General features: G+C 45.3%; 4 protein-coding genes and 1 non-coding gene across 5 annotated transcripts; 4 read left to right on the top strand and 1 right to left on the bottom strand.

Moving 5' to 3' along the window:
• The first annotated feature begins 53,448 nt into the window (after positions 1-53,448).
• Positions 53,449-53,523, top strand: TRNAS-AGA (transfer RNA serine (anticodon AGA)). Its single transcript has one exon. It is a non-coding gene; the product is annotated as a tRNA-Ser (tRNA).
• Positions 53,524-55,670: 2,147 nt separating this feature from the next.
• On the top strand, positions 55,671-117,822 carry LOC139055689 (uncharacterized). Its single transcript, XM_070533222.1, has 4 exons — positions 55,671-55,784; positions 56,252-56,338; positions 117,402-117,554; positions 117,637-117,822. The coding sequence occupies exons 1-4, from the start codon at positions 55,686-55,688 to the stop codon at positions 117,820-117,822; spliced, it is 525 nt and encodes a 174-aa protein (XP_070389323.1). The 5' UTR covers positions 55,671-55,685.
• Positions 71,248-76,061, top strand: LOC135918279 (uncharacterized). The gene is made up of 6 exons (XM_070532829.1): positions 71,248-71,318; positions 72,462-72,583; positions 73,300-73,459; positions 73,541-73,753; positions 75,095-75,175; positions 76,050-76,061. Exons 3-6 carry the CDS (start codon positions 73,442-73,444, stop codon positions 76,053-76,055), a joined length of 318 nt encoding a protein of 105 aa, XP_070388930.1. The 5' UTR covers positions 71,248-71,318; positions 72,462-72,583; positions 73,300-73,441; the 3' UTR covers positions 76,056-76,061.
• LOC139055384 (uncharacterized) lies at positions 94,977-96,680 on the top strand. Its single transcript, XM_070532828.1, has 2 exons — positions 94,977-95,014; positions 95,942-96,680. The coding sequence occupies exons 1-2, from the start codon at positions 95,003-95,005 to the stop codon at positions 96,503-96,505; spliced, it is 576 nt and encodes a 191-aa protein (XP_070388929.1). The 5' UTR covers positions 94,977-95,002; the 3' UTR covers positions 96,506-96,680.
• An 18,139-nt stretch (positions 117,823-135,961) lies between the features above and the next one.
• LOC135918267 (uncharacterized) lies at positions 135,962-136,933 on the bottom strand. Its single transcript, XM_070533221.1, has one exon. It carries the CDS (start codon positions 136,931-136,933, stop codon positions 135,962-135,964), a length of 972 nt encoding a protein of 323 aa, XP_070389322.1.
• Positions 136,934-144,179: the final 7,246 nt, after the last annotated feature.

Below are 144,179 nucleotides of genomic sequence, written 5' to 3'. Positions count from 1 at the left end.
CTGAAAATCGATAACCTGATGAAGAGGGTGGTGCAGGCGTCTGCTATTGTTCCGCTTTCCCTTACTTAGCTTGCGGTGGCTGGTCGAAAATCGCAGCGACGTGAAACGGAAGGTTAAGAATGCTGCTAAAACAGATTCTCAGCAAAGAAGAGTTAGCAGGGCGAGTGCCGAATGTGCTGGAAAACGTTACACGGTCACGCAAAATTTTCATTACACGCAAATAAACCCACGCTTTCCGACAGGTGCGAGTAGCCAGTGCACGGGGCAGCCTGTGGCTATTCAGAAAAAAAAAATCGGTCTTCTTTGGCATATTATTGCGCCTTTAAAGCACACACGTCACTTTGATGGGGTGAGTTTTCTTGGTTTTGTGACCTGGCGCAACAGGCACGTGAAATGGCTGCAGCCCGAAAACGTTTTAGCAATAGCTGAAGGCTAATGGAAAACACGCGTTGAGTGACAAATAACTATTTTTTTTCGGTCCAATCATGCATAATCAGTGTGTGCACGTCATATCAAATGGGGAGCTATCGCGGTTTCCGTGACATCTTATGACAGACAGGCGAAGTGGAGGTGGTCTGAAAATGATTTTCACAAGCCGCAGAGGGCTTATTAGAGAATTGAAATAGAAAAGTTTGGAATAGCGAAAGCAGCACAATGGCATAATTTTTTTCTTTTCCTTCAGGTCTCCTGTTTACGAATTATTATGTTCCCGTTACATCAAATTCCTGGTACATCAAATATACGGCTCCTTTGTAAAGATGCTGAAAATGTATTAAAATACTATAGACCCCCCCCCCCCCCCCCCTTCCTAATCGATCAAGAGTTCGACTGTTAGTCGAGGTTCCATTCGCGCTTTTTCTATGCAGCTTGTTGCTAATTTCTTTTGCAAGTACGTCTCTTTGAGGCTTGTGATGTATACGATTTCACTATCGGCTTTGTTATTTTAGCAAAGTTGGTACGATACTTGTAATATCCTGTTTCGGTTTCCAATCGGTTACGTCAGGGCGCCACTCAGCGCCAAGCCCTGTAAGTACACCTGTTGCGTTTTCCCTCGCTGGAATAAAGTGATTCTTTGCCCTGTCCGAGAAGAAGAAGAAGCCGACCAGTGCGTATGTGGAATGTTCGGCTCCCGCTTCTGTGCTCGTTTTCGGACTGATTTCTGTGATTCCTAGCAACGAAATGTGCACTATTCGACGCAGTTTCTTCTAAGGAACACGCCGATGTCCGATTTTTCTTCCCGTCAGTGAACTCTTTTCTATTTCCGAGGCTTTTTGTTCGGACCACGCCGCGGCTCAGCTAGCCTTACCCGAATAGGCCTATCGTCGGGGGCGAGGAGCGAGCAGGCCCAGGCCTCGCTCGTACGTGTGCGCGGCAGTATGCCCGCTACGGAGACCGTCGTGGAGGGAGAGGACATCTCCCAAGAAGAAGCGAATCGCCCAGGCTGGACGACGGCCATGGGCAGAAAAAAGAAGGCCACACCAGGACCGACCGTTCCGGACCGAGGCAACGAGGGACGGGCAGAGACGAAGGGCGGCCGCCGCACGGCCGGCCCGCAGAGCGCGGTCAAACGCCTCGTCGCCGCATCGAGGCTCCCCCGGCTACCGAGGGACCACATTCGCATCATAGTGAGGCCGAGAGACGGCCTCGACGTAAAAAAAGTGAGTCCGATTCGCCTGGTGCAAGCGCTAGCAATGGCGGCCTCACTCCCGCCGAACGAGACCGAGGAAGACATCGTTTGTCCGAACGCAACCCAGAACATTCTCGTCGTGTCCACGCCAACCGAGAAGAACGCGAACGCATACGCCGGAGTTCAAAAGCTTCACCTAAGAGAAGGCGCATACAATGTGGCCGCAAACATTGCGGTGCCGGACAACACGTGCAAGGGGATCATCAGAGGAGTGGACCCCGAAATCAACGAGGCCCAGCTTCAGGCCATGATCGTGAACCAAAGAAATCCCATGGCCTTGGAAGCTAAGCGGATCAATAACACTTCGACGGTGGTAGTGCTCTTCAACGGCATGAAAGTGCCGAACTACGTCATGTGTGGCGTAAGCCTAATACGCTGCACGCTCTACAGGCGGCGGCAGAACGACGTGTGCTACGGGTGCGGTGACTTGGGTCACAGAGTCGACGTCTGTACTAATCCTGACAAGAAGAGGTGCCGCGGCTGCAGAGCCAACGACCCGGCTGCAGACCACCATTGCTCGCACAAGTGCGCCCTCTGCGGGGGCCAACACCCGACGGCGGACAGCAAGTGCAAGCAACGATACCAAATCCCTTACGTCGTGCGGCGCAGGAGGCGCCGACACAAAAATGCGAAAAAATCGCAGCTGCAAAGCCATCCGAAACAGCTGGAGAGTCGATCACGTGATTCCAGCGTGTCAAGCGCCCCCAGAGGAGGACGTTCGACAATGCCGACACTACAACAGCGCAGCCGATCGAGTGGCCGTTCTCGCTCCAGGGGGTGCTCCCGCTCCCAAGTGCGCATTCAAGAAGGGCCGACCTGGGCGGACCGGGCCAAGCCAAAACCGCAATCACAATCAAAGGTAACGCAGGTAGCATTGCCAAAGCATAACAAGGAAGACTCTAGAATAGCTCAGCTAGCGGAAGAAAACGCGCGCCTCAAGGCGGATATTCAGCAAATGAGGGCGGATTTCGAATCGTTTCGGAAACACGGTTCCACTCCTCAGCTAGTCGAACAAGAGCAGCAGCAGGTGCAGCAAAGTACACCGACCCCGCAAGGGGAGCAGTCGGTTCGCTCGGTCAAACGCAGGGCCCCTCCGCTGACGGAGGAGGGAAACCCGGCGGAACCCGAGTCTAGTAGCATCCTATTGGGAATTAAGCAGTCGATTAGCTCATTGCAGCTAATGGTCCAGCAACTAGCGGAAAGCATGGTAGCGCTCGCGGCAAGAGTGACGCGTATCGAAGCACACGTGGCGCCTGCGGGTGCTAAACAAATCCAAGGCATCAATCATGGCGACCAACTCAACTAGAGAGCTGTTAGTGTGGCACTGGAATTGCGCTAGCTTCAAAAAGCGCAAGGCTCCGCTGCTACAGTTCGTTGCCTCACAGGCGGACAAACAGCACGTCATAATCTTACAAGAAACTTTGGGTAGCGAGGCGTCCCTGCCCGGCTACCGGGTTGCCTCGTCGAAATTCGAACAGGGTAAGCGCGGAGTGGCGACCCTCGTCGCGAACAAATGCTCTTTCCAGGAACGAGATTTGAAATTAGGCAACGCGAAAGCGGAGGTAACCGTGATCGAACTCATACCGAACAGTTGGCTGAAAAACAGCGTATTCGTAGTGAACGTGTACAGCCCGCCCTCTGACCACAGACAGTCGTTCACATCGATAATAACGAAGGCGGCCTCAATGGCCAGGGGGGCCCCACTCATAGTGGCAGGAGATTTTAACGCGCCCCACGGAGCTTGGGGTTACGCAAGGCCAGTGCCTAAGGGAGAGCGGCTATTGGTGGCAGTCACTACGTGCTCGCTAGAGCTGGTGACGGACCCCCGCTATCCGATTCGACTAGGCACGTCGGTGGCGCGGGACACGACGCCCGACCTGACCTTCGTCAAGAACGTGCGAGGGGCCGAGTGGCGCAACCTGCACGAGAACCTCGGCAGCGACCACTACATACTGGCGGTCACGATCCCCATCAGGGCGGCACCACCGAGAGAATTTAAGGTCACCGACTGGGACGCCTTCCGCAAAATAAGGAAGGAAGACACAAACGAATACGCGGATCTAGAGAGTCTTTTTAGAAGGCTCAAAGAGGACGCTAACACCGCGACGAGGGTTGTCCAAACTGAACTGAACGTGGAAAGGATGGACACGAGATTGGCACACCTATTAGAGGCAAAGAATTCCATCACGGCCAGGTGGAAAACGCAAAGACTGAATCGCAGAATACGAAAGAAAGTAGCGGCACTAAACCGGGAAATCGAAGCGCACTCGATGGAGCTTTCCAAGCAACAGTGGAACGAGGTGTGCGCGTCGGTAGACGGACAAATGAGAACCGGGCGCAAATGGAACCTCCTAAAGCAACTGTTACACGACAGACAATCCAAAGGCAATCAGAGATTGGCAATCGATACGATTTTACAAAAGCAAAAGGAGCAGGGCAAAACGGAAATCGAGTTCCTAAAGGAGCTGGCGGAGACGTATCTGCCACTGGGCCCATCAGGCGACGGCGACTATCCACAATACGCCGGGGCAGAGGTCGAAGAACTCGACGCGCCTTTCACGGAATCGGAAACCTGGGATGCCTTACAAGGCCTCAACGGACGCTCCGCTACAGGCCCGGATGGGGTCTCGTACAAACTGTTGAGGAACCTAGACGGAAAGTCGGTCGAGAAGCTCACCGAAGAAATCAACAGAGTGTGGGAAACGGGACAAGTACCAGAGGTGTGGAAAGAGGCCTCGGTCATACTTATACCGAAACCCGGTAAACCACTTGCGGCGGTGAACATGCGGCCAATATCTCTAACCTCGTGCGTAGGCAAGACGGCCGAACATACCATACATAACCGAGTATCCCGGTACATAGAGAGAGAGGGCCTCTTCCCACATAACATGGTGGGCTTCAGACCGGGCCTCTCCACACAGGACGTAATGTTACTACTCAAAAAGCATATAATTGACGGCATGACCAGAGACACCAGGGGCATACTGGCCCTGGACCTAACGAAAGCGTTCGACACAGTCAAACACAGATTTCTAATGGAAACGATCTCGATGATGGGGCTCGGCCGGAAATTCCGCTCTTACATAGGCTCCTTCATCAGAGACAGGAAAGCCACGATCAAAATAGGACAGGCCACGTCCAATTGGTACACGCTGGGCGCGAGGGGCACCCCACAAGGGGCGGTGCTCTCCCCACTATAATTCAGTCTGGCAATGAAAGGGCTCTCTGACGGCTGACGAGAGTGACCAAGTCAATCACGCCATGTACGCAGACGACATTACGGTGTGGTGCCCGGGAGGGTCCGACGCAGAAGTCGAGCAGGCTCTTCAAGAGGCTCTGGACACAACGGAAGAGTACCTGAAAGAAACGTGGCTCCGTCTGTCACCCAACAAATCGGAACTGTTGCTGTACAGGCCCTCAAAACAAGGCATGAGGAATTTGACGCCGATCGATCAAATACCGATCAAATTACACACGAATGCCGGCCAGCCGATTCCCCGAGTGGACACTATAAGAATCCTGGGGCTGCTAATATAGGCGAAAGGTGGTAACACGCAAACTGTCACGAAACTCACGTTCAAAACGGAGAACATGCTCCGGCTTATCCTCAGGGTGACGAACCGCAGAGCAGGGCTCAGCGAGAGCAATCTCATCAGACTTTACCACGCCTTCCTCATGAGTCACGTAAATTACGTAGCCTCGGCGCTAAAATGGACCAAGAGAGACGCGGCCAAAATAGAGACACTGATGCGCAAGAGCATCAAAAGGGTGCTAGGTCTTCCGATCACTACAAGCACGGAGCAGCTCGATCGGTTAGGGGTCCACAATTCACTATCAGAAATCATCGAAGCGCAGACCAAGGCACAGGTCATGCGGCTGTCGACCACCAGGGCCGGCAGGCGCATCCTCGAAGAAGCAGGGATAAATGCCGAGGCGCAGTGCAACGCACACAAGATTGCGCTCAGCGCGGCGGTAAGGGGCACTTTCAAGGTAGAACCGCTTCCGAGAAACGTCCACCCGCAATTCAACGAGGGGCGCCGAAAGGCGAGGGCGCGAGCACTGCTGAAATCGACCGCCAACTGCCCGGGCCTGGCGGCATTTGTAGGCGCGGCCCAGTATGGGCGCAGCGACCGGTACGCGGCCGTCTTGGTACGCTGGGATGGCACGATAATTAACGCAGCATCGGTCAAGGGGGTAACGTCCGAAGTGGCCGAACTGGTGGCAATAGCCATGGCAATGAGAGACCCCGAACGTCCTTACGCCTACACAGATTCGCGATCGGCGGCAAGAGCATTCGCCTCGGGCTCGATATCCCGGGAAGCGGCGGCCGTCCTCGGCAGCGAGGGAGCCGCGGGTCAGCACATCGTCAAATGGTTTCCAGCCCACATGGGGGCCGACGTGCACCCAGAATTTCCCAACGCCAACGAGCTGGCGCACGGACGCGCGCGAGGACTCACGCACCGCGGCGATCGTGGCGAGCGAAGTGGCGGGGAGGGAGGGGAGCACCGAGACCCGCTGCTCACCTACAACGAAATAACACACTATCAGCTGTCGAGGAGGACCTTCCCACTCCCCCACGCTAAACTGACTAGACCAGAGTCATCGATATTCAGAATGCTCCAGACAGGGTCATTCCTCTCGAGAGGCAGACTGAGCCGTTATTCACCAGAAGTAGAGCCGCAATGTCCGGATTGTGGCGAATCTTACTGCTCGCTAGCGCACATGCTTTGGCAATGCTCCACGTTAAGCGGCACCGTGTTCACTAAAGAAGACTGGGTGGACGCCCTGCAAAGCGACGACCACCAGACCCAGCTCCGGGCCGCCCAGAGGGCTCACGAAAGGGCGGAGGCTCACGGGCTCCCCGTCCCAACGTGGGTGCGGCCCGCGACCCCTGGCGCCCACTAAACCAGGAGGGGGTGGGGAGGCGTTGCTCAGGACACATTAAAGTTATTTCCTCCTTGCCCTGTTCACGACCTGAGTACTCCCCCTCTTCTTTGCGGCGCTGCGCGACCCGGCCGTTTAGGCCTCATGCCGCAGATCCTCCGTACGGCCGCACCGTCGAGGCTACTACAAACTGGTGACGACGTAAACCGTTTACTCTGCTTCGTACGTTCCCTTCCCGTTCTACGTCTGCTCCTATCCTGCTTCCGGCTTGCAACACGCCGCAACTACGTCTCGTCCGTCAACCGCAACTCCCCGCCTTTGTTCTTTGCCCAGCATGACGTTCGTACCCCCCATGCCGCCTTTCCTGGCACTACCCGGCACTCTTGCGGTACCGTGGCTCACGTGGATACGTTACTTATGCACGTTTCTCGAGCCAACCGGAGGCGAGGCACTACATGACGAGATGAAGAGAGCCGTTTTACTCAGTAACTTAGGCTTCGAGGGGCAGCGTCTCTACTACGACCTCGCGTCGCAAACGTACCTGGCGGCTACTACATCCGAAGACATTCTTTGCGTCTCCGACCTTTACGTTTCTGGAAGCGTAACGTTTACTTTACGTTTCTGGTAGCGTAAACGAGCAGTAAGCACATAACTACGGTACTGACCATCGACCGAATTTGTCTTTCATTCGAAAACGTTTTTGAACATTACTTAGGTCTTTTTCGATCTCACGGGAAGAATGTCCCAACATTCTGGGAGTCTAAAGTGCTTATACGCACATTCTTCAATTAACTACAGCCACAGAGCTGTCTCGAGTAAGGTTCAGGGCGAATGAGCCATTCAGCAGTCTTCTCGCAGGGGGCACAGAGATGTTCGCAATGTCTACTTCTTGTGCTCTGTGAACTCTTTCTCATATGTGATCTGTCTTTGCAAGTGTGCATCTCGTCATCTCCCCAAGAGAGGTTCTGAAGCTCCTCAGAACTGTAATGCCATAATCTTTATTTTCAGTTTTCATGTTGTGCGTTTCTCTAAAAATGGGGAAGCCAAAAATGTCATTTTCTATTTGTAAAGATGTCATCACCAAGAAAGTGTGTTACAGTGCTAACATGTGTTCTTCTTTAACTCATGACTTGCGTTGTAGCGAGGAGAGCGAGTGGCGAATTTTTCTCTCAAGGGAGAGGTGATGTAATATCCTGTGTCACCTTCCAGTTTCGGTTTCGAATCAGTTACGTCAGAGCGCCACTGCGCGCCAAACGCTGTAAGCACACCTGCTGCGTTTCCCCTCACTGGAACAAATATTCTTTCCTTGGTCTCTGACTTGAGCAGTCCGGCTCTTCTTTACGGCGCTGCGCGCCCCGGCCGTTTAGGCCTCACGCCGTAGGTCCTCTGTCCGCCCGGGCCGTCGAAGCTACTACAATACTACAAAATATTATTCTACCGCATGCATCCTGAGGTTTCCTGGATAGCAAAAAGTTAACCGTTGTAACTTTACGCAAACAGCACAGCTAAGTGAGTCTATGATGGGGAAATGCTCGCACTTTATTTAGTTTCCGGACAACGCACAATTATGGTCGTTGTAAGTGCGCAAGAGGATTTTAAGCTGGTTCGACACGAGCGTCTTTATTTGCATTAAGTTGAAGTCACACACAGTGAAATACTACGCGTGCGATGCTCTGCCAATTGAGCTACCACGGCGCCGTGCTCCCATCCACTTTCTGGGGTATTTAGGTGTTACTACTACAACTAACCGCCGTAGTATTAGCCAGCGCCACCACTCACAAACCTTGGCGGCGGATGTTGAATATCCTTTCTGACGAAGGCTTCACGAGTACGTGATCTTTTTGGTTGAAGGCAACTGATCAAGAATGTCATACATGTTACCTGAAGGCACCAATGTTGCCGGATTAGAGAAACTCGTTACGTAATAAATGAGAAGCACAGGAGGTTTACTGAGGGACCCGATATTTATTAATCATAGCATAAGAAGCCGACCAACAAGGACACCAAGGACAACACATGGAAAATCACTTGCACTTACTAATTGGACTAACGAAATTAGAAATTAGTTGAAATGAAACTGGAGGAAAAAAACAACTCCGTGCGGGTGGGGAACGATCCCACGTCTTCGCATTACGCCTGCGATGAACTACCCATTGAGCTCACGCGGCGCCGTTCTCCCATAGATTTTATGGGGTATTTAACTAACACTGGGAGTGTTAGCCAGCGCCACCACTCACAAACACTGCCGCAACGAAACGCCGACATCCAGACGCCGCCTCGAATTCAAGCAGATGACACCTAAAGAAAGCCCTACGAGGCGACGCCGTAGGACCGGGAAAAGGTCATGGCCTAAGCGCAGCACAAGGCCAAGAAACACAAACCTCGACGCTATCATTGATGATCAAAACTTCACCGCCCTAGTCGACACAGGAGCCGACTACACTATCGTCACTGGACAGTTCACCGCCAAGTTCAGGAAAGCAAGGACTGCTTGGGAAGGCCCTCGAATCAAGACAGCTGGAGGACACCTTACAGCACTGAGTGAAATCTGCATGACAAGATTTACGGTACCTGACCTCAGCTACCCTGCGACCTTCTTTATCCTCCAAGAGTGCTCGCGACACCCGTATTTCTCGGAATGGACTCATAAACCCTCAAAGCACTATAATCGACCTGAAGTCTAAGTCGACAATGCTATCCGAAGACCAAGCAATACTATCGGAGAGTTGTCTATGTCGCCATGTTTTGTGTGTGCTCGAAGATCATATTGGCATCACACCACGCTCCAGTACCATTGTTTCCTTCGGCTCGGAAACACGTGCAGACGTAGAAGACGTCGTTGAAGGCGAATGACATCTACAACTCGACCGTGAGATTTGCGTCCTTAGAAGTATCGCTCGAGTACACGGAGAAAAAACGAATGTAACCCTCACAAACTTCATAATTAAAACGCCTGACCAAAAGTACGATAATTGCCTGCATGGCAGAAGTTACAGCAGTCAGCGGTGCATTTGTCCTCTCGGATTGAACTGACCCTACAACGATGGTCCGGGTTACTTAGCCAGCCTTCGATATTAATCCAAGTCTTCCCAGGCGTAAGCCAGCACAGGTGAAAAATCCCCTTAAGCAATACGAGGACTGCTCTTGGTCATCAACGATTCCCTAAAACGCCTTTTGCTAAGCATCGCATAATAACAAAAGAATGCGCGCAACTTGTGACAACATAAAGTAATTTGGACTGACCCTGAAGGCGGAGGAATTCCGCGTAACGTCTGAAGAAATTCAGTTCCTTCGCCACAACCGCAGCAATTCAGTTGTCCTTTGCGATCAGCAGAAAACAGCGGTCATCGCAAACTTACCGCAAAGCGCCGACAAGAATTCACTGCAAAGGTGTCTTGGTCTTTGTACTTACTATAAGTGTTTTGCCAAGAACTTCACTCGCTTTGCAGCACTTCTGGATCTTTTCGAGGGTTACGACGTCGAGTTCAAGTGGGAAATACTACAAGTAGAGGCATTTAAAGGACAAAAACGACGCCCACAGTCGGAAGCAGTACTCGCCCATTTCGACAAAGACGCCGATACCGAAATTTGCACCGACCCAGCAGTGTGAGCATAGCCGATGTAATAGTCCAGAAAAGCTCGAACTTGAAATGGCCATATCTTGCACTGGTCGGTCGCAGTCGAAAGTGGAATTATTCAATGATGGAAAAGCAAGTCCTAGGGTGCTATGCAGGATGCGCCGAGTTTCTCGTTCACCCGAGTTTTGCCCGAGTTTGCTCGACGGCAGTCAGTGAACCGAGATAGCGCGGAACGGGCCGAAGGTGCAGGCAAAAAAATATGTAGACAAAAAGTCGCGTATGACAACATGAGCGCACCCTGCGCGGCACGCTGCTTCCACGTTTCAAGCGCAGAAGGCTGCACAACGAAACGCGCCAGCGCCGCGTATTGTTATCAACGGATTATCGCAACTTAGCGATACCATGACTGCCCCGCTGTCTGTCAGCACACTTGCCGTGAGCCGTTTGCCACGCCTTTCCCGGGCGCGTCAAGGGCGTGCCTCATCTTTCGGGCGCTATCTATCTATCCTCCATCGAATGCGAACGGGGTACATGCGGCGCATTCTTGCACCTACACTTTCACTCAAACGAATACGTTAAAATACGACAAATAAAATAACGCACATTTTTATTTCTTTAAGTATCTGTTTCTCGTTTTCAACGCTAGAAATTTGTGATGACAAACGGAGATCGAGCAAATTATAAAATTTTGCACATCTTGCCGCGAGTGGCGACAGTGAGGCGAAAGCTTAGAAGCGGTACATAGAAGCGGGTCGCACGCACGAGGGCGTTCATACGGTGATAAGTCGCCTAGGGGCGCTGCAGTGCTATTCTCAATAAAGTCGGTCATGATCCATGGAGGGTCATGGCCACTCTTTCTCTATTAGGGGAATAGAAACGCAGCGCCGCGGTACGGCTGTTCATCGCAGGCGCTTCACTAGGCTATTAAGGCCCCCGCTTTACCAACTAAAAACGACACAACAGCTGTCACTGTAAAATGGCGGTATGTTATTTTAGAGTGCGTAGTGACGCAGTTCAGTGAAAATGTACCAGTTTATCTTTGTGCGCGAAGCCTCTGCGATACATTGCGAAACGTGCGTGCTTCCCCAGCGACAGAATTCATCGCTTGTCATCGTTGCCCATTGAAGGCGCCTCTGAGCGCATGTGCGCAGTATATGAGTGTGTTGTGCAGTCGAAGGTGCTTGCGGATTACCTCTGCTGGAGCCAGCAGCGATCGCAGATGGATATCGTAACGACACCGCAGCACTCGCATTTTGGCAGGTGAGGGCTCTTGTGTGCAGTTATGAAATCAGATTTCGAACGGAGAGAGGTGTTGGAACTGTTGAGTGCGCAGTGCTTGTGATGAAGAAATGCCATTGCACTGGGCCTAGAAGAGCGAGCGATTCTCGGACGCTGATCGTGTTTACGACGTTGTGGCTCCGTTTCATCACCGATGACAGAGCAGCCATCTGAAACGACTGCTGCAATAAGCACTCCTCAGCATCGTCGTCCCCCTCGACGCCTCGACGCCTTGCAAGCACCTACAGTGACGTGCCGATAATTATTTACTGTGCGCTACGCGCCGCAATGCAGGCAATGAAACCGTGTTGTGCGGCCATCTCAGCCCGGGAAGATGTATGCCAGCGACAGTCAACGCTTTGTTTTCGATAGTAGTGCTCAGTACATCACCGATGACAGTGCGTTGTGCGTGTTTTATGTCGGCGGTCAAGATTGTTGATGCCTCTCAGCTCGACACCGCGTCGCTGTTACCGGAAGATAAGTTGGGCGTGGCCCAACTGTAGTGGGTGCGCGCGCAATAGTTACATGCCTCGCGCGGGGCGTGACCTCTGGTTTTGATTGACAGGCGAACTCGTGCTAAACTCGTACATCGCGAAACCCCCTCCGAGTTCAACTCGGGAGCATGGCGGCGGCAGCAGCAGCCTGTTTCATTGCATCCAGCGGTAGCAAGCGTCAGTATGACCGTCCGGACCCGTTCACCTGCATGACCGACGGGGAGTTTCAGCGTCATTTTCGCCTGTCGAAGACATCAGTGTCCTGGCTGTGTGACGAGTTGGGCGAAGACTCTCGTCTGCGGAGACAGCGTGGCGGGCTTCATTCGCTCACCGTCGTAGAGCAAGTCATCTGTGCCCTCCGTTTCTACGGGACTGGGAGTTTTCAGGGAAGCGTCGGCGCCGAGCGTTACATCGGACGCCATCAAACTACTGTTAGCCACTGTGTCAGAGATGTGTCTGACGCGCTTATCGATGCGGCAGTGCGTAAGCGGTGGCTAGCTTTCCAGAATATTGCGGCGGAGCGCGGGCATATATAAAAGAATGCTTCCCACTTCGTGGGAACATTACGAACGTAGTCGGGTGTGTCGACGGAACGTACGTAGGAATTAAGGCGCCTTCAATGTCAGCGTTAATGTGATTAACAGACTTTTTCGCTGGTTGATCACTTTTTGTCGATTGTTCTACTTATCTGTCAGATGCCTTCCAAATAGCTCACTTTCTTGGGAAAGGGGTTAAGTATAAATAGGTAAATGGATATCACTAATTGTGTGAAGTAACCTATGGATCCTAATCTCATAAACAACTTGGGGTTCTTCATTGGTGAAGTTACTAAGTATGCACAATGCTGAATTTTGGTCGTGCGTAATCTATCGGCCGCACTATGAAACAGCGAGGCATTGCACAATTTGTTGCAGCGCGAGATGTGGATGTTGCGCCAAGCCGGTTGTGCCTATGCATTTGTGGCGAAATGAAAATGCATTGAGAATCTTAGTGTGTTGGCTTGCATGAAGAAAATACTTCAGATTGTTTGCTCCGTTCACTGTCGATGCATGTGCCAGACGTTCAGTGCATCTTCTTTTTTTGTGGGGGGGCGGCGTTATTCTGGATGGATAAATTGTATATTTTCGTCTCATAATGGGGCTCTAATTCTTAAGCATTAGAACAATGCACATCCGATACTCTGCAGAACTCTCTGTACGTGAAGATGTCATGAACCACCAAGGCATTATTACATATCGGGAGAAATGTGGTGCAGATGCCAATGAAAAGTTGGTCTTTAACCCACCATGATAAAAATAAAAATTGCAGAGCAAATAGACCATTTGTACAGCTTTAGAGCAATGATTACACAAAACGTGCCTATGCCCAAACGAGTAAACGCTTGCTGCAATGCCAAAGTAGGCTGAGCGACATGCAGCATATATTGGCATTGAACATGTCTCGTAACTGTTATTTTTATTGTAAGCCCTCACTGTCACACCTTTCCCTCCAGCACTCCCTTTACTGAAATGTGGCACTGTCTTTCCATTGGTGTCATGATGATAATGCTAAAGGCAGCAGCAAGGCTGGTTAATGCTTGCCTTTTTGATTCCTGTGAGTTTAGTGGTAAAGAATATGGCACGTTCATACATACAGCTGTGCTGCAAAATTTAACATTTGTGATTTTTCGGAGAACTAATTTGTGTTGAGAAATTTCAAAGATATGCACCATTGTGGCCTAATAACTAGAGCATTGGTGAGGTTGAAGACGGTGTATTGGTATAGAAGCTTGAAGTTTAATTGCACAACAATTCGACGGGACACAAAGAGAAATACACATAGCAGAATGCTTTGCTGTGTGTGTTAGACTTCTTTGTGTGCCATTGAATTGTTGTGCGATCCAACTTAAAATAGAGCATTGGGCTTCTTTGGTGCAGGACCGAGGAAGTGTGAGCTATTCGACAACATGCCAGTGCCTTGCCACACACTTATGGAAGTCGGAAGGTTTGCAAACAAAGCTTTGCTTTCAAATCCACCTGCTCATGTAATACAAGCGCTGATTGAAAGAACCATCACACAAAAGTAATGGTGAAATCAATGGCCTGTGAAAACTGTAATGTGTATATAGACACTGTTGACATAATAGGTGCCATACCGGTGCCATAATAGGTGCCATACCGGCCTCAAAATCGTACTGGACAGAGGAGTTTGCTTCCTATGTGAAGCTCGACCTCCCATTACATGCTGTGCAAATAACCAAGCTCAGTTTGTTTTGACGTGCTACACAACATTCAGTGTAATATATTTTTGATTCTAAAGAAGTGCCAAACACCACCTCTTTTTCAAGGACGTCATGGGAATATTTGGCGAGACTTTTTTCAGCCCCTCATAATGGAAGTGTGGTCAGCCAGCTTTGCTTGGATGCCTTTATAGATTTCTGCTCCTGATCATTGTGTGCTATCAAATTGCAGAAGTCTGTGCAACTGGTGCAAGGCATTACGTGTTTCTATAGTCGGATACAACTTTAGGAGGCTGCGGAATCTGCACTTTAAGGCAGGTGAACACAAGCCTGCACCAATGGGCACGCACTCGAGACTGATATCGTGCCGCCAGACACACTAATATTGCTCGTTGGAGAGGGACTATTTCTTTAGATGTGTAGGCAATCGGCTGCTGCGCTTTGGTCATCTGGGTGGGGCCTCTCCTGTCTTCTGAAGTTTTATCCGACTGTAAAGGATGCTGCTTTTCATACAACACAAAAGGACAAAGTGTACAATTATTTGGCCTATGAAATGGATACATCAGAAGTGTGCTATGCAAGGGCTTAAGATGTGTGAAATATGGTACATGCAATTATAAGACAATGTTAAAGAATATGTGGTATCGAACATGCATGTAATGGCACATTTGAATCGGGGAGTGTTGCAGTCATATGCACAGTCTATAGGTGATAGCATTATTAAGCTCCTGCTGTTTCCTTTCTTCATTGTGAATTACACACACCGTTCATCTTGTGGCTAATGAACACGCACTGTATTCTTGCACATAGAAAGAACAAACAGCATGATGATGTGTATGCTGCATTAGTGTATTTTGTATTTACGTGGTCCAAGAGTGGCACAGGTTGTCTTACGTTTTTGCCTATTTTGAAGGGACACAAAGTGCATGTTATAAGTCTCCTAATATGCACAGCACAATGTTTACTGCAATAATTTTATTCATGTTCTTGAATAATAAACAAAATATTAAACTGAAAGCTCCTTTATAAGGTGCCTTCTGTGGGCTCGACAGGAGAGCAGTGAAGGCACCGATACTACTGTTGCGGAGCAGCCCTCTGGACCTTTGCCACACTCTCAAGAGCACGTGCCTGGCGCTCGCCTACTGCCACCAGGCGGTTGAGTGGCTCCAGCAGCAGAATGTTTTGCTGCAAAAAAGTGTATTGGAATGAATCAGCCACGTACAAACCATTATTTACAAAGAAAAATGCTCGTTGCACTATTAGTACTAAGTGCCCTTAAATGTGGAAGCCTCTAGTGTAGTATGCTTAGTAAAACAATGCGTTGGGACAACATTGCTTTATTTTTCAAAACAGAGGTTTTCTTATTCAGAGCCAATTGTCATGTTGATTAGTGTGCCAGCAGCTGAGGTGGCCCTGCACCTTCACGAGTCTCTACTGTCAGCACCACAAACCTATTTTTGTTCGCAGCAAAACAAATGCCTCACCCTACAATCCCGTCTTATACGAGCTGATTGCATCCTATGCCTACAAACATCATATTCTTGTCCCATTACGCAATTTTCTACCATCCTTGGCTGTAGTTCTCTCTCCTTGACATTCATTCTGTAATGCTTATGTAATCACCTGATATGAATTGGCAACAAGTGATCGAATACGTGCATGGCCAGCCTGCCGATTCCTTTCTTTTTTAATCTCAACTAGCATATCAGTTGCCACGGTTTACTACGCCACTGTCTTCCTGCCTTAATGCTATCTGCAACAATTTTTGTTACTTCGCTTTCTACACACTCCTTGACATCTCAAGTTTCTTTGTTAACCTCCGGGTTTATGTCCCATATTGCATAACCGGTGGAATGCAATGATTCTAGATTTTTTCAAGGATATCGGTAACGTGGCGATCACGATTCGGTAATGCCTTCCATGTGCTGTTCAACCCATGAAATTTTTGTATAAGTTTCCTGCTTTATATCAGTACTTGCTATTGATATTTCACTTGGATAAAGATACTCTTCCATAAATTTTCTAGCGTAATGTCACTCATGAATTTCTGTTGCCTCACCAAGTTAGTGAAGGTTACCTTCATCTATTCCATATTTTCGCGGGCCCACTTGCACGTAAAAGCACGAACACTCATTGGTTCTCACTGCCTTCTTTAAACTGCTGGACATTCAATTCGTTACTACGAAAGTGACTTAATCCGTGCACTCTTATTACGCTAAATATGAAACAGTAGAAATATACTTATCTGCAGTTTGTCGAAGTCTCCTTCACTGTGTTGGTAGCGAGATCCATCGTCGGTACCACCTCGTCGCATCGTAGCTATATAGGATGTCTACCTTTTGCCCACACTATGTAATGTTCGTGACGCTCGCAGTCACGCAGAGTGGAGGAACTCGGCGCACTCGCAGAAGCAGCACCGGAAAAGTTGTTTCTTCAGCACTTCGCCGTGAACAGTAGGTGCGCGTTGCGATCTGTAAAATCGCCGAAGCTTTTGGCAGTCTTACCGGGTGCACGGGAAGATTGCCCACGGAGGAACAGAACTATCCAAGAAATAGTGGCCTTCGTCGAGCCTGATCACTACGTCGCGCACTGCAAGCTCGTTGTACGGGTTTGTTTACACTGGGCCTCTCTGATGCTTAGCCGCCATGCTTGCCCGGTGAATGGATGTGATGACGCCACTACAGCGCTCCCTCGTGGTATAATGCGAAGCGTACTAAATTACATATTAGTCTAAGACGCATTCAGTGCACATCTCGTAAGCTTCAAAATGCTTCTAAACCACGTTAAAGTAACTAATAATATTGTACTAAATGCATTTGTTTTACAACTTGCTTCTGCATGTAATGCACTCGGTGGAACGACAAACAAGTGAAAGAAGGCACGACCATGCACCGACGGTATGATCACGTGAGCCCCAGTTTGTAGACCGCCCAGAAGGCAACGCCCAAGGAATGATAGCCAGCCAGAGTGAATCTAGATAAACCAATGAAACTGGAGGCTTGTCGAAAGATAAACTGTGTCTCGGTACCATTCGTGCTTTCATCTTGGGGTGTCGCCAGAGCTCGTGAAGATCCCGAGTTTCGCCAAACTCGACGCATCCTGCATAGCACCCCTAGTCATAATTTTGGCTACCACAAAATTCTGCCGTTAACCATATGGCAGGCCGTTCGAAGTAGTAAGGGATCATCACGTAATGTCTTGGCAAGCCAATTAAAAACACCTTTCAGGGCACTTAGCATGGTGGAACGTCCGACTGCTAGAACTCGACATCAACGTGATATACTAGTACGTATTAAAGCAGCCTGATGCTGAGTGCCTCTCACGAGCTCCTATTGACCCACCCGAGCAAGACGACCTGGATGACTACTACTTCTCAGGGACAGTAAGTGCCGACGACTCTGATGAACAACACTGAGTGGACCTGGAACTAAAAGGCCTTGTTGAGCTCTTGGGAGGGAAGACCGATTTTGTCACAAGAGTATTTAGGCGCGGACTGTTGTCATTTTCATTAACAAACCAGACACTCCTCCCCGGTCCCGCGAAATACCATCTGGTTGGGCCTTTAGCAGTGCGGCTAGAGGTTCTCCAGGCCCATAATAATGCCCCAACGTCAGGGAATCTCTCGTTTTCGCATACGCTGGCGAGGATTGAGGAGAAGTGTTACTGGCCACGCTGGAACGCCAAAGTTACCCATTACGTTAAGACGTGCCCTTACCGCCAGCGACGCAAAATACCACCGTCTACCCTTCATCAAGTGTGTGGTCGCAAGATACCACCGACAAGGCCAGTAGGATTGCTGCAGCCGCTCAAGCCTCCTTACCGGCCCTTTCCGACGTCAACAACATTCGGAGACAAGGAAATCGTAGTGGCCAGCGGTTACCTTACCCGGTACGCCGAAACAAAAGCTTTGCCAAAAAGTAGGGAAATTCTTCGTTGAGGATATCATACTGCTACATGGTGCCCCGGAAGTACGCATCACCGACCGAGGAACGGCTTTTAATGTGGAACTCATCCAGGCGTTTGTAACACAGCCAAACAAAACAACAGCAGGACAACTGCCTATCACCAGCAGACTAATGGTCTTACGGTGAGGCGAACAACATCCTTGCCGACATGTTCGCAATGTGCGTCGGCATTGAACACAAGACAAGGATGGCGTCCCTCCCTGCCTAACTTTCACTTACGACAAGAAAAAACGCACATAATGCCGTTCATGCGGGTTTATAGAAGGAAGCCAGAGAGGGCGCTTGACGCCATACTGCAGGTAAGTGCAGTGACGTCACTGACCAAGAGAACCGTTAATACGTAGTAGCTTCTTGAACTTCTTCTGAATTTCTTATCATTTTTCTTGCTCGTACTCATCGAGCATGGTATTTTCCAAAGTGCTTAATGCACGAGCTCTGCGCGACAGTTGTTCATTATTGAATAACGTTTTCGTAACATCATTTAAAACTACTTTGTGCTAGGCGCGTTGGTGCATGGGTATGTTTCTGGAAGATTGGCGCCCAAAAAACAACGAACACAGGAAATAAAGTAGACGAAGAGACCGTAACCTATCAACTAGGTTTATTTGTGTCGAATCCACATATATAGGCAGTTTTCGCGCATGACAGAAACATCAAACAAAGTACCTTGACCTGCCCTGATTGAGTGAGCAATATTTTAACCCTTTTTAGACAATATGGAAAGAGTTTGGCGTTCACGCATCAACTTCCTACTAACGGTTCGTTGCACTTTTTAGATCCTAAATTGCTGGTTCGCTGGCACCATATGTGCTGTCATTATGCAGCACGAGCACAGAAAGAGCTTTTACCGTATGCTTCGTTGCTTTTAAATATAGTTAAGAGGCGACTGCAAGTTCGTGCCTGGAATCTGCTCAAACAAAATCATGCACGCGTGAAATGCAAGGGAGCTGCCATAATCAAATTAATAGGCTGTGTTCAGCTGGCCTCTCCTGCGAGGTCATCGCAGCACTGGCCGAGAAACTTGTTAAGCAAGTAAAAAAAGAAAACTGTGACAGTAGCACTGAGTGCTTGCTGAAAGAGAAACCCACGGCTCTGCCACATATGTACGAAGTCGCCCACAACATTAGAAAGGTAGCAAAAAGGCATGGCGTCCTTGTGTGTGTGTGTGTGTGTGTGTGTGTGTGTGTGTGTGTGTGTGTGTGTGTGTATGCGTGTGTTTGCGTGTGTGTGTGTGTGTGTGTGTGTGTGTGTGTGTGCGTGCGTGCGTGCGTGTGTGTGTGTGTGTGTGTGTGTGTGTGTCCCGACAAAGTGGTTGCGGAATAAAGCACTCCGAAACTTTCGTGAAACGTGCCACGGGCATGGTATATCAAATCCCGCTAAAATGTGCACGAGTATATATGGGTCAAGCAAGGCACTGCGTGAATTAACGCGCAGGGGAGCATGCATTGTCAATTAGGAAAATAGAAGGAGTGCACTTCCCGCTCACTGCATTGCATGTAAAGCATGTAGACCACTGTTAAGCAAAATTAAGATACTAGGCAAAAACAAGCATAATATAGCCCGTGAACTGGTAGAAGCTTTTCAGATCGAGGAAAAGGGCGATGACTGCGTAGGTATTACCTCTGCTGCCTTATATAATGCTGAAGAGAATTTACTGCGTAGTTTGTGTTGACATGAGGCAGGCTTGATTTGTTTTCTCCTCCTCATTCCTTCCTTTCTTTTTGTCCCTTGTGAACACTGCCTATATATGAAGACTCGACACAAATAAACCCAGTTGATAGATTGTGGTCTTCTCGTTCACCTCGTTTTTACCTGTGGTTGTTCTTTCTTAGGCTAAACTCTTCCTAAAACATGAGTAAAATCCCGGCTACATTTCCGTCTTACGTAAGGGATACTGCCCACTTTCTGTCAGATATTTCTGCCAGTATTCTCAAGGCTCTCTTTTAGTAACACTTGAAGTAGCATCCTTGTATACCAACATTCCGCATGTATATGGCATCAGGGGAGTCGTCAATTCCGACGAAGAAGCAAAATCCTAGAAACTAATCGATAGCAGCGCATTGGCCACTTTGCTGACACTTATTCTAGAAATAAACAACTTCGAATTTGAAGGCGAACACTATGTCCAAGTTAGTAAAACGCCAATGGGTACGCGGATTGGCCCCAGCTACGCCAATATAATTATAGGTGAGCTAGAAAATACCTTTTTTGCTAACAAGGTAACTAAAACCTTTATATTACAAGCGTTGCATTGACTAAAACGCGTTGGCGGGCTAGTTGGTTAGAATTCATGGTAGAGTGTAGAGCGCTGTCTCTGTGTATCTATTTCTTTCTACGTCCTCGTTCAGTTGCGCTTGTACACTCACCAAGGGTTACATTGACCATGTTTTTATGATTTGGTCACATGGTGAACAGGAGCTGCCTTCCTTCATTTCTGATTTTAACAATGCCGATCGATTCATAAACTTTTGTCACGCGTATTCTGCAATATCAATATTTGCACTCCAATAGTAGCCACGTTTTCTGCAGAAATCGGGCATCTGTATTGGCTCAAAGGTTGCTCCTATTCTTAGCAATGTTTACCTGAGTAAGGCTGACAGCTGCTTAGAGAAAGCCTTAGGTGATTGCGTCGTCAAGCTATTTTGTTACTTTGATGATTACCCGATTTTCTGCAATAGGGGAGAATTCGATACCGTGGCTACGTCAGTAAGTGAGTAATTTAAACTCTATAGACGAGGAATAAAGGTTACCAAGGAATTTCCTCGGCGACGCGTAATTCAGTTTCTAGACATTTCCTTGGTCTTCTAACAAAATCACGTTTGTTGGCAGCACTCCCCGAGATTATCGAAGCCGGTGTTAAACTTTCATTCCAAGTATTCCAAAGCAGTAAAAAACGGAATTGCCATGTCGTGCCTTAAGTCTTCTGTCACCCGATCCTGCATGCACAAAATGAGCGCCAGTCTTAATGTGCAGGTCCGGCGCCTATTATAAGCAGGTTATCGTAGTGTAGGAGTGGCCACTGTGGCTGAACGCCTAAAGTCGCTTTCGAGGAGGGGCACGTGATTACAGAAAGCAGTAATAGCAAAAAAAGAGTAGTGGCTCTTCTGTACATTCATTCAGTGTCGCACAGGCTTAAAAAAGTTGCAAGTAGATATGGTGTTAATGTTGCTTTCACTGCTCCCAATAAGCTAGGTAAGATATGCGCTACCATGCAGAGGAGAAAGGAGCAGGTAAAAGGGAAAAAAAGATCAGATATTTCTCCAGTGAAGCACAATAAGAACAACAGTTTTACTGACTGTCGTATGGGTGTGGTTTATAAAAATCCCCTTAGCTGTGGTCAGTTCTACGTAGGGCAAACGGGACGGTGTATCAATCAGAGGGTAATGGAACATAAAAGGTCGTTAACCGGTGGATCGCCTTCTAATCTTTTTTACATTGCAAAGATTGTAACAGCACGCCACAGTTAGATGAATGCGCGATATTGTACAGGCATAAGAATGAAGATACGCGTATTATGGTAGAGGCATGGCATACCTATAACGGTGGAAGTGCGTGCCTGAGTCAGCCTTCGATTACTCTACATAAGGAAGAGTTTAAGTACCTTAACAGTTATCTCTCACCTAGACCAGCACATGTACCCGATTGACACGTGGTGATACCATTCCAGAGCTTGCGCAGATGGGTTTCGTGTCTTCTTTCTCTTTTCGCCTCAGTGCTCCCTTCAATTGATGGTCGGCGTTAGTGTTGTCCACTTCTCTACTCTTGTGTCCTGTCTGCCCGCGTCACGTCTTTTTTGCATAAGTTGCCCGCTTGACGTAATTTCATGCCGTTTATTTTTCAGAAATGGCAGCAACGAATACTACGATACCATTAACTTAAGCTTATCCTGTGTCCCCGCAACCACTGTCGATAGTAGTGGGGTTTCCTTGCGTTCTCACGTCACCTCCTCCCTCGATTGCATGGGAACTGCCTCTTTTCCTTCCTTCTCCTTCCCCTCTTCTCTCCACAGTTCTATCTGCGTCTCCTCTGGCCTCACACGTTAGTACAAATGGAAGCGCTGCAGTTTCTGCAATGCTTCTGAGGGGAGTCGCAGATAATTACAGCTGTCAAGCCGCTAATCTGGTGACAGCCAGGGAGCTCCATAGGGTATTGTGCGCATTCGACGCGGTGGGGTGAAAACGAGTTTCTCCCGTGGCCTTTCCTCTCTTACTCTCGCCTGCCATCTATATACATGCTCTGACCCACCACCCCCATGCGGTGTGCTCGACCGCAACCGGAGCAGCGGGAAAGTCGAAGGAAGAGGTAAAGAAAACTTCACTGTAAGGAGCTTCGCCTTAAAAATTGCGGCGAGGATGGCTGTCGACGGTATTGCGTTACCACTGAATCAATACAGCGACACGATGCATTGTCACTGTCGAAACGCGTTCTTATGAGAAGTGTAATGCTGCGAGAGTTCCCTTTCGCGCTTCCTTCACAACATTAGGTGCCATCTAGTGTCGCTGCTGCAAAGCCTGTGCGTGAACTCCAGAGGGCATGACGCGCCATTGCGTGCTAGCGTTGACAAACGCTACATGGGGCAATCGGGCCGCATTCTGCGCTTCTTTCTGAACATGCTGCGCCATGTAGTGGCACTGCGGCGAAGTTCACATGTTTCCTCGAAGGCTGAAAACGTGGCGTGACCGTGCCTGTGAACTTTAATGCGCACTAATTGGCACATACTCAGTGGCCTAAGCTGGCGAAAGGTTCACTGAAGAAGGGCACATGCTAAGCGCATTCAGTGCACAGCTCGCTAAAGGCCGATCTACATGACTGACCAAAGTGGTCTTTTGGACCGTTGTCCGTGCATCACGTGGTAGGACGTCACAAGTTCATGCGGACCGCCGTTGGCCCACGCAACCCACGGCCCTCGCGGTTTAACAAATCCCCGATGCTTTTCCAGCTTCAGTTTTGGCGGCGGACCACATGCAAACCGCAGCCAATTTGGGGTAGCCAACGAATGTTGTCCGGCAACCGAGTGTCTTCAGCCAAATCCAATCTAGCTTTCGGCTCAGCATAAGCCATTCGTTTCATATCCGCCGTTCCGTCTACGCGTGCGTGTAGCAGATATATTTTTTAAACACCATGTCCTCGTGGAGTGATGAGGAGGTTTTTTTATTTCGTTTCCCTCGTTGAGCAGTTCCCGGCTTTGTGGGACTCGCGCCGGAATGCGTAGAGTACAGCTGGTCGGTCTGCTCTGCCATCTGCTATGGCGGTCCACCGTCTGGATGAGCTCTGCACCGGACAGGACCGCGGCGGGCCGTTACATCGTATCACGTGACCGATTGGCCCGCAGACTTGGTCCGTCGTGTGGAATGGCCTTAAAGCGTTGGAGTGCTAGGCATTCTTTCACAAGGGACACATACCCGGTGCATTTGTGGTGCAGTCTACTAATGCATTGGGTTGCTGTTCTAGATGAACCCTTGTGATGTTGGCTTGATTCGGCTGAGCGTCAGACAAATTTATGGGTTATTGTCATTCTAGAAAAAAAGAATTTTAGGTTCTCACCCGCAAGATTACCACCCAAAGGTGCCGGAGATGTTCGGGAATCAGGTCACAGTAAAAAAAAATAAAATCCGCCGTACACTGGGTAAACTGGCAGAAAAATTGCAGAGCTCCATGTGAGTGTGCGTGCACTCGTCGGCGCCCTAGCTAGTCTCTTATCCGAGCAAGCTCTCACCTGCGTTCTATCCGGCCACTAGTTGGGGATTTTGCCGGCACGGGGGTGGAACGTTTGAACACCCTCCGCTCAAAACACGTACGTGACGCCGGAGGCTCGCCATGCTCCTTCGGATAAGAGGGAATCGAGAATGCAGAGCTGGACGCGCCGATCAGAACGGAACTTTTCGCTTTGGCGTAAGCTGCCAAAATTACCACCGCACGGGGACACAAAAAAGCGTTACTAACGCTATGCTATGGAAACTAAGGGATGACTGCCTGGATGAAATTGTCCAATATTGTTGTATGGGAGTGCGCGACACTTCAACCAGAATGGCAAGAGGCATCAATAGTACTGATCCCCATACCCGGCAAAGCACCGGCTTTACGGAGCCTCCATCATATTTCCGTTACATTCTACCGCCTTCAGCGAAAGTCATTCGAACCCGAGTAATTGGCTATATAGACGATCGAAGCTTTTTTGCGACCCTAATGTATGGCTTCAGCCCGAATCTCTCAACACAGGACGTTTTCCTGCACCTGCAGGGTGAGGTCCTAAGCTACATTACCTCAGGCATGGAACACATCCTTGCGGCTCTCACTTTCAAGAGCGCCTTCGACACCATGGGTCATGAACTTATTCTGCAGGGACTCAACAACACCAGTTGTGGGGAACGGACATAAAACTATATTCGCTCCTTTCTCACTAATAGGACAGCCTCGATAGGCATAAGAGAAAACAGATGGCCTGCTTTCACTAGGTCCAATAGAGGTACTCCTCAAGGAGGCATATTTTCTTACTTTTATTACTTATATTCGCCACACTTTTCAGCATTGGGATAGCACACCTCACCCGAAAGCTGGAGTCGATACCAGTCTTGGGTTGTTGCCTGTATGCTGATGACATCACACTGTGGGGGAAGAGAGGCTCTCTCGGACACAGAGAGCATTCTCTACAGGATGCAGCACAGAAAGTCCATCTCTTGCGGAGGGCTGTGGTATGAGCTGCTACCCGGAAAAATCGGAATTTGTTCGGCGGTATGGCAAAGGTCACCGAGGCAAACAACCCTCCGACCTGAGATTTGGGGACCACCCCATACTCGAGGTTGCCAAAGCATGCATACTTGGTCTCTGGCTACAGGGCATTGGGCGCACACAACACACCTAAAGCTCTTCGCACGACAGGAAAATAACTTGAACGCATAGTGCAGAGAGCAACCTAGCATCGCCAAGGCCTTGGAGAGGGGGATACGCACGGTCTAATCCACGCCTTTGTAATTTACCCAGTCACGTGCGGTCTCACCTAACTAGAACTTAGCAAGGTGCACGAAGTCGAACAAGCCGGTACGTTCATCCGTACCGCCTATATAGCTGCCCTCAGAGTACCAACAGGCAGACCTACGAATCGCCCTCTAGTCTCAGGGATTCGCAACGCCTTTGTGGAGCTCCGGGTGGCGGACCTCATGTCACAACGAGAAAGACTCAGCCTCACGCCCACGCGTAGGGATGTCCTACGTGACATAGGTTATCACATGCGACCGCAATACAGTGACGAAGAACTCGCATCCCTTTCCGCCACTACCCAAACCCAGATCCACACCCCACCTACACTGAAAAACATCAATCCCTTGTACCACCGAGCGCGTCGCGACGCCACAGCCAAACTGACGAAATATTACGGAACTGACCCATACAGACTTCACACGACGCAGTTCGCTGTGGCACACATGGCTTTTCGCTGGCCGTCGTTGGCTCGGCCCGCATGCCAGGCTCACTTATCAGCGCCTCAGCCAAGACCAGCTCGGCAAACCCAGCAAAAGCCCTAGCGGTTGTGTTCACAGTCGAAACCAGAGAAGCCATAAGGCAGGGGTCTTCAATCGCCATGGACTTTAAAATACATGCCGTCATTTCCCAAGCAGCCGCGTTCCTGCGTGTGTCGCAAGACTCTTTGGTACATTACTTCAGAAACGCAGAATCAGATGCTGCCCGGGACACATCACAGCCACGGGCAATGACAGAGCGGACAATACAGCTCGAGCTATATCTCACCGAGCGAGTGTCCCTAATCCAGACACCCCCTCCTGTCCCAGGCGCACCACACGCCCCGGGATATCGTAGACGCCCAGTGTCGCGAAAAACAGTGCTACTCCCCTCGCCACACCCTCAGTTAGGTGAAAGGGAAGTGCATGAGTGGCACTGCCTGCCGACAAACACGTACAGGCACCAATGGTTGAAACATGCCATCAGCCCCACCGCACACGTGAGCACTTGCCCGTGGTGCGGAGGCCAGCCAAGTCTCGCCAACAGTATATGGGACTGCGAACTCAGGCCACGAAAAATTAATACGCCTCACGTTCCGGCGCAAAACTGCAGAACGGAGCATTGGAGACCTGGCTCGCCAGAGAGCAAATGGGGGCCCAAGTGGCACTCCTCGACCAAGTGCGGCGGCTGGGAGGCCAGTGGAGCCCAAGACTAGGGGCCCCTCCCGCCTACTTCCAGAACTTTTTCCTTATACAATTCATGTTTTTCAACTCGATTATAATTTATAGTGGCATATTCGAAAGAGCACACACCTATAAGTTCGCGTCAAAGGTGTTCATTGATGAGCGGCACACACATACTGGCACACACCAAGTGACCAAAGTTGGCAACAAAGGCCTTCCTTGAAGACCAGCACAGACCGAGTGGCACGTACCCAATATTCCCAGTTGGCGTAAAAGAGCTTATGCGAGCAGCGGTCGCCTGCCGAGTCCCGTGTCTACAGTGATGTATGTCGGTGTGAGAGAGCTTCGTTTGAGAGGTACGTATGTACACATCACATACTGAGTCACCAAAGTTGATGCGATGGTTAGCCTTCAGTACAGCAGCCCGATGCACTAACCATTCCACCGCTGACTACCCAGTGACCCGGGTAGACGCGATACGTGACCCAGTGAGCCTGGAGGTACGTGAAGTACCCAAATATTGCTAACGCATTTTATTTATGGTCCTACTCATCTCATGATGACTGCGGATGGTAATACGAACAGCATTCAAGCATTGCAGCGGCGAAACATTTTGTTGAAGTTACGTTATATAAAATGTGCACTGGTCATTCACAAACTACAGTAGCAAATACTTTATGCAGTATCGGCGTGTTTACAATGGCACGCGCTTGCCTTGGTCACCCGCGAGCTTGGAGGCATCACCATGACTGAACGACAACGATGCTTGGACGACGATGGTATGAAGTAGAAATGACGTCGATCAATAAACACAGAATGACGGTAATCCGATCACGATTCTGAAATGATGATAATGGCATGTGAGACGACGTCGACATGTGTACAATGCTAATACGCTGAGTATAATAGGGGTATGGCCTGAAGACGAAAGTAATATGGCAACCGGATGACGAAGACTAAATGATGATGATGTCACGACCACGACCGCTTGACGACGAAGACGTGGTGAAGACGGCTCTATGACGACGACGCAGTGACGACAGAAAATGACTTGAAAGAGTTGCAGAACAATTGGAAGACAAGTGTATTACGACGATGGCACGATGACGACTGTATCACCGAGGGTGTGTCCGCGATGTCTGACACAGATACCATGATGAAAGACGGACGAGTAATCTGGAGTAAAAACGATAGAATGACTACGACAGAGTCACGACGATGCTAAGGGAACAAGTGTAGGACGACTGTCTGATAACGATGACATAATGACGATGGCATGTCAGGAGTCCCGTGGAAAAGCTAGAAATATGACGATGCACCCTCCACAACAGCATCACGACCACTAAAACATATCTAATGGTCCGAGCTATAAGACAACTTCAGTCACTGTCTTTGCTATAGGAGCATAACAACGGCGACATGATTAGTGGTGGCGGTCGCGAACAAGTCACTAATCTACTCCTACTTTCGTCACAGGTTGCATCTTCTTTTCTGATTTTTCTCCAACCGTAATTTTAAGTGAAGCTTGTATTGGCTCACAATTTTGGGCGACATTGTGGACACGCAAAAAAACTCAGTTACTCCCAACGCAGAGCAGCTGCGGGAAAGGGCGGCTTGATGAGTTTCAGCTGCGCCGGCGCCCGAGCGTGAGTCATTAGCGAGGATTCCAGCTGCATAGGCGCACGCTCACGCCAGGCCAATCAGAGTCGTTTCGCTCCTGCCACGGAGGGAAAGGCCACGCAAAGGTTTGGCGCCCGCTGCGAAGGCTTAATTTTCGGTCAGTCCATTCTCGCTAAACGGATGGGCCGGTCACGCGTTTGGCATTCCCCCGACGAACTGGCAGCCTCCCAACAGCGGCGGCATGAAGTCACCCGTGAGAGGGCTTGCCGTCGGCGCGCCAGCGCAGCCGTTAGAACCGCGCGAATCCACTCAATCCGACAGGAAGAAGATCCCGCGCTGAGGAAAAGAGAGGCTGAAGCGATTCGGCGCCCTTACCTGTGGTTTACTTAACCGTAACGAAGGTCACGCGCAGAAAAGACAAGCTTCGCTTGCCCCCCTTTTCTAGTAGATGCAGAGATAATAATTTTTTTTCTCTCTATACCACTGCAGCTGCTGCCCAACCACGTGTTGTTGTACACAGTGCCGAAATGCTGAGATGGCAAAAGAAATCGATACTTTACGTGCTGAGGTTGTTGCGATGCTGACAGCCTCAGCCTGTTTATTGAAATTTTCAAGGCTGACCAGAAACAGAATGCCGATCTTGCTATTGAAAGAAAGGCTCTGGAAGATAAATATCGCCACTTGACACGCAGGGTTTCTGAGCTGGAGCAGTACTCCCGACAAAATAACGTTGAAATAAAAGTGATCACTACAATCAAAGGTGAAAGCGGTGTTGCGGCTGCTCAGTCTACGGGGTGATGCTATAGGATGCAACACCGCACCTGAGGCGGTCGACACTGCGCATTGTTTGCCAGCCTAAAATAGAAACAAATATTATTGCATGTTTCTGTTACTGAGAAAGAAATTCAAGGACCCTTAAGCTTCACCTTCAAGAGTAGAATGCGACAGCGTTCCCATCGACCCGCCAAGGGGTGTAAGACAATGCGCTACGGCGCAGCGATCACATACTACTTCACATACTCACATACTCCTCACTTCACATCACATACTACTCGAACTTTGCGCCCACCAAACACGCGGTAAACGCCGAGCAACGCAGCGTTCCTCGCGGCAACGAAACGTGCGCGTGAGCAAGCGGAACGAGCCAATAAACTCGGTGTCTGGGAGGGGGAAACGATTTACGCGAGCCAAACGTCGTGATCGGCACGGACAGCCGGGCCGCGACGCGTCTCCGCACTGGTCCCCGCACAGCCCCAATGCACTCAAACAAGACGAATGCGAGAAGTGGGCAAGTGGCGCGCCACCTGTCGGGGCAGCACCGTACAATGCGAGGAGGGTGCCTTCTGTGTTTGCCGCAAGATAGCTCTGCGTGTGTGGCATGCGCAGAAGAAATGTAGCGGAAACGTACTTCCCTACGCGTTTAACTGCGACTTCTGTAATTTACTTGCTCATAATTAAGGACATACACAGCAATATAACATTCTACGGCACGTTTTTAAGGCAACACCGCATTCACTAGACACGCTTTTGTCCCATTATGAACCATCGAGCTCTTGGCTGAGTGGTAGTGTCTCCGTCTCACACCTAGCCCATCTTGCAAGTTGTTTTTACTTGTGAACTGCCTTGCGGAATTTTTCACTCACGGCTAGCGACGCCGACGACACCGGCTTTTCTGCGACACGAGCTCCTTAACGCTGTTGCGTTAAAAACGAGTTTATGAAAAAGGCAGGCAAGGCTCACTTGACCATCACGGCCCTTGGTTTTCCACCACACGATCAGAAGCCCTTGTGTGTAAACGACCATCTAACGCGAAAAAAGAGACATGGCTCTTCACACAAGCACTTGAACTGGAATAAAGAGCAGGAGTATAGAAACCCCTCTGGAAAGAGCCCTGCGTAATGAAGGCCAGAAGGACAGTCTACGGGTATACATTGTACAAGTGATCTCGTTGTTTTCACCTAGCGTACTAGCGCTGACTTTTCCGTGTGCGTGTCCTAAACAAGTGCAAGAATATTTCTTGCCAGGAGCTTAAAAAATATCTCGGTGACGAAATTCACAAAGTGTCACTGATACATTTTGCTATATGTAGCCTACGAAATAACTACAACAACCTCACTGCATTTATTTCTGATCAATCCCTAGTTCTCTTTTATCTGTCTATCGGAAAAATTATTGTCACTGCCCGATAGAAATTTGTATGCGTTATCAGAGTACAATGCACACTACTGCTATCATGCTACACACCACGTGGCAGACGGATCTGCTCTACTTATTAAAATGTCATTGCCATACAAACACCGCAATGTCTTTGTCTTTTTTAATTTGCTCATTCAGTCTATATGGTTAGTATTTAATGAAGGGACGGAGCTCAGATGGTAGAGCGGCTGCTCCGGAAAAGCGGTGGTGCCGGGTTCGAGGCCCGGACCAGGACGAATTTTTCTTCAACTATGAGGCTTTTGTTTCGAAGAACCCGTATTCGTTTGCTTTGTAGCAATTGCTAGGAACGGGCGGATGTCTTATTTTCCCTTTATTAATTACTTCTCTCCACCTTGCGGGTTTCCGCAGAACTATTACGTCATATGGTTAGAATTTGATCGGAGTGTTTTTCAAATGATAGCCGGAACGAAGTGTCAGCGTTGATTTATAGTTCACCATCATCGTAACACTATGAGCTTTTTCTACGGTTTGAAGTTATTGCACACTGTTACGAACGAAAACACAAATGTCATTATCTGGGGCGAGATCTAAATAAACATTATCGGCTCTAATAAGCACACGTGTTCTGATTATCTCGCGTGCTTTCATGGCTACAGCCTTGCTTCTTAAACCACTACTCAAACTACACGTCACATCGCAGGATCTAATGCGGTAAATGAACACATATAACCATATTTACTGCAGATAATACAGCAGGATTCATTGAGCAATTATAACAGATCACTACCTTACTTTCTGTGCTTTAGGTAGAGGAAATTCTAAATCTTCTGAAACAGAGAGAAGGTTTATTTTGGCTGTCGAAAATTTATTTCTATAATATGATGAACCAACTGCGCCACTGTACCACATGAAACCTGCGCTGAAAAGACTCATCAGTTGTTTTTGACTGACGTTATGCGCAGAATTCATCAGTGTACGGCTACATTCCCCAAGAAAACCTAATGTAACGAGGGCAGTACTTGGATGTATCTTGAAGAAAAATGGGCATCACAAGAGGTTAATTTGTGAGCCATTTAACTGTAAAATTAAAGCTCGTTTCAAGAAATATTCCAAAGGACTTCCTGCAGCAGTTGGTAAGGACCAAATACGGGAAAAAACCATTTCTCTATCACTCCACAAAAATAATGAACAGGTACAGTGCATCTGTATTCTTAAAAACTTGTTTAGAAACATTTAAAGAAGGAATAAGAAATTGGTTAGATAGGGAAGACATTTACTTTTATATTGAATAAATGCGTGTAATAACATGAAAAATGTTTCGGCCATGAAATACATGCTTTATTTCTATTCAGGATTCACATATTTCATTTAATATCTATTGTTGGGTTTCCTATTAACACAAATATGTTTACATCCACGTGCTGCTCCCAGTTTTGTATTGCTTTTGACGAAAAATCAGGATGCTTTTTTGTTTTTTTGTTTGCTCATGTTGTTGCTCTATATTACTCCATCAATTCGCTGAAGTTTATTTCATGTATATTTGTACAATTTTGGCATACCATTAGACTCTCAAATGCTTACTTATACTTAGACGTTGCTGTACATTGTACTAGACATTTGAAGAATCGAATGACCATGGACATTGCTACCATGAATTTTCACAGTAACCAACGCTGTTGTAACGCCCAAAATTGTGCATGTGTGTGTGCTCTGCTGTCAAACCTGTCGTTCGTGGGGGCTGAGACCTTTGTCAGGCTTTACGCCTCTGGTCTCTGTCTACCCTCATTTGAATGAACGAGAAATAAAATTCAAATCAATTCAATTCAGTTAGGTGCGCCCGAGTAGATTACATTCAGAACAAGATTTTGAATAGTGTCAATAATATGAGGCGCAGCAGTCAGGTTATCAAGAAATTTTTAAATATTAAATGTCACGAGTACTTAAAAAAGTAAAAACTGAGACACAATGTACTGTTCTCAAACAGATATCACGAATCCCTTCAGTGAGTATTTTAGTAGTACTTGTGATTCTGAAGCAAATCCGCCATTACCATCATTGTCTCGTCATCGTCATTCTTTCGACTTTTAACCAACGAGTGAACACGAAGTTTTTGATGCTACATCTTCATTTACGTGTACTGGATCTGGCCTAGAATCCGTTCACTTATCTCGTACGAAGTTAGATTGGAATGACTATCTCCTATCATAGCATATTTTCTTACGAGAAATGTGTAAAGCTGGCATATCTCCCAATTCTCTGAAGGTTGGTAGAATAACACCGGCTTACAAAAATATAGTCGACCGCGAACTTCGCAATACATAAAGATCTTTTTGTATTCCTTCACTTTACAGTAAACTGAGTGAACTTATGTTCATACACGCTTAGCATCCTACCTAGCAAAGTTTAATGGACGATCATACAAACAATATGGCTTCCGACCAGGTTACTCAACCGAGCTGGCGCTACTCACCTTCACAGATAAAATTAACAAGGCTATCGACCAAGCCTTGCTGAATGAAAGCGTATTTATAGACTTAACAAAGTTTTGGCACCATTATACACCAAATTGTTCTGCGTAAACTGAAATCTTATGGCGTAACTGGCCCGCCACATCAGTTTACCTCTAGCTGTGTAATCGTACTCAAGTTGTTCAGGTTGACAGCAAACTCTCGTATTTTGAGAACACGAATCAATGTGTTCCTCAAGGCTCCATCCTTGGCCTGCTGCTCTTTCTGCTATTTATTAACCACCTGCCTATTGTTCTGACCACTGCCGACTTTAACTTATAAGGAGATGACACTACAATATTTATATTACTTTAATAATGCCGCCCAGCTACAGTGAAAAGTTAACGCTGATCTATATAACTTCCAGGCATCGAGAGATGTCGCGTGTCAATCTGCTGAAAGCAGTTTTTATGATTTGATTTCATTCCTTGCCGACACTCTTTCCGGAATCTATTTCTGTGTCTTGACAAGAACGTAACACCAATATCTGATCGCACAATATTTTGTGCCGTAGTTTTTCCACACTAAAACTAAAACACACGCCTTTATTCAAATAGATTTGAAATATCATAGACATTTACAGGTAACTGAAGACGAAAATGTGTGGCTGCTCACAGGAGTGAACGACACTGAGCAAAGTGTCGCGGCAGTGGCAAACAAGGCTATAGGCTTGTTTAGATAAGCGTAGTTGCCAGCCGTCATCATGGAGAGACTAGACGTCACTTGTGTAGGCGGGTCTGTTTTTCTGTAGGGAGCAGCAGCAACACGTTTCAATGGTTTGAAGCTTGAAATGAAAGTGCAGGAAGAGAAGCGAGGCTGTATTGTGTTCTTATCCTTCCTTCACTTACGCAAACACTTCAGACATGTTGAAAGCAAACGCCGACTCTAGCTGTAAGATTGCTCCTACTTTTAACAGCAGTTCCGTGTATCCATAAGATATAAACCCGTCAAGCTTCTGTTTTAGCTCTCCACCACAAAACACGTAAAATGCCACCCCTTTCGAACGCGTGATGCGCGCCTTCGAAACAAGGAAGCCATGAATACGTTGTGCTTTGGCTTATTGGACGGAACACGTTCTTGGTCCTACATTAACCACGTTGAGACAGATTTCCGGGTTGATCGCTTGGAAAGGGGGAAATAAACAAAATAGGAACGCTATCCGTAAGTGGGTTCGGAGCAGCAAAAAGGTAGCTCACAATCCCGCGAGCTAAGAGCCTACGGTTTCTCTTTCTAGACCTTTCTGTTGAGCCATCCTGATGCACGAAATGTTGTCCAACTCTCGGGTTGTGAATTTTTTTCGCAGGAATTTCCCAGCGAGGATATGAAACGATACGAGGAAGATCGTGGCGTATCACACCGAGTGTGGATCGTTTTCTTTCTTTTATTCTGGCATTCTTGCGGTCGAGGTTAGATGCCAGCCCTGAATGGACCTGTTGTCACGAGTCAACCTAAAGGAAAGGAAAACTGTGAGAGTGCCTATATAAGGCGCTGTGCCAGCCGCCTTACAGAACAGAGTCAGTTGCTGAGTCGCCGGTGCAGCCCCCAACACAGCCATGAATCCCCTGGTAAATAGTTTTAACTTTGTGGGCGAACGCAGGGATTGTAATCAACCCAGTTATGCGCACCCATGCTGGTATCTTAACATTATAACTCCAATATGATATTACTTCTTTCAATTACTACACGCCTCATGTTCTCATCTCGCCTGTCGCTATTTTTTCACGGCAAGTAAATACACTTGCATAGTAACGTCCACGCGTCTGTATAACAGCGAAATATGGAGGACGCTTAAGCACCGCCTTTAGGAGTGGAACATGAGTGCGTTCAAAGACCCCTGGCTGATTTTCATGTTTGCCGGTAACTGCAGCCTATGTAACAATAATGTTTACCGAAAAGCGCTGCGGCGAACGTGATCTGGATGGCGCTACAAGGAACCGGGCGCACCGCTCAATGAATGGCAGAAACGCTGGAAAACGGATTTGAGTTTGAGTTTCCGCGTAACAGAATGTTTTCTCGTATATTCAAATTACAATTCAACGGCATCATGTCTGTAGGCGGTGTGTAAGTTGTATTTGAAAATTTTTCTGATGCATTTTACTTTGAGAAATTTCATTAGTTCTGTAACGTCTCTGCACTACACGGAGGGCCTGCGTGGTTGGGTATGCGTTGTTTGGAGTCACGTTTCGCTCAGAAGAGGGTTGACGCCGGACGCGGGACGCCAGACGCCGGTGCCGGATTTTCTATGACACGGCACCCGTAAGACTATCATGCTAATGCAATGTAAAAAGAACTTGGCCCGTTTTGTTTGATTGGTCAGAAATGTTGGCGTAAAACATAGACGGTGCACTCGCAAACAAGCTCGCGGCATTTATTTGTTATCTTACCAGGGCGCGGGGGGGGGGGGGGGGTGGAGGGCTTGCTTTGGTTAAGCATGTCTGTATGCAACTTTCAGAATGCGCTTGCTCTCTGAATGAGTACCTCGCGGTAAGGCCACATGAAGGACTCCTTCCTTAATCTTCACATTTGTTCAAAGAAAATGAGCGTTTCAGAATTTCGAGTTAGATGCTCGTTTCGAAACCATAAAGAATGGTCAGTGTTCTAGCCCCTTTGCATTGGTTTACGAATTCGAAACTACGAGCAAATTTCTGATATCAATGTTTGCAAAACTTGTGAGGTATCTGTTTTTCTTTTCATTATAGGTGCCATGCTTATATTTAGATTTGAGAAACAGTCTCGAATTGACAAAATTGTGCCGTTTTAGTAGTGAAACCCTATGTTACCTTCCCATCATTTTGATATTAAGATTCATGTCTTTTGCAAACAAAATCACTACTCATGCCCATTCTCACCTAACCTTTATTTGGTACTTGTCTAGCGGGTTTTAAAAGGGCGTTGGTGCGAACGAACTCACGCAAGAAGTCGCGGAAGAAACAGCGCATACAGCGCGAATTACTTTTTTTTAATGCGAACGCCTTCGGTATTGTAACACAATGTCTAGCAGTGGAAAAAATGCGTACGACCTTCTTTGTACAAGTTTTTGCAGCTTGCACGAAGTTTTGTAAGAGCCGCATTGCGCTTTTCTTTTGCAGGCCCTTGTGGCGTTTCTTTGTGCTGCAACAGCTATAGCTTCTGCCGGTCGTAAATATGGCGATGGTGACAATGGCGGAGGTAGGGGCTATGGCGGCGGCAACTATGGAGGCTACGTTGGCGGCCGTGGGGGCAGTGGATACAGTGGAGGCTACAGTGGAGGCAATGACCGTGGATATGGCAGCGGTAACAATAGAGGTGATGGCGGCGGAGACTATGGTGGCAGAAACGATGGAGGCAGTGGTCGTAGAAACAATGGCGGCTACGGTGGAACCTACCGCAGTGGAAATGGTGGCGGATACGGCGGAGGTTATGGTGGTGGTAACAAAGGAGGCTACGGTGGAAGATACGGTGGAGGATACGGCGGAGGCTATGGCGGAAACAACGGTGGTGACTACGGCGGCGGCAATGGCGAGGGCTACGGCGGCGGCAACGGTGTTGGAAGCGGCGGAGGTTATGGTGGTGGCAACAAAGGAGGCTACGGTGGAAGATACGGTGGCGGATACGGCGCAGGCTACGGCGGAGGCTACGGTGGTGGCTACGGCGGCGGCTATGGTGGAGGCTACGGCGGCGGCTACGGTGCTGGAAGCGGCGGAGGTTATGGTGGTGGCAACAATGGAGGCTACGGTGGAAGATACGGTGGCGGATACGGCGGAGGCTACGGCGGCGGCTACGGTGGTGGCTACGATGGCGGCTATGGTGGAGGCTATGGTGGCGGCTACGGTGGAGGTTATGGCGGACCCTATGGTGCAGGGTATCTTGCATTATACGAGGATCGACGTTGAAATGACAGAGTGCCAATTGCCATTGTGTTGAAAGAAAGTGTTAAATTGCCTCGTACGCTTCCACATCACGCCATTTGCTTCCGAAACTGCCGTATAATAGTTTGCGAGCAAGAATCGAGCGACCAGTGGCTAGACCTTTCCCTGTTTAAGTTCAACAAAGAACAGGTAATGAAACGTTCAATTGCAGATAGTGTATGTTACAGTGGAGAGTGTGTCTACGATTAATGAGTCAGACTCAACACAGATTACGAGTGCACACATTTCTAGAACATGGTCAAGTTCGAAGCGACCCGCTTAAGTTGCTTATGTGATGCTGAAAACAATAAAAGGAAGGCTGTATAATGCCACAACCCCCATTTACACACACGCACACACACACACACACACACACACACACACACACACACATATATATATATATATATATATATATATATATATATATATATATGCATTAGCGTTCTAGAAGTTAGTAGATCTTCATGCAAACAGCTCACATCAGGTCTTCGATAAATGCGGTCCACATCTAGCCCGCCTAATGAGTAATACCCTTTCGAAAAGGCCAGAATTGCTTTTGTTTTTTGTTCCATAGCAGTGAAAAAAGACGCCCATATTGTGCGCCACACCAGACGATCATTTCAACAAACTTAGTTTCCTTGATAATTGTACTATGGTGCATTTTCAGGGGAGGATTGAAGACTCATTCCCTCTTATAGCAACCAACAGAGTCGAAGAAGTGCTATTGCTAGCATGTGTGAGTGTACCTTATGCCACATTACTGTATCGCTTTTTAGCGTGTTTAAATAAAAGATGACCGTGCTATGGAGTCCTTAGTATACTTTTTTGTGTTTCAAGAACGATTTTGCTACAGTTCACTGAATGTATTTTGGTACAGCAGAACAGTAGCAAAAAGACATCGCTTATACAGGACAAATATCTAAAACAGTAATGAAATGAACATACGCTGATGGATCAAATATGCACTCAATAAAATTTTCGCCAGTTAGATTTCGGATAAAATCTGGTTACCCCATACAAAAATGCTTCATTTTCTTCAGAACTTTCATGGAGTTTCTATCAACTTTAGTAACATCCTATAGACTTTTACTTTTTAGTAACGCTTATCAAAAGAAAGTTGGTTTCTTTTTTTTCTAATTTCAGTATGTTAAAAAAAGTCACTAGAATGTTAATACACACTACATTAACTTTTTAACAACGCCATTCAATAGGAAGTCAATAAAAATAATTATCCTTCTTAAGGTAGGTAACCCCAGTTACAGAACATTCGTGAATATTATTAAAACGCTTATAATTATTTAGTGAACATGGCTGGTGCAAAACAGTCTTGTTTTATGCACAGGTGTAAATTGCTTCACTTTGAATCAACCTTCTAGTAACCCTGGTTATTAGAAAATTTGTGAAAATGATTTATTGAAAAATCAACCGATGTCATAATCTTAATTATGAATGAATATGCAAATACTGCCTGCTCTTAAACATTTTTTGCACAGTAATTGTTTACCTAATTTTTTATCAACTTCTTAGTAACAGATGATAGTAGAATGTTCACACACACACAAAAAAAGCACAGCAATAGCCTTTTATGCACATGCTTGAATACATATGACTCCACCTATAGGGAGGCGATGAGCAAAGCGACAACAAAGTGCAAGCTGGAGCCAACGTTTCGACAAGTACACTTGAAGGCAAGTCCACTTGTCGAAGCAATTGGCTCCAGCTTTGACCTTGTTCTCATTTTGCTCTTGGTCTTGAATTTCCATCTCCCGGCTTACCCCTGTTTAACCTATAAGAAGGCCAGATGTAGACCCACAGGGGTGTGCACACGCGCACAGCTAGCAATTCCATGCAAACACATGAATATGTTTGAAACCATCAGTAAAGAAACCAGGGTATATGTGCACCATGCATGCATACGCATACATACACACACACATGCAGCATATGACGAAGGAATGAAATATGGTTAACACATATGCATTACATTGGACTCAGATGTCTTCCTTTGTACAATGCGATAAGGCACAAACACCCCGTATGTGTTCACACCTTTTGAATGGCAATAAGCACTTTTTATGCACCATAATGAATTTGTGATCAATAGTTCTGCAGATTTAAATTTTGTGGCACCTACCCATGAAGAAATTAAAAAGCCTTTCAATGAATCTTCACCTAGAAATTTGCATCTATACTGTTTATATACATTTTTCAATACAGCACGAACATAGCACATTATAACTGTCCAAATATTGCATAGCGTGGCCTTCTGTTGGAGATTTTAGTTGCAGTGCTTGCTAAGTTACTGCTTGCCTCTCAACCTTACTTTTTATAGCTCTCATTAGTCGCTCTTATAGAACAAAAGATAAGTGCTGAATTTTTATGTCGTCATCCGCCATGCAACAAACCTCACTCCAGCAATTTCTATTTTATTAAAGAGAAGCTTTCTTTGCCTAGTGTCACATACTTTTGCCTGGGTTGGTCGGTCGGTCGCTCGACCAATGGTCAGATTCTCGCTGAGTACATTTATCCTCACTCATACATATAAAAAAGAGCTATGCCTGGCGACGGGTTTCGAATCTGACACCATGCTCTAATCATTAGGCCACAACAGAACCTTCTTTTTCTTTATCGCATGGAAAAAAGGCAACACCTCTGTACAACGATATTGTTTAGGATCACATAGTTAATAATCAGGCAGAGAAACAGATGTGCCTAATAATGGCATCCGTTAAGGCTGCGGCTTTTGGGCAGGCCACAACTGCATGCATGCTCCTTTCGTGCAGAACGGCTTGCCGAGTGCGCGAGACAACTCGACAAGGATTACGAGGGGGCCACACATGTAGCTTACGCAGATGCAGCGGAGTACCTGCAACTACCAGCCGTGGCACTAGCTGGTGTCACGGGGCCGAATCATACCACTTCCACGAGCACCTCCATACACACCACAAAACCCGAAGAGGGCGAAGAATCTTCCATCGCTTTAGCCTACGCAATGACTACGGCGGCTGGTATCATTAGAAACTCCCAGATGGTTATCCGCAACTTCACCAGAAGCCTCATATCATTGCAAGCAAACCGCATACTCCCAAGCACATCGCCATCCTGTCGCCGCCATGTTCAGCTAATCTGGGCCCAAGGTTATACACGCCTTGCCGGGAATGAAGCCACTCAAGACACTGCCCGAGAAATCGTCGACTGGGTGCATCACCTGTCATCGGAGCAGCCACCCCCTCCGATGACCCGCAGCCCAGTAGGCTGACCACGAGGCAGACATCTCTTGGTGCGGCCACATGAAAGGCAGAATGGTTACATATGGCGAAATCCTCTTGCATTACCATAAGGCAAGAGTGAAGTACCCACCTCCTGACAAGTCACTCAATAAGTACCAGTCGACAACCTGTAGATTATTACAGACACGCATATTCCCCACGCCCTCACTATACAGTCACATCCACCCAGATGTTGACACACCACAATGAAAAGCGTGCGGGGCGTCTCGCATTGACCTCAAACACATTATCCAGGCATGTCCTGCAACGACAGACACCATTAAACACAGCACCAACCCTACATTTAAAATCACCATTTCCGAGAAATGGGAGGCTGCGCTACCCAGAACATGCCCACTGGACCAACGATGGACAGTCTGGCTGGCTGCCGGCCGCCGAGACTCAAAGTCTGGCCACCACCTTAGGAAGTGGGGCTCCGGTAGGGCTAGTCGCACCGCCTTCTTCACCCCATCAAGGACATTTAATGAAGTTTTGTCTTTCTCCCTCTCTTTCATGCAAACGCCAACTCTCTCAGATGGTCACCACAGGTTCATTGCGATTATGATATGTATACTATGGCCTTGCGAAAGATGATGACGGCAAAGTGTGCGTGCATAGTCGTGAGTGCAATGCTTCAGAAGAAAAAAATTACCGCGAAATGCCAAGCTTTAGCGCACACAAGGGAAATTAATAAAAGAAATGGGAGCCAACCACAGGTGTTCGAGTGAGTGTAAGAAATAATGCGAAGATTAAAATGAAGATGACAGCAAAGGGTGCACACATGGTCGTGAGTGCAACACTTCAGAAGAGACATTGATGAAGAGCCATGCATGAGGGCACAAGAAAGGAATAAATGAAATGGGAGCCAATCATAGTAATAAACAAAGCTCTGACTAAACATTCACATGAAAATATGAGCCTCAAAAAGAAGATAACAACAAAGCACATTCTACAATGCGGAGGAGTTCTAGGAACATACACACCAAGCAGATCCATACATTGGTATATACTCACAATGGGAGGCTGGACAATTTAAAATAAATCAGATATAAAGAAGGATAGGCTAATATAAGATTTGTCACATTGAGCAGCATGGATGCGCAAGAGAACATTGCCATTCCAGTTTCCTTTACGCCTAAAAATCAGTACTGAAATATAAAAACTCATAGCATTTCAATAAATGCTTCACGTAAGCTTCACTTCATAAAGATTCCAGGATGTGCATTGGACGTGCACAATTCTTCTATCAATATATATTGTAGGCATGTCATATACATCTTAGTATCATAAGGTCACAACTTGTCATTCGTAACCTCCCCGCCTTTGTAACATTGTCTCTCCTACTCTGTCTTCAGGCATGAATAATACAACAGCGGTGTTCAAGGAGCTCAGTGCTTACATTTTTTATTGTGCTGCTGAACACTGCGACATGACATTCTAAAAGGTAGCGATTCTAAGAGGTAGCCTTTCAACTACCCTCACTTTTTTGCTCAGTGAAGGCTACTAGAAGCAGTGTGTAAATGCAAAAAGAAAAGAGAGGAGAAGGACCTAATATTGAGGAGATTGGCTGGAGTGTCTGTAGCAAGCGTGATTCTAGTCTAGAGGACTAGTGGATGACCATCTATAATGATACCTATCAAGCTAAGATGGACTTCAGCAACACAATGTAGGTTTGGGCTAGTTGGTATCTGATATTAAAAAGATTAACAGCACACTTAAAAGACAAGGACAATGTAAACACACAGCCTGTTACTTTCTTTCTCCTCTTCTCTTAAGTGTGCCGTCAATCTGTTTATATCAGGAACATGATTCTATTCTTTAAGATATGTAACCCTAAGATAACAACTCTCTGATGATAAAAATTTGGTTTAAGGCAACAAAACATCTTTTTTCAGGTTTAAAGAAACATTGATTCAGCTACATGAAAGGGAATACATTTACACAACTGGGAGTGGCTACTTGTGGTCTCTTTAGAATTAGGAGTGACTTACACTCAGTCCACGCAGCCTTCCACATGCATTCCACATGCATGTAGAAAACTTTCCCGTTGTGAGACATGGGCAGTTGTTTGTGCACTCGCACACATTTGAAATGCAGGCTGTGTGGACTGAGCTTAAGTCGCCCCTTACTAAAGAAGTATTGCAATCAGGTAGTCAGGTGCGAAATGATTTGCTACAACAAATAATTTGTTAGAAGTATTGCTGTCCTGATTTGCTATAGCAATTCATTTGAAGTAAATAAAATTAATAAATACTTGTATTTTGTGTCAGTCTCATTAACAATGTAAAAATGTTATCCCAGCAATACAACAGCCGGCTAATTTTTGCAGACAATCATTATCAGCCAAATGTTTCTCCAAGACAAACTAACTTCAATTTATGTATAAATTGATAGTAGGCGTTTAAGGTTAGACGAGCTTGGCGTTTTATATGAATGCACAGAAAGAGACAACGGCCGAGCTGGGCGAGTGCGAGCACCAGCAACAACAACCATCTCCTTCCTCTTCATCTTCTGCTGGCGCTTGTATTTCTCCTCGTAGTATACATAGACAATTTCTCTATATTACTCTTTAGAAGCCACATTTTATAAATCCATTCATTACTCATTTTTTTACCAACTGCATTCAAGCCTATTGATAATCAAGTGTTCTGCTGAATAGAGCAGAAACAACATATTGCACGTACTAAAACACTGGCAACAGCAGATGCCAGAGCCTAAATAAACAAGCTATCAGATAACACATTCCTAGTAGTTCTTGCAGCATGCATTTATTTTCATCACGGTTAGTTTTGTGCGTTCGAGTTGTAGCTCAAGGGTTGCAATATAAATTGTGCTAACCGCTTTAGGTAAAATACACTGCTTGTACAGCCAGAGAATTTGAAAACAAGCGGGCTGTGAGACGAGTGACTGCAACTTTTAATTTTCTTTGCTTTAGAGCAAAGCGCTAATGTAAAGACTGACCATTTTATCTTTTATTTTTCCTCCATTAAGCTTCACAACGAGTTTATGCTGCAAACAGGTGTTGACCTGAGTACAACACTGCGATCCCTATTGCGTGCTATTGCAAAGAAGGTAATTGAAAAAGTCCAAAAGAAACGGCATCTTGAGGCATTTCTCGCGGACTTTAACAGTCGCTTCGAGGCTGCCACCGAGGACAAAAGAAATGGGAAAGAGGCTGTGCACATGATAATTCGAAATCGCTAATATATTTTCAGTCATGATGATCATGCTGAGGAAAGTGTACTTAATGAGTGAACTGAAGTAAAGGTATGGCGAATGTCATCCGTGTGGGAATAGCATAGACGTAGAACATGATAGCTTATGTAGTGGATCCAACTACTCACTGGAGGAGCCATACTTGCCGGTCATACAGAGATCGTTTGCACTCCAAAGAGTCCTGTGGTTGTGAAGAAACTGCTTACTTGATCTTAATGCTCCATTAGTGCTTCCAACAAATAACCCTTCATAATCTGTTATGTAATGACGCCGAAAACTCGCTAACATAAAGAATACTAGGATGTCCACATCCTTCTATAGTAATTGTGAAAATTCCTGTGTTTTATTAGAAAGATATCTGAAAAATGTATTTTTTTCTGGCACTACACTACTCATTTTCATCTCGGTCTAAGAAAATACTATTCGCACACACCCGCTGTTTAAGCATCTTTTCTACACATCTCCAAGTAGGTGCATGTGAGTATAAACATATGAAAGGCCAAATTTGCAACAAAATAGAAAGGGATTCTTGAAATTCGTTCTTTTTATTTAGATGTTTGAATCATTGACATACGAATCCTAGACAGTCATGCATTTAAGGTGCAATGTATCATTTGCGTGGCCTAATAATGTTATAGCTACTTATCCTGGCGGGGTGACAGTGCATTGTTTTTGTGCTACCCTGTTTGACCTGCTTGCATTCAGCACTTTTCCTTCCAGATTTAATGGAGACTGCCGCAATTTGTTTGCTGCCGTCTCTCGTTAGAGGACGCATTTTGGACAACTGTAAGTGCACCTGAACTGTAAGCAGTCGGTGTAGTGAGCTGTGGGATAAAGCACGCCACTTTAGCATGATTATGACTCAGGCTCAGGCTCAATTCACTACTTCATGGCAAGGATTAGTACCCTTAAGTGGAGGTCAAGGCTATCTATGTTATCTCAAAGAATGGCTGTTTCCTAGTCTTGTTTATGCAGACAGTAGCAAGGGCTCCTCAGAGAGAAAATGTTCATGTGAGTCAGTGACTTGCCTTGAGGGGAAGCCTTAGTCTGAACATCCTGTCTAAATACATGGGAAGGGAAAACGTTTTTCTTGACAACTACTGCTAAAATGTTAGTAAGGTTTGCTGCATTGAAAAGAAAAAGTAAAAATCGAGTGACAAAGCGATTATTTTCTTTTGGTTGTTCATACCAATTAATACTTGTGCTCTACAAGTTTAAATGGACTGCACTGCTGAACATTATGGCAAATACAGAAAATGGTAGGACATGTGCTCTACTCGCAAACAAACTTATTGAAGACAAGCCTTATGTACATGCAAATGGATGAGTTTAAAAAAGTAGACTGCACATGCAGATGTACAAAGCCGGGTGATAAAAAAAATGGGGAATTGAGTACGTGAACAAGACAAATGTAAAAAGAAAAGAAACTCAGGAGACAGGTTAAATAATAAAACGAACACATAATGTCACGCTACATTACAACTTGTGTGACCAACTTGTGTGACTGTAACTTGTGTGACAAACTCGTGTGTGAACAATTTCCTTTGATGAAAGGGTCACTAAAGCCAGGCTAATTCACTATTCCTTTATTCTGTACACATGAAATGTTTCAATTATTTATCTTGCTAGTTTGTTGTAATGACGTGAGAGGATAATAGTATAATTGAAGATTGGGTTACGGCGGCATGAATGAAAGTGACATTGCAAATGGTAATGCAGTGCGGACAAAGGAAATAAGTGGTGGTGCTCTGGCCACTCTGCAATTAAGAGGCACTAACAGTAGATTTACCACTCAATACTCCCATGCACTGTCAAAAGATCTGCCTCTTCAGCTGGTAGCATCACTGGGTTACCATCGTCGGCACCTCAATAACTTGTACGCAACAATGTAAGCATGATGAAGCACGTCGCTCGCGTTGACTCTGCAGCGTGACGTGGTCAGGGGGAACATGCAAGCACCCACCGTGAATGCTCAGTGGCTATGGTGCTGGCCTGCTGAGCACAAGGCCGCGGGATTGAATCCCGGCGACGATGGGATTTCGCATTTCGATGGGGGTCAAATGCGAAAACAACCGTGTACTTGGATTTAGGTGCACGTTGAAGAAGCCTAGGTAGTCGCAATTTTCGGAGTCCTCCACTACTGCGTGCCTCATAATCAGAAAGTGGTTTTGGCATGTAAAACCCCATAATTGAATTTAACATGCATGCAATGCTCATATCATGCCTGAACATGCGTACCACGTTACAAAAAACACACACATAGAAAAGCTATAAGGCCGACTAGAAAATGGTAGCACTGACTACCGCTAGGCAGCGGAGACCTCTCGCGTGTGTGAGTGATGATAATAACCGTAATGATAAACAAGTGGTGCTCTTTTTTAGCGGGTAAATGTTGGGTGCTGGAATTTAACAGTGAAAATCGTGTTGTAAAGGCGCCTTCAATCATGGAGGGGCCTATATACCAGAGCCTATAATGGCGGCCTTTGCTGTGGCTGCTGCACTGCCCACATGGCAAACTGTCGGAGCTCGCATCTGTAGCCAAAGACAGTGACGAAACTTTTGGAAATAAACACGTCTTATATAAGAAAAATATGGTGCACAGCAAGCTAGTCGGACATATGGCATTGGGACACATTCGCACCCTTTTCACCTGAACTCGGCATGCTCAAGATGTTATATTTGAGCGAAGGCCCATGCAGTAATGATTCAACAGATGTTCTTGAGCCTCGTCGGAATTAGTTGCTGCCATACATAAAATGCTGCTGTGTTTATAAAAATGGTGAGCTCATGCTTGTTTCAGCTTGCACATATTTTGACATGTGAGTTCATTTACTTGCAAGGGTCTCTTCACTTATTGCTACTTCTTTTAAAATCAGTGCATCTAGCAACTTATGTCACTCGGTATTTGCAAATTTTTTTCTTCGCAGGAGAGGAGCACTGCGCACAGAGTGCCTACCGTGATATGCAGTGTTGATGAATGGGATTCGACAACCTTTACCGTCTGTCTTGAGGATATTGTAATTGAAGAGAACACGCTGCCAGAAGCCCTGTCATCATTGCTCACCCTTTTGGGCGTTCGACATCGTGTTTGCAAAAGGGGTGCGCAAAACGCTGGAAGTCATCGCTATACTTTTGGCTGTACCAAGCAACGCACACATTTCACCACTAGCGCGTGCTGCGTACACAGTGTTACAAGCATGCTTCAATTAAGAATTAACCATGTCATTACATACATTCATATTTGTATAAGTGTCTTCTGTTAAAGACACAAGTATTGCTTTGTTTACCTATTTGTTGGCCAGGCGCGCATTTTATTCAGGCTCTTTTAATCTTTTAGCCTGTCTTGTATGTTATGTAATAATAAAACATATTTCGTTGATGTTTCAAAATAGTCACTTCTTGCCTCCTATTTCCGGTGTCTGCCGAAGTAGCAGAACACTTTGGAGATATTCATAGCACATTTTTAATGTGGAAATTGCATTGCAGCTCGTCGTATACGAAGCATACCGAAGGACAAAATGGTAAGTTTAGTCCACTAGGTGTAATTCCTGAACTTGATCCCTGGGGATCAACAAATCATCCCAAATGGATCATCCTCGCTGTTGATCTGTGTGGACTAACCGTTCACCTCGTGCGGTGTAATGGCATTGGGACTAACGGTTAAACCTTGGGCCGTTAGTCCATTGAGACTATCGGTTAGACATGGCCACGTTAGTCCCAAAAGGGATTAATGGCTGTGGCAACTGATTTAGTCCCTTAAGGGGTGAACCACACACCCATTTGACTCTCTTTTGCCTTAGAGTGCAGTACGTGTTCGTGCACCCGACGGCTACGCAACGCACCAGCGTTCTTTCAGCAGCTGAAATCACGAGCGGCAGAGTGAACGCACGCCGAGAGAGACGTCCGTTGATTTACAAATGACGAGTGAGCAATGCGCCTGGCTTGCGCAACATTGTGCGCCTGAGAGATGAAGAGTTGCGTGCGGTCCTTGAATATGCTCCGTATCCGCCTCGTTACCGCTTCATCGCCAGGTGCACGAGTCGGCTTTATAGGCGCTACCTAATAGCTGCTATTAATGAACAAGGCGAATACCAGTCCTGTGGCTTTGCCAAGATAACTTTGAGAGTATACACTAGGCATTTAGAGTCAATTTTGCCCAACCGAACTTTCGTTGCAGTTAGCCTTTGATTTGAACCACTGGTTTCTGTTTCGCTACGACATGACCAAGCCCGTCTTTGTACTCTCTGCGGCAGGCCTGACCCCAGGATGCACTCTCGAACAAGAACAATGAAGTCGCGGACGCAATTCTACCATTGTTTATGAAACTCGCTGCAACAGACAAGTTTGCTTGTTTACGTGTGAACACTTCATGCGTCTAGAGTGTAGTTTTAGAAGTAAAAAAAAATACTGTCATTGTTCGGTGTCATCTATCCAGCTCCCATCATGCCTTCATTCGTGCGATTAGCTCCTGCTCTCACTATCGCAAAGAGCCGGAAAATACGAAGTTTTACCATTGCGTTATTCAGAGCCTATCACATCAACGCTCTGTTGAAAGCAAGTTCACCAGAACCCCCCCCCCCCCCCCTTTTTTTTTTTGTGGCACGAGCATCGAGTGGCACTCTCCTTTCCAGCACAGCACTTCCCTTTCACCTCCTGAGACGACCTCGGAAGAAAGTAAGTATCCATCAGAAAAAATAGGCAAAGTATTACAGCACAAAACTCATGGATTTCATTACATATATGGAATCAGTGCATAAGATTAGTTACATGTTGAGGTAATAAATTGTCGCAAATAATTACTGCTTAATAAAAATAAACGATTACCGCACACCAAAGCACAAAATCGTTGGTTTTAGACAACCACGACGCGAGCCCGACTTTGACCTAATTTGCGGAAGATGAAGCGGAAATAATGACGTCACTATGACGTCACACAGAAGAAGGTGGCGTCATATTTAACCAGCTAAATACTAGAAAAATGTTTACTCCAAGTTTGCTTCGTGCGATGCGTTCATTTAAAGTTAATCTAAGAACACCAAAGGTGGTATGACAGTGCCAATAAGAGATACCTGAGTCAATTATGGTAGCCTACCTTTTATTTTTTTTCTTTCTATGAGCCGTAAGTGCAGAAAAGCTACGCATGTAAGGAGTCGCGACGTAGCCACAAAGTTCAGCCTTGAAATTGTAGGGTTGAAATACTTGAAACCAAATGTTAACTTACCCCCGTATGCAGAAATGCAACTTAAGTTGAAGCACATGCTTGACTTGATTTAGATGACGCCTGGCGTTAACGTGGCCAAAGACGCTCACTGCGTTTCCTTCGGCGCGTTCCCGATAGGCGTCACTCAGATCAAGTCAAGCATGGGCTTCAACTTAAGTTGCATTTCTGCATACGGGGGTTATTATTTACATATATATGAGGAATTCATGGCTGTAACTTTTTGGTCACATCATGGCCTCTTTACCGATTTCAATATTATCGTTTCCTTGCTAATCATTGTTTTTTTAATGTAACGTTGGTCAATTGGCATGCCTGTAACCACCCTATTAGAAAGCTTCAGCTCGGTACCGCCGATTTAAGCACACGGGAACAAGGAAATCGGTTTTCTTGGCAATAATGGCTCCAGGTACATGAGAATGCTTCATTTAAAAAACAGAGACCTGTTTTTGCTGATGGAAGCAAATCTATGATTTGGCAGTTGATTGTACTATAAGTTTAAAATTACAAAATTTAAAATACGAGACTATGACGTTCATAAATCTGTAATTCAGCAATAAAAAAGAGATCACATTACTGACAACTGCACCTGATAGTACAATTATAAGTGTCACAACTGATGTAATATTCACCTCTCTCAAGTACAGCAGCGCTATGTGAGTACAACTTTGGCAAACCTTGGTAAATATCATGACAAAGTCACGTAAGATAAATATTATTATAAGAAATTCGTTCACTTTAAAGGGGCCTCGAATCACTTTTTATCGAAGTGGCGAAAGGCATTTGAAGTGAAAAGAGTCGATTTCAGAAATAACTTGAAGTAAAATATACTTCAATGCGTCCAGCTGAAACGGAGTTATTGGCAATCACAAATGGCCTCCGCGATGCTTTCCACTCCTTCTTCAAACCTGTGGGAAGCGAAGGCTACGCTGGAGCGGGGCGTTCCCAAACGCTAAACCTTCTAAACGGCATCGTGGCGCCCACTTCAAATTTGGTTTTGGTAGCCTGGTCTTGGATGTTAACGATGGCCCCGCTTCCTTTTCGCTGCCTGCGGCGCGCCAAACCCGACTGCCCTCAGATACCCGAGGTGCACTTAACCAGTGTACTCGTCGTGGCAACCCGCGGGGGCCGTGGCATCTATGCTACGAGGGGACAGCAGCTAAATGCAACCGTACTGCGCATGCGCAGCGTTATAACTTCATACCCGACAAGGCTGCATACCCTCATATGCAGCTGTCAGACCCTGCTACGTGCTGCGGGCCCACTTTGTCCTTCACCAGTCTGACCGGCAGACATCGGCAACATCCGACTCGCGCATTTTTCGGAGCGCTATCATTCGGTCTGCCAGGGCATTGACCCGGAGCCGCCAGCAGTGAGTGCACGCAGGCAAGCGTGAGCACGGTATCACCTTGAGTTTCGCGTTGACCGAGGCTAGTTGAGCGCTTAAAACTAGGCAGAATTAACGAGATGACCAGATGGCTACGGCACTGACAAGTAGCGTGGTCAAGGTTTATTTCCTACGCGGGCAGCCCACACTGAGCGCGAGCAGACGATAGATAGTCGGCTTCTTCAGGAAGTACCTAATTATTATCGAAATCCGAAAGCACATTGTTCGCTTACTTCAGCCTGTTTAATCAAGTTCGTCACTAAATACACGGAGCAACAGTAAAAAGATGTGCAGTAATCCAAACACCTTTCTTCACTGACGTCATCTACTGGCCAGCAGCAGCCGAGCATAATAATCCGCTTTATTACGAAATGAAGCGTCCAGAAGCGAGCGAGGAGCGGGCTTGTGTTGAGTTTGGCTCAGTGGCCCGGCGAGGCGACAGGGATCATGGCTCCAATGCAACGTTTCCTGCTTTCTGCCCAAGTTGCCCTGTTCGCCACTGCCGGTACGTCGACATTCTCAAGCACGTGTCGCCACTTTGGATCAGACGACAGGAAAGATGGCTCAATCAGTGAAAGCTGCCCTTTACTGGACACGGACTTGCGGCCCGACATGTGCAGTGTACCACTTCAAGAATTTCCTGCGACAGTGACGTCACCAGCATAGCCTGTAAAAGTCTGTCCTGAGCGACACTTCGGCAGTGGGCTCGGCAAGGCGATGGGGATCATGTCTCCAGTGCAACGTTTCCTGCTTTCTGTCCAGGCTGCCCTGTTCGCCACTGCCGGTACGTCGACATTGAATGAATGAATGTGTGGTTTTTATTGGCGCAAGGGCCAGGTCTGGCCAAAGAGCGCCATGCAAGTGTTAGTGATTTCGCAATAGAGTGATGGGCTCTATGAGGTTGATGTGACGTGGCTGTAATGGGGCCTAAAACATAGTCACTGTACAGTGTGTAAAATGTACTATCAGGGACAAAAGTCTCCGGACCGCCGCGCACGGCCGCCGGAGCACGGTGACGCGCCTGGTAACGAGACCAACGCTGCGCGCATGCGCATCCTTTCTTACCTGAGAGCATGTCGGTTTACTAGCTGGGAGCCGCCACTGATCGGTTGTCTAGGGCGCGCCGGCAGGCGCCGTCGCTACAGTGGCACGCTGCTGACTCATCGGTAAATAGTTCTGCACCGGAGTTGACAGGCGCTTCTCACTCGATTGCCCTGGCGCTGGCACCCGACTACGATAACGCTCGTCTTCGCCAATTATTAGGGCAGTGCGTGTGAAGGCCGTGAAATATAAATAAAGCAACAATTACAACACCGCAAACAATGAAATACCCAAAGTGCCTGTCGCACGATGCGGCCTCTTCACATTTGAACGGTCAAACAAGACGCTGTATACTCGACAGCGCACTGAGGAGCACTAACCAGTGTAATGCTGCAGGCCGAATGAAAATATAGGAAACAAGCTGTGTGGGCATAACATGGCTATGCGGGCTGTGAAACAGTCACGTCGTGCATGAGTGAATGCAAGCGCGACCATTTGATACCGGATCGGCTAAGGTGCTGTGCATTTTGTAATCGACCTTGATCAGGCGGCCAGAAGTAAACTACCTTCCTTTGTTCGTAGATTCATAATGTTGGTCCCTGAGAAGCTATTATTCAAAATAACTGTTTCAAAGACGGTTTGTATGCCGAGGTGGTACAACAATTCTTTGCGGATATGCAAAAGCTTGGTTGATTTGGTGGCATATGTCGTTTTGGACACAGCGCAGAAAGACACGGACGAAGGAAACACTACTGGGGTATCCCTATCCTTGTTGGTGGGGGTTCCGACGGCGCACACAGTTCGTTGGGCTACCCATCGGATTCATCGAGGGGTGCACACATCGAAGGGAGCTTTTCAGATAATTACTTTCAACTTTTGCGCGCAGTGCGAGCTCCATGAGTACTCTGCAGTCATTTAGCTTTATTGTTACACAGGAAGGTTGGGTGTTCGGGAAACTAGACGCCAAATGCATTCCAATCTCCTAGAAAGCCCAGAGCTCCCCTGAAGCCATGCTGATGGATGCCACGTTACACTGGATGCATTTGCGGTTTTGTTTGGAACTAGAGGTCTCGTCGCTTTTCACTCTCCACACAGTCTTCCGTGAGCAAGCGCATGACGTATCGCGGCCCGTGCATATGTCACCATGCTGTATGTCACCATGCGCCGTGCATGTGTCAGACAGCTGCACTCGTTTCTGTTTTTCCTTCTTGGAACAGTTAACTAATGCGATGCGACGCTGATACAGAATGACACAAAGAAAACGCTTTTTTTCCTCATTACTTTTACCTCAATAATGTTTTCGGAAATACGAGTCATCGGTCATCTGTCTTTCGCTTCGTCTTGCTTGCCGATTGACGAACTGCTTGCTACTGCCGCTGCCTGCGAATGCAGGAAGCCCTTCTTCAGCTTTTATTCTTATCTTAGATGTTCTGACAATGGTGAATGCCTGGTTGTAGGCATCGATACAACCCGTTCTCCAGCTCGGACTTCAGTCAGCAGCATGGCGCCTGAAGTGTCGCTAGAAGAAAGACGGCGCATTGTGCGTTTTTTAATAGAATGTCTTCCCCAGAGGGAAATTTGCCGGCGCACTAATAGGCCAAGAGACACTGTGAATAGGATAATCCAAGCCTACAAAAATGATGAAGGGAGGCTAGGTGACGCCCTACGCAGTGGCAGACCAAGGGCAACGACAGAAGAAGTGGACAGACTAATTGTGGCTGCGGTAGTTGCCGACCCGTTCCTCAGTGCAAAATAATTAAAGGACGCTCTTGCTCTCGATGTTTCATGCAAGAGGATATGGAGGAGACTGCAGGAAGCAGGTCTCCAAAGCCGCGTTGCAGCCCAAAGGCCGCACTGACAGAAAAATAACGATGAGCAAGGTTAGCCTTCGCCCAAGCCGTTGAGCAGTGGTCAGTGGAAAACTAGCGTGAAGTTCTCTTCTCAGACGAACCGACTTTCAGCCCTGGCTGGGACCTCCAACGGCGTGTGTGACGACCAGTCAACTGCAGGTGAGCACGCTTAAGTCTGCTGGCCAACACGTGTGTCTATTTAAAAACAAAGCATTTTCTGAACAGAAGGTGCATATCTAAACAAACGCTTAGTGCGAAGGTTCAATCTCCTACCATGTTCGTGGATAAAATTTTAGATACGGACACTCCCCTTTCCGCGAATTTTCAGCAAATTTCTAGTATTGACAGCCTAAAAGATTTGCGTGCAATTTGCCTATTTAATACCGCTTTTTGACAACTAAAGGTAATTAGTTTTCTGCTGAATAACTCCCTTTGCGCTGATTTTTGTCTTCTTCATTACGCCATGCCCAAATTATATGCAGCTTTCATTTGAGATTTGGGTAAAGCTGCGTCTTCGTCCATAAAGAACTAGAGCTCGCCTCCGTACGGTGTGCAAGCAAGCTTATTTTTGATTAATATCTTAGTGCGGGCTAGTTGGTGAATAACCATGGGAAGCGGCAGCGTGAAGCAGCAAGGACGAAAGGGAGACACGAGAACTTACCCTTTGTTCTCGCTTGTACTGCTTGTCCTGCGCTTGTCCTATGTTCTCGTGTCCTTTCGTTCTTGTTGCTTCGCGCTACCGCTTTCTAGTATTATTTTTTATTTCAATTATAATATCACATATAATTTTACACTAAAACACAAGGATTTGGCAGTACGACCATGCGTATGCATCTCACATATTACTTGGTATATGGTAGCTGTCAGTGTAGGTTCGGCCACCTAGGCTTCTATAACGCGCGCTGATATTGCATATAGCAAGATTCAGAAGTGACAACTTTCCCAGTAAACCAGTGGTGAATCTTGAAAAGTAGAGATTATTTTGTTATTAAACCTAATTTGTCCTTTGGTTTTGTCGACAAATTCGACTTCGCCCTGCAATCTCCTAGCCGCCTGGTTAGCTCAGATGGTAGAGCGGCTGCCCCAGAAAGGCGGAGGTCCCGGGTTCGAGTCCCGGACCAGGACAAATTTTTCTTCAACTATGAAGCGTTTCTTTCGAGGAACCCATATGGGTTTCCTTCGTAGCGATTGCTACGTACGGGTGGATGTCTGATTTTCCCTTTAGCCAATATAAATTCCCTTCACTACGCCTCAGTAATAGCCTTTTCCTCCGTGTCGTGTCGAACAATTTTTTTTTAAATGATTGCTTATGCTATTTCCTCTCTTTAAGAACAACATATCTTCCTTACTGGTATGAAACATCACTTTTCTTATTTCGCTACACTTAGGTACCTCACGGATTACTCTCAAAACATTTTTTGCAGCGGTCGGTGCACTGTAAACGTGTGCGGGCGATCAGCAAGGAAGGGCTCGGCCCACTTGTTCACATTGAAGGGTCGTTTACATCGGAAGAATACTGCAACATTATCACTCATCACCTGTTGCCATTCGTTCTTGACAGCCCTTTCCCTGATGGTGACTTTCAGTTCCAACAGGACAGAAGTCCAGTTCACACAGCCCGTAAAGTGGCAGCCCTGCTCGACCACTACATTGTGCGCCAGCTAAACTGCCCCCCCCCCCCCCCCAAAGGAGCTGACCTAAACCTTATAGAAAATGTATGGGGCCTACTCAAACAACAACTCAGCACCCACCGTGATGTTCCCACTACGGCCGACTCCTTATGGGATGCAGTGAAGGAGGAATGGGAGGTGTTACGTGGACGACCGGATGTGATTACATCGCTCTACAACTCAATGCCGAGGCGGATTGCGCAAGGGATCGCTTTGCAGGGACATTTCACAAGCCACTAGTTTTCTTTGTGCCTTGCGTGCATTCTTCTCATTTGTGAATAAAACCCTTGCAATCCATATTATTTCCGATTCCTTGAAACTACTGTATACAGCAATGGTAGTCCAACCACATATTTTTCGGGCGATTTTAAGATACGGCACTACCGTTAAGGATGACTACCAAGCGCACACCAACTGAAACAATTAGGCAACACCTGTTTGGGCTAGCAATGTCTCATGCACGAATTGACTGTTTGTTAGCCCAGGCAGATGCGAGTTACGGCTGCGCAGCTTGTTTGTTACCTAGATTACGTCTTAGCTCGTTCTGCTGAAAACCCGACGTCGTCGTGCGTCGTCGTGTGTCAGTGGCGAAAACTACCAGAAGTTTCAAAGGAAGCTGGAAAAAAATGGCAGTGGCTTAGCTTGGCTATGCCAGGATATACGTAGCGAAAGATAGGGCATAGTTGGCGCCGTGGCTGGTCATGTGGTTCGTCACGCGGTTGTTTCCGTAACCAGTCACGTGGTTGGTCGCGTGGCACGGTGCGACTACGGTGGGACTGTGAGAACCGCGAAACTGCGAGTTCGTGGCCAAATGTATACATTTTGGTACAAAAAAATACCTGACATCGGTGGTCGAACTCGGACCTCTGTGCGCCAGGTAGGCTTTTAGCGCAAAAGCCACAAACGTTTATTGTTCTTTATTGTATAGAATTATTACACCCAAGCTGAAAGGCTTGAAGTCACACTTAACCAGGTCGCATCAAGCAATCCGTCATGCACAAAGGGCCTTTTGTTCGAACGCGTTAGAGGGCGCCTTAGAACGCACTGTGGTGTTTATGTCTTCGTAACATGTTTTGGAGATGGGAACTTGTGTTATGGTAACTAGTAACTAAAGTATATAAAGTCAAAAATTATGCCCGGAATGAAAACGTGCTGTTACGGGGCTTCATTGTACTCAAACAAATTGTGCGCATATCAGTATGTGCGACTGTAGTATGTCATAAAGCGTAACCTAGATATGGTAATTGGTGCTTTGTAATAAATAAATGAGGCAGAAAAAAGGAGAAGGCGCTATTGCATCGAATCTTAAGGCGAGGCTTAAGCGTCCCTCTAATTGCTTTTTCCCCACTCCACAACATTACCCGGCTTTATTTTCCTCGTTGTATACCGATACGGATGATGCTCATTGCTCGCTCAGATTTTTATCGCCTTGTCTGACCGTTCACATGTAGAGGCGCAGGAGCGCACAACTGGCGCTCTAAATGAGCTGTTTGCGGCTTTGTAATCGTCTCTTTATTGCTTTATTATTGCCGGAAAAGTGGCAGAGATAACCAACAAGCGTTATCATAGGGGTGTGCAAGTGTATGGGCAAGCGAGCGACACGCGCCGCTAATCGCCGATGAGTCAGCAGCGTGCCACTGTAGCGACGGCCCCTGCCGGCGCGCCCCAGACAACCGATCAGCGGCGGCTCCCAGCCAGTAAACCGACATGCTCGCAGGTAAGAAAGGATGCGCATGCGCGCAGCGTTGGTCTCCTCACCAGGCGCGTCACCGTGCTCCGGCGGCCGTGCGCGGCGGTCCGGAGACTTTTGTCCCCGATAGTACGTGTAATAAAATTATGGCGATCACAAATGACGTGCACTATGAGCATTAAGGTGCATTGCAAAATAATGATACGATATTTAAACAATGCATACATTTCTAAAATTGATTAGAGCACCATTCCCTCGTTAGAGCCCTTGCGATACAAGGGCCTGGAGCCATGTACATTAAGGACAACTATCAGAGCGGCTTCCTCTGGAAAGAGGATGCGATACGAATTTATTGGGCTCATAACATGTAGGACTACTTCATTTAAAAAATCGAGGACTACTTTGGTGTTGAAAAATGGTTCCATACCAAGAAACAGCTGGGTGAAGAGGTATGCAATAACGATATGCAAGAGGAATATATTTATTTCTTTCAGATTCGGCTTTGCGACACTCACTCCAACAAGACGTGGAGGATGGTCAGCCTCTCACCACATCGATCACAGTTCGGCGGTTCATTTTCAGTAAGCAGAAAATTGTGTGTACCAATTGTGTGCCCTATTGTGAGGCGGCAGAATAGGACATCTGTTTGCCGTGATTTTGTTGGGGAGGGCCAAAAACCTAACTGCGGCTTTATAAGGTGCAGTTTATTGTTTATTTCTGCGTTCCACATGCGTTGCCAGTGTTGTCGTAGTTTCTTACGCAAGAAAGGCTTCAGATCTGTGACAGAGACAGCAGCTGTAGGAAAAGTGTTTAGTGATGTGACTGATGTAGTCATTTTATCAGCCAGTACATTACCCTCGATACCTCTATGGCCAAGTACCCAGCATATTACTACGTGTCTATGTGATACATAAATATTGGATAAAAGCGAGTAAAGTTCAATGAAAACAGGATTTGTATGCTTTTGTAAGGAAATTAACGCTTTTACAAAACTTAACGAGTCTGCAAATACTATTGGTCTGTCGAGTTTTAATTTATTTATATGTTTTACTGCAGACAGTACTGCATAGGATTCTGCAGTGAAGATACTTGTTAAATGATACAACACGTCACATTAAGAAAATGAGGGACCAACTGCAGCAAAGCATACGCCAGAATGTCATTTTGACGCGTCTGTGCAGAATTCGCTGCAGGAGTACTTCGATTGAAGTTTACGGAAATGCATTGTAATTTCAACTCACGAGCGTGCTTTGTGACCTCTACAAAGGATATGTCACAGTCTATCACCTGCCACGCCCAGGGTGGTAATAGTTTAGCTGGAGGCATTAGGTGATGTTCGAGAAATGGGACATCCATTTCCCTCTAAGCTCTCTTGCACGCAGTGAGAAAGGAAGTCTCATAGAGGGTCTATTGCGAAAAAGTGTTTCACACGTGAAGTCATTAGCAGTTGTGAAAGACGGATGTTCCTTATTTCAGCGAGCTTTAGGAAAATAGTTAAAGCTGATGTACGTTCTCTGAAAATGGAGTGACAACTGATCTGACTCGACATATAGACTTTCAACAGGGCTTGTTCCAAATGTGTCAGTGGCCAGGCGGATACCGAGACGGTGAACAGGGTCCAACATCTTTAGCGCACACGGGGCGGCAGAGTGATAAACCAGGGCACCGTAGTCAAGTCGTTATCGAACTAGGCTCCTGTAAATATTCAATAAATACTGTCTGTCGCTCCGCCACGTTGTGTGGGATAGTATCTTAAGGAAATTCATTGTTTTTAGACATTTTGCTTTAAGGCATTTTGTATGTGAGATGAAAGTAAGCCTGGAGTCAAGTATTACGCCCAGGAATTTGTGTTCATTGTTCACAGGTATTTGTTGTCCGCCCATTTCTACGCAAGGATCTGGTACCAGACCTCTCTTTCTTGTGATGAGGACACAAGAGCTTTTGTGGGGGTTGATTTTAAATCCCATTTTCGTCTGCCCACTTGGACACCTTGTTTAAGCCCTGCTGTACCCGTCTTTCCCACACTGTAAGGGTGCAGGATTTGAAACCTATCTGTATATTGTCTACCTAGATGGAATAAAAAATCGCCGGTGGCAGTGAAGGACGAAGTGTGTTCATTTTTACGATAAAGAGAGTGCAACTGAGTACTCCTCCCTGGGGTACACCTGTTTCTTGTATAAAAGGTCGCGACAATACGTTGCCGATTTTCACGCGGAAGATACGATTCGACAAATAGCTTTCGATCATGTTCAGCATATTCCCACGCATGCCCATTTCTGACAGGGCTCACAAGATCCCGTAACGCCATGCCGTGTCATAGGCTTTTTCCATGTCAAGGGATATGGATAGGAAATACTGTTTATCTCTAAGTGCATCGTGCATATTTCCTTCAATGCGCACAAGTTTATCGGTTGTCGACCGCCTTTCTCTGAAGCCACACTGATAAGGATTGAGCATATTGTTGAGCTCAAGGAAACGTATAGGTCTGCGATTTATCATTTTTTTCAAAAAGCTTACACAGACAATTTGTTAGAGCTATCGGACGATAACTTGCCGCCAAGGAAGGGTCTTTTCGCAGCTTCAGAACAGGATCTACGATCTCTTCCTTCCATGTGGATGGGAGGTATCCCACTGCCCAAATTGTGTTAAAAAGTGCGAGTAGTGTGACTTGTGTGTCAGTATGTAAGTTTCTGATCATGTCATATATGACCCTGTCAGGTCCCGGTGCAGAGCTTTTGCATGTGTTCAAGGCAGGTCTCAACTCGGCAATACTAAAAGGCTGCTTATACGGTTCTTTCTGTCTGCATTTTCGTGTGATTTCCTTTCGTTCCTCCATTTCTCTATGTTTAAGGATGGATTGGGAATAGTGGATTGAGCTCAACACACGCTTAAAGTGCTGCCCTAGTGTGTCTTCTTGCTCTTCTAAGGTATTTACTTGATCGTTCACCAAAGGCAACAAATTTATTTGCTGCCCATTGAGCTTTCTTACTCCATTCCAAACTTTCGCCTCCTGTGTGTAAGAACTGATGCCTGAAAGGAACCTCACCAAGCTTTCTCTCTTCCCCTGACGCCGTGTGCGTCTTCCCTGTGACTTGATGTGTTTAAATAAATAAGATTTTCTGCATTCGGCGACCTACGCAGTATTCCCCATGCCTTATTCTGCCTTTTTCGGGCACTTCTACATTCATCATTCCACCAGGGAACACGCCTTTCAGGTGAACCACCATTTGTTTGCGGAATACATTTTTCTGCAACATCAAAAATAAAAGCGGTAAAATATGCGACAGCTTCATCTATACTAAAATTGTTTATAAAATTGAGTGGTAAAGGAGTGGATTCTTTAAAATGCCCCCAGTCAGCCGATTCTGATTTCCAAATGGGAAACCGGGGGTGTTGTCATGCTGCATTAGTGATAATAAAGTTATAGGGAAGTGGTCACTTCCAAAAGGATTCTTGATCACATTCCATTCAAGATGACGCAGAAGGAAAGCAGAACCTATTGCTAGGTCTATGGATGAATATGAATTATGTTGAAGGCTGTATTATGTTGCTTCGTTCTTATTAAATAGGCAGGCACTAGAGGTCAGAATAAAATTTTCAATGAGTTGGCACCTTGCGTCGCAGTGCTCGTCTCTCCACAACGGGTTGTCGGCATTAAAATCACCCACAAGTACGTAGGGTTCCGGGAGCTGATTTATCAGGTTATAGAGATCGGTTTCTTGGACGTGGTAGCTCGGAGGTATATAAATATAAGAGATGGTTATCAACTTATTGAAAATAATACCCCTAATTGACACTGCCTCTAGGGGCGTCTGTTAGGCTACCTGGCGAAAAGCTACGGACTTGCCTGCAAGGATTGCTACACCGCCGGGCGAGGTGTATCGCGGTCCTTGCGGAAAATGGTGTACTGTCGGAGGAAGTTTGCGTGTTTCGATTTAAAGTGTGTTTCCTGTAAACACAGCACTTTTGGATTGTATTTGTGGATGAGTTCTTGTACGTCATGAAGGTTCGTCATCAAGTAAATTCGTGCTGTGTCTACGCAAACGGAAGTGATGACTTAGTTTACAAAGCTCTTTCCAGGCCCTGTAACGGGGATGTGGCCCTTTTCGGAGCGTTCCAGAGAACCTCGCTGCCGCTTTGGCGCTTGGTGCGCCTTGAGGATAGGTGTAGTGTCCATTGCCTCTTGTGAGGCGCCGGACACGTGCTCTTGCGAGCGAGAAGTTACCAGGAAAGATCCTGCCTCGGAGGGCAAGACCCCTACGGCCACCATCCCGGAGGTCGATGGGTCTCCCTGAGGGATTTGGCTGCGCCAGCCATTGCCAGCGCTGCAAGGGGCCGGGGAGGTTGGGGCAGCCTCGGCTGCGCCCACCTTCCGGGTCGAAGGTCCCTTCTGCTGGGTTGGCGGAGCAGCGCTAGCTGCAACCACCATGGGGGCAGATGGCGTAACTGCCGACTCAATGCTTGTGGGTCGGACAGGCGCCGGACGCCGGTGTGACGTTGCCCCCTGACGCGTCACATCAGCAAAGGTTTTCTTGGGCAGGTATGAAACCCGCCTGCGTGCCTTCTTGAAACTTATGTTTTCCTTGACTTTGATTGTAACAATTTCCTTTTCTTTTATCCAGGATGTTCATGACCGCGAGTACGCGGCGTGCTCCCTATCACAATTTACACAGTGGAGAGCGTTTCCACAAGCTTCAGTGGTGTGCGCGTGGCCACTGCATTTCGCACATGTTTGGCGGCCCCGGCAGCTCTGCGAACTGTGACCGAAGCGCTGGCATTTGAAACATCGGAGTGGATTGGGCACGTAAGGCCTGACACGCAGCTTTATGTACCCGGACTCGATTGTTTCGGGCATCACAGTTGAGATGAAGATGAGAATTAGGTGTTTGGTCGCAATTTCTTTACCATCGCGCCTCATCTTTATTCTTTTCACATTAACAACATTTTGCTCATTGAAGCCCTCTAGGAGCTCTGCCTCCGTCATCTGAAGGAGGTCATCATCTGAGACAACGCTGCGTGTAGTGTTCATAGTGCGGTGCGGAGTCACTGTCACTTGAAAGTCCCCAAAAGAGACCAGATTGGGTAACTTTTCTTATTGTTTCAGATCACGGAGCTCCAAAAGGAGATCTCCGCTTGCCATCCTTGATGCCTTGTAACCTGGACCAACAGCCTCAGTTAGACTTCGAAACAAGAAATGGGGAGATTGCGCGTACTTGTTTGTCTGACTTTTCCGAATGAATGGCGTGAAATCGTGGGAAGTTGGGGCTTTGTCGTCCAAAAAACTGAAATACATCTTCGGTGCACCCTGTTTTCTGAGGGCGATCTGGGAGGGGAGGGAAGGAACTAGCCATACAATAATGTAATTTTGTAATGTAATAATGTAATGTAATAGAATAATGAACTGAAAATCATGAATTCAGTTTTCTTGAGGATTGATAATTTTATGATTGGAAGAACAGCCTGCAACAATATGGTCAAGCTTGTTGTTTAGTTTAAGGATTCAGGCTAAAGAAGTGTCACGCAACGAGATAGTTCTATCATCTGCGTATAGTACACAATGTGCCGATTTGAGACACGTGGGTAAATCATTATTATAAAAGGACCTAGCATGGAACCTAGTGGTACACCTTGGTTAAAAACTTTGGTATCAAAATGAGCAGATCCCATAAAAAAGCTTGTTCTCTATTATGCAGGCAACTTTTTAGGAGTTTTGCTACTGGACCAGTAATTCCCATGGCTCCTAGCTTAGTAAAAAAGTATGTTATTATTATTCGTATCAAAAGCTTTATAGAAGACCAAGAATACCGAACCAACGATGTTACCTGTATCAATCGGTTAACGAATGTAGTCGGTTAGGGATACTAAAGCTAAGCTAGTCGAACTGCCAGTGCGAAAACCAAATTAAGAAATTCCAACAAATTAAATTTTTTAAAATAAATATTTAGGTGCTTAGAAAATACCTTCCTAACAACTTTAGTAATCGACGATAGAATAGAAGTAGGATGGCAGCTGAACACATCCATTTTATCCCCTTTCTTATGTACAAGAATAATGTTAGCCCATTTAAACGAAGTGGGAAAAATACCACATTTACAAATAATAATAATTATAATAGAAAGTGTATCAGAAATACGTGGTGCAACAATCTTTAGATGGAATACAGAAATGTCATCTAAGCCAAGGCTAGTATTCTTTAGAGCTATTACCATGGAACATACCTAATCTGCAGGTATGGGAAAGATAAAAAAGAGATACTGCAGTGATTAATGGGATAAGTAGTAGTCATATACCGACAGCTGTATATGTTGTAGAAGTACTCACTGAAAATTTTTGCTATGCTAGAAGAATCAGTATGAGTTTTACTGTAATTTATTTTATCAGCAGTATTACCGGAGTTAGGCATGTACATGAACGCATTAAAAAGTCGCCATTGTTTTCTGCGATTGTTCTGGAGTTATGCAAGTGCATTTTTGTAATACTGTCGTTTAGACTTCTTTAGGAAGTTATTCAGAATCTCTTTTTATAATGCAAGTAAGGTTTTGTGAGTCACTAATGTTTGTAAAACATGGTTGTAGCCAAAAAAGGTACCTATACACGATAAATACCTAAAATACTGAAGTAATAGATTTTAAAGGACCAGATATGTACTTTAAAACATTCCAGCTATTACACTTCTCAATAAAACTAGGTGATCGCATAAGTTGAAGGTCGCGAGCTCTGCAGGAACAATGAAAGTAACCAAAAAGTACGTTGTTACCGATAGTCGCCATCTACGCAATTGCGCTTCTTCTGGCGGTGACACCTCAGGTATTTGCCGGGAATGTAACTTTGTCACGACGCATGAACGACGTGTTCTTGCGAAGCATCGCTTGTGCTAGGTGCCTATGCCTGGCTTGAAATCACAAAAGGAAAGTGAAACATATTGTTTCTGTATTTCCCACTCTTCAGGGTCGATCGCCAAGGGGGAGTTTAGGAGTCCAAGGAGTGGAGTCAGGCGTATGTACCGGTAACATCAGTTAGCTTGTGGAGCACAAAAGAGATGGTGCTACTGGCCATATAATGAGTGGACGATGCCTTCTGGGTGCAGCCGAGTGCCGTCAAAGCGTAGCCGGGTTGTCTCAATCACCGCACTAAATGGGACGACTCTATTGAATGTACAGCATAACGTATTGCACATATAAAGAAAAGCTAGGCGTGGCGAATACAGTGTGAGTACCGAGTTATTTCTAATAGTTGAATCGTTGAATCACTATTTTTAGAGAGAACTAGTGATAATTTATTAGAGAAGCAGACAGGTCGGCCTGAATTAGTATGCTCTTGCCTTTTACTCTGCACAGGGAAAAAGGAAAAGCGGACAAAAAATATTGATGAAAGATGATGAGGATAGAAGGAAAAGAAACCGATATACAACAACGCAGTAGCTCTGTTGTCGTGTGTGATAGGTTGTGTAAACACGCTAAGGGATGGATGTGTGGCACGTAGAGCAGGCGCGAGTTATGTGTTCGCTTTCTGTTACCACAAATTGTGCTGATCCTCGCCGCCGCCGAAGCTATTAATGGTTGGCATTCTTGGAATAAACGCTTTTTTGCTCATGCGTGGCTGCAGCTCACACGTCAGTTTAGTAAATTGGCCACGAGACGAATTCCAACGCGTGCGTGGGCGAGTTCTTTTTTTTTTCGGAAACTCGGCCTTCAGGAGCCAAATTCCAGAGTTTAAGCCTAATGAAAATTCGTCGTCGGTAGCTTATGTGGAGCGCGTGGAGCTGTCTTTCAGGCTAACAACCTTACAATGGCTGAGGATAAGCGAGCTCTGTTGCTCAGTTGCTGTGGGCCAGAAACGTACTGTCTGATAGCAACTCTCGTCAGGCATTTGTGACCGCCGAATTATCATCATCATCATCAGCCTGGTTATGCCCACTGCAGGGCAAAGGCCTCTCCCATACTTCTCCAACAACCCCGGTCATGTACTAATTGTGGCCATGCCGTCCCTGCAAACTTCTAAATCTCATCGGCCCACCTAACTTTCTGCCGCCTCCTGCTACGCTTCCCTTCCCTTGGGATCCAGTCCGTAACCCTTAATAACCATCCGTTATCTTCCCTCCTCATTACATGTCCTGCCCATGCCCATTTCTTTTTCTTGATTTCAACTAAGATGTCATTAACTCGCGTTTGTTCCCTCACCCAATCTGCTCATTTCTTATCCCTTAACGTTACACCTGACATTCTTCTTTCCATAGCTCGTTGCGTCGTCCTCAATTTGAGTAGAACCCTTTTCGTAAGCCTCCACGCTTCTGCCCCGTAGGTGAGTACTGGTAAGACAGAGCTATTATATACTTTTCTCTTGAGGGATAATGGCAACCTGCTGTTCATGATCTGAGGATGCCTGCCAAACGCACCCCAGCCCATTCTTATTCTTCTGACCACCGAATGTGGAGTACCAAGTCTTCGCCGACAGAGTAAAGATCACATCAACATGAAGCCGTGAGGCAGTACGTGAGGTAAGTGTTTTCCAAGAGAGACCGTGAAGGGCGCGGCTATGTCACGGCTTTGCGCAAATTGTCCGAGAGCTGTGAATTCGTTGGTACAAAGTTTCCAGAAGAGGAAATGTCACGTGATCGTTTGGTTTTGAGAATTTTTTGACAATGTTGTCCTACAACGATTGCTACCTGAAAAGAACCTAACGTTCGAGACGTCATACGAGTTAGCAGTCACAGTGCAAACGGCTGCCAAGCAGCAATATGTAATGAGAAGCAAGGCGCTGGAGCACGAATTCCAAAAAGAGTTGACCGCGAAAGTCAAGCCAGCAAGAAAAAAAGCAGAAAGGCAGTGGTGTTGTTTTGCTCTCTGGGAACGCATACAGCGCATGGCATTGCCGATTCAGAGATTCTATGTGATTAAGCTACGGAGGATACGGGCACCTAGCGAAATTATTTCAAAGAAAGCGAGGAGAATCGGAACATCAGCTGGGTGAAATGACAAACTCTGTGAAGAGCGAGTACGATGGCGTTCAGTATTAGCCAAATAATAAGCGGGACGCCAAAGTACGTTATTGCTGTAGAAATTGGCGATGAAATCGTGCCTATGGAAGATTCTATAGCGGTCATATCAATCATTACTGTCGACTTTCACAAACTGCATGTTGTGAAGCGGTTCAAGCTGGTAGATAGCGACACGCAACTAATGACCAGATAAACGAAATGTTTAGGTGTGTTGGAAAAAGCATTCCTGTCTTCGAATTTCAAGCGTAAACAATTTCAATTGTTACTACTCGTGGTGAAGAACGGTGGGAACACTCTGCTGGGCCGCAATTGGTTCCAGCCGTTAGGTATCAGCATAACGGGTCTTGATTGCGTTAATATGAAACCTCAAGCAATTGTGAAAATGTTTCCAGGTGTGTTGGGCGAGACATTTCCAGGCGCTACCCTGTCACGTTTCCACACCGAACTCAAGGACGGTGCGCAGCACAGGTTCCCGCACGTCCGCAGCATCCCCTTTGTCATGAAGGAGGTAGTCGTGCCTGAGGTAAACCAATTGATGAAAGTGGGAATTCGGCAACCCGCGCTGCTTTCGAACTATGCAACGCCAATTGACGTGATGCGGAAAAAGGACCACTACCTAAGAATATGCGGTGATTATAGAAGCACTTTGAACCACTTTGTCAAGAGTAACGTATACCCGCTACCAAGAAATAAATACCTTTTTGCTAAATTAGCAAAGGGGCGAGGTTTTTGAAAGTTGGATTTGACGCAGTCGTATCAGAAACTTTTGGTCGATGAAGAAACCACGGAGTTGCTCACGGCAAAAAAATGTGCAAGAGCTGCACAAGGTTTGTCCGTTACCGATTGGTGTGTTTGTTATGGACGGAGTATTTCGCAGAACCATGGACATGGTACTGGCCTGGGTGCAGAAAGTAGCCGTATACCTGGACCACATATTCATTGCGAGGGACTCTCTCGAGGAACATTATTTTTATGCTCGCCGAAGTCCGACGTTCGCTTTCCAAATCGGGGCTCACTGTTCAAGCGGGAAAGTGCAAGTTTTTTAAGGAGAGCCCTGACTTTTGCGATCATCAGATTACCACTAAAATATCTTCTCCTCGAAGGTCATGGTCGACGCCATCTACCAGACCCCTGCCCCGAAGAACAAGGACGTACCACAAGCCTTTTTGGGTTTGATCAAGTTGTACGAGAGTCGCAATGTCCAGTGCAGCGATATTATTTTTGCTCATTTCGGGAATGCGGCAGGGCTTAAAGTCTCCCTTCAGTGGAAGGGCGCCCACATAGCGTACGGACTGGTTTAGCGTGCGCACGCTCGCAGTGTATATATATTGTAACGCCGCATCGGTGGAGCGTGGATGAGAAGGAAGAAGCGGCGCCAGGTTTTTGTGTGATCGGCTGTTTCGGACCATCCCATGTCTACTCTATCCTTTTCACTGTAAATAAATTCATTCTACATCCGTAGCAAGTGGTGGAAGTGCGGGGCAATGGACAACCTGACAACCCAGTCCTAAAAGATCTTCGAAGAAGCAGACGCTTCGCTGGACTGCCACCAGAGCCAACAAGCATGGCCGACGCCCAAGCAGGCCGATCAACGAACACAATCGAAGAAGGCATCATTCAAGCCAGCCAGAGACCAAGGCAACCTTGCTACTGAGCGCCGGAATCACTCATATTCTCAGCTATAACAATTGAAGACGAGGATGACTGGCCGAGACATTACGAAAGACTAAGCCGGTATAACGGATGGAGTAGGTCAGCGCAGCTTGTGACCGTTGCATATTTTCTCGCCGGTAGCGCTCTACTGTGGCTTCACAATCACGAACGCGTGCTCACCACTAGGGAAACATTTGCCCAGGAATTGAAAGCCTGCTTTGGCGACTGCAATTGGAAGTGGTACACACGTTCTCGCGCAGAGTGGAATTGCCTGGTGAGAGGTGTACCACATATAGTGAAGAAATGTTGAAGCTATGCGGAATTGTAAACGCGAATATGTCGGAGGAAGGCAAAGTAGGAAATCTGTTAAAAGGCATCGCTGAAGACACCTACAACTATTTAATTGTGAAAGAAAACCTGAACACTCCTTCCGAATTGAGGCAGCAGTGTCGCGCTTTTGAAGCTCTAAAGACCCGAAGGATCTTACCGAAGTTCGGGCGCTTGGACAACATCACCAAAGTTACAAGTATGGACGTCGCTGCCTGCGATGACACCGCCTCGATCGTGACTCATATGGTTCAAGAAGAGTTAGCACCACTTCAGGGAGTAGGCGCTACTTATCAGTGCGTGTTTGAAGAAGGCATTTTCGAATCACCGTCCCGGTCACGAGAACATCGGATCGAGCGCCGAGCACCTTATGAAGAACCACACATAAATAACCAGAGCTTTCGGTTTCTTCCGGCGAATCTCAGTCACCACCAGTCCTCACCTACTAAGTCGCGACACTACGGAGCACTACCCAACACTAGGACGTGTTCCTGCGGAATAGCCGATGCCACGACATGCTCCCGCGCAATCATTTCGGCGCCATGCGTAGCTGCTCTATTTACCTTCAACCGCTACCTACCTGTCTGCTACGCCTGCTGATCCCGAGGACATATTATGCGCTGTTGCCACCGCCGGCCGCAGCAAGCGCCACGGTTTTCGGCGTACAAAGCTCGTGTGCGCGACGAAGCGCCCGCAAAATTTTGAGTCCATCCTCTGCGACAACAGTTGTCGCACCAAACGCGCGATGTGTCGCCTCTCTACGAGCGCAGCATTACACCACCGCCGACCCGACTGCGCCGATCGCAATCCCCACGCCGGTGCCAATTGCCTTCCTAGTCGCAGCTGGGAAACTATCTGGTATGGCCGATGGAGGCGCTGTCGTGGGACGGTGAGACTCTCCAATTCGGCCGTATGTTGTTATGCTGAAGAACAAGGTGTGCGTGCGTATAGAGGGTGTAAATAGTACTGCTCTTGTCGATGCCAGAATGGACCGCGACGAGGTGTGTTCTTGGTCGAACGCGTCTATCTGTATTGTCTGGTTTCTGGCAAAATCTAGGGAATTTCCTGGGGTCTCGACTCCCGGTCTTGTCGCCATGGAGGCGGAGCCTTCCAAAGGCCCTGCCAGCGAGAAGTCACCAAGGCCGTCCTTTGCGTAGAAGAGATCTACACCAAATCATCTACACCAAACCTGGGTGACCGAGCACGCCCGTGAGGCGGCGGCGAGGCAAGTCTTCGACGTCGCCTCATGGGAGGTTTAGGCCTGGCTATCATAGACTGCTGGTTCTTTAATAAACGTTTATTCCTCCCCCTACTGATGGAAATGAACCTCGAAGCTGTGGTAGATGCGGAGAGAGGTTGACCATCCTCCACGTCCATAGAGGAGTGTCGGGAAGCCGAAGCTAAGAGAAAGAAACATTTTCCTCTGGCATACCGGTATTGTGTCCCACTTCACCCGGCAATGTTTACCAGAGTACAGTCCTCAGCTTCTCGAATGATGTTGTCCTACATGTTATTAGTGCCGTACATTCGTAGCACTTCCTTTGTTCAGAGGAGGCCACTGCAATAGCAGTATTGTATAGCACATGCCTCCAGGCCCTTGTGTCTCAAGAGCTCAAGCAAGGCAGTGGGGCTGTAGTCAATTTTAGCATCTTTTTTTGTATATTGTATCATTCTTTCACAGTGCATCTTAATGCTCATAGTACACGTAAATTCTCATTCCTCATGCCATAAACTTAATTACACATTTAATTTAGGCTCTTTAGAGCGACCATTTTTAAGGCCCCTTTACAGCCATGTCACATCAACTTCATAGGACTTATAACTACACTGCGAAGTCATTACCACGGGCATGGCGTTCTTTGGCCATACCTGACCCTTGAGCCATTAAACATCCAACATTCATTCACTCAACTTATTAGGGTGTAAACTACGCTGACGTTCATCATGGCTGCCTGCATGAAATCCTTTGTAAATGCAGCATGACCTCCGGCCTCTCCTTCAAGCATTCAGGCGGAGTCCTCTCTTTTCCAGCCCCAAGTTTTGCACTTTCAATGAAAGACCCGGCCGCAGCAAAAACTGCCGTCATAGGGAAGCTTCCTGAAAAAAGTCGGCCTGCCTGGAAAACAAACGCATTGTATGATATGCGGGCACTAGTTCCAGAGCACAGATTCCAAGCGCTGCCATGCAAGACACTTTTCTCACTCTTCCAGTGGGCAGGATCCAAAGGGCTCTTGGCAATGTGTAAAGAAACTTATTTCTGCAGTTTTACGTTCGAAAACCATGATCTGATTGTGTGGCATGCTGTGGTGGGAGCCATTGGATTATTTTGAATGCCGGGGCTTCTTTGTATGAGGCTATGTGCACATACACAAGTGCCTTCACATTCCACCCTAAGGAAATGCAGTTGCCTTGGCCAGGAATCGGACCCACAACCTCACGCTTAGTAGAGCGACGCCAGAGCCACTGAGCCACCGTGGCATGCGGCAGGTGGGAAAGATATATCACAGCTTCTCGCTTTGAAACTGAAATTGTGTTGTGATTATGTAGGTTGTGGGTACTTTCCACGTTGCCAAGAAGGGACTCCTGCCTTTCGATTATGCCCACTGGAAGTGTTATGCATGACTGTGCATAGAATCTGGGCTCTGGAAGTAATGCTGACATCTCGTACAATACATTTCATTGCCAGGTAGGCCACCTTTTCTTCAGTGGGCCTCCTTTTTGTGGTTTTCGTTGCTGCGGCCGAGTATCTCTCGCAAAGAGCTAAACTTGCTGCTGGAAGGGGAAAGGCCCAGCCTGAACGCTGGAAGGAAATGCCAAAGGTTTCATACAACCTCAAATATTTCATACAACCGCAAAAAGGTTGCAGGTAGACACGTTGACCTTCTAGCTTCTTCAGACCCTAATAAGTTGCAAGAGCTCTGCTCCCCGGTGCATGCTGAAAGCAAATGAAAATGTAAGATAATTATGGAGAAACAGCACAAATGACGGGATGGGTGAAAAACGAACAGGACAATATGCTGTCCAGCACCTGGCCGTTTTACGAGTGCCGTCATCTGCACGTTTTTGTCATAATGTACTTAAACTAACAAGCCCAGCTAAGGACACTTGCGCAATGTAGAACAACATGGGCGTCCCTTCATAACCCGATCATGCAACAAAGTTTACATTGGCAGGACAGAACTATGCGCAATGTATCTTAAGCAGGACGCTGGAATAGCAAGGAAGAGAATAGGTATGCGTATTCTGCCATGTACATTGCATGTGAATGCGAGTGACGAATTCAGTAGGCAAATTGTAGGCAGAAGCAAACACGCATGTGACAGTGCGCATTGGAGGCATTCTTTAACAAAAATTATGCTTCTGTTTGCGGCAAAATGAAGCATCCACAAGCCTGCACCATTCCGAGTGCGATCTTTAGAATAGTACTTTTTCAACACTTTTTTTTTGTCGTCACATATTTTGCTCGAGTGCATGCTCACGAGGGCATCTCATCAAATGGTACGTTTGTTTGTTCCCGTGCTTGATATACTTTATTGTCTGTCTGTATGTTTCCTGCACTAAACTTCCAAAAAATATTACCTATGTATTCCAATAAAAGAATCGCCTATAACACCACGATCGCAGGTATGCATAAATTTCCTAATAATATACGATTAAATTTATTTGCATGTTTTTCATTAGCTGTAGAGAACGAATCTTGAAGACTGACTACCAGTTGGCTACCCCGTCTTTTATTCACTATAGAAAAATTCTAAAATTCGTCTTGCTGTTCTATAGCTGGGGGTATTTTATCTACTATTGCAGGGTTGTGGTTGTTTTGGACGTTGAAGCAGCACAAATGCCGTTGAAACTAGCACCTGCACTTACGCCATCTTTCACTCCCATCAATACCTTGGACATCGAAATTGCTGTTGAGAAACTTCGTGCTGGGATGCACTTTGAAAAGAGGCAGCGACTCATAGGGTGGTTGTTTCACGACCTCTGATCATACAGAATGTGAGAGGCAGTTTATATACTTTTGCCCACCTCGTTTTTACAATGCTGTTATCTTGTTGCACTAGATGGCCTTACTACAGTAAACTTGCAATAATACGAACTTGGATATTTCATACTCTCAGTTATTCAAACGAATATTGTATTTACGTTTGACCCACTATGTGTCTATGCTTTTAATGTACTTAAAAGTCGCTTCATTCAAACTGCCGCATTTGGTTAATTCTGCTAGTTCAAACTTATTTTTCTTGTGCGCTCTTCAGCTGAACATTTGACCGCATATATCTTTCAAACAGCTGAAACTGAAGCCGATTGCCTGCTTGCAGTTGTCAAAGCTGTCAAAACCATGAGGAGAAAATGAATGGTTGCCCTTGCTGGAATAGAAAACTTAGTTTTCAAGTCACAAGCATCTAGAAACCAGTCAACAATTTACAGTTGATTTGAAACATGCAAATAAATTACTGCTTCATTACAGTATAGGCTAATACGTTTCCCCAAGTCATGTTCATGCTTGCATCTGATAATTCAAATGAAATTCTGGGGTCCGCTCGAATAAGAATTATCTGGTCTACGGTATGGTGCTAAACAAGGTGAGCCTCTTGTTTCATTTTTTGTAGTACACACTGTTTCTTAGCATGTATGTGTGAAAAGTATTGTAAATGCAAGCATGCAATGTTGCTTATTCAGTTTTGGCCAACGTGTAAGAATTGTAAACTTACAGCTAAGAGAAGTATGCTTGCATGAGCATGCAAGTTCACATACAGCCTGTTCCTACTTAGGGACTATCTAAAACAGCACAAAAGATAATCATGATTCATTTAACTGATTTTGATCATTAGGTATCAGCTGTGATGTAAAAGTTAACAGCACAGTTAAGAAAAGTTCATGAAAGAACTTAAGGTATTTTAGGTTACACGTTCCTTGCATTTGTATGCACATCCTTGGATTGTGCCACATAAGTGCAATTGACATAGCCCGGTCACGTAAGCAAATTTATTGACACTTCGAGCGAGAACACCTCGCTGAGTGTCGCTTCGGTGGTATGGTACTAGAAATCAAAATTAATTCGTCATTCGGGATTGATCCCAATGACAATCTACGAAGCCGTGGGGCGTCCAAAATGAACATTTCCAGATTGATTTGGCTTTGCTTTTCAAGTTTATTCATCAATGATGTCAGATTTACAAGAATTGTATGCAAAATGAGCACTACACTCGCTTTATCGCAAGGGAGCTCGTAAAATTTTAAATCATGGAAAAAAATTATCTTACAATTAGTGCAGACTCTTCAATGAGCATTTATTTATTTTAGAGCACAAAACCACAAGCTGAGTTTAAAAAGTGACTTTTTCACAAAGTAAAAAGGTATGGCACTAATATTCTCAATTTTAGTGCGTAATAGGAGCAACAGGTGCTCAGGCAATTGAGCGTTCCCCTTTAAAGTTTCGTAGCCAGCAAGTCAATCTTTGTCTTTAACGCACAAAAATCAGTCCTGTAACATTTTAAACTTCTGGTATTGCTCCCACTACCTCAATTGGGTCAGAAATTTGTGTTTATGAGAAATGCCCATAACCTTATTCAGTAGGTACACTTGGTTTTACTGATTATTACAGTGCCTCTCTTTGTGTTACTTGCCGTAATTGCACTATTAGTAGAGAATGTGTACACTTTTTTATTTTGAATTTTATTCCACATGACTCGTGGACCTCTGTGGTAACACTGATTTTTGTTTAGGCATCCGGGAAAGCTGCACGAGGAAGAAAGCAAACCGCTTGTAGCAAAATACCCCAGTTTGGCTGACAGCACTGAAACACGATTTATAAGCATTACTACTTTTTACGAATTGCTGATTTCCAGTAAGTAATATCCGCAGCAGTTCATCCTTTGATAATAATTTTTTTCATCTACAGCAAAATAAAGTAAGATAGATGGAGCAGGTTATGTTTATGACAAAATTTTAATTTCATGCGCGATGTGCCTGTAGTACTGCCACAGTGCTTTTGTTAGCGACACAGCACTTGATCTCTTTGAAAAATTACAGCTTATCAATGACTGCTGTGCCGTATTCCTTCATTTGCTGCATTTGGTACTGCACAGAAGTATGCCTTGGCCAAATGGATTTAGCGCGTAGCTTTAATTCTCCCATAACTGCCGCGATTACTAGCAGGTGCATTCACATGTAGGCTTTTGATTAGCTAGCATGTGCACTGCCAGCAGTGAACATGACTGGTAATAAGGTCTGTCTTGTTCATCTCATGCACGTAATGTAAACACCTGAGAGAGTACTTGCATGTTACGTTGACCCGTAGCACCTTGCACATGCTCTAAGCACTCTGAACACTAATTTGCATATTTTATAGTTTTGATGCATGCTCTAGAATACTCCAGTAAGCAAAACGTTATTGAAAGCAGCACAGTGCCTCTAAAAAATGAATTTTGTCTCACGTTTCAGAATGTTCCAAGGCAATGCTATAAACTGACAGATCTGCCAGTTTCTAGCTCTGCTTTGCAGTAATAACCAAAACATATTAGTAACAATATTTGAGATGTAATAAAATGCTGACATTTGAAGCTTTCAGGATTCTTGGAGGGAATCGTTGCGCTTCAAGGCGAAGTATGAAACGAGAAAGATAAAGATACAGCGTGGGGAAATTGTGCCTACCAAAAGGACTCGCAAAAGTACATTGACCAGTGGCGAGACAACGACAAAAAAAATGAATATACCTACTGCTGTAAGTATCAGTTGCCTGGCGTTGGCAGGTAAGACATCATTTAATTTAAAAGGTGTCTGGTACATTTTTTTTCTTTCATAGGTTATTGAAGCGTGGGATGGCGATGATCAGAGCAGCATCAGAAGCCACATCGCTTCCATGAAAAAGGAGCTTCTGAAACCAAGGGCTAACTTTTCATATGTCAAAGAGTGCATGTTACGGACATTCAGAACTCGACGGGACTGGAATGAAAATGAGTGCCCATCAATCCAGGCTATCAGAGATGAATATCCAGCTCTAAATTTAGGCGCCATGGTAATTACTACTGTGTTTTTTTAAATGTCTTGTTGTACGCTCGGTTACCAAATACATTTCCCGTATTGCATGGGGGTGCAGCATACCTCTATACGCATTGTGGCCAGATTCATGGAATCTCCTACAGTGTTGCAGAATGAGGCGAAATAACGCACAGTCATAAAAACAGCTCTAATGGCACATGTTAAGTTTTAAAAATCTGGGCATGCAATGATTGTCTTTTAATATTTAAGTTTCACCTTAGCGCCAGTGTGTAATGTGGAAGTTTTACATGTTCACCATAACTGTCTCTGAATAGGTTTAAGTCACAGCGGCCTTATGTTTTGTTTAGTAGGCATAATAGTATTTGGTCTGTACATTTCGCGTTCATTGTGCTTCCATCGATCTTTCATTAACAAATTCTGTGTTTAGCAGTTGCGCGAATGCACCAATTTCTAGCGTTCTGCAACACTGCAGTAATTGGATTGGCTACGCACATGGCTTGCTGGAATATGAACACAAGCTAGCCTTCTCGAGGTTAAATGGCTATGTGCCCTGTGCTACGTCACAGCTACTTTGGGTAGCCGAACATGGTTTATCACAGAAGTTTCGTGACAATAAAAACTATTCCAAGGACTCATGTACGCTGTTCACTGCTTGGATCTTGCGATCCATTAGATAGAAACCAAGAACATGGTGTGCTTTGATATAGGGCATCCATAAAATTTCCCCATTATTCATTGTCATGTTAGTGGTTCGCAGAAAAGGCACTGAGAAAATCTTTCTCCTATACTTTGCACGACATATTTGTGATATGGAATGCGACGGCTCCTTGCAATGCATGGTTATGTCATGACCAGTCCTTGTACATGCAATGGACTCCTGGTCTACGCAATGTTTAAGTGTAACTATCAAAAGAGAAACTAAAGCTGCTGCCTGCCTCATTGCTTTATTGTATAGCCTTTTCTTTAATTTTGAGAGCTGCTAGGGTATTTTGTGGCATTATATTATTTTAGGATATTTCAGGTGAACGGTATTATTCAAGTAGCATATCCCCCAATTTTCAGCATATAAAGGCTAAGTTGACCCACTTGTTAGATAGCAGATAACACATTCCTAGTAGTTCTTGCAGCATGCATTTATTTTCATCACGGTTACTTTTGTGCTTTCGAGTTGTAGCTCAAGGCTTGCAATATAAGTTGCGCTAACTGCTTTGGGCAAAATACACTGCTCGTACAGCCAGAGAATTTGAAAACAAGTGGGCTGTGAGACGAGTGACTGCAACGTTTAATTTCCTTTGCTTAAGAGCAAAGCGCTAGTGTAAGGACTGACCATTTTGTCGTTTATTTTTCCTCCATTAAGCTTCACAACGAGTTTATGCTGCAAACAGGTGTTGACCTGAGTACAACACTGCGACCCCTACTGCGTGCTGTTGCAAAGAAGGTAATTGAAAGAGCCCAGAAGAAACTGCATCTTGAGGCATTTCCTGCGGACTTTAACAATCGCTTGGAGGCTGCCACCGAAGACAAAAGAAATAGTTGAGAGGCTGTACTGCATGATAATTCGAAATCACTAATATATTTTTGTCATGATGATCATGCTGAGGGTAGTGTACTTAATGAGTAAACTGAAGTAAACGTATGACGAATGTCATCCGTATGGGAATAGTATAGACATAGAACATGATAGCTTATGTAGTGGATCCAACTACTCACTGGAGGAGCCATACTTGCCGGTCATACAGAGATCGTTTGCACTCCAAAGAGTCCTGTGGTTGTGAAGAAACTGCTTACTTGATCTTAATGCTCCATTAGTGCTTCTAACAAACAACTCTTCATAACCTGCCATGTAATGATGACGGAAACTCGCTAGCATAAAGAATGCTAGGATGTCCACATCTTTTTATAGTAATTGCGAAAATTCCTGTTTTATTAGAAAGATATTTGAAAAATATACTTTCAAACTATATTTTCTTCTGGGGCTACACTACTCATTTTCATCTCGGTCTCAGAAAATACTATTCGCACACTCCCGCTGTTTAAGCATCTTTTCCAAGCATCTCCAACTAGGCGCTTTGGGTATAAACATTTCAAAGGCCAAATTTGCAACAAAACAGAAAGGGATTCTTGAAATTGGTTCTTTTTAATTAGTTGTTTGAAGTATTGGCATACGAATCCTAGACAGTCATGCATATAAGGTGCAATGTATCATTTGTGTCGCCTAATAATGTTGTAGCTACTTATACTGGCGGGGCGACAGTTTATTGCTTTTGTGCTACCCTGTTTGACCTGCTTACATTCAGATCTTTTCCTTCCAGATTTGATTTGCTGCCCTGTCTCGTTAACGAGCGCAAGGAAGCGTTTTGGACAATTGTAAGTGCACGTGAACTGTAAGCAGTAGGTGTAGTGAGCTGTGGGATAAACCACGCCACATTAGCACGGTTATGACTCAGGCTCAGGCTCAATTCACTACTTTATGGCAAGTATTAGCACCCTTAAGTGGAGCTGAAGGCTATTTAAATTACCTCCAAGATTGGCTGTTTCCTAGTCTTGTTTATGTATAGCTAGTGACAGGTCAAGACAGTAGCAAGGGCTCCTCAGAGAAAAAATGTTCATGTGTGTCAGTGACTTGCTTGAGGGGAAGCCCTATTCTGAACATCCTGTTTAAATACTTGGGAAGGGAAAAAGTTGTGCGTGGCAACCACTGCTCCAATGTTAGTAAGGTTTGCTACATTGAAAAGAAAAAGTGAAAATCTAGCGACTAAGCGATTATCGTCTTTTGGTTGTTTATTTACTTTATACTTACTCTCCACAAGTTTAACTGGACAGCACTGCTAAACATAATGGTAAAGACAGAAAATGATAGGACATGTGCTGTACTCACAAACAAACCTATTGAAGGGAAGCCTTATGTATATCTAAATGGATCAGTATGAAAGAAAAAGATTGCACATGTAGATGTAGAAAGCCGGGTGAGAAGAAAAAAGGGGAACTGAGTATGTGAAACAAGACAAATGTAAAAAGAAAAGAAATGAGGAGACAGGTTAAATAGAGAAAAGAACACATAATGTCACGCTACATTATAACTTGCGTGACCAAGGTAGTCAATTTCCTTGGATGAAAGGGTCACTAAAGTCTGGCTAATGCATGATTCCTTTAATCTGTACAGATGGAATGTTTCAATTATTTATCTTGTTAGCTTATGGCGAATACGTGAGAGGATAATAGTGTAATTGAAGATTGGGTTACGGCGGCATGAATTACAGTGACTTTACAAATGGTAAGGCAGTGCGGACAAAGGGAATAATTGGTGGTGGTCTGGCCACTCTACAATTAAGGGACACTAACAGCAGATTTACCACTCAATCCTCCCTCGCACTGTCAAAAGATCTGCCTCCTCAGCTGGCAGCATCACTGGGTTACCATCGTCGGTACCTCTATAACTTGCACGCAACAATGTAAGCATGATGAAGCATGTCGGTGGCGTTGCCTCTACAGCGTGACATGGTCAGAGGGAACATGCAAGCACCCACCGTGGTTTCTCAGTGGCTATGGTGTTGACTTGCTGAGCACGAGGTCGCGGCATAGAATCACGGCGATGGCGGCCGCATTTCGATGGGGTTCAAATGTGAAAACAACCGTGTACATAGATTTAGGTGCACATTGAAGAACACTGGGTAGTCGATAATTTCCGGAGACCTCCACTATGGCGTGCCTCATAATCAGACAGTGGTTTTGGAACGTAGAACCCCATGATTGAATTTAACATGCAAGCAATGCTCATATCACGCCTGAACATTCGTACCATCATAAACAATACGTACGTTTTTAAGCGGATAAATGTTGGGTGCTTCAATGTAAGAGTGAAAATCGTGATGTAAAGGCACCTTCAACCACGCAGGAGCCTGTATAACAGAGCCTATAATGGCGGCCTTTGCTGCGGCTGCTGCACTGCCCACAGGGCAAACTCTGGGAGCTGGCATCTGTAGCCAAAGACAGTGACCAAAATTTTGGAAATAAACACGTCTTATACAAGAAAAATATAGTGCACAGCAAACTAGTCGGACATATGGCATTGGGACACATTCGCACCCTTTTCAGCTGAACTCGGCATGCTCAAGAGATTTTATTTGAACGAAGGCCAATGCAGTAATAATTCAACAGATGTTCTTGAGCCTTGTCAGAATTAGTTGTTGCCATACCTAAAATGCTGCAGTTTTTATAAAAATGATGAGCTCAGGCTTGTTTCACCTTGCACATATATTGACATGTCAGTTCATTTACTTGCCAGGGTATCTTCACTTATTCCTATTTCTTTTAAAATCAGTGCATCTAACAAGTTGTTTCCCTCGGTATTTGCAAACTTTTTCTTCGCAGGGCAGGAGCACTGCGCACAGAGTGCCTACCGTGATATGCAGTGTTTTTGAATGGGATTCGAAACCCCTTACCATCTGTCTTGAGGATATTGTATTTAAAGAGAAAACGCTGCCAGAAGCCCTGTCAACATTGTTCACCCTTTATTGGGCGTTCGACATCGTGTTTGCAAAAGGGGTGCACAAAACCCTGGAAGTCATCCCTATACTTTTGGATGTACCAAGCAACGCGGACATTTCACCACTAGCACGTGCTGCGTACACAGTGTTAAAAGCATGCTTCAATTAGGAATTAACCATGTCATTGCATACATTCATATTTGTATAAGTGTCTTCTGTTAAAGACATAAGTATTGCTTTATTTACCTATTTGTTGGCCACGCGCGCATTTTATTCAGGCTCTTTTATTCTTTTAGCCTGTCTTGTATGTTATGTAATAATAAAACATATTTCATTGCATATTTCATAATAGTCACTTCTTGCCTCCTATTTCCGGTGCCTGCCTAATTAGCAGAACACTTTGGAGATATTCATAGTACATTTTAATATGGAAATTGCATTGCAGTTCAACGTATACGAAGCATGCCGAGGGACAAAATGGCAAGTTTAGTCCACCAGGTGTAATTCCTAAACTTCATCCCTGGGGATGAACAAATCATCCCAAATCGACCATCCTCGCTGTTGATCTGCGTGGTCTAACCGTTCAACTCGTGAGGTGCAACGGCATTGTGACTAAGGGTGAAACCTGGTACCGTTAGTACATTGAGACTATCGTTTAGACATGGCCCCGTTAGTCCCAAAAGGGATTAATGGCTGTGGCAACTCATTTAGTCCCTTAAGGGATGAACCACACACCCGTTTGATTCTCTTTTGCCTTAGAGTGCATTACGTGTTCGTGCACCCGACGGCTACGCGATGCACCAGCGTTCTTTCAGCAGCTGAAATCACGAGCGGCAAAGAGTGAACGCACGCCGAGAGAGACGTCCGTTGATTTACAAATGACGAGTGAGCAATGCGCCTGGCTTGCGCAACATGGCGCGACTGAGAGAAGAGCAGTTGCGTGCGGTTCTTCAATATGCTCCGTATCAGCCTCGTTACCGCTTCGCCGCCAGACGCACGAGTCGTCTGTATAGGCGCTACTTAACACCTGCTAATAATAAACACGGCGATTACCAGCCTGTTGCTTTGCCAAGATAACTTTGAGAGTATACGCTAGGCATTTAGAGTCAATTCAGCCCGACTGAACTTTCATTGCAGTTAGCCTTTGATTTGAACCACTGGTTTCTGTTTCGCTACGACATGACCAAGCCCGTCTTTGTACTCTCTGCGGCAGGCCTGACCCCAGGATGCACTCTCTAACAAGACCAATGAAGTCGTGGACGCAATTCTACCGTCCTTTATGAAACTCGCCGCAACAGACAAGTTTGCTTGTTTACTTGTGAACACTTCATGCGTCTAAAGTGTAGTTTTGGAAGTAAAAAAAATACTGTCGTTGTTCGGTGTCATCTATCCAGCTCCCATCATGCCTTCATTCGTGTGATTAGCTCCTGCTCTTACTATCGAAAAGAGCCGAAACACACGAAGTTTTAACATCGCATTATTCAGAGCCTAGCACGTCAACGCTCTGTTGAAAGCAAGTTCACGAGAATCTCCCCTCTCCTTTTTTTTTTCTCTTTTGGCACGAGCATAAAGTGGCAGTCTCTTTTCCAGCACAGCACTTCCCGTTCACCTCCTGAGACGACCTAGGAGGAAAGTAAATATACATCAGAAAAAATAGGCAAAATATTCCAGCACAGAACTCATAGATTTCATTACATATATGAAATCAGCGCATAAGATTAGTTACAGCTTGAGTTAATCAAATGTGTAGAATAAATAATGTTTATTAAAAATCAAGGATTACCGCACACCAAAGCACAATACAGTAGGCTTTACACAACAACGACGCAAGCCCGAATTTGGCCTAATTTCCGGAAGTAGAAAGCGAAAATAGTGACGTCACTATGACGTCGTACACAAGAATGTGGCGTGATATTTAACCAGCTAAATACTGGAAAAATGCTTACTCCTAGTTCGGTTCGTGCGATGCGTTCATTTAAAGTTAACCTAAGAACACCAAAGGCGATATGACAGTGCCAATAAGAGATACCTGAGTCCAATATTTTACGCTACCTTTTGTTTTTTTTCTATGAGTCATAAGTGCAGAAAAGCTACGCATGTAAGGAGTCGCGACGTAGCCACAAAGCTACAGCCTTGAAATTGTAGGTTTGAAATACTTGAAATCAAATGTTAGCTTATTATTTATATATATATGAGCAATTCATGGCTCTAACTTTTTGGTCCCATCATGGCCTCTTTATCGATTTCAATATTCTCGTTTCGTTGCTAATCATTGTTTTTTTTAATGTAAGCTTGGTCAGTTGACCTGCCTGTAACCACCCTATTAGAAAGCTTCAGCTCGGTACCGCCGATTTAAGCACACGGAAACAAGGAAATCGGTTTTCTTGGCAATCATGGCTCCAGGTACATGAGAATGCTTCATTTAAAAAACGGAGACCTGTTTTTGCTGATGGAAGCAAATCTGTGATTTGGCAGTTGATTGTACTATAAGAAGTTTAAAATTACAAAATTTAAAAAACGAGACTATGAGGTTCATAAATCTGTAATTCAGCAATAAAAAAGAGATCCCATTACTGAAAACTGCGCCTGATAGTACAATTAAATGTGTCAAAACTGATGTAATATTCACCTCTCTCAAGTACACCAGCGATATGTGAGTACAACTTTGGCAAACCTTGGTAAATATCGTAAATAGCCTTAAAGGGGCCTCGAATAACTTTTCATCGAAGTGGCGAAAGACATGTGAAGTCAAAAGAGTTTGTTTCAGAAATAGCTTGAAGTAAAATATAGTTCAATGTGTCCAGCAGAAACGGAGTTATGGGCAATCACAAATGGCCTCCGCGAAGCTTTCCACTCCTTCTTCAAACATGTGCGAAGCGAATACTACGGTGCAGCGGGGCGTTCCCACAACGCTAAACCTTATAAAAGGCATCGTGGCCAGCACTTCAAATTTGGTTTTGGTAGCTTGGTCTTGGATGTTAACGACGACCCCGCTTCCTATTTGCTTCCTGCGGCGCGCCAAACGCGACTGCCCTCAGCGACGCGATGTGCACTTAACCAGTGTACTCGTCGTGGCAACCCGCGGGGGCCATGGTATCTATGCTACGAGGTGACCGCAGCTACATGCAACCATACTGCGCATGCGCTGCGTTATAACTTCATGCCCGACAAGGCTGCGTGCGTGCCCTCATATGCAGCTGTCAGACCCTGCTACGTGCTGCGGGCCCGCTTTGTCCTTCGCTATTCTGACCGGCAGACATCGGCAACATCCGACTCGGGCATTTTACGGAGCGCTATCATTCGGTCTGCCAGGGCATTGACCCGGAGCCGCCATCAGTGAGTGCACGCTGGCAAGCGTGAGCACGGTATCACCTTAAGTTTCGCGTGGACCGAGGCTAGTTGAGCGCTTAAAACTAGGCATAATTAACGAGATGACCAGACGGCTACGGCACTGACAAGTAGCATGGTCAAGGTTTATTTCCTACGCGGGCAGCCCACACTGAGCGCGAGCAGACGATAGATAGTCGGCTTCTTCAGGAAGTACCTAATTATTATCGAAATCCGAAAGCACATTGTTCGCTTACTTCAGCCTGTTTAATCAAGTTCGTCACTAAATACACGGAGCAACAGTAAAAAGATGTGCAGTAATCCAAGCACCTTTCTTCACTGACGTCATCTACTGGCCAGCAGCAGCCGAGCATAATAATCCGCTTTATTACGAAATGAAGCGTCCAGAAGCGAGCGAGGAGCGGGCTTGTGTTAAATTGGGCTCAGTGGGCTCGGCGAGGCGACGGGGATCATGGCTCCAATGCAACGTTTCCTGCTTTTTGTCCAAGTTACCCTATTCGCCACTGCCGGTACGTCGGCATTCTCAAGCACGTGTCGCCACTTTGGATCGGACGACAGCAAAGATGGCTCCATCAGTGAAAGCTGCCCTTTATCGGACACGGACTTGCAGCCCGACATGCGCAGTGTACCACTTCAAGAATTTCCTGCGACAGTGACGTCACCAGCATAGCCTATAAAAGACTGTCCTGAGCGATACTTCGGCAGTGGGCTTGGCAAGGCTACGGGTATCATGTCTCCAGTGCAATGTTTCCTGCTTTCTGTCCAGGTTGCCCTGTTCGCCCTTGCCGGTACGTCGACATTGAATGAATGAATGTGTGGTTTTTATTGGCGCAAGGGCCAGGTATGGCCAAAGAGCGCCATGCAAGTGTTGGTGATTTCGCAATGGAGTGATGGGCTCTATGAAGTTGATGTCACGTGGCTGTAAAGGGGCCTAAAATATAGTTACTGTAAAGTGTGTAAAATGTACGTGTAATAAAATTATGGCGATGACAAATGACGTGCACTATGAGCATTAAGGTGCATGGCAAAAATGATACGATATTAACAAATTCATAAATTTCTACAATTGACTAGAGCACCATGGCCTCGTTAGAGCCCTTGCGACACAAGAGCCTGGAGCCATGTGCTATAAAGACAAATATCACAGCGGCTTCCTCTGGAAAGAGGATGCGCTACGAATTTATTGGGCTCATAACATGTAGGACTACCTCATTTATAAAATTGAGGACTACTTTGGTGTTGAAAAATGGTTCCTTACCAGGAAACATAGCTGGGTGAAGAGGTATGCAATGACCATATGCAAGAGGAAAATGTTTCTTTCAGATTTGGCTTTGCGACAATTCAACAGGACGTGGAGCATGGTGAGCCTCTCACCACATCGACCACAGTTTGGCGGTTCATTTTCAGCAAGCAGAAAATTGTGTGTACCAAATGTGTGCCCTATTCTGAGGCGGCAGAATAAGACATCTGTTCACCGTGATTTTGTTGACGAGGGCCAAAAACCTAATTGTGGCTTTATAACGTGCAGTTTATTGTTTATTTCTGTGTTCCACATGCGTTGCTAGTGTTGTCGAAGTTCCTTACGCAGGGAAGGCTTCAGATCTGTGACAGGGACAGCAGCTATAGGAAAAGTGTTTAGTGATGTGAATGATGTGGTCATTTTATCAGTCATTACATTACCCTCGATACCTCTATGGCCAGGTACCAAGCATATTACTACGTGTCTATGTGATACATAAATATTGCATAAGAGCTAGTAAAGTTCAATGAAAACAGGATTTGTATGCTTTTGTAAGGAACTTAACGCTTTTAGTAGACCTAATGAGTCTGTAAATACTATTGCTCTGTCGAGTTTTAATTTAGTTATATGTTTTACTGCAGATAGTACTGCATAGGATTCTCCAGTGAAGATACTTGTTAAAGGATTCAACACGTCAGATTCAGAAAATGAGGGACCAACTGCAGCAAAGCATACGCCAGAACGTCATTTTCACGTGTCTGTGTAAAATTTGCTGCAGGTGTACTTCAATTGAAGTTCACGGAAATGCAGAGCCATTTCAACCCAGCAGCGTGCTTTGTGACCTCTGCCAAGGATATGTCACAGTCTATCACCTGCCACTCCCAGGGTGGTAATAGCTTAGCTGGAGGCATTAGGCGATGTTCGACAACTGGAACATCCATTTCCCCACTAAGTTCTCTTGCACGCAGTGAGAAAGGATGTCTCATAGAGGGTCTATTGCGAAAAAGTGATTCACACGTGAAGTCATTAGCAGTTGTGAAACACAGTTTATCCTTATTTGAGCGAACTTTAGGAAAATAGTTAAAGCTGATGTACGTTCTCTGAAAATGGAGGGACCACTGATCTGACTCGATATATAGACTTTCAACAGGGCTTATTCCAAATGCGTCATTGGCCAGGCGGATACCGAGACGGTGAACAGGGTCCAACATCTTTAGCGCACACGGGGCGGCAGAGTGATAAACCAATAAACCAGGGCACCGTAGTCAAGTCGTGATCGAACTAGGCTCCTGCAAATATTCAATAAATACTGTCTGTCGCTCCCCCACGTCGTGTGGGATAGGATTTTAAGCCAATTCATTGTTTTTAGACATTTTGCTTTAAGACATTTTATATGTGAGATGAATGTAAGCCTCGAGTCAAGTATTACACCTAGGAATTTGTGTTCATTGCTCACAGGTATTTGTTGTCCGCCCATTTCTACGCAAGGATCTGGGACCAGACCTCTCTTTCTTGTTAAGAGGACACAAGAAATTTTGTGGGGGTTTATTTTAAATCCATTTTCGTCTGTCACTTGGACACCTTGTTTAAGCCCTGCTGTACCGGTCTTTCCCACACTGTAAGGGTGCAGGATTTGAAACCTATCTGTATATCGTCTACGTTGACGGAATAAAAAATGGCCGGTGGCAGTGAAGGACGAAGTGGGTTCATTTTTACGATAAAGAAAGTGCAACTGAGTACTCCTCCCTGGGGTACACCTGTTTCTTGTACAAAAGGCCGCGACAGTACGTTGCCGATTTTTACGCGGAAGATACGATTCGACAAATAGGTTTCAATTATGTTCAGCATATTTCCACGGATGCCCATTTCCGACAGGTCTCACAAGATCCCGTAACGCCATGCCGTGTCATACGCTTTTTCCATGTCAAGGGATATCGATAGGAAATACTGTTTATGTATAAATGCATCGCGGACATTTCCTTCAATGCGCACAAGTTTATCGATTGTCGACCACCGTTCTCTGAAGCCACGCTGATAACGATTGAGCATATTGTTGAGCTCAAGGAAATGTATAAGTCTGCGATTCATCATTTTTTCAAAAAGCTTACAGACGCAATTTGTTAGAGCTATCGGACGATAACTTGCCGCCAACGAAGGGTCTTTTCCCAGCTTCAGAACAGGAACAACGATCTCTTCCTTCCATGTGGATGGGAGGTATCCCGCTGCCCAAATTGTGTTAAAAAGTGCGAGTAGTGTGACTTGTGTGTCAGTATGTAAGTTTCTGATCATGTCATATATGACGCTGTCAGGTCGCGGTGCCGAGCTTTTGCATGTGTTCAAGGCAGGTCCCAACTCGGCAATACTAAAAGGCTGGTTATACGGTTCTTTCTGTCTGCATTTTCGTGTGATTTCCTTTCGTTCCTCTATTTCTCTATGTTTAAGGAAGGATGGGAAGGATGGGGAATAGTGGATTTAGCTCGACGCATGCTCAAAGTGCTCCCCTATTGTGCCTGCCGGCTCTTCTAAGGCATTTCCTTGATCGTTCACCAAAGGCAACAAATTTATTTGCTGCCCATTTAGCTTTCTTACCCCATTCCAAACATTCGCCTCCTGTGTGCAAGAACTGATGCCTGAAAGGAACCTCTCCAAGCTTTCTCCTTTCGCCTGATGCCGTATGCGTCTTCCCTGTGACTTTATGTCTATAAATTCAATAAGATTTTCTGCATTCGGAGACCTACGCAATGTACCCCATGCCTTATTCTGCCTCTTTCAGGCACTTCTACATTCATCATTCCACCAGGGAACACGTCATTTAGTTGAACCACCATTTATTTGCGGAATAAATTTTTCTGCAGCGTCAATAATAAAAGCGGTAAAATATGCGACAGCTTCATCTGTACTAAAATTGTTTATAAAATCGAGTGATAAATGAGGAGATTGTTTAAAATTCTCCCAGTCAGCCGATTCTGATTTCCAAATGGGAAACTCGGGAGTGTTGTCATGCTGCATTCGTGATTTTAAAGTAATAGGGAAGTGGTCACTTCCAAAAGGTTTCTTGATTCCATTCCATTCAAGATGAGGCCGAAGGAAAGCAGATCCTATTGCTAGGTCTATGGATGAATGTGAATTATGTTGAAGGCTGTAATACGTTGGTTGTTTCTTATTAAATAGGCAGGCACTAGAGGTCAGAATAAAATTTTCAATAAGTTCGCCTCTTGCGTCGCACTGCCCGTCTCTCCACAATGTGTTGTGGGCATTAAAATCACCCACAAGTACATAGGGTTCTGGGAGCCGATTTATGAGGTTATAGAGATGGGTTTTTTGGAGGTGATAGCTTGGAGATATATAAATGAAACAGATGGTTATCAACTTATTGAAAATAATCCCTCTAATTGACACTGCCTCGAAGGGCGTCTCTTAGGCTACCTGGCGACAAGCTACTGACTTGCCTGCAAGGCTTGCTAGACTGCCGGACGAGGTGTTAGCCTCATCACGGTCCTTGCGGAAACTGGTGTACTGTCGGAGGAAGTTTGCGTGTTTTGATTTAAAGTGTGTGTCCTGTATACACAGCACTTTTGGATTGTGTTTGTGGATGAGTTCTTGTGCGTCATCAAGGGTCTTAAGAATACCTCTGACGTTCCATAGAATAATTTGTGTGTCCATATTTAGAGTAAATTGGTGCTGTGTGTACGGAAACGGAAGTGATGCCTTAGTTTACAGAGCTCTTCCCAGGCCCTGTAACGGGGATATGGCCCTTTTTGGAGCGTTCGAGAGAACCTCGCCGCCCTTTTGGCGCTTGGTGCGCCTTGAGGATAGGTGTAGTGTTCATTGCCTCTTGTGAGGCGCCGGACACTTGGTCTTGCGAGCGAGAAGTTACCAGGGAGGATCCCGCCTCGGAGGGCAAAACCCTTTCGCCCACCAGCAAGGAGGTCGATGGGGCTCCCTGAGCGATTTCGCAGCGCCGGCCGTTGCCGGCGCTGCAAGGGGCCGGGGAGGTTTTGGCAGCCTTGGCTGCGCCCACTTTCGGGGTCGAAGGTCGCTTTTGCTCGGTTGGTGGAGCAGCGCTAGCTGCAACCACCGTGGGGGCAGATGGCGTAACTGCCGACTCAATGTTTGTGGGTCAAACAGGCACCGGAGGCCGTTGTGACGCTGCCCTCTTACGCGCTGCCCCCTCACGCGCTGCCCCCCGACAGGATCCCCCTTTCCCGGACACGGCTAAGCCGTGCAAGGCTACACGCGGAAGGGGCCAACCCCCATGTGCTCGGGTACGTGGTGTCGCAACACACAAAACGCCGGCTGACGCAGACGTCCCTGCGGGGAACGTCGACATTCTTAAGTACGTGTCGCCACTTTGGATCGGACGACAGCAAAGATGGCTCCATCAGTGAATGCTGCCCTTTATAGGACACGGACTTGCAGCCCGACATGCGCAGTGTACCACTTCAAGAATTTCCTGAGACAGTGACGTCACCAGCGTGGCCTATAAAAGACTGTCCTCAGTGATGCTTCGGCAGTGGGCTCGGCGAGGCGACGGGGATCATGTCTCCAATGCAACGTTTCCTGCTTCCTGTCCAGGTTGGTAGTGTCTGTCTGTATGGAAGTGACGAGAGGTGTCTTATAGGTGTGCCGAGCCCACATATGATTTTGACCATTGCTTCTGAATGCTTCTGTTCATTGATGCTACTGCTTTGCAGAGATATAGAGGAAAACCCTGGTCCCAGTCCCCCTGTACCAGAACTGCTTAAGCAACTTGTTGAAGGTCAGCAAGCTATACGCAGTGACCTGGCCAATGTTATTACTCGGCTCGAACAGACAGAAAAAACTCTCGCAAACTTTGGCATACGCGTAAGCGAACTAGACAAAAAGGTGATTGAAATATCAGCAAAGGCGCAAGAAATTGAGCACCTATATGAAGGCATGGCATTAGTCCAGGAAATACTGAAATCGCAGAAAGGAAGGTTAATTGACCAACAGGATAAAAGTCGAAGGAACAATTTCCTTGTGTTTGGCATCAAAAAAGACGAAAATGGGACTGAAGAAACATTGCGTCATAAGGTTATTGATGGAATTTTCCACCATAAACATGGACTTACCTGTTCTTCACTGGCGCGTATTCACAGGTTAGGTCGCCGAGCTGCGAATTCACCAGTTATCTTGTATTTTCAGGAATACTTTAGAAAACAGGACGTTTGGCGAAACGTTGGAAAGGTAAAGGAAACCGGCGTGTCTATCCAAAACGACTATTCTGCTGAAACAGTCAAAAAGCGTAAAGTACTTTGGCATAGTGCATAAAATGAAAGCAATAGTGGCAAGAAGGTTTCCCTTATTCACGACAAACTGCGAATCGATAACACCTACTACGTGTGGGATGATGTATCGAATACACGGGCGCCAGCATCTATCAGCAGAGGTGATAGCTCTGAAAGCTAGCGGTTGCAGGACCCAGCCCAAGAACTACGGATATTGTCTATAAATGCCAGAATTATTAAGAATAAAACTAACGCCCTCGATATACTACTCCTTTCCTTTGACCCGCACATTCTTCCTCTTTCAGAAACATGGCGGCATGATCAAATAAGCAATGATGAAATTATTCCCCCTGGCTATCATATTTTAGAAGGGATCGTGGTTCGTGGGGTGGGGGTGTCGCAGTTATTGTGAAGTCGTTTGTTCAGGTCACTGTCCTTCACCAAATTGCAGAGCACGAAAGCCCGTTTTTAAATGTGTCATGCTAGCGCTTGCCCTTCTTATTATGCGCGGTATATCGAGCTCCTGATTCTCCATAAACATTCCTAGAAAGCCCATATGACCACTTGTTAACCAAGCGTAAAAGCAATGTGGTTATGACGGGGCATTTCAACCTACCAGGCTTGGACTGGAGGAGTTTAGCTTACGGGAGCTGTGCCTCTGGTGATGTAATTATGGACACTATGTTAGCTTTAAACCTTAACCAAATTGTGCGTGACTGTGCCCGTAAAAATGCTGTGTTAGATTTGTTCTTTGTCAGTGAATTGTTCTCTAATGGTGAACTCAGAGTTGAGCCTGGTATTTCTGATCACTATTTGCTTTTTTTTCTTGTGCTAATTGCGTTGATAGTACTCGAAATTTGTCTGTTGCCTACTTTCATGATTTTGACCGCGCTGACGACGCTTCTATTATTGGTTATTTGGATGATGTACTGCTGCGTACTAATGAGGGTGATGTACACAGCCTATGGGAATGCCTCACGGAAGGCATATTATTTTCTATCACAAATTTTGTACCTCAACGGAGAGTGAGAAATAAGCGTCGAAACCCTTGTGTGAGTCGCGATATTATTCAGTTGAAGCGGAGACTTCACCGTCTTAGGCGACATCATTCTACATCTCCTCAGGGTTTGCAGAAAAATATAAAACGTGAATTAGCACAGAAACTGTCCACTTCGAAATCCCATTATTTTAAGGTACAGATCCCTGCAAGTTTTATAATTACCTTGGCTATCAAAAAGAGGTCACAAAAGAAATTAAAAGGGATGATAGCTCAGCTCTTCAATGGATACTTTCAAACAGTTTTGGGGGGCCATCCAAAACAGCAAAGGTCCTAACACACTACCTTGCGGAACAGAGGAAGTACTAGCAAGCGATTAAGAAAGGGTGCCATTCACATCAACAGACTGCGTTCTACCACTTAAGTATGCTCTGACCCATTCTACAAGATACAGCGGGAGACCAATCAACTACAATTTATAAAGAAGCTTTGAATGTGGTACCTTGTCAAAAGCTTTCGCCACATCCAGAAAAAGAACGATCTGTTCCGAGTTATCCAGTACGGTGAGAAAGTCATGAACCGTCGTAATTAGTTGACTAGTGCTTGACATGCTCTTCCTGAAACCATGCTGAAAAGGTGATAAGATGTCCTTTTCCGTTAAAAAGTCATTTATAAAGCGGGCCACGATGTGCTTTAGGAGTTTTCAGGATGTAGAAATAATTGATACCTGTCGGTAAATAGACACGAGTAGCTTTTTTTGAAGGTTTTTGATGCACTGAAACAATCCATCGATCCTAGCAAGGTTCCTGTCATTACCACAAAAGAGGTTTTGTCGTTGCTTCGTAAAATAAATATTCGGAAATGTCATGGTCTTGACGGCGTTGGAAACGCTTTTTTAAAGCCTTATGCCGACCAGATCTCGGAGCTACTTGCTAAAGTTTTCCCTTTATCTCTGTAAGTCAGTGAGTTGCCTAAGAATTGCAGGAAGGCTCATGTTGTACCGATATATAAGAAAGACAATAAGTTACTCGTGTCTAATTACCGACAGGCATCAATTATTTCTACATCCTGAAAACTCCTAGAGCACATCGTGGCCCGCTTTATAAATGACTTTTTAACGGAAAAGGACATCTTATCACCTTTTCAGTACGGTTTCAGGAAGGGCATGTCAAGCACTAGTCAACTAATTACGACGGTTCATGACTCTCACCGTACTGGATAACTCGGAACAGATCGTTCTTTTTCTGGATGTGGCGAAAGCTTTTGACAAGGTACCACATTCAAAGCTTCTTTATAAATTGTAGTTGATTAGTCTCCCGGTGTATCTCGTAGAATGGGTCAGAGCACACTTAAGTGGTATAACGCAGGCTCTTGATGTGAATGGCACCCTTTCTTAATCGCTTGCTGTTACTTCCTCTGTTTCACAAGGTAGTGTGTTAGGACCTTTGCCGTTTTTAATATATATAAATGATTTAGTAAATGTAATTCCGCGGTTGGTGTCAGTAAAATTGTTCGCAGATCAGTGCGTTGTATATAACGAATTACATCAATGGAAGACCATGCATTGCTCCAAGAATCTTTGCTTAACATATGTCACTGGTGTGAAGAATGGAATATGGATTTAGACATTGATAGAAGTGTACTTCTCCGAGTCACGCGAAAAATAAATGTTAGCTCTATTAATATTGTCTCCACAACAGTCACATTAGCGAGGTCTCATAATAAAAATACCTAGGAATAAACCTTAACAACCGATTGACTTGGGACACATATTTCTGAGATCTGTTCAACTGCATTCTCGAAGCTCTGTTTCTTGAGACGAAAATTAAAACATACTACTAGCCATATTAAGCTCTTGGCTTATAAAACTTTCATGAGGTCCAAACTTGAATACTCGTCCGTAATTTGGGACCCCGACACTAAGAAAGACATCTATCAATTAGAGCTCGTTCAGAGAAACGCAGTACGTTTCGTTTTTCATAAAAACAGAAGGTCAGACTCCTCAACACAACTTATGAAGGACAAAAATATCCCGTTGCTTAGTACACGTAGAAAACTGAACCGCATTTCCTCCCTTCATAAAAATTGCTCAGGAAAGCTTAGCACTGCTCCGCCCTGATTCCTCAGGCTCTCCACTACTTGAAGGACCCGACATTATAGCGAACACTCATTACACCCTATATTTGCTAAAACAAACTCATTTAAGCGCAGTTTTTTACCCCAAAATATAGCTGATTGGAAATTGCTTCCTGAATCGATTTTTCGCTTTCCTGACGTGAAACAGGCCCTTCAAACTTTGTTTCTTCAGTAGAAAGTAAGCAATTTCAATGTTCATTGTTTTAGTTTCTGCTCCGTCACCTTTGAATTTTTGATCCTCTTGTATGTCACATGCAATGTAATCTTTTTCTTTTTTTGCATTTGCGTGCTGTTTATGATTTGTGCTTTCATGCCCCTCCTGCTTTGGCCAATCTGGCCTGCAGTATTGTGAAATAAATGAATAAATAAATAAATATGGGCATTTTAGAGAAAGGTAACTTCGCACTCCGCTTGTGATCTCCATGCGCGACGCACGACCGCGAAACTGGGCCGAGGTGTATTCAGAGTACAAGCGTATGCCATCTGCGGACTGGTGCTCCCTCACCAAGCCCGAGGTGTTGTTCAAGGGCCTTTGAAATGCTCCAACGGACGTAATTTAGAGAATTGTGATCTCTCATTTAGATGAAAAGCTAATGAATTGTACAGATCGTTAATCTATTTTTTTGAAGCTTAGCAATTTCGGGAATTTTCATTTTAAAAAAAAGTTGGAAGAATGAATACAATTTCTACTTCCTACAGTCGCCAGAATTTGCCTCTCTCCCAAGATTAGTAACTTTCTTTCAAATTTATTCCAATAGTGCGCTTTAAAAGCATGCCGCCGTTATTGATGCACTTGAATAGGTGACTGAAGTGATTCCTTTGAATGGTATGGTAGAATTTATGGTATTGTAAAATGAATTGTTTCCTTAAAATATTAAGGTAAAACATATTGTGTGGTTTTTATGACACATATCTCTGCTAGCGAAGACGCTTAAGAATGACATCTTTTTACAACGGCAGCAACATTTAACGCTATTTTGGGGCATCAACATACATAATGCTGGGTCGACGGACAGATTCTTCATTGAATTCGGGTGAATTCGATTCTGAAGCATTTTACAGCAACGCGGCTGTGCCAATAGTAAGTTAGCACATGATGTAGCATCCCGAGTATAAAAAAAAAAAATGTATTGCCTTTAGTTGAAGGAGCGAGTGGAATCCATGAACTGGATTCTCGACTCGGTGGTTGTTACTCCCAAGAGAAATCCCAATGCGTAATGCACTAAAAAACAAAATTTTAGTAGTAAAGCGTTATGCACTACATTATGGCAACTACATTATGCAACTACATTAAGGCACATATTGAAATTCCCGAATCATACCCGGTAATGTTGCAAGGCGGGCAACTTTAATTGGAACAAATTCTAAGTATGGGACCTATGTCGAGATATGCGTCATGACATTCACGATAGTAATGCACTGCTTTTCGTTGTTAAAAAGAAATAAAAGAGCCATTGTATACGTTCAAGTTCAAACGTAACTGGAATGGCCATCGTTCTTTCTGTAGGCGACCAGCGACCAGTTTCGATCGGGCCCAACAATCGCATTTCAGTGTGGACGAAAGACAAGAACGTTCGTATGCTTAGATTTAGCTGCACGTTGAACAAGCCAAGATGGATTAAAAATATTCGGAGTCTCTCAATAAGGCACGCCTCATATTCGGATCTTGGTCATCATTTTATGTATTTATTTTTCGATTGATTTGAAGGATACAGCAAAAAAATGAGGTGACTACGTTGTTAAATACGACTGTAGTGGCCGCTTCAGCAGGATCTCGGAGCCACCATGCATGCATTGACATTGCTGAATATAAATACAAACGTGGTAGCGAAAATAAACACAATTCTTGCAGAACACGCATATTTCAATGGACATGCAAAAATATGCAATGTAGAAGTCACCTTCTACATAATACGCAATGAAACGTAAAATGCACACACTATATCATGACAGATAAGTCAATCTATAATGCACGTTCCAAAGGGATCTTGTTTTATCAACAATTGTACTTTCACGCATTTTCTAAGAAACCCTACCTATGCAGATTCATTTATTATTTCTATATTACAACTGCTTTATAGGCGGCTTAAAATTTTTCATCTCAGTAATTATTTACCAAAATGAGTTCGAGTTACCGTATTCCGGAAATTCATGTGTCTAAATCGGAAACGTGATATTCTTTTGAATATAAAAGAAATGATTCTCCGTTGCTCTTCAATTGCGAAAATATTACCTGTGATAAGCCTAGGCTAAGTCAAGCTGAAACAGATAAAATTTCGTGGCTCTGAAACAATTATGATGTATGACCATACCTTGACAGATTTTTATAAACATAAAGCCTTTCTCTTGTTATACGCATGCAATGTGGAAAGTTGGGCTGGTTGCTGATTGATCATCGTACCTTGCTGGTGAAGCACCGCGCTGACACCGACACAGAGAAGAGCAGCGAGTGTCGTCTTGTTTGTCTTCTCTGTGTTCTTGTCACTGCGCTGCTTCACCAGCAAGGTACGCATGCAGTTTATGCAGCTGCAGATGATAGGCAGCTGATTAATAAACAAATGTTTGATACGGAACGAATAGCATTGAAATAAAATTGTCGTTCGCGGTTCCTTGGCACCGACGTCCCATATCTGTTCATCAAACCAAAGAATTGTACTATTTTACTTATAAAGTGAATAAAGTGTGGTGCCCATTAAAGGTTGTCAGAAATGTTGCCCCAATAAATTTTCGCTCAGGTGCGCGCGTTACTATTTGCGACCTGGACAGCCATGTCACGTAAACGTTGAGTGGTTTCCCAATGAGAAAAAAAAACAATATATGTTATTACTAGAACGTAAATCCCTAAAATTTGATTGCATTTTTGTTACCCGAGAAGAAGGTGCCGCGTCAGTGCGTAACCAGGCCGTAGTGTTGTTAAAGCAGGAAACAGTCACCAGCCGCCGGAATGGGGGAGATAGACGTTGCCTGTAATAGCATGCATATGCAGATCTTGTTTGCTCTGCAAGCAGCAGCAGCAGCGGCACTCTCCCATCTTTTGTCGCTTCAAGCGATTGTGCCGGAAGAGAGGCGTAGTTGTATTGTGTTCGCATCCTTCCTGCTCTTACGCAAGCACTTTAGAGATGTTTGATAATAAAAAAAAAGAAAGATCTCCGACCCTAACTGTAATACTGCAGTTCCGTGTGTCGATAAGAAATAGACCTGTCAAGCTTTTGTTCTTGCTGTCTTCGACCAAACCCCTAAAATGCTGACACTTTACAACACAAGATGCGTGTCTCCGTAACCAAGGAAGCAATCAATACGTTGTCCTTTGCTCTCTGAACTAGAAGCCCTCTTTGTTGGACGTTAACTATAATAAGGAGACATACTTCCGGCTTGATCGCCAGGAAAGATTAACGAAAACAGAAAGTAGAAAGCGGGATGGAAGGTGTATAGTACTCAGAATTTCTCGTGCTATCGCCTGAGCTGAAAGCATCGGTTGTTCTTTTTAGAAAGGCAACGGGCATCTACTGTCAGGCCAGACATTTCGTGTCAGATTTAGGGCTTTTATGGCCTTCGAGGAAATTGCCGGATGGCGATATGAAGAAAGGCCTATAAAGTTGTTCGATATCACCTTGAGTGAGGATTGTTTTAGGCATATGGAACAGAAAAAAGAGTGCATAAGTCGAACTGATGTTACCGCAGCCTTGTGGTGGTCCTTGTCAACCTTATGGAGAGGGGAGCTATGTGAGAACCTATATAAACGCTGTGTGAGCCACCTTACCGAACACAGGCAGCTCCTGAGTCGCTGGCACGACCACCTACGCCAACCATGAATCCACTGGTAAAACTTATTTGCTCGCCGGCTAACTGAGACATAGTATTCTATTGACTTATGCTGACCAAAATAGCTGTTTGAGCACTAAAGTTGCAATCCCCCATCATTCTTCTCTAATACTTATTGTGTGCCATTCTCATATCGTCAGTAGCAGTTTTTCACGCCATTTATTCTTAGAAGCAAGTGTCCACACGTCTGTATAATCAAATTTAATGTAAATTTAACTTGACGAGCCTAATGTCAGAACCTTTCGCATAAAAGTTAAAAAGGGTGTAGTCGAACCTAAGCTCGGGGTATGCATATGTGATCTTACTAGTGCTCTCGTTTTTTGAAGGAAGTGTGTGTGCAGCTTTGAGAATACGGTTGCTCTCTGCATCAGTACCTCGCGGTAGGAACGCATGAAAGGTTCTTCACATCAGCTTAGGTAGTGTTCAAAAGAAAGGAACAATTCCGAATTGCAGATTGGTTGCTCATTTCAAAACCGTAAAGAATCATCAGTGCTCGTGTATATTTGAAATTTAGGGTTCACATACCAATTGTTTTAATTTATTATTTACGGACGAACTGGACGTCAACTTGACTACCTGTACATTTTAATACAAAAGTTATGTGTAAGAAAAATAACAACACATACTCACTGAGGGCAAAGCTTTCCTTTTGTGCGTGAAGATCCCGTTTCTAGAAGGCTATCATGCGAGCAAAGCTGCGCAATTACAAGTAAAAGTGACATCGAAAGCAGTTCACGCCTTGGTAATGTAATGAAGCATAGAAGAACAAAGGCTATACATAAAAGCTGCCATTTTCTACAGAACTCGCCTTTCCGAGATGTGATCAAGGAGAGCGTCATTTATGTACAACATAGAAAATGGAGAGTTTCATTGTCAGCTGATTATGCTCTGAAGTGCAGTAAAAATTTCCACCTTTCTTTTCCAGTACTTTGATCTGTTCCTTTGCGCTGCGACAGCGATAGCTTCTGCAGGCCGTCAGTATCGTGGGGTTGGCAGCGGTGGAGCAGGGGGTGATCGTGGAGGAAACTACGGGGGCTACGGTGGGGAAAACCGCGGAGGCTATCGCCGAGTATACGGCGGCGCAGGTGGTGGACGCAACCGTGGCGGATACGATGGAGGCAATGGTGGCGGATATGGTAGCGGCTACGGCAGAGGATCCGGCGATGGAAACGGTGGTGAAAATGGTGGTGGCGATGGAGGTGAAAACGACGGAGGTGATGGAGAAAATAACGGAGGTTACAGTGGAAGATACGGTGACGGCAATGATGGAGCCAATGGTGGAGGGGAAGGCTACCGAGGCGGAAACGCTGTAGGCTACGGAGGCGGCTATGGCGGTGGCTATGGTAGAGGCTACCGAGGCGGCAATGGCGGAGGCAACGGTGGAGGCAACGGTGGAGGCTATGGCAGAGGCTACAGCAGAAGCTACGGCGGAGGCTACGGTGGAGGCTATGGTCCAGGGTATCTTCCACTCTACGAGGATCGTGCTTGAATGGACTGAATGTCCATCATTTGTGCGATGAGAACGGCTCTTCAGTGCTGCGGTTTGGTACACTGCTACCACGCCCCGCATTCACTTGCAATAAGTATGCTACGTGAATACGCACTGGGATCCAGCGACCAATTGATACACCTTTGCGTGTTGAGGTTGTACATAGCAGAGGCAATAAAACCTTCAAATCCAGATAGTGTTGGTTACAATGGTGACAATATATACGAGATACATTTAAGACTTGACAAAGATTAGGAGCGCGTGTTTTTGGGAATGTTTCAATTTCGGTGCAGGAAGGTCACTTCTTTAGTTCCAGACTGAATACCTCACTTGCAATTAGTGCAAATAGATATGCGCAGCAACGACTACCTTAGGCTGTCTATGTGTGTGATGCCGACAATGATACAGGGTACATGTTATGTTGATACAAGGCAATTTCAAGGGTATTGATAATACTGTGCTCGAAGTCAGTTGATTTATGAGCGAATCATAGGTTTCAAATATTCGATAAACGCTGACAAGTTCTAGCGCACCTAATATGCAATATCGTTTTAAATTTGCGTGTACGTGTGAAAGGGGCTGCACTGATTGCTCAGAATTCTGCCACCTTTCTGTATACCGAGGAAATATACGATAACCGTGCTCTGGAAACCTTAGTACATCAGTTTCAGTTTCAGTTTATTATTCTTGAAGTACAATGAATGGGGAAGAGACCACACACCGACGAGTATCCCAAAGTCAAAGGCTGCAACGGCACCCTCGATTAATAATAACAATGGAGAGATGTAATAAAGAGGAGCAAGGTAATAAAAAAACAAGCACCATAGCGAAAAATACAACATCGCAAAAGAAATTAACGAAAACAAATTGTCTGTATACAAGTCTATAGTGCATAAGAAAAAAAGAACTGTCAATACATACAAATGGCAAATGTAGTGTAATGAATGACATAAACTTAGTTATACATATAAAACGGCTTAAGAGCATGACTAAAGGCATGAATACATGAAGATTTAATGATGTTGGGTAAACCATTCCACTGTTTTATAGCAGCGAATGATGACGTTATTTTTCTATAGTTAGAATGAACCATAGGCAGTATAAAATTGTAGTTACGTGCAATCCTGCTATTACTATTATTGATGAGGTACCTGGAATAAATGAGGTGGTATGAAAGTTGTTTAGTAAGTAATTTATAAAACACAACTATTAGATGATAGTTGAACAATATTATTTTCACGAAGTGATAGAGCAGCACTCGTTAAAAACCCGCTGTTAGTGATAATGCGTAATGCTTGGTTCGGAAGGGCTGGATAGACAAGATATGAAAGTGATATCTGTTTCCTGAGGAAACCATGTCGTAATTAGGTGACTGTGAATGAAGGCAAAGTATAATGCTAATAATGCGTCTTTGGAGAGCTATGTTCGTGATTTGATTAATGATCTAATACTGAAGGAACAGTTTAAAATTTTTTACATGTTTACATGTTTTTTACAATGTTTTAAAGTTTTTTTTTAATTTGTTTAAAAACTGGTAGTTAGAATCTAATTTGATGCCCAAAAGGATTCAGTCGGAGACGGGAATGTGATAAGCTTCTAGAGTTCTCTCAGGCAAGCCAGATAGTATTCTTTGGCTGGAGCAGAAAATCATGAATTCAGTTTTTTTAGGGATTGATTGATATGACTGGAAGAACAGCCTGCAACAATATGGTCAAGCTCATTGCTTAGTTTAAGGATTCAGGCCGAAGAATCGTCACGCAATGAGATAGTACTATCATATGCGTATAGTACACAATGTGCCGATTTAAGACACGTGGGTAAATCATTATTATAAAGGGACCTAGCATGGAGCCTAGTGGTACACCTTGGTTAATAACTTTAGTATCAGAACGAGCCCTTCCCATAAAAAAGCTTGTTCTCTATCATGCAGGTAAGTTTTAGGAGTTTGGCTACTGGACCAGTGATTCCCATGGCTTCTAGCTTAGTAAAAAGTATGTTATAATTAATAGTACCAAATGCTCTAATGAAGACCAAGAATACCGAACCAACGATGTTACCCGTATCAATCGGTTGACGAATGTAGACGGTTAGGGATATTGAAGCTAAGCTAGTCGAACTGGCAGTGCGAAAACCAAATTAAGAAGATTCAACAAATGAAATTTTTAAAGTAAATATTTAGGTGCTTAGAATATACCTTCTCAACAACTTTAGTAATCGACGATAGAATAGAAGTAGGACGGTAGCTGAACACATCTGTTTTATCCCCTTTCATATGTACAAGAATAATGTTAAATCTTTTAAACGAAGTGGGAAAAATACCACATTTATAAATATTAATAATTATAATAGAAAGCGTATCAAAAATACGTGGTGCAACAATCTTTACATGGAATATAGAAATGTCATCTAAGCCAGGGCTAATATTCTTTAGAGCTATTACCATGGAACTTACCTAATCTGCAGGTACGGTAAAGATAAAGAAGAATGACTGCAGTGAATAATAGGATAAGTAGTAGTCATATGTCGACAGCTGTATATGTTATAGAAGTACTCACTGAAAATGTTTTCTATGCTAGAAGATTAAGTATGAGTTTTACTGTAACTTATTTTATCAGCAGTATTACCGGAGTTAGGCAAGTACATGAACGCATTAGGAATTTGCCATTGTTTTCTGCGATTGTTCTGGTGTTATGCAAATGAATTTTTGTAATACTGTCGTGTAGACTTCTTTAGGAAGTTATTCAGAATCTCTTTTTCTAATGCAAGTAAGGTTTTGTGAGTCAGTGAGTGTTTGTAAAACATGGTTGTAGCCAAAAAAAGGTACCTATACACGATAAATACCAAAAATAGTAATAGAATAGTTAATAGTAATAGAAGTTATATTAATAGAAGTAATAGATTTTGAAGGACAAGATATGTACTTTAAAACATTCCAGCTATTACACTTCTCAATAAAACTAGGTGATCGCATATGTTGAAGGTCGCGAGCTCTGCAGCAACAATGAAAGTAACCAAAAAGTACGTTTTTACCGATAGTCCCCATCTACGCAATTGCGCTTCTTCTGGCGGTGACACCTCAGGTATTTGCCGGAGATGTTACTTTGTCACGACAGAGGAACGACATGTTCTTCGAAGCATCGCTTGTGCTAGGTGCCTATGCCTGGCTTGAAATCAGAAAAGGAAAGTGAAACATTTTGTTTCTGTTTTTCCCTCTCTTCAGGGTCGATCTACAAGGGGGAATTTAGGAGCCCAAGGAGTGGAGTCAGGCGCATGTACCGGTAACAGCAGTTAGCTTGTGGAGCACAAAAGAGATGGTGCCACTGGCCACATAATGAGTAGACGATGCCTTCTGGGTGTAGCCGAGTGCCGTCAAAGCGTAGCCGGGTTGTCTCAATCACCGCACTAAATAGGATGGCTCTATTGAATGTACAGCATAACGTATTGCACATGTAAAGAAAAGCTAGGCGGGGCGAATACAGTGTGAGTACGGAGTTGTTTCTAATAGTTGAATCGTTGAATTACTATTTTTAGAGAGAACGAGTGATAATACATTAGAGAAACAGACAGGTCGGCCTGAATTAGTATGCTCTTGCCTTTTACTCTGCACAGGGAAAAAGGAAAAGCGGACAAAAATTATTGATAAAAGATGATGAGGATAGAATGAAAGGAAACCGATATACAACAATGCAGTAGCTCTGTTGTCGTGTGTGATAGGTTGTGTAAACACGCGAAGGGATGGATGTGTGGCACGTAGAGCAGGCGCGAGTTATGTGTTCGCTTTGTGTTACCACAAATTGTGCTGATCCTCGCCGCCGCCGAAGCTATTAATGGGTGGCATTCTTGGAATAAACGCTTTTTTTGCTCATGTGCGGCTGCAGCTCACATGTCAGTTTAGTAAAGTGGCCACGAGACGCATTCCAACGCGTGCATGGGCGAGTTTTTTTGTTTTTCGGAAACTCGGCCTTCAGGGGTCAAATTCCAGAGTACAAGCCCAATGAAAATCCGTCGTGGGTAGCTTATGTGGAGCGCGTTGGGTTGTCTTTCACGGTTAACAACCTTACAATGGCTGAAGATAAGCGAGCTGTGTTGCTCAGTTGCTATGGGCCAGAAACGTACTGCCTGATAGCAACTCTCGTCAGGCCTTTGTGACCGCCGAATGTGGAGTACCAAGTCTTCGCCGATAGAGTAAAGACCACATCAAAAAGAAGCCGTGAGGCAGTACGCTTGGTAAGTGTTTTCGAAGCGAGACCGTGAAGGGCGTGGCTATGTCACGGCTTTGCGCAAGTTGTCCGAGAGCTGTGAATTCGTTGGTACAAAGTTTCCAGAAGAGGAAACGTCACGTGATCGTTTGATTTTGAGAATTTTTTTTACAATGTTGTCCTACAACGATTGCTCGGTAAAAAGAAACTAACGTTCGAGACGTCATACGAGTTAGCAGTCACAGTGGAAACGGCTGCCAAGCAACAATATGTAATATGCAATATGCAATATGCAATATGTAATAAGCTGGAGCACGAATTGCAACAAGAGATGATTGCGAAAGTCAAGCCAGCAAGAAAAAAGCAGAAAAGCAGTGGTTTTTTTTGCTGTCTGGGAACACATACAGCGCATGGCATTGCCGATTCAGAGATTCTATGTGATTCAGCTACGGAGGAAACGGGCACCTAGCGAAAACATTTCAAAGAAAGCGAGGAGAATCGGAACATCAGCTGGGTGACGTGACAAACTGTGAAGAGCGAGTACGATGGCGTTCAGTATTAGCCAAATAATAAGCTGGTCGCCAAAGTACGTTATTGCTGTAGAAATTGGCGATGAAATCGTGCCTATGGAAGATTCTATAGCGGTCATATCAATCATTACTGTCGACTTTCACAAACTGCATGTTGTGAAGCGGTTCAAGCTGGTAGATAGCGACACGCAACTAGTGACCAGGTCAGCGAAATGTTTGGGTGTGTTGCAAAAAGCATTCCTGTCTGCGAATTTCAAGGGCAAACAATTTCAATGTCCACTACTTCTGGTGAAGAAGGGTGGGAACACTCTGCTGGGCCGCAATTGGTTCCAGCCGTTAGGTATCAGCACAACGGGTCTTGATTGCGTTCATATGAAATCTCAAGCAATTATGAAAATGTTTCCAGATGTGTTGGGCGAGACATTTCCAGGCGCTACCCTGTCACGTTTCCACATCGAACTCAAGGACGGTGCGCAGCACAGGTTCCCGCACGTCCGCAGCATCCCCTTTGCCACGAAGGAGGAAGTCGCGCCTGAGGTAAACCAACTCGTGAAAGTGGAAATTCGGCAACCCATGCAGCTTTCGGGCTATGCAACGCCAATTGACGTGATGCGAAAAACGGACCACTAGCAAAGAATATGCGGTGATTATAGAAGCACTGTGAACCACTTTGTCAAGAGAGTAACGTATAGCCGCTACCAAGAAATGAATACCTTTTTGCTAAATTAAGAAAGGGGGAGATTTTTGTAAGTTGGATTTGGCGCAGTCGTATCAGAAACTATTGGTCGATGAAGAAACCACGGAGTTGCTCACGATAAACAAAGTGCAAGAGCTGTACAAGGTTTGTCCGTTACCGTTCGGTGTGCTTCTTATGGACGGAGTATTTTGCAGAACCATGAACATGATACTGGCCTGGATGCAGCAAGAAGCCGTATACCTGAACGATATATTCATTGCGAGGGACTCTCTCGAGGAACATTAATGCATGCTCGCCGAAGTGCGAAGTCGTCTTTCCAAATCAATGTTCAAGCGGGAAAGTGCAAGTTTTTTAAGGAGAGCCCTGAGTTTTTCGAACATCAGATCACCACTAAAATGTCTACTCCTCGAAGGTCATGGTCGACGCCATCTACCAGGCCCCTGCCCCGACGAACAAGGACGTACCACAAGCCTTTTTTGGTTTGATCAATTTGTACGAGAGTCGCTATGTCCAGTGAAGTGGAATTATTCTTGCTGATTTCGGCAATGCGACAGGGCTTAGAGTCTCCCTTCAGTGGAAGGGCACCCACATAGCCTACCGACTGGTTTAGCGTGCGCACGCTCGCAGTGTATATATATTGTAACGCCGCATCGGTGGAGCGTGGAAGAGAATGAAGAAGCGGCGCCAGGTTTTTGTGTGATCGGCTGTTTCGGACCATCCCATGTCTTCTCTACCCTTTTCACTGTAAATAAATTCATTCCACATCCAAGTGGTGGAAGTGCGGGGCACTGGATGCCCTGACAACCCAGTCCTACAAGATCTTTGAAGAAGCAGACGGCTCGCTGGACTGCCACCAGAGCCAACAAGCATGGCCGACGCCCAAGCAGGCCAATCAACGAACACAATCGAAGAAGGCATCGTTCAAGCCAGCCAGAGACCAAGGCAACCTAGCTACTGAGCACCCGAATCACGCATATCCTCAGGTATAACAATTGAAGACGTGGATCACTGGCTGAGACATTGCGAAAGACTAAACCGGTATAACGGATGGAGTAGGTCAGCGCAGCTTGTTACCGTTGCATATTTTCTCGCCGGTACCGCTCTACTGTGGTTTCACGATCACGAACGCGTGCTGACCACTAGGGAAACTTTTGCCCAGGAATTGAAAGCCTGCTTTGGCGACTGCACTTCCAAAAAGAAGGAAGTGGAACACACGTTTTCGCGCAGAGTGCAATTGCCTGGTGAAAGGTGTAAAACGTATAGTGAAGAAATGTAGAAGCTATGCGGAATTGTAAACGCGAATATGTCGGACGAAGGCAAAGTAGGAAATCTGTTGAAAGGCATCGCTGAAAACATCAACTATTTAATAGTGAAAGAAAACCTGAACCCTCCTTCTGAATTCAGGCAGCAGTGTCGCGCTTTCGAAGCTCTAAAGACCCGAAGGATCTTACCGAAGTTCGGGCACTTGGACAACCTCACCAAAGTTCCAAGTATGGACGTCGCTGCCTGTGATGACACCGCCTCGATCGCGACTCGTATGGTTCAAGAAGAGCTAGCACCACTTCAGGGATTAGGCGCTACTTTTCAGTGCGCATTTGAAGAAGGCATTTCCGAATCACCGTCCTGGGGTGCTATGCAGGATGCGCCGAGTTTGGCGAAACTCGGGATCTTCACGAGCTCTGGCGACACCCCAAGATGAAAGCACGAATGGTACCGAGACACAGTTTATCTTTCGACAAGCCTCCAGTTTCATTGGTTTATCTAGATTCACTCTGGGTGGCTATCATTCCTTGGGCGTTGCCTTCTGGGCGGTCGACAAACTGGGGCTCACGTGATCATACCGTCGGTGCATGGTCGTGCCTTCTTTCACTTGTTTGTCGTTCCACCGAGTGCATTATACGCACAAGCGAGTTATAAAGTAAACGCATTTAGTACAATATTATTAGTTATTTTAACGTGGCTTAGAGGCATTTTAAAGCTTACAACATGTACACCGAATGCGCATTAGACTAATTTGTAATTTAGTACGCTTCGCATTACACCACGAGGGAACGCTGTGGTGGCGTCATCACATCCATTCACCGGGCGAGCATGGCGGCTAGGCATCGGAGGCGCACAGTGTAAACAAACTCGTACAACGAGCTTGCAGTGCGCGACGTAGTGATCAGGCTCGACGATGACCACTATTTCTTGGATAGTTCTGTTCCTCCGCGAGCAATCTTTCCGTGCACCCCGAAAGACTGCCAATAGCTCCGGCGATTTTACAGATCGCGACGCGCACCTACTGTTCACGGCGCAGTGCTGAAGGAACAACTTGTCCGGTGCTGCTTCTGCGAGTGCGCCGAGTTCCTCCACTCTGCGTGACTGCGAGCGTCATGAATATTACATAGTGTGGGCAAAAGGTAGACATCCTATATAGCTATGATGCGTCAAGGAGGTGGTACCGACGATGGATCTCGCTACCAACACAGTGAAGGAAACATCGACAAACTGCAGATAAGTATATTTCTACAGTTTCATATTTAGCATAATAAGAGTGCATGGATTAGGTCACTTTCGTAGTAACGAACTTAATGTCCAGCAGTTTAAAGAAGGCAGTGAGAACCAATGAGTGCTCGTGCTTTTACATGCAAGTGGGCCCGCGAAAATATGGAAAAGATGAAGGTAACCTTCACTAACTTGTTGAGATAACAGAAATTCATGAGTGACATTAAGCCCGCAAAATTTATGGAAGAGTATCTTCATCCAGGTGAAATATCAATAGCAGGTACTGATATAAAGCAGGAAACTTATATAAAAATTTCATAGGTTGAACAGCACATGGAAGGCATTACCGAATCGTGATCGCCACGTTACCGATATCCTTGAAAAAAGTTTAGAACCATTGCATTCTACCGGTTATGCAATATGGATAACCATATTGTTTGTCGGCGTCGTGTGGCTGCCATGAAATTTCTTTTTATGCTATGTAATGACAAAATTAATATAGATAAGCGAGATTACGTGCAGCCACCACACCGACACTCCAATAGAACCTGTCATAATAAACACATCAGGCAATATCCGACACAGTGCGACACGTTCAGCTATTCACATTTCCCATGGGCAATTGAAATCTGGAATTCGTTACCAAAGGAAATTGTAGACTCAGATTCTGTGGACGGCTTTGTCGCAAAATTGGAGTCATATTTTGGCTGTTCATGAAAGTAGTTGAGCGCATAGTTTAAAGGTAATGCGTTGGTTGATTGACTGGATACTAGTGCACGTGTGATTGCATTTCAGATGTAAATATTGCAATGTGCTGAGTAGTGGTGTTATATAGATCCACAATAACTACAAGAATATTATACGACAAATATTGCAATTGTTTTGAGTACCTTTTCCCTGATTCATGTGAAACAAAAAAAGGTGTCTTGCGTTGTATACCAGTGCTGTTGTATGGCATTTTTTTTGCTTTATATGTTTTTTGTTTTCCTTTTTTCCTGTTTTTCCCATGCTCGTGTGTGTATATTGTACAATCCACTTCCTGTTTGGGCCTGTGCAAAGGCCTACAGTATTGTTAAATAAATAAATAAATAAATAAATATGAGACATAAACCTGGAGGTTAACAAAGAAACTTGAGATTTCAAGGACTGTGCAGAAAGCGAAGTAACAAAAATTGTTGGAGAAACCATTAAGGCAGGAAGACAGTGGCGTAGTAAACCGTGGCAACTGATATGCTAGTTGAGACTAAGAAAAAGAAAGAAATCGGCAGGCGGGCCATGCACGTATTCGATCACTTGTTGCCAATTCATAACAGGTGATTACATAAGCGTGCCAGAAAGGATGTCAAGGAGATAGAACTACACTTGAGGGTGGTAGAAAATTGCGTAATGGGCCAAAAATATGTTTGTAGGCATAGGATACAATCAGCTGGTATAAGACGGGATTGTAAGGTGAGGCATTTGTTTTGCAGCGAACAAAAATAGGTTTGTGGTGCTGACAGTAGAGACTCGTGAAGGTGCGGGCCCACCTCAGCTGTTGGCAGACTAATTAACATGACAATTGGCTCTGAAAAAGAAAACCCCAGTTATGAAAAATGAAGCAACGTTGTCCCAACACATTGTTTTATTATGCATACTACACTAAAGGCTTCCACAGTTAAGGGCACTTAGTACTAATAGTGCAACGAGCATTTTTCTTTGTAAATAATGGTTTGTACGTGGCTGATTCATTCCAATACACTTTTTTGCAGCAAAACATTCTGCTGCTGGAGCCACTCAACCGCCTGGTGGCAGTAGGCGAGCGCCAGGCACGTGCTCTTGAGAGTGTGGCAAAGGTCCAGAGGGCTGCTCCGCAACAGCAGTATCGGTGCCCTCACTGCTCTCCTGTCGAGCCCACAGAAGGCACCTTATAAAGGAGCTTTCAGTTTAATATTTTGTTTATTATTCAAGAACATGGATAAAATTATTGCAGTAAACATTGTGCTGTGCATATTAGGAGACTTGAAACATGCACTTGGTGTCCCTTCAAAATAGGCAAAAACGCAAGACAACCTGTGCCACTCTTGGACCATGTAAATAAAAAATACACTAATGCAGCATACACGTCATCATGCTGTTTGTTCTTTCTATGTGCAAGAATACAGTGCGTGTTCATTAGCCACAAGATGAACGGTGTGTGTAATTCACAATGAAGAAAGGAAACAGCAGGAGCTTAATAATGCTATCACCTATAGACTGTGCATATGACTGCAACACTCCCCGATTCAAATGTGCCATTACATGCATGTTCGATACCACATATTCTTTAACATTGTCTTATAATTGCATGTACCATATTTCACACATCTTAAGCCCTTGCATAGCACACTTCTGATGTATCCATTTCATAGGCCAAATAATTGTACACTTTGTCCTTATGTGTTGTATGAAAAGCAGCATCCTTTACAGTCGGATAAAACTTCAGAAGACAGGAGAGGCCCCACCCAGACGACCAAAGCGCAGCAGCCTATTGCCTACACGTCTAAAGAAATAGTCCCTCTCCAACGAGCAATATTAGTGTGTCTGGCGGCACGATATCAGTCTCGAGTGCGTGCCTATTGGTGCAGGCTTGTGTTAACCTGCCTTAAAGTGCAGATTCCGCAGCCTCCTAAAGTTGTATCCGACTATAGAAACACGTAATGCCTTGCACCAGTTGCATAGACTTCTGCAATTTGATAGCACACAATGATCAGGAGCAGAAATCTATAAAGGCATCCAAGCAAAGCTGGCCGGCCGCACTTCCATTATGAGGGGCTGAAAAAGGTCTGGCCAAATATTCCCATCACGTCCTTGAAAAAGAGGTGGTGTTTGGCACTTCTTTAGAATCAAAAACAGATTACACTGAATGTTGTGTAGCACGTCAAAACAAACTGAGCTTGGTTATTTGCACAGCATGTAATGGAAGGTTGAGCTTCACATAGGAAACAAACTGCTCTGTCCAGTACAATTTTGAGGCCGGTATGGCACCTATTATAGCACCGGTATGGCACCTATTATGTCAAAAGTGTCTATATACAAATTACACTTCTCACAGGCCATTGATTTCACCATTATTTTTGTGTGATGGTTCTTTCAATCAGCGCTTGTATTACATGAGCAGGTGGATTTGATAGCAAAGCTTTGTTTGCAAACCTTCCGACTTCCATAAGAGTGTGGCAAGGCACTGGCATGTTGTCGAATAGCTCACACTTCCTCGGTCCTGTACCAAAGAAGCAAAATGCTCTATATTAAGTTAGATCGCACAACAATTCAACGGCACACAATGTGTAACACACACAGCAAAGCATTCTGCTGTGTGTATTTCTCTTTGTGTCCCGTTGAATCGTTGTGCAATTAAACTTCAAGCTTCTATACCAATACACCGTCTTCAACCTCACCAATGCTCTAGTTATTAGGCCACAATGGTGCATATCTTTGAAGTTTCCTAACACAAATTAGCTCTCCGAAAAATCACAAATGTTAAATTTTGCAGCACAGCTGTATGTATGAACGTGCCATATTCTTCACCACTAAACTCACAGGAATCAAAGAGGCAAGCATTAACCAGCCTTGCTGCTGCCGTTACCATTATCATCATGACACCAATGGAAAGACAGTGCCACGTTTCAGTAAAGGGAGTGCTGGAGGGAAAGGTGTGACAACGAGGGCTTACAATAAAAATAACAGTTACGAGACATGTTCAATGCCAATATATGCTGCATGTCGCTCAGCCTACTTTGGCAATGCGGCAAGTGTTTACTCGTTTGGGCATATCACGTTTTGTGTAATCATTGCTCTAAAGCTGTACAAATGGTCTATTTGCTCTGCAAGTTTTATTTTTATCATGGTAGGTTAAAGACCCACTTTTCATTGGCATCTGCACCACATTTCTCCCGATATGTAATAATGCCTTGGTGGTTCATGACATCTTCAGGTACAGAGAGTTCTGCAGAGTATCGGATGTGCATTGTTCTAATGCTTAAGAATTAGAGCCCCATTATGAGACGAAAATATACAATTTATCCATCCAGAATAACGCTGTCCCCCCCCCCCCCCAAAAAAAAAGAAAATGCACTGAACCTCTGGCACATGCATCGACAGTGAACAGAGCAAACAACCTGAAGTATTTTCTTCATGCAAGCCAATACACTAAGATTCTCAATGCATTTTCATTTCGCCACAAATGCATAGGCACAACCGGCTTGGCGCAACATCCACATCTCGCGCTGCAACAAATTGTGCAATGCCTCGCTGTTTCATAGTGCGGCCGATAGATTACGCATGACCAAAATTCAGCATTGTGCATACTTAGTAACTTCACCAATGAAGAACCCCAAGTTCTTTATGAGATTAGGATTCATAGATTACTTCACACAATTAGTGATATCCATTTATCTATTTATACTTAACCCCTTTCCCAAGAAGGTGAGCCATTTGGAAGGCACCCTGACAGATAAGTAGAACAATCGACAAAAAGTGATCAACCATCGAAAAAGTCTGTTAATCACAGTAACGCTGACATTGAGGGCGCCTCAATTCCTACGCACGTTCCGTCGACACACCCGACTACGTTCGTAATGTTCCCACGAAGTGGGAAGCATTCTTTTATATATGCCCGCTCCGCCGCAGTATTCAGGATAGCTAGCCACCGCTTACGCACTGCCGCATCGATAATCGCGTCAGACACATCTCTGACACAGTTGCTAACAGTAGTTTGATGGTGTCCGAGGTAACGCTCGGCGCCGACGCTTCCCTGAAAACTCCCAGTCCCGTAGTAACGGAGGGCACAGATGACTTGCTCTACGACGGTGAGCGAATGAAGCCCGCCACGCTGTCTCCGCAGACGAGAGTCTTCGCCTAGCTCGTCACACAGCGAGCATACTGATGTCTTCGACAGGCGAAAATGACGCTGAAACTCACCGTCGGCCATGCAGGTGAACGGGTCCGGACGGTCATACTGACGCTTGCTGCCGCTGGATGCAATGAAACAGGCTGCTGCTGCCGCCGCCATGTTCCCGAGTTGAGCTCGGAGGGGGTTTCGCGATGTACGAGTTTAGCACGAGTTCGCCTGTCAATCAGAACCAGAGGTCACGCCTCGCGCGAGGCATGTAACTATTGCGCGCGCACCCACTACAGTTGGGCCACGCCCAACTTATCTTCCGGCAACAGCGACGCGGTGTCGAGCTCAGAGGCATCAACAATCTTGACCACCGACATAAAACACGCACAACGCACTGTCATGGGAGATGTACTGAGCACCACTATCAAAAACAAAGCGTTGACTGTCGCTGGCATACATCTTCTCGGGCTGAGAAGGCCCCACAACACGGTTTCATTGCCTGCATTGCGGCGCGTAGCGCACAGTAAATAATTATCGGCACGTCACTGTAGGTGGTTGCAAGGCGTCGAGGCGTCGAGGGGCACGACGATGCTGAGGAGTGCTTATTGCAGCAGTCGTTTCAGATGGCTGCTCTGTCATCGGTGATGAAACGGAGCCACAACGTCGTAAACACGATCAGCGTCCGAGAATCGCTCGCTCTTCTAGGCCCAGTGCAATGGCATTTCTTCATCACAAGCACTGCGCACTCAACAGTTCCAACACCTCTCTCCGTTCGAAATCTGATTTCATAACTGCACACAAGAGCCCCCACCTGCCAAAATGCGAGTGCTGCGGTGTCGTTACGATATCCATCTGCGATCGCTGCTGGCTCCAGCAGAGGTAATCCGCAAGCACCTTCGACTGCACAACACACTCATATAATGCGTACGTGCGCTCAGAGGCGCCTTCACTGGGCAAGCGATGACAAGCGATGAATTCTGTCGCTGGGGAAGCACGCACGTTTCGCAATGTATCGCAGAGGCTTCGCGCACAATGATAAACTGGTACATTTTCACTGAACTGCGTCACTACGCACTCTAAAATAACATACCGCCATTTTACAGCCACAGCTGTTGTGTCGTTTTTAGTTGGTGAAGCGGGGGCCTTAATAGCCTAGTGAAGCGCCTGCGAGGAACAGCCGTACCGCGGCGCTGCGTTTCTATTCCCCTAATAGAGAAAGAGTGGCCATGACCCTCCATGGATCATGACCGACTTTATTGAGAATAGCACTGCAGCGCCCCTAGGCGACTTATCACCGTATGAACGCCCTCGTGCGTGCGACCCGCTTCAATGTACCGCTTCTAAGCTTTCGCCTCCCTGTCGCCACTCACGGCAAGAAGTGCAAAATTTAATAATTTGCTTGATCTCCGTTTGTCATCACAAATTTCTAGCATTCAAAACGAAAAACAGATACCTAAAGAAATAAAAATGTGCGTTATTTAATTTGTCGTATTTTAACGTATTCGTTTGAGTGAAAGTGTAGGTGCAAGAATGCGCCGCATGTACCCCGTTCGCATTCGATGGTGGATAGATAGATAGCGCCCGAAAGATGAGGCACGCCCTGGACGCGCCCGGGAAAGGCGTGGCAAACGGCTCACGGCAAGTGTGCTGACAGACAGCGGGGCAGTCACGGTATCGCTAAGTTGCGATAATCCGTAGATAACAATACCCGGCGCTGGCGCGTTTCGCTGAGCAGCCTTCTGCGCGTGAAACGTGGAAGCAGCGTGCCGCGCAGGGTGCGCTCATGTTGCCATACGCGACTTTTTGTCTACATATTTTTTTGCCTGCACCTTCGGCCCGTTCCGCGCTATCTCTGTTCACTGACTGCCGTCGAGCAAACTCGGGCAGAACTCGGGTGAACGAGAAACTCGGCGCATCCTGCATAGCACCCCTGGTCACGAGAACATCGGATCGAGGGCCGACCACCTTATGAAGAACCACACATAAATAACCAGACCTTTCGGTTTCCCCCGGCGAATCTCAGTCACCACTAGTCCTCACCCAGTAAGTCGTGACACTACGGAGCACTACCCAACACTAGGACGTGTTCCTGCGGAATAGCCGATGCCACGACATGCTCCCGCGCAATCATACGCGGCGCCATGCGTAGCTGCTCCATTTAGTTTCAACCGCTACCTATCTGTCTACTACGCCTGGTGATCCCGAGGACATATTATGCACTGTTGCCACCGCCGGAAGCAGCGAACGCCACGTTTTTCGGCGTACACAGCTCGTGTGCGCGACGAAGCGCCCGCGAAATTTTGAGTCCATCCTCTGCGACAATAGTTGTCGCACCAAACGCGCGATGTGTTGCGTGTCTACGTGTGCAGCATTACACCACCACCGACCCGACTTCGCCTATCGCCATCCCCGCGCCGTTGCCAATTGCCTTCCCAGCCGCAGCTGGGAAACTATCTGGTGTCGTCGATGGAGGTACTGTCGCGGGATGGTCAGACTCTCCAATTTGGTCGTCTGTTGTTATGCTGAAGAACAAAGTGTGCGCGCGTATAGAAGGTGTAAATAGTACTGCTCTTGTCGATACCAGAATGGACAGCGACGAAATGTGTTCTTGGTTGAACGCTTCTATCTGTATTCTCTGGTTTCTGGCGAAATCTAGGGAGTTTCCTGGAGCATCGGCTCCCGGTCTTGTCGCCAGGAGCCTTCCAGAGGCCCTTCTAGCGAAAGGTCATCAAGGCCGTCCTTCACGCGGGAGAGATCTACACCAAATCATCTGCACCAAACCTCGGCGACCCAGCACGCCCGTGAGGTGGCGGCGAGGCAAGCCCTCGATGTCGCCTCATGGGAGGCTTAGGCCCGGTGATCATAGAGTGCTGGTTCTTTATTAAAAGTTTCTTCCTCCACCTTCTGCTGGAAATGAACCTCGAAGCTGTGGTAGATGCGTAGAGAGGCTGACCATCCTCCACGTCTATACTGGAGTGTCGGGAAGCTGAAGCTAAGAGAAAAGAAATTTTCCTCTCGCATACCGTTATTGTGTCCCACTTCACCCGGAAATGTTTACCAGCGATGCAGTCCTCAGTTTCTCGAATGATGTTGTCCTACATGTTATTAGTCTCATACATTCGTAGCACTTCCTCTATTCAGAGGAGGCCACTGCGATAGCAGTATTGTATAGTACATGCCTCCAGGCCCTTGTGTCTCAAGAACTCGAACAAGGCAGTGGGGCTGTAGTCAATTTTAGCATCTGATATTTTTTGTATATTGTATCATTCTGTCACAGTGCATCTTAATGCTCATAGTACACGTCAATTCTCTTTCCTCATGCATTAATTTTATTACACATTGAGTTTACGCACTTTAGAGCAACCATTTTTAAGGCCCCTTAACAGCCATGTCACATCAATTTCATAGAACTTATAACTACACTGCGAAGTCATTACCACGGGCATGGCGCTCTTTGGCTATACCTGGCCCTTGCGCCATTAAACATCCAACATTATTTCACTCAACTTATTAGGGTGTAAAATAAGCTGACGTTCATCATGGCTGCCTGCATGAAATCCCGTGTAAACGCAGCATGACCTCTAGCCTCTCCTTCAAGCATTCAGGCGGAGTCCTATCCTTTCTAGCCCCAAGTTTTGCACTTTCAATTAAAGACTCGGGCGCAGCGAAAACTACCATCATAGGGAAGCTTGCTTAAAAAAGTCGGCCTGCCTGGATATGAAACGCATTGTATGATATGCGTACGCTAGTTCCAGAGCAAAGATTCCAAGCGCTGCCATGCAAGACACTTTTTCTCACTCTTCGAGTGGGGAGGATCAAAAGGCAGGAGTCCTTTCTTGGCAATGTGTAAAGAAACGTACTTCTGCAGTTTTACGTTCGAAAACCATGATCTGATTGTGTGGAATGCTGTCGTGGGAGCCTTTGGGTTATTTTGAATGCCTGGGCCTACTTTGTATGAGGCTATATGCACATACACAAGTGCCTTCACATTTCATCCTATGGAAATGCAGCTGCCATGGCCAGGAATTGGACCCGCAACCTCACGCTTAGTAGAGCAACGCCAGAGCCACTGAGCCACCATGGCATGCGGCAGGTGGGAAAGGTAGATCGCAGCTTCTCGCTTTGAAACTGAAATTGTGTTCTGAACATGTAGGTGGTGGGTACGTTCCACGTTGCCAAGAAGAACACCTGCCTTTTGATTATGCCCACTTGATGATTCTGAAAAAGTGTTATGCATGACTGTGCATAGAATCTGGGCTTTGGAAGTAGTGCTGACATCTCGTACAATACATTTGATTGCCAGCTGGCCAAATTTTCTTCAGTGAGCCTCTTTATTGTGGCTTTCGTTGCTGTGGCCGAGTATCTCTCGCAAAGAGCTAAACTTGCTGCTGGAAGGGGAAAGGCCCAGCCTGAACGCTGGAAGGAAATGCCAAAGGTTTCATACAACCTCAAATATTTCATACAACCGCAAAAAGGTTGCAGGTAGACATGTTGACCTTCTAGCTTCTTCAGGCCCTAATGAGTTGCAAGAACTCTATTCTCAGGTGCATGCTGAAAGCAAATGAAAATGTAAGATAATTATGGCGAAACAGCACAAATGACGGGATGGGTGAAAAACGAACAGGACAATATGCTGTCCAGCACCTGGCCGTTTTACGAGTGCCGTCGTCTGCACGTTTTTGTCATAATGTACTTAAAGTAACAAGCCAAGCTATGGACACGTGCGCAATATAAAACAACACGGGTGTCCCTTCATAACCACATCATGCAGCGAAGTTTACATTGGCCAGACAGAACTATGCGCAATGTATCTTACGCAGCACGCTGGATTAGCAAGGAAGAGAAAAAGTACGCACATTCGGCCATGCACTTTGCATGTGAATGCGAGTCACGACTTCAGTAGGCAAATTGTAGGCAGAAGCAAACGCGCAAGTCACGGCACGCATTGGAGGCATTCTTTGACAAAATGTTGCTTCTGTTTGCTGCAAAATGAAGCATCCATAATCCTGCACCATTCCGAGTGCGATCTTATGAATAGTGCTATTTCAGCACTTTTTTTTTGTCCACACATATTTAACTCGAGTGCATGCTCACGAGTGCATGCTCAACAAATTGTACATTTGTTGGTTCCCGTGCTTGATATACTTCATTGTCTGTATGTATGTTTCCTGCACTAAACTTCCAAAAATATTACCTATGTATTCAGTTAATAGAATCGCCTATAACACCACGAGCGCACGTATTCATAAATTTCCTACTAATACACGTATAAATTTATTTGCATGTTTTTCATTAGCTGTAGAGAAAGAATCTTGAAGATTGACTACCAGTTGACTACCACCTCCTTTATTCACTATAGAAAAATTCTAAGATTCCCCTTGCTGTTTTTAGCTGTGGTTATTTTGACCTACTATTGCAGGCTTGTGGATGTTTTGGACGTTGAAGTAGCAGAAATGCCGTTGCAACTAGCACCTGCACTTACGTCATACACACTCCCACCAATACCGCTGGACATCCAAATGGCTGTTGAGAAACATCGTGCTGGGATGCACTTTGAAAAGAGGCAGCGACTAATCCAGTGGTTGTTTCACGTCCTCTGCTCGTATGAAATGTGAGAGGCAGTTTATATACTTTTGCCCACCTTGTTTTTTCAATGTTGTTATCTTATTGCACTAGATAGCCTTACTACGGTAAACCTGCAATAATTCGAACTTGGATATTTCATACTCGCAGGTAATTCAAACGAATATTGTATTTTTGTTTGACCCACTATATTTTTATGTTTTTAATGTACTTGAAAGCCGCCTCATTCAAACTGCCGCATTTGGTTAATTCTGCTAGTTCAAACTAATTTTTCTTGATCGTACTGGAAATATCAGCTGCCTTTGTCACTTCAGCTGTACATTTGATCGCATATATCTTTCAAACAGCTGAAACTGAAGCCGATTACCTGCCTGCAGTTGTCAAAGCTGTCAAAACCATGAGGAGAAAATAACTGGTTGCCCTTGCTGAAATAGAAAACTTAGCTTTGAAGTCACAAGCATCTAGAAACCAGTCAACAATTTGCAGGTGATTTAAAACATGCAAATAAATGAATACTTCATTACAGTATAGGCTAATACGTTTCCCCAAGTCATGTTCATGCTTGCATCGGATAATTCAAATAGAATTCTGGGGTCCTCTCGAGTAAGAATTATCTGGTCTACTGTATGGTGGTAAACAAATTTGGCCTCCTGTTTCATTTTTTGTAGTACAGATTGTTTCATACCACGTTTATGTGCAAAGTATTGTCGATGCAAGCATGCAATGTTACTCATTCAGTTTTGGCCGATGTGCAATAATTGTAAACTGACAGCTAAGAGAAGTATGCTTGCTTGAATATGCAGGTTCAAATACAGCCTGTTCCTACTTACGGACTATCTAAACAGCACAAAAGATAATCATGATTCATTTCACTGATTTTGATCATTAGGTATCAGCTGTGCTGTAAAAGTTAACAGCAGAGTTAGGAAACGTTCCTGAAAGAACTTAAGGTACTTTAAGACACATGTTCCTTGCAGTTGTATACACCTCCTTGGATTGTGCCACATAAATGCACTTGACATAGCCCAGTCATGTAAGCAAATTTAGTGACACTTCGAGCGAGTTCACCTCTCTTAGTGTCGCTTCGGTGACATGGTATTAGAAATCAAAATTAATTCGTCGTTCGGGATTGATCCCAATGACAATCTACGAAGCCATGGGGTGTCGAAAATGAACATTTCCAGCTTGATTTGGCTTTGCTTTTCTCGCAAGGGAGCTCGTAACATTTTAAATCATGGAAAAAAAATTTTCTTAGAATTAGTGCAGACTCTTCAATGAGCATTTATTTATTTTTTTGAGCACAAGACCACAAGCGGTGAATAATTAGTGACTTTTTCACAAAGTAAAAAGGTGCGGCACTAATATACTCAATTTTGGTGCGTAATGGGAGCAACAGGTGCTCAGGCAATTCAACGTTTCATTTTCAACTTTCGTAGCCAGCAAGTCAATCTGCGACATTAACACACAAAAATCAGTCCTGTAGCACTGTAGCGCTTCTGGCATTGCTCCCACTACCTTAGTTAAGTCAGAAATTTGTGTTGTATGAGAAATGCCCATTACCTTATTCAGTAAGCACACTTGATTTTACTGATTTTTACAGTGCCTCTCTTTGTGTTACTTGCAGTAATTACACTATTAATAGAGAGTGTGCACACTTTCTTGTTTTTGAATTTTAATACACATGACTCTCTGACCTCTCTGGTAACACTAATTTTTGTTTAGGCATCCGGGAAAGCTGTACGAGGAAGCAAGCAAAGCACTTGTAGCAAAATACGCCTGTTTTAAGATATGTAAGCGTTACTAATTTTTACGTATTGCTGATTTCCACTATGTAATATCCGCAGCAGTTCATCCTTCGATGAAAATTTTTCTTTCATCAACAGCGAAATAAAGTAAGATAGATGGAGCAGGTTATGTTTACGGCAAATTTTTATTTCATGCGCGATGTGCCTGTGGTACTGCCACAGTGTTTTTATTAGTGACACAGCACTTGATCTCTTTGAAAAATTACAGCTTATCAAAGACTACTGTGCCATATTCTTTCACCTGTTCCATTTGGTATTGCACAGAAGTATACCTTGGCCAAATATATTTAGCACGTAGCTTTAATTCTCCCATAACTGCCACGATTACTAGCGGGTGCATTCACATGTAGGCTTTTGATTAGCTAGCATGTGCACTGCCTGCACTGAACATGGCTGGTAATAAGGTCTGTCTTGTTCATCTCATGCACGTAATGTGAACACCTGATAGAGTATTTGCATGTTACAGTGACCCGTAGCACCTTGCACATGCCCTAAGCAACCTGAACACTAATTTGTGTATTTCAATGTTTTGATGCATGCTTTAGAATACCCCTGTAAGCAAAACGTTATTGAAAGCAGCACAGTGCCTAAAAAAATACGCATTTTATCTTAATGTTTCAGAATGTTTCAAAGCAATGCTATAAACTGGCAGTTTCTAGCTCTGCCTTGCAGTAATAACCAAAACATATTAGAAACCATATTGTGAGATTTAATAAAATGCTGACATTTTAATCTTTCAGGATTCTTGGAGGGAATCCTTGCGCTTCAAGGCGAAGTATGAAACGAGAAAGATAAAGATACAGCGTGGGGAAATTGTGCCTACCAAAAGGACTCGCAAGAGTACATTGACCAGCGGCGAGACAACGGCAAAAAGAATGAAAATACCTACTCCTGTAAGCATCAGTTGCCTGGCGTTGGCAGGTAACAAATCATTTAATTTGAAAGGTGTCTGGTACATTTTTTTTTATTTCTTAGGTTGTTGAAGTGTGGGATGGTGAAGATGAGAGCAGCACCAGAAGCCACATCGCTTGCATGAAAAAGGAGCTCCTGAAACCAAAGGCTAACATTTATTATGTCACAGATTGCATGTTATGGACATTCAGAATTCGACGGGACTGGATTGAAAAGGAGTGCCCATCAATCCAGGCTATCACAGATTAATATCCAGCTCTGAAATTAAGCGCCATAGTAATTACTACTCTCTTTTTTTAAATGTGTTGTTGTACGCTCGGTTACCAAATACATTTCCCGTATTGCGTGGGGGTGCAGCATACCTCTGTACGCATTCGGGCCAGATTCATGGAATCTCCTACAGTGTTGCAGAAAGAGGCGAAATAACGCACAGCCATAAAAACAGCTCTAATGGCACATGTCAAATTTTTAAAATCTGGGAATGTAATGATTGTGTTTTATTATTTAAGTTTCACCGTAGCGCCAGTGTTGTAATGTGGAAGTTTTACATGTTCACAATAACTGCCTCTGAATAAGTTTAAGTCACAGCGGCCTTATGTTTTGTTTAGTAGCCATAATAGTATTTCGTCTGTATTGTTCGCGTTAATTGCGCTTCCATCAATCTTTCAGTAGCAAATTGTGTGTTTAGTAGTTGCGCGAATGCGCCAATTTCTAGTGTTCTGCAACACTGCAGTAATTGGAATGGCTACGCACATGGCTTGATGGAATATGAACACAAGCTAGCCTTCTCGGGGTTAAATGGCTATGTGCCCTCCAAACAACTCTGTGCTATGTCACAGCTACTTTGGGCTGCCGAACATGGTTTATCACAGAAGTTTCATGACGAGAAAGCTATTCCAAGGACTCATGCTCGCTGTTCACTGCTCGGATCCTGCGACTCATTAGATAAAACAGGAGAGGAAGAACATGGTGTGCTTTCATGTAGGGCATCCCTTAAATTTCCGCATCATTCGTTGTCATGTTAGTGGCTCGCAGAAAGGCACTGAGAAAATCTTTCTCTTATCCTTTGCATGATATATTTGTGGTATGGAATGCGATGGCTCCATGCAATGCATGGGGATGCTATGACCAGTCCTTGTACATGCAATGGACTCCTGGTCTACGCAAAGTTTAAGTGTAACTATCGAAAAAGAAACTAAAGCTGCTGCCTGCCTCATTGCTTTAGTGTATGCTTTGCATAGCCTTTTCTTTAATTTTGAAAGCTGCCGCGGTATTTTCTGGCATCATAATTTTTTAGGATGCTTCAGGTGAACGCTGTTGTTCTAGTAGCTTGTCGTCCAATTTGTAGCATGTAAAGACTAAGTTGACCCACTTGTTAGCTAGCAGAAAACACATTCCTAGTAGTTCTTGCAGTATGCATTTATTTTCATCACAGCTAGTTTTGTGCGTTCGAGTTGTAGCTCAAGGGTGCTATATATATTGAGGTAAATGCTTTAGGCAAAACACACAGCTTGTACAGCCAGAGAATTTCAAAACAGGCGGCTTTGAGACGAGTGACTGTAATTTTTTTTAATTTCCTTTGCTTTAGAGCAAAGCGCTAATGTAAGGACTGACCATTTTATCTTTTATTTTTCCTCCATTAAGATTCACAACGAGTTTATGCTGCAAACCGGTGTTGTCCTGAGTACAACACTGCGACCCCTATTGCGTGTTGTTGCAAAGCAGGTAATTAAAGAAGCTCAGCATAATCGGCATCTTGGGGCATTTCTTCCGGACTTTAACAGTCACTTGGAGGCTGCCACAGAGGACAAAAGATGTAGTAAAGAGGCTGTACTGCTTGATCATTCGAAATCACTAATATATTTTTAATCATGATGATCATGCTGAGGGAAGTGTACCTAATGAGTGAACTGATGTAAAGGTATGGCGAATGTCGTCCGTGTGGGAATAGCCTAGACATAGAACATGACACCTGATGTAGTGGGTATCATGTATCACTGGAGGAGCCATACTTGCCGGTTAATCAGAGATCGTTTGCACTCCAAAGAGTCCTGTTGTTGTGAAGAAACTGCTTGCCTGATCTTAATGATCCATTAGTGCTTCCAACAAATAACCCTTTATAATCTGCTATGTAATGATGACGGAAACTCGCTGACACAAAGAATACTAGGATGTCCACATCGTTTTATAGTAATATTGAAAATTCCTCTGTTAGAAAGATATTTGAAAAATATATTTTCTTCTGGCACTACACTACTCATTTTCAACTCGGCCTCAGAAATTACTATTCGCATACACCCGCTGTTTAAACACCTTTTCTAGACATCTCCAAGTAGATGCTGCGGGCACAAACATTTAAAAGGCCAAAATTTGCAACAATACAGAAAGGGATTCTTGAAATTTTTTCTTTTGAATTAGCTGTTTGAGGTATTGACATACGAATCCTAGATAGACATGCATTTAAGTTGCAATGTATCATTTGTCAGGCCTGCTAATGTTATAGCTACTTATCCTGGCAGGGCGACAGTGCATTGCTTTTGTGCTACCCTGTTTGACCTGCTTACATTCAACACTTTTCCTTCCATATTTAATGCAGACTGCTGCAATTCGTTTGCGGCGCTCTCTCGTTAGAGGACGCATTTTTGACGACTGTAAGCGCACCTGAACTGTAAGCAGTAGGTGCAGTGAGCTGTGGGATTAACCACGCCACTTTTGCACGGTTATGACTCAGGCCCAGGCTCAATTCACAACTTTATGGCAAGTATTAGCACCCTTAATGGAGCTGACGGCTATCCAAGTTATCTGAAAGATTGGCTGTTTCCTAGTCTTGTCTATTTATAGCGATTGACGCGTGAAGACAGTAGCAAGGGCTCCTCAGAGAGAAAATGTTCATGTGTGTCAGTGTCTTGCCTTGAGGGGAAGCCTTAGTCTGAACATCCTGTTTAAATACATGGGAAGGGAAAAAGTTTTTAGTGGCAACCACTGCTCCAATGTTAGCAATGTTTGCTGCATTGAAAAGAAAAAGTGAAAATCTAGCGACTAAGCGATTATTGTCTTTTGGTTGTTTATTTACTTTATACTTGCTCTGCACAAGTTTAAATGGGCAGCACTGCTAAACATAATGGTAAAGATAGAAAATGATAGGACATGTGCTGTACTCGCATACAAACCTATTGAAGAGAAGCCTTATCTACATCCAAATGGATCAGTATGCAAGAAAAAGATCGCACATGTAGATGGACAAAGCCAGGTGATGAAAAAAATGGGGAACTGAGTATGTGAAACAAGAGAATTGTAAAAAGAAAATAAACTGAGGAGACAGGTTAAATAATGAAAAGAACACATAATGTCACGCTACATTATGACTTGTGTGACCAAGGTAGTCAATTTCCTTGGATGAAAGGGTCACTAAAGCCTGGCTAATGTACTATTCCTTTAATCTGTACACATGGAATCTTTCAATTATTTATCTTGTTAGTTTGTTGCGATTACGTGAGAGGATAGTAGTATAATTGAAGATTGGCTTACGGCGGCATGAATGGCAGTGACTTTGCAAATGGTAAGGAAGTGCCGACAATGGGAATAAGTGGGGGTTCTCTGGCCGCTCTGCAATTAAGGGACACTAACAGTAGATTTACAACTCAATCCTCCCATGCACTGTCAAAAGATCTGCCTCTTCAGCTGGCAGCATCACAGGGTTACCATCGTTGGCACGTTAATAACTTGTACGCAACAATGTAAGCATGTTGAAGGAAGTCGCTGGCGTTGCCTCTGCAGCGTGACGTGGTCAGGGGGAACACGCAAGCACGCACCGTGGTTGCTCAGTGGCTATGGTGTTGGCCTGCTGAGCACGAGGTCGCGGGATTGAATCCCTGTGAAGGCGGCCGCATTTCGATGGGGATCAAATGCGAAAACAACCGTGTACATAGATTTAGGTGCACATTGAAGAATCCCATGTAGTCGATAATTTCTGGAGAGCTCCACTATGACGTGCCTCATAATCAGACAGTGATTCTGGCACGTAATACCCCATAATTGAATTTAACATGCAAGCAATGCTCATATCACGCCTGAACATTCGTACAACCATATATAATGCACACACATAGAAAAGCTAAATGCCGACAGGAAGACGGTAGCACTGACTACCGCTAGACGGCTGAGACCTCTCGCTTGTCTGAGTGATGATAATAACCATAATGATAAACAAGCGGTGCTCTTTTTTAGTGGATAAATGTTGGGTGCTGCAATGTAACAGTGAAAATCGTGATTTAAAGGCGCCTTCAATCACGGAGGGGCTTATATAACAGAGCCTATAACGGCGGCCTTTGCTACGGCTGCTGCACTGCCCACTTTGGAAACTGTCGGAGCTGGCATCTGTAGCCAAAGACAGTGACCAAAATTTTGGAAATAAACACGTCCTATACAAGAAAAATAAGGTGCACAGCAAACTTGTCGGACATATGGCATTGGGACGCATTCGCACCCTTTTCACCTGAACTTGGCATGCTCAAGAGATTTTATTTGAAGGAAGACCCATGCAGTATTAATTCAACAGATGTTCTTGAGCCTCGTTAGAATTAGTTGCTGCCATACATAAAATGGTGCTGTGTTTATAAAAATGGTGAGCTCATGCTTGTTTCAGCTTGCACATATTTTGACATGTGAGTTCATTTACTTGCAAGGGTCTCTTCACTTATTGCTACTTCTTTTAAAATCAGTGCATCTAGCAACTTATGTCACTCGGTATTTGCAAATTTTTTCTTCGCAGGAGAGGAGCACTGCGCACAGAGTGCCTACCGTGATATGCAGTGTTGATGAATGGGATTCGACAACCTTTACCGTCTGTCTTGAGGATATTGTAATTGAAGAGAACACGCTGCCAGAAGCCCTGTCATCATTGCTCACCCTTTACTGGGCGTTCGACATCGTGTTTGCAATAGGGATGCGCAAAACGCTGGAAGTCATCGCAAAACCTTTGGATGTACCGTGCAACGCGCACATGTCACCACTAGCGCGTGTTACGCGCACAGTGTAAAAAGCATGCTTCAATTGAGAATTAAGCATGTAATTGCATACATTCATATTTGCATAAGTGTCTTCTGTTAAAGACAAATGTATTGGTTTATTTACCTTTTTGTTGGCCAGGCGCGCATTTTAATCAGGCTCTTTTATTTTTTTTTGCCTGTCTCGTATGTTATGTATTAACAAAACATATTTCATTGCACTTTTCGTTATAGTCACTTCTTGCCTCCTATTTCCGGTGTCTGCTGAAGTAGCAGAACACTTTGGAGATATTTATAGTACATTTTAATGTGGAAATTGCATTGCAGCTCGTCGTATACGGAGCATGCCGAGGGACAAAATGGCAAGTTTAGTCCACTAGGAGTAATTCCTGAACTTGATTCCTGGGGATCAACAAATCATCCTAAATGGATCATCCTCGCTGTTGATCTGTGTGGACTAACCATTTAACTCATGAGGTGCAACGGCATGTGGACTAATCGTTCAGCTCGTGAGGTGCAATGGCATTGGGACTAACGGTTAAACGTGGTACCGTTAGTCCATTGAGACTATCGGTTAGACATGGCCCCGTTAGTCCCAAAAGGGATTAATGGCTGTGGCAACTCAGTTAGTCCCTTAAGGGATGAACCACACACCCGTTTGATTCTCTTTTGCCTTAGAGTGCATTACGTGTTCGTGCACCCGACAGCTACGCGATGCACCAGCGTTCTTTCAGCAGCTGAAATCACGAGCGGCAAAGAGTGAACGCACGCCAAGAGAGACGTCCGTTCATTTACAAATGACGAGTGAGCAATGCGCCTGGCTTGCGCAACATGGCGCGACTGAGAGAAGAGCAGTTGCGTGCGGTTCTTCAATATGCTCCGTATCAGCCTCGTTACCGCTTCGCCGCCAGGCGCACGAGTCGGCTGTATAGGCGCTACTTAATAGCTGCTAGTAATAAACAAGGCAATTACCAGTCCTGTGGCTTTGCCAAGATAACTTTGAGAGTATACGCTAGGCATTTAGAGTCAATTTAGCCCAAGTGAACTTTCGTTGCAGTTAGCCTTTGATTTGAACCACTGGTTTCTGCTTCGCTACGACATGACCAAGCCCGTCTTCGTACTCTCCGTGGCAGGCCTGACCCCAGGATACACTCTCGAAGAAGAACAATAAAGTGGTGGACGCAATTCTACCATTCTCTATGAAACTCGCTGCACCAGACACGTTTGCTTGTTTACGTGTGAACACTTCATGCATCTAAAGTGTAGTTTTAGAAGTAAAAAAAAAAACTATCGTTGTTCGGTGTCATCTATCCAGCTCACATCATGCCATCATTCGTGCGATTAGCTCCTGCTCTCACTATCGAAAAGAGCCGAAAAATACGAAGTTTTACCATTGCGTTATTCAGAGCCTATCACATCAACGCTCTGTTGAAAGCAAGTTCACCAGAACCCCCCCCCCCCCCCTTTTTTTTTGTGGCACGAGCATCGAGTGGCACTCTCCTTTCCAGCACAGCACTTCCCTTTCACCTCCTGAGAAGACCTAGGAAGAAAGTAAGTATACATCAGAAAAAATAGCCAAAGTATTACAGCACAAAACTCATGGATTTCATTACATATTTAAAATCATTGCATAAGATTACTTACAGGTTGAGTTATTAAAGCGTCTAGAATAATTACTGTTTAATAAAAATCAACGATTACCGCACACCAAAGAACAAAATCGTAGGCTTGAGAAAACCACGACGCGAGCCCAACTTTGGCCTAATTTCCGGAAGTAGAAAGCGGAAATAATGACGTCAGCGTGACGTCGCACACAAGAAGGTGGCGTGATATTTAACCAGCTAAATACTGGAAAAATGTATACTCCTAGTTCGGTTCGTGCGATGCGTTCATTTAAGGCTAACCTAAGAACACCAAAGGCGGTATGACAGTGCCAATAAGAGATACCTGAGTCAATTATGGTAGCCTACCTTTTATTTTTTTTCTTTCTATGAGTCATAAGTGCACAAATGCTATGCATGTAAGGAGTCGCGACGTAGCCACAAAGCTACAGCCTTGAAATTGTAGGGTTGAAATACTTGAGACCAAATGTTAACCTATTATTTACATATATATGAGGAATTCATGGCCCTAACTTTTTGGTCGCATCATGGTCTCTTTAACGATTTCAATATTCTCGTTTTCTTGCTAATCATTGTTTGTTTTTTTAACGTAAAGTTGGTCAGTTGACATGTCTGTGCGCACTCTATTAGAAAGCTTCAGCTCGGTACCGCTGATTTAAGCACACAAGAGCAATGCTTCATTTAATAAACAGAGACATCTTTTGCTGATGGAAGCAAATCTGTGATGAATCTGTGATAAGAAGTTTAAAATGACAAAATTTAAAAAACGAGACTATGAGGTTCATAAGTCTGTAATTCAGCAATAAAAAAGAGATCACATTACTGCCAACTGCACCTGATAGTACAATTAAAAGTTTCAGAACTGATGTAATATTCACTTCTCTCAAGTACACCAGCGCTATTTGAGTACAACTTTGGCAAACCTTGGTAAATATCGTGAGAAAATCACGTAAGATAGATATTGCTACGGCATGAGCCGTGCGAGCAGAAGAGGAAGAAGACGTTAGCGTGTGCAGCCTCGGGACGCCATCTTGACTTGACCATCAATCTCGTCCCTTAAATAAAGCCGGTTTGACATTAACCGTAACAGTTTTTGGGTGGAGGTGCGGGGTACTTCGACCAAGACGACGGAGCTGCTGCAGCAAGTACCACGCCGGAGCCGACGCCTCACTCGACTGCCCCCAACACCACTTGAGATCCTGACGTCCCACAGCGGTGACCAACAGCCTTCTCTGGCAGCTCCAGTGCGAACAACCGGCGCCTGGATGCATCAGATGGAGCCACGCCCTTTCTCAGGAAAATTGGGCGAGGACGTGGAGGAATGGCTCACCCACTACAAGCGTGTGAGCAAGTACAACGGCTGAAACTCCACGACTCAGCTCGACAATGTGGTTCTGTTCCTCACAGACACTGCGCTAGTGTGGTTCGAGAACTATGAAGGTATCTGCACAACGTGGGACAGCTTCGTTACTCACCTTACCGAGTACTTCGGCTATTCCACCACGAAGAGGAAGCGGGCGGAGCAGACATTGCTGCAGTGCGCTCAAGTCCCAGGTGAGACCTGTACCACGTACATTGAGGCAATCCTGAAGCTTTGCAGAACGGTCAATCTTCGAATGTCCGAAGAGGACAAGGTTGGACACCTTCTCAAAGGCATAGCCGAGGATGTGTACAATTATTTAATCGGCAAAGAGAGTCTCGCCTCGGTCGCCGACCTCATCAAGCATTGCCGCACATTTGAGGCCTTGAAGCTGCGCCGTATCACGCCTAAGTTCGGCAGGTTAGCAAATGTCGCAACAGTGGCAAGCGTTGAAGACAATGCCAACTACAGTTTTCAATTTGACCTTGCGGCAACTATAAGGCAAATTGTTCGCGAAGAATTTGAAAGACACACCAAAGGGGCGGATGTCGAACAGCTTGGGTGGGCTCCCAACCAACCTCAAGAACATGCATCTGCTGTGTCCGCATTGTCTGCCATGCCAGGCGTTGCAGAGTGTCGAGTCGACCAGCTGCGACAGCACCGACGTACCTTTCCCGACGACGTGACGCACGATCAACGAACTCGTCGAGCTACAACCACGAATCGGCATTCGGAAGATCGCATTTATTTTTCGCAGCGTCCCAGGGTTGACCCCGAGGCTTACAACGTCGGCCGCGCATCGCCTGTGTGTTACAGCTGTGGCGCCTCGGGACACATTGCTCGTTTTTGTCGCCGGCGCCGACAGACAAGATATGGCCCACCACCAACTTGGCCTAATTTTGACAGTTATGACGACCGTTGGCCGACAGACCCTGATGGTGCAAACACCACAGGCGCGCCACCCCGGAATACCTTCCGTCAATATAGTAGAAGGAGTGGCTCGCCAGCTTCGGACCGCAGCCTGACGCCCCCAACCAGTCGCCAACGCCGTTCACCGTCACCACGGCGACGTGCTGCGTCACCACCGCCGTCGGGAAACTAGCCGGCGCGACCGATGGGGGTAAGGTCGCCAGACAGTCTGCGTCTCTGCGAAATACTCCTCTGCCTATTATGATGGTGAAGAACAAAGTGCGTGTGTTAATTGATAGTATACCTGCAACAGCATTAGTGGATACTGGTGCTACCGTTTCCGTCATGAGTGTGACTTTCAAGGAGAGGCTGGGTCGGAAAGTCATGTTCCCGTGGAATGGTGATGTGACGTTTCGTGGTGTCAGTGGAGAGTGCCTAGTTCCCCTTGGTATTTGTGTTGCAAGTGTTTTGTTTGGAGGAGAAGATCTTAAAACAGAATTTCTCGTATTACCGCGGTGCACTCATGACGTAATTCTCGGGATTGACTTTCTTCAGAATTGTGGTGCATCTGTTAACTGTGGCACAGGCGAAATTACTTTTAATAGCGCGCTTCTCGCCACCCTTGCCGACACATCCTTACCAGTGAAAAACTGTTGTGTTGTTTCGAAGGATTTGCTGGTACCGCCTTTGTCGCTGTCACGTGTCCCTGTCAACTTCACTGCTGCCGACCTTTCATCGTTTGACGCGCAAGTCCGGCCACTTACGTCGAGCTGCGCTAAGAATGATGTACTCGTACCACGCTCTGTCGTGAGAGTAGTGAATGGCGTCTCAAATTTGTGGGCTTTCAATTGTTCTTGCGTCCCTGCTGTTCTTCCGCGTGATATGAAGCTCGCTGAATTTAACGAGATTACTTACAGCTCCATTAAAGTTCTAAGCGAGGAGGAGCAGTCTCGTACTAGCGATCCTCACCAAAGCACTTCTGAAGAGCAGATCCTATGGATGATCAACAAGGCGCTGCCCTCACATGAGTGCCATGCTCTCGCAGACGTTTTGTGGGCACATCTTTCTGTATTCGATTTCGCTCAAGGCGACAAGCAGGCTTCACTCCCTCGTTCCCGTGCTCGCCACAGAATTGACACCGGATCTGCGCACCCCATTTGACAGAAGCCTTACCGCGTTTCTGCAACAGAGAGGACAGTTATTGCTGAACAGGTGAAAGACATGCTGCGGAAAAGTGTTGTTCAAGAGTCCTCTAGTCCGTGGGAAGCACCAGTAATCTTAGTAAAGAAGAAGGATGGATCGTGGCGGTTTTGCGTCGATTACAGGAAACTGAATGCAGTCACCAAAAAGGATGTGTATCCACTTCCTAGAATTGATGATGTCATCGATTGTTTACATTCCGCTGCCTACTTTTCATCACTGGATTTGCGATCAGGGTATTGGCAGATACCCATGCACCCAGACGATAAGGAGAAAACGGCCTTCGTGACACCAGATGGTCTTTATGAATTTAACGTTATGCCGTTCGGCCTTGGTAACGCGCCAGCAACATTCGAACGATTCATGGATACTATCCTCCGAGGACTTAAATGGGAAATTTGTTTGTGCTATCTCGATGCTGCGGTGATTTTTGGCAGCACATTGAGTGAGCATAACCGCCGTCTCAGTCTTGTTCTGGATTGTGTCAAACAAGCCGGCTTGATCCTAAATTCCAAGAAATGTCATTTCGGGAAAACAGAGACGTTGATACTTGGGCATCTGGTCGACAAAAACGGTGTGAGGCCAGATCCACGGAAGACTGAGGCAGTCAGCTCCTTCGAAGCACCGAAGTCAGTGCGGGAGTTGAGGAGTTTCTTGGCCCTGTGCTCGTATTTTCGGCGCTTCGTCCCAAGATTCGCTGACGTGGTGTACCCCCTAACATGTCTTCTCCAAAAAGCCGTCCCTTTCAACTGGACATCGGCTTGCGACGACGCGTTCCGCCAGCTAAAATTTCTACTAACGTCAGGGCCCATATTGCGTCACTTCGATGCATCCGCACCTACGGAAGTGCACGCTGATGCCAGTGGCATCGGTATCGGTGCCGTACTAGTGCAACGTCATGACGGAGCTGAACACGTTGTGGCTTATGCTAGTCGCTCTTTGACTAAGGCGGAACGCAATTACACTGTGACCGAGCAAGAATGCTTGGCAGCTGTTTTCGCTGTCCAAAAATTTCGGCCCTATATCTACGGACGCCCGTTCACTATCGTTACTGACCACCACGCGTTATGCTGGTTGGTGAATCTCCGTGACCCGAGTGGACGACAGGCACGTTGGGCTCTTCGACTGCAGGAGTACGACTTTGTTATTTCCTACAAGTCCGGGCGTCGCCACGCAGATGCGGACTGTCTCTCCCGCCTTCCTCTGACGACAACGGAGTATGACGCAGGCAATCTTGATGACTGTTTTGCTCCCATTTCTTCTACATTGCCAGACTCGACGACTTTCAAAGCAGAGCAGGAAAATGATATTAGTTTGGAACCTCTATTTGTAGCCGCATCGCGTCCTGGAGCCACCGGTCGGTTTTGTGTCCGCGACGGCCTGCTTTACAAGATCAATTATTTAGCTAAAGGCGCACGCTTCCTTCTGGTGGTGCCGCAGAGTCTGCGAACGGACATAATGAGAGCCATGCACGACGATGTGACATCTGGCCATCTAGGATTCATCGGAACTTTGAACCGGACACAGGAGTGTTTTTACTGGCCCAAAATGCGGGGCACAGTCAAGCACTACGTCGCCAGTTGCGAACAATGTCAACGCTACAAGCGCCCTACGACCGCTCCACCAGGTCTTCTCAAATCCCTGCCGCCGCCTCACCTGCCATTCGAACAAGTGGGTATCGATCTTCTGGGCCTATTTCCCCGATCATCTAACGACAACCGATGGGTGATCGTATGTGTCGACCATCTGACCCGTTACGCGGAAACGGCGGCCGTACCATCTTCAACAGCTGCGTCCGTTGCAACGTTCTTGCTTCGATTTATTATTCTTCGACATCGTCCCCCCCCCGTGTCATCATTAGCGATCGCGGTCGACAGTTTGTTGCGGACGCCGTAGAAGAACTGCTTCGTCTTTGCAGTTCGCAGTTCCGTCATTCAACGCCTTATCACCCTCAGACAAATGGGCTTGTAGAACGTACGAACAGAACTCTAACTAACATGCTGGCCATGTACGTATCTTCCGATCACAAGGACTGGGATGTCGTGCTCCCCTTCATCACCTATGCTTATAATACTGCAAAGCATGAGACGACCGATTACAGTTCTTTTTATCTCATTTACGCACGTTCACCGCTAAGCTGCATTGACACTATACTACCGTTTGACTTTCACAGCGAGTACTCTGTTGCCAAGACGCTTTGTCTTGCCGAAGAAGCCCGGCGTATCGCTCGCCTTCGTACTGTGGCATCGCAACACCGATCGAAAGAGCGCTATGACAGCCGACACCAGTCTGTCTCGTACGCTAAAGGAGACTTTGTGTGGTTGTGGACTCCGGAACGTAAACGTGGCTTATGCGAAACGTTTTTACCCCAGTACAAGGGCCCATTCGTCATTGTAGATCGCTTGAGTGACTTGACGTACGTGCTGGCACGCTTGACGTCCGCTCGTCGTCGGTCTAGCCGGACCCAGTTAGTACATGTTGCCCGTCTTAAACAGTTTCACCCTACGCTTTCCGAGTGATTTGGACTTGCCCAGCGGGCTTCGTCTGGCAACCGGGGATTGCTACGGCATGAGCCGTGCGAGCACAAGAGAAAGAAGACGTTAGCGTGTAGAGCCTCGGGACCCCATCTTGACTTGACCATCAATCTCGTCCCTTAAATAAAGCCGGTTTAACATTAACCGTAACAATATTATTATAAAAAATTTGTTGACTTTAAAGGGGCCTCGAATCACTTTTTATCGAAGTGGCGAAAGGCATTTGAAGTGAAAAGAGTCTATTTGAGAAATAACTTGACGTAAAATATACTTCAATGCGTCCAGGAGAAACGGAGTTATTGGCAATCACCAGCGGCCTCCGCGATGCTTTCCACTCCTTCTTCAAACCTATGGGAAGCGAAGGCTACGGCGGAGCGGAGCATTCCCACAACGCTAAACCTTCTAAACGGCATCGTGGCGCGCACTTCCAATTATGGTTTTGGTAGCTTGGTCTTGGATGTTAACGACGACCCCGCTTCCTATTTGCGACCTGCGGCGCGCCAAACCCGACTGCCCTCAGCGACCCGAGGTGCACTTAGCCAGTGTACTCGTCATGGCAACCCACGGGGGCCGTGGCATCTATGCTACGAGAAGACCGCAGCTACATGCAACCGTACTGCGCATGCGCAGCGTTATAACTTCATGCCCGACAAGGCTGCGTGCGTGCCATCATATGCAGCTGCCAGACCCTGCTACGTGCTGCGGGCCCGCTTTGTCCTTCACCAGTCTGACCGGCAGACATCGGCAACATCGGACTCGCGAATTTTTCGGAGCGCTATCATTCGGTCTGCCAGGGCATTTACCCGGAGCCGCCATCAGTGAGTGCACGCTGGGAAGCGTGAGCAGGGTATAACCTTGAGTTTTGCGTGGACCGAGGCTAGTTGAGCGCTTAAAACTAGGCAGAATTAACGAGATGACCAGACGGCTACGACACTGACAAGTAGGGTGGTCAAGGCTTATTTCCTACGCGGGCGGCCCACACCGAGCGCGAGCAGACGATAGATAGTCGGCTTCTTCCGGAAGTACCTAATTATTATCGAAATCCGAAAGTACATATTAAAGTTTGGCATCCACCCATCCATTTTTTGCTTACATCAGCCTGTTTACTCAAGTTCGTCACTGAATACACGGAGCAACAGTAAAAACAAGCGCAGTAATCCGAGCACCTTTCTTCACTGACGTCATCTACTGCCCAGCAGCAGCCGAGCATAGAAATCCGCTTTATTACGAAATGAAGCGTCCAGAAGCGAGCGAGGAGCGGGCTTGTGTTGAGTTTGGCTCAGTGGCCCGGCGAGGCGACGGGGATCATGTCTGCAATGCAACGATTCCTGCTTTCTGTGCAAGTTGCCCTGTTCGCCACTGCCGGGACGTCGACATTCTCAAGCACGCGTCGCCACTTTGGATCGGACGACAGCAAAGATGGCTTCATCAGTGAAAGCTCCCATTATCGGACACGCACTTGCAGCCAGACATGCGCAGTCTACCACTTCAAGAATTGCCTGCGACAGTGACGTCCCCAGCATAGCCTATAAAAGACTGTCCTGGGCGATACTTCGGCAGTGGGCTCTATAAGGCGACGGGGATCATGTCTCCAGTGCAACGTTTCCTGCTTTCTGTCCAGGTTGCCCTGTTTGCCCCTGCCGGTACGTCGACATTAAATGAATGAATGTGTGGTTTTTATTGGCGCAAGGGCCAGGTATGGCCAAAGAGCGCCATGCAAGTGTTAGTGATTTCGCAATGGAGTGATGGGCTCTATGAAGTTGATGTCACGTGGCTGTAAAGGGGCCTAAAATATAGTTACTGTAAAGTGTGTAAAATGTACGTGTAATAAAATTATGGCGATGACAAATGACGTGCACTATGAGCATTAAGGTGCATGGCAAAAATGATACGATATTAACAAATTCATAAATTTCTACAATTGACTAGAGCACCATGGCCTCGTTAGAGCCCTTGCGACACAAGAGCCTGGAGCCATGGGCTATAAAGACAACTATCACAGTGGCGTCCTCTGGAAAGAGGATGCGCTACGAATTTATTGGGCTCATAACTGATAGGAATACCTAATTTAAAAAATTGAGGACTACTTTGGTGTTGAAAAATGGTTCCTTACCAAGAAACATAGCTGGGTGAAGAGGTATGCAATGACCATATGCAAGAGGAAAATGTTTCTTTCAGATTTGACTTTGCGACAATTCAACAGGACGTGGAGCATGGTGCGCCTCTCACCACATCGACCACAGTTTGGCGGTTCATTTTCAGCAAGCAGAAAATTGTGTGTACCAAATGTGTGCCCTATTCTGAGGCGGCAGAATAAGACAGGCAGTTCACCGTGATTTTGTTGACGAGGGCCAAAAACCTAATTGTGGCTTTATAACGTGCAGTTTATTGTTTATTTCTGTGTTCCACATGCGTTGCTAGTGTTGTCGAAGTTCCTTACGCAAGAAAGGCTTCAAATCTGTGACAGGGACAGCAGCTGTAGGAAAAGTGTTTAGTGATGTGAGTGATGTGGTCATTTTATCAGTCAGTACATTACCCTCGATACCTCTAGGGCCAGGTACCCAGCATATTACTACGTGTCTATGTGATACATAAATATTGCATAGGAGCGAGTAATGTTCAATGAAAACAGGATTTGTATGCTTTTGAAGGAAAAAACGCTTTTACAAGACCTAACGAGTCTGCAAATACTATTGCTCTGTCGAGCTTTTTTTATTTATACGTTTTACTGCAGACAGCACGGCATAGGATTCTGCAGTGAAGATACTTGTTAAATGATTCAACACGTCAGATTCAGAAAATGAGGAACCAACTGCAGCAAAGCGTACGGGAGAGTGTCATTTTGACGCGTCTGTGTAGAATTCGCTGCAGGAGTACTTCGATTGAAGTTCACGGAAATGCATAGCAATTTCAACTCAGGAGCGTGCTTTGTGACCTCTACAAAGGATGTGTCACAGTCTATCACCTGCAACTCCCAGGGAGGTAATAGCTTAGCTGGAGGCATTAGGCGATGTTCGAGAAATGGGACATCCATTTCCCTCTAAGCTCTCATGCACGCAGTGAGAAAGGAAGTCTCATAGAGGGTCTATTGCGAAAAACTGTTTCACGCGTGAAGTCATTAGCAGTTGTGAAACACGGATGTTCCTTATTTGAGCGAACTTTAAGAAAATAGGTAAAGCTGATGTACGTTCTCTGAAAATGGAGTGACCACTGATCTCACTCGACATATAGACTTTCAGCAGGGCTTGTTCCAAATGCGTCAGTGGCCAGGCGGATACCGAGATGGTGAACGGGGTCCAACATCTTTAGCGCACACGGGGCGGCAGAGTAATAAACCAGGGCACCGTAGTCAAGTCGTGATCGAACTAGGCTTCTGTAAATATCCAATGAACAGTGTCTGTCACTCCGTCACGTTGTGTGCGATATGATTTTAAGCACCTGCATTGTTTTTAGACATTTTGCTTTAAGACATTATATATGTGAGATGAAAGTAAGCCTCGAGTCAAGCATTACGCCTAGGAATTGGTGTTCATTGTTCACAGGTATTTGTTGTCCGGCCATTTCTACGCAAGGATCTGGTACCAGTTTTTATGGAAGTTGATTTTAAATCCATTTTCGTCTGCCCAAATGGACACCTTGTTCAAGCCCTGCTGTACCTGTCTTTCCCACACTGTAAGGGTGCACGATTTGAAACCTATCTGTATATTGTCTACGTAGACGGAATAAAAAATGGCCGGTGGCAGTGAAGGACGAAGTGGGTTCATTTTTACGATAAAGAGAGTGCAACTGAGTACTTCTCCCTAGGGTACACCTGTTTCTTGTAGAAAAGGTCGCGACAATACGTTGCCGATTTTCACGCGGAAGATACGATTCGACAAAAAGCTTTCAATTATGCTCAGCATATTTCCACGGATGCCCATTTTCGACAGGGCTCACAAGATCCCGTAACGCCATGCCGTGTCATAGGCTATGTCCATGTCAAGAGATATCGATAGGAAATACTGTTTATGTATAAATGCATCGCGGATATTTCCTTCAATGTGCATAAGTTTATCGGTTGTCGACCGCCTTCTCTGAAACCACACTGATAACGATTGAGCATATTGGTGAGCTCAAGGAAATGTATAAGTCTGCGATTTATCATTTTTTCAAAAAGCTTACAAAGACAATTCGTTAGAGCTATCGGACGATAACTTGCCGCCAAGGAAGGGTCTTTTCCCACCTTCAGAACAGGAACTACGATCTCTTCTTTCCATGTGGATGGGAGGTATCCCGCCGCCCAGATTGTGTTAAAAAGTGCGAGTAGTGTGACTTGTGTGTCAGTATGTAAGTTTCTGATCATATCATATATGACCGTGTCAGGTCCCGGTGCAGAGCTTTCGCATGTGTTCAAGGCAGGTCTCAACTAGGCAGTACTAAAAGGCTGGTTATACGGTTCTTTCTGTCTGCATTTTCGTGTGATTTGCTTTCGTTCCTCTATTTCTCTATGTTTAAGGATGGATTGGGAATAGTGGATTGAGCTTGACATACGGTCAAAGTGCTCCTCTAGTGTGTCTGCCTGCTCTTCTAAGGTATTTACTTGATCGTTCACCAAAGGCAACACATTTATTTGCTGCCCATTTAGCTTTCTTACCCCGTTCCAAAGTTTCGCCTCGTGTGTGTAAGAACTGATGCCTGAAATGAACCTCATCAAGCTTTCTCTCTTCGCCTGACGCCGTATGCGTCTTCCCTGTGACTTTATGTGCTAAATTTCAATAAGATTTTCTGCATTCGGCAACCTACGCAATATTCCCCATGCCATATTCTGCCTCTTTTGGGCACTTCTACATTCATCATTCCACCAGGGAACACGTCTTTTAGGGAAACCACCATTTGTTTGCGGAATAAATTTTTTTGCAACATCAATAATAAAAGCGGTAAAATATGCGACAGCTTCATCAATACTAAAATTGTTTATAAAATCGAGTGGTAAAGGAGTAGATTCTTTAAAATGCTCCCAGTCAGCCGATTCTGATTTCCAAATGGGAAATCGGAGAGTGTTGTCATGCTGCATTAGTGATATTAAAGTTATAGGGAAGTGGTCACTTCCAAAATTATTCTTGATCATATTCCATTCAAGATGAGGCAGAAGGAAAGCAGAGGTCATTGCTAGGCCTATGGATGAATATGAATTACGTTGAAGGCTGTAATATGCTGGTTCCTTCTTATTAAATAGGCAGGCACTAGAGGTCAGAATAAAATTTTCAATAAGTTGGCGTCCTGCGTCGCAATGCCCGTCTCTCCACAATGTGTTGTGGGCGTTAAAATCACCCACAAGTGCACAGGGTTCCGGGAGCTGATTTATCAGGTTATAGAGATCGGTTTTTTTGGAGGTGATATCTTTGGAGGTGATATACATAAAACAGACGGTTATCAACTTATTGAAAATAATCCCTCTAATTGACACTGCCTCGAGGGGCGTCTGTTAGGCTACCTGGGGACAAGCTGCGGACTTCCTTGCAAGGATTGCTACACCGCAGGGTGAGGTGTTACCCTCATCACGGTCCTTGCGGAAAATGGTGTACTGTCGGAGGAAGTTTGCGTGTTTTGATTTAAAGTGTGTTTCCTCTAAACAAAGCACTTTTGGAGTGTTGTTTGTGGATGAGTTCTTGTACATCATCAAGGTTCTTGAGAAGACTTCTGACGTTCCATTGGACAATTTGTGTGTCCATAGTTATAGTAATTTGGTGCTGTGTGTACGGAAACGGAAGTGATGCCTTAGTTTACAGAGCTCTTTCCAGGCCCTGTAACGGAGATGTGGCCCTTTTTGGAGCGTTCGAGAGAAACTCGCTGCCGCTTTGGCTCTTGGTGCGCCTTGAGGAAAGGTGTAGTGTCCATTGCCTCTTGTGCGACGCCGAACACGTGCTCTTGCGAGCGAGAAGTTACCAGGAAAGATCCCGCCTCGGAAGTCAAGACCCCTGCTCCCACCAGCCAGGAGGTCGATGGGGCTCCCTGAGGGATTTGGCTGCGCCGGCCATTGCCAGCGCTGCAAGGGGCCGGGGAGGTTGGGGCAGCCTCGGCTGCGCCCATCTTCGGGGTCGAAGGTCCCTTCTGCTCGGTTGGCGGAGCAGCGCTAGCTGCAACCACCGTGGGGGCAGATGGCGTAACTGCCGACTCAATGCTTGTGGGTCCGACAGGTGCCGGAGGCCGTTGTGACGCTGCCCCCTGACACGTCACGTCGGCAAAGGTTTTCTTGGGCAGGTATGTAACCCGCCTGCGTGCCTCCTTGAAGCTTGTGTTTTCCTTGACTTCGATTGTAACAATTTCCTTTTCTTTTTTCCAGGATGGGCACGACCGCGAGTACGTGGCGTGCTCCCTATCACAGTTTACACAGTGGAGAGCGTTTCCACAAGCTTCACTAGTGTGTTCGTGGGCACTGCATTTCGCACCTGTTTGGCGGCCCCGGCAGCTCTGCGAACTGTGACCGAAGCGCTGGCATTTGAAACATCGGAGTGGATTGGGCACGTAAGGCCTGACACGGAGATTTATGTACCCGGACTCGATTGATTCGGGCATCACAGTTGAGATGAAGATGAGAATTAGGTGTTTGGTCGCAATTTCTTTACCATCGCGCCTCATCTTTATTCTTTTCACATTAACAACATTTTGCTCATTGAAGCCCTCTAGGAGCTCTGCCTCCGTCATCTGAAGGAGGTCATCATCTGAGACAACGCTGCGTGTAGTGTTCATAGTGCGGTGCGGAGTCACTGTCACTTGAAAGTCCCCAAAAGAGACTAGATTGGGTAACTTTTCTTATTGTTTAATATCACGGAGCTCCAAAAGGAGATCTCGACTTCCCATCCTTGATGCCTTGTAACCTGGACCAAGAGCCTCAGTTAAAGACTTCGAAACTAGAAATGGTGAGATTGTGCGTACTTGTTTGTCTGACGTTTCCGAATGAATGATGTGAAATCGTGGGAAGTTGGCTTTTGTCGTCCAAAAAACTGAAATACATCTTCGGTGCGCCCTTGCTCTGAGGGCGATCTGGGATGGGAGGGAAGGAACTAGCCATAGAATAATGTAATTTTCGGCAGTAATGCCAGCCACCCATCATGGAGCCCTACAAGGGTACGTTACAGGGACTGTAAAAACAGGTCCTGCAAACGCCAGCTGTACGTTAGCACTATAGCGAAATATGAGATAACCTAGGTTGGTTTTCAGACAAGGTTAACCCTTGCTGCCTGTAAAAATTGGAAGTAAACGGAAGCTAGGAGAAGACAGGAAAGATGAAAGGTAAGAGAAAGACGAAGATTGGAGCGAGGGAGAGAAGGAGGAAAAGGCAACTACCGATTTCCCCCTGCTGGGTAAGTCCGGGCGTGCCGTCTACGTGAAGCAGAGGCCATAGAGGTGTGTTGCCTCCGCCGAGGAGCCTTAAAGGTACAAACACCCGGCATCCGCTCAACCCCCAGGATCCCCCCTTTCCCCGGACACGGCTAAGCAGCGCACGGCTATAGGCGTAAAGCGCCAACCCCCATGTGATCGGGTACGTAGTGTCGCAACACACCAAACGCCTGCTGACGCAGTAGCCCCTGCGGGGACCGTAGACATTCTCAAGTACGTGTCGCCACTTTAGACCGGACGACAGCAAAGATGGCCCTATCATTGAAAGCTGCCCTTTATCGGACACCGACTTGCAACCCGACATGCGGAGTGTACCACTTCAAGAATTTCCTGCGACAGTGACGTCACGAGCATGGCCTATAAAAGACTGTCCTCAGTGATACTTCGGCAGTGGGCTCGGCGAAGCGACGGGGATCATGTCTCCAATGCAACGTTTCCTGCTTTGTGTCCAGGTTGGTAGTGTCTGTCTGTACAGAAGTGACGAGAGGTGTCTTGTAGTTGTGCCAAGCCCACATATGGTTTTGACCATTGCTTCTGAATGCTTCTGTTCATTGATGCTACTGCTTTGCAGAGATGTAGAGCAAAACCTTGGTCCCGGTCCCTGTGTGCCAAAACTGCTTAAGCAACTTGTTGAAGGTCAGCAAGCTATACGCAGTGACCTGGCCAATGTTATTACTAGACTCGAACAGACAGGAAAAATTCTCGCAAACTTTGGCATGCGCATAAGCGAACTAGGCAAAAAGGTGAATGAAATATCAGCAAAGACGCAAGAAATTGAGCACCTACATGAAGGCATGGCATTAGTCCAGGAAACACTGAAATCGCAGAAAGGAAGGCTAATTGACCAAGAGGATAAAAGTCGAAGGAACAATTTCATTGTGTTTGGCATCAAAAAAGACGAAAATGAGACTGAAGAAGCATTGCGTCATAAGGTTATTGACTGAATTTTCCACCATAAACTTGTACTTACCTGTTCTTCACTGGCACGTATTCACAGGTAAGGTCGCCGAGCTGCGAATTCACCAGTTATCTTGTATTTTCAGGATTTCTTTAAAAAGCAGGACGTTTAGCGAAACGTTGGAAAGCTAAAGGAAACCGGCGTGTCTATCCAAAACGACTATTCTGCTGAAACAGTCAAAAAGCGTAAAGTACTCTGGCATTGTGCATAAAATGAAAGCAATAGTGGCAAGAAGGTTTCCCTTATTCACGAGAAACTGCGAGTCGATAACACCTACTACGTATGGGATGATGTATGGAATACACGGGCGCCAGCATCTATCAGCAGAGGTGATAGTTCTGAAAGCCAGCGGTTGCTGGACCAAGCACAAGAACTACGGATATTGTATATAAATGCCAGAAGTATTACGAATAAAACTAACGCCCTCGAACTACTACCCCTTTCCTTTGACTCGCACATTCTTTCTCTGTCAGAAACGTGGCTACATGATCAAAAAACTATCATATTTTTAGAAGGGATCGTGGTTCGAGGAGTGGCGGTGTCGCAGTTATTGTGAAGTCGTTTGTTCAGGTCACTGTTCTTCAACAAATTGCAGAGCACGAAAGCCTGTTTTTAAATGTGTCATGCTGGGGCTTGCTCTTCTTATTATGCGCGGTATATCGTGCTCCTGATTCTCCATAAACATTCCTAGAAAGCTTATATGACCACTTGTTAACGAAGCGTGAAAGCAATGTGATTATGACGGGGGATTTCAACCTACCAGGCTTGGACTGGAGGAGTTTAGCTGACGGGAGCAGTGCCTCTGGTGACGTAATTCTGGACACCATGTTTGCTTTAAACCTTAACCAAATTGTGCGTGACTGTGCCCGTAAAATGGTGTGTTAGATTTGTTCTTTGTCAGTGAATTGTTCTCTCATGGTGAACTCAGAGTTGAGCCTGGTATTTTTTATCACCATTTGCTTTTTTTTTCTTGTCGTACTAATTGCGTTGATAGTACTCGAAATTTGTCTGTTGCCTACTTCCATGATTTTGACTGCGCTTACGACGCTTCTATTATTGATTATTTGGATGATGTACTGCTGCGTACTAATGATGGTGATGTAAAAACCTATGGGAACGCCTCAAGGAAGGGATATTATTTTCTATCACAAGTTTTGTACCTCAAGGGAGAGTGAGAAATAAGCGTCGAAACCCTAGGGTCAGTCGGGATATTATTCATTTGAAGCGGAGACTTCAACGTCTTAGGCGACATCATTCTACATCTCCTCAGTGTTTTCAGAAATTAAAACATGTATAAGCACAGAAACTGTCCACTTCGAAATCCCGTTATTTTAAGGTACAGATCCCTGCAAGTTTTGTAAACACCTTGTCTATAAAAAAGAGGCTATAAAAGAAATTAAAATGATGATGGGAGCCTCGGTACCAAGGCGATGGAAATAGGTCAGCTCTTCAATGCATACTTTCAAAGTGTTTTGGAGGGCCTTTCAGATATGGTTTTTGATACGCCGAAACGAACCATCGATCCTGGAGAGGTTCCTGTCGTTACCACAGAAGGGGTTTTGTCGTTGCTTCGTAAAATAAACATTCGGAAAGGCCATGGTCTTGAAGGCATTCCAAATGTTTTTTTAAAGCGTTATGCCGACCAGATTTCGGAGCATCTTGCTAAAGTATTCCCTTTATCTCTGAAAAACAGTGAGTTGCCTATGCGTTGGAGGAAGGCTCGTGTTGTACCGATATATACAAAAGACAATAAGTTGCTCGTGTCTAATTACCGACCGGTATCATTTATTTCTACATCCTGCAAACTCCTAGAGCACATCGTTGCCCGCTTTATAAATGACTTTTTAACAGAAATGGACATCCTATCACCGTTTCAGCATGGTTTCAGGAAGGGCATGTCAAGCACTAGTCAACTAATTACGACGGTTCATGGCTTTGTCAGCGTACTGGATAACTCGGGACAGATGGATGTTCTTTTTCTGGATGTGGCGAAAGCTTTTGACAAGGTACCGCATTCAAAGCTTCTTTATAAATTGCAGTTGATTGGTCTTCCACTCTATCTTGTAGAATAGGTCAGAGCATACATAAGTGGTAGAACGCAGTCTGTTGATGTGAATGGCACCCTTTCTGAATCGCTTGCTCTTTCTTCCTCTGTTCCTCATGGTAGTGTGTTAGGACCTTTGTTGTTTTTAATATATATATAAATGATTTATTAAATGTAATTCCGCGGTCAGTGTCAGTAGAATTGTTCGCAGATGAGTGCGTTGTATATAAAGAATTACATCAATGAAAGACCATGAATTGCTCCAAGAATCTTTGCTTAAAGTATGTCACTGGTGTGAAGAATGGAATACGGATTTCAACATTCATAAAAGTGTACTTCTCCGAGTTACGCGAAAAAAAAACATTAGCTGTTACCAAAATTGTCACCACAACAGTCACAATAACGAGGTCTCATAATATAAATACCTAGGAGTAAACCTCAACAACCGATTAACCTGGGGCACTCATATTTCTGAGATCTGTCCAACTGCATTCTCGAAGCTCTGTTTCTTGAGACGAAAATTAAAACATACTCCTAGCCATACTAAGCTCTTCGCTTATAAAACTTTCATCAGGTCCAAACTTGAATACTCGTCCGTAATTTGGGACCCCCACACTAAGAAAGACATCTATCAATTAGAGCTCGTTCAGAGAAAGGCAGTACGTTTCGTTTTTCAAAAATACAGAAGGTAAGACTCCCCAGCACAACTTATGAAGGACAAAAATATCCCGTTGCTTTGTACACGTAGAAAACTGAACCACATTTCCTTCCTTCATAAAATTTGGACAGGAAAGCTTAGCATTGCTCCCCCCTGATTCCTCAGGCACTCCACTACTTGAAGGACCCGACGTTATAGCCAACACTCATTACAGCCTATATTTGCTAAAACAAACTCATTTAAGCGCAGTTTTCTCCCTCAAAAAATAGCTGATTGGAACGCGCTTCCTGAATCGATTTTTCACTCTCTTGACGTGGAACAGGCCCTTCAAACATTGTTTCTTCAGTAGAAAGTCAGCAATTTCACTGTTCATTGTTTTGGTTTCTGCTCTGTCATCTTTTAGTTTTTGATTCTCTTGTATGTCAAATGCAATGTAATCCTTTTTTTTCTTTTTTTTTGCATTTGCGTGCTGTTTTGATTTGTGTTTTCATGCCCCTCCTGCTTGGGCCAATCTGGCCTGCAGTATTGTGAAATAAATAAATAAATACATACATAAATAAATAAATATGTGCATCTTAGAGAAAGGTGACTTCGCTCTCCGCTTGTGATCTTTTGCGACCACGAAACTGGGCCGAGGTGTATTCAGAGAACAAGCGTATGCCATCTGCGAAGTGGTGCTCACTCACCAAGCCCGAGGTGTTGTTCAATGACCTTTGAAATGCTCCAACGGAAGTAATTTAGAGAATTGTGATATTTCCTTTTGATGAAAAGGTAATGAATTGTGCAGATCGTTCATCTATTTTTTCGAAGCTGAGCAATTTCGGGAATTTTCATTTTAAAAAAAGTTGGAGGAATGAATACAATTTCTACTTCCTGCAGTCGCCACAATTTGCCTCTCTCCCAAGATTAGCAACTTTCTTTCAAATTTATTCCAATGGTGCCCTTTAAAAGCATGCCGCCGTTATTGATGTACTTGAATAGACGACTGAAGTGATTCCTTAAAATGTTATGGTAGAATTTATGGTAGTGTAAAATGAATTGTTTCCTTAAAATATTAAGATAAAACATATTGTGTGCTTTTTATGACACATATCTCTGCTGGCGAAGACGCCTAATAATGGCACCTTTTTACAACGACAGCAAAATTTAGCGCTATCTTGGGGCATCAATGTACATAATGCTGGGTCGACGGACAGATTCTTTATTGAATTCGGGTGAATTCGATTCTGAAGTATTTTACTAGAACGCGGCTGTGCCAATAATAAGTTAGCACTTGATGTAGCCTCCCAAGTATAAACAAAAAAATTTAGATTACCTTTAGTTGAAAGAACGAGTGGAATCCATGAACTGGATTCTTTACTCGGTGGTTGTTACTCCCAAGAGAAATTCCAATGCGTAATGCACTGAAAACAAAATTTTAGTTATAAAGTGTTTAGCAACTACTTTATCTCGCATATCGAAATTTACGAATCATACTCGGTAAAGTTGCAAAGCGGGCAACTTTAATTGGAACAAATTCTAAGTATGGGACCTATTTCGGGATATGCCTCATGCCATTCGCGATAGTAATGCACTGTTTTTCGTTGTTAAAGAGAAATAAAAGCGCCATTTTATACCTTTAAGTTCAAACATAACTGGAATGGCCATCGTTCTTTCTGTAGGCGACCAGCGACCAGTTTCCATCGGCCACAACAATCGCATTTCGGTGTGGACGAAAGACAAGAAGGTTCGTATGCTTAGATTTAGGTGCACGTTGAACAAGCCAAGATGGATTAAAAATATTCGGAATCTCTCAATTAGGCGCGCCTCATATTCGGATCTTGGTCATCATTTTATTTATTTATTTTTCGATTGATTTGAACGATACAGCAAAAGAATGAGGTGGCTACGTTGTTAAATACGACTTTAGTGGCCGCTTCAGCAGCATCTCGGAGCCACCACGCATGCATTAACATTGCTGAATATAAATACAAACGGGGTAGCGAAAATAAACACAACTGATGCACAACACGCATATTTCAATGCACATGAAGAAATATGCAATGTAGCAGTCACCTTCTTCATAATACACAAATAAACGTAAAATGCGTACACTATGTTATGACAGATAAGTGAATCTATAATGCACGTTCCAAAGGGATGTTGTTTTATCAACAATTGTACTTTCATGTATGTTCTAAGAAACCATTCATATGCGGATTCATTTAATATTTCTATAATACAACTGCTTTATAGGCGGCTTAAATTTGTCATCTCAGTAGTTGTTTACCAAAATGAGTTCGAGTTACCTAATTCTGGAAATTCATGTGCCTAAATAGGAAACGTGATATTTGTTGAATACAAAAGAAATGATTCTCCGTTGCTCGTAATTTGCGAAAATATTACCTGTGATAAGCGTATGCTAAATCAAGCTGAAACAGATAAAATTTCGTGGCGCTGAAACAATTATGATGTATGACCATACCTTGACAGATTTTTATAAACATAAAGCCTTTGTCTTGTTATAAGCATGCAATGTGGAAAGTTAAGCTGGTTGCTGATTGTTCATCATACCTTGCTGGTGAAGCACTGCGCTGACACCGACACAGAGAAGTGCAGCGAGTGTCGTCTTGAGTGTCTTTGTATTCTTGTCAGTGCGCTGCTTCACCAGCAAGGCACGCATGCAGTTTATGCAGCTGATTAATATACAAATTTTTGATACGGAACGAATGGCATTGAAATAAAATTGTCGTTGGCTTTGCCTTGGCACCGACGTCCCATATCTGTTCAACAAACCAAAGAATTGTACTACCTTACTTATAAATTGAATAATGTGTGGTGCCCATTAAAGGTTGTCAGAAATGTTGCGCCAATAAATTTTTGCTAAGGTGCACGCACTACAATTTGCAAGCTGAGCAGCCATATCATGTAAACGTTGAGTGGTTTCCCAATGCGA

The sequence above is a fragment of the Dermacentor albipictus genome, chromosome 2 (assembly GCF_038994185.2).
Source record: "Dermacentor albipictus isolate Rhodes 1998 colony chromosome 2, USDA_Dalb.pri_finalv2, whole genome shotgun sequence".
NCBI lineage: Eukaryota > Metazoa > Arthropoda > Arachnida > Ixodida > Ixodidae > Dermacentor > Dermacentor albipictus.
Note: the sequence above shows the minus strand (reverse complement) of the source record. Positions and strands in the feature narration are given on the sequence as shown.

Bases quoted from the DNA above. Each gene is read 5' to 3' on its own strand.
- LOC135918279 (XM_070532829.1), top strand. The intron at 73,754-75,094 runs GTAATTACTACT...TCCTCCATTAAG, and splicing joins CTCTAAATTTAGGCGCCATG to CTTCACAACGAGTTTATGCT.
- LOC135918267 (XM_070533221.1), bottom strand. From the start codon at position 136,933: ATGAACACTACACGCAGCGTTGTCTCAGATGATGACCTCCTTCAGATG.
- LOC139055689 (XM_070533222.1), top strand. From the start codon at position 55,686: ATGAGTCAGCAGCGTGCCACTGTAGCGACGGCCCCTGCCGGCGCGCCC. The intron at 55,785-56,251 runs GTAAGAAAGGAT...TATTTCTTTCAG, and splicing joins GTAAACCGACATGCTCGCAG to ATTCGGCTTTGCGACACTCA. The intron at 56,339-117,401 runs GTAAGCAGAAAA...TTAATCTTTCAG, and splicing joins AGTTCGGCGGTTCATTTTCA to GATTCTTGGAGGGAATCCTT.